The sequence below is a fragment of the Rhinoderma darwinii genome, chromosome 3 (genome assembly GCF_050947455.1).
Source record: "Rhinoderma darwinii isolate aRhiDar2 chromosome 3, aRhiDar2.hap1, whole genome shotgun sequence".
In the NCBI taxonomy this organism is placed as follows: domain Eukaryota; kingdom Metazoa; phylum Chordata; class Amphibia; order Anura; family Rhinodermatidae; genus Rhinoderma; species Rhinoderma darwinii.
In genome coordinates, this window is record NC_134689.1 from 298,107,667 (window position 1) to 298,246,204 (window position 138,538).

Below are 138,538 nucleotides of genomic sequence, written 5' to 3' on the forward strand. Positions count from 1 at the left end.
TGGTCGGCAATTATCAAGCTAGTCGGCTCCAGTATCTGGGTCTGTACTTGCTCTGTGAGCGGGTCTGTAGGCAGGTCTCCCCCCGGGGCTTCCGACGGGCACCATGAAGCCTGTGATGCTGTGTCCGAGAAGGGTGCCAGTAATGGCGGCTGCTCTGTCTGCGCGTCCGCACGGAGGAATGCCTCCAGGGTTCCAGGAGTTGGCGCTCCGGAGGGTGCCAGCTTATTCTCCGGTTTCTTAGGACCGCGTTTCACCATCTTGCGGGTTTATCGGGAGGCTAAATCCAAAATTAACCGCTGCTAAAAGGGTGGTTAGTGGAGGAGCTCCAGGTCGTGCGTCCTACTCCATCTGCATCCGGTCACGCCCCCGAAAACATATTTTTTTAATAGTGTACAGCACCTATAGCTATTGTGGTCATGTGTATGTTGAGATCCAATCGTTTCTGTCTGTAGGGGCATCCTAGTCCTTGCTGTATATCAATTTATTTAAGGAATTTTCAAGGGAGACACAATTTTTGTGGCGGGCAGGGAACGAGCACTGGGGAATAGTATGAAAGTGAAGTAAATGGTGTCGGCATTGAAGCATAAGCAGAGAATGAACGGCGCGGGCACTGAGGAGGCTGTGGACCAATAGGATGCCTCAAACCCGGGTATACGTCAGAAGTCCCGGGTTTAAGGCATCCTATTGGTCCACTGCCTCATCAATGCCTGCGCCGTTTATGCTCTGCTTATGCTTCAATGACATACCTGTATCGATACTCAGTGATGTATCGACACAGGTCTGTCTACATAATAACGTTTGTGCACGAGCGTGTGTCAAAGCAAAAAAACACTAGAATAAAAAGCAGAACTTTCGGCCAGCCAGAGGTAGGGGGGATAGGAACAAATACATTTCTGACACAATGCATATTATGACGTTTTTTTTTTTACAGCCGATACCTCACTGCAACAGGCGGAATCAAAGTTCACTTTGATTCTGCCCATTTAACACCTTAAATGCCGTGGGCAATTTCCCCCTCAAACACGATATTGCGTCCACCCCGAGGTGCGATCAGCCGTTTACAGTGGTCGTTATGGCAGCCTGCCATCTTTGTACTCCTTTGAAGCCGTAGACTGTCAGAATCACAATATACTGCAATACATTAGTATTGCAGTATATCATGCAAGAGATGCAACGATCACTGCTTCAAGTCCCCTAGGGGGACTAATAAAAAAAAGTAAAAAAAAACAGTTAAATAAAGATTTTTATAATGTTGGAAAAAAAATATATATACACTACCGTTCAAAAGTTTGGGGTCACCCAGACAATTTTGTGTTTTCCATGAAAACTCACACTTATATTTATCAAATGAGTTGCAAAATGACTAGAAAATATAGTCAAGACATTTACAAGGTTAGAAATAATGAATTTTATTTGAAATAATAATTTTCTCCTTCAAACTTTGCTTTCGTCAATGAATGCTCCATTTGCAGCAATTACAGCATTGCAGACCTTTGGCATTCTAGCTGTCAATTTGCTGAGGTAATCGGGAGAAATTTCACCCCATGTTTCCAAAAGCCCCTCCCACAAGTTAGATTGGCTTGATGGGCACTTCTTGCGTACCATACAGTCAAGCTGCTCCCACAACAGCTCTATGGGGTTGAGATCTGGTGACTGCGCTGGCCACTCCATTACAGATAGAATACCAGCTGTCTGCTTCTTCACTAAATAGTTCTTGCATAATTTGGAGGCATGCTTTGGGTCATTGTCCTGTTGTAGGATGAAATTGGCTCCAATCAAGCGCAGTCCACAGGGTATGGCATGGCATTGCAAAATGGAGTGATAGCCTTCCTTATTCAAAATCCCTTTTACCTTGTACAAATCTCCCACTTTACCAGCACCAAAGCAACCCCAGACCATCACATTACCTCCACCATGCTTGACAGATGGTGTCAGGCACTCTTCCAGCATCTTTTCAGTTGTTCTGTGTCTCACAAATGTTCTTCTGTGTGATCCAAACACCTCAAACTTCGATTTGTCTGTCCATAACACTTTTTTCCAATCTTCCTCTGTCCAATGTCTGTGTGCTTTTGCCCATATTAATCTTTTCCTTTTATTAGCCAGTCTCAGATATGGCTTTTTCTTTGCCACTCTGCCCTGAAGACCAGCATCCCGGAGTCGCCTCTTCACTGTAGACGTTGACACTGGCGTTTTGCGGGTACTATTTAATAGAGCTGCCAGTTGTGGACCTGTGAGGCGTCTATTTCTCAAACTAGAGACTCTAATGTAATTGTCTTGTTGCTCAGTTGTGCAGCGGGGCCTCCCACTTCTCTTTCTACTCTGGTTAGAGCCTGTTTGTGCTGTCCTCTGAAGGGAGTAGTACACACCGTTGTAGGAAATCTTCAGTTTCTTGGCAATTGGAATAGCCTTCCTTTCTAAGGACAAGAATAGACTGTCGAGTTTCACATGAAAGCTCTCTTTTTCAAGCAATTTTGAGAGTTTAATTGAACCCACAAATGTAATGCTCCAGATTCTCAACTAGCTCAAAGGAAGGTCAGTTTTATAGCTTCTCTAAACAGCAAAAGTGTTTACAGCGGTGCTAACATAATTGCACAAGGGTTTTCAAGTGTTTTCTCATCATCCATTAGCCTTCTAACACAGTTAGCAAACACAATGTACCATTAGAACACTGGAGTGATGGTTGCTGGAAATGGGCCTCTATACACCTATGTAGATATTGCATTAAAAACCAGACGTTTGCAGCTAGAATAGTCATTTAGCACATTAACAATGTATAGAGTGTATTTCTGATAAATTTAATGTTATCTTCATTGAAAAAAACTGTGCTTTTCTTGCAAAAATAAGGAAATTTCTAAGTGACCCTAAACTTTTGAACGGTAGTGTATATTAAAAGTAAAAAAAAACAAAAATGGTATCGCCGCATCCGTAAAAGTCTAAACTATCACAATATAGCGTTATTTAACCCGCTCGGTGAACGCCGTAAAAAAATAATAAAAAATAAATAAATAAATAAATATATATATATATATATATATATATATAAAACCTGCAAATTGCTGTTTTTTTTGGTCACCTTAGCTCTTCTAAAAAAAGGAATAAAAAGTGATCAAAAAGTCTCATGTACCACAAGAGCTGTGCTCGCTTCATCTTTAGCGGGTGTCGGTTGTAATATACAGCTGTCATCCCGCTGCAATGACAGTGATCGCAGTTACCACCGATCGTCGCCGTTTAACCCCTTCAATGCGGCAGTCAATAGCGACTGCGCATTTAAGTGGTATCTATAGACAAGGAGAAAAAAACAAAAAACACCCGGCGCACATTGTGCATCATCTCTTGTTTAAAGTGACAAAGGGTCGGGGTAGGCGGTTGTGCTTATCTTGTGGTGTTGTGCTAGGAGCACAACACCCAAAAGTGCCTGTATGGTCTCAATGGACTGAAGCTGGTAAATCCGTGCAGGGGCTGTCAGGGCTCCCTCAGATAAATGGAGAAAAAAGTGGATAAAATTCTCTAGCGCTGTCCAAATGTTGTGGAATTGAAGGATTCAATCCAAGGCAAGAAGTTTAAATAAGATATATTCCATAAGTCTCTCCCCCATAAAGTCCTGCAGGTTAAAATGGACCCGGATGCACGTTTCCTCTTTGTTACATGTGAGTTTGGAGCAAATATATATACACGATTGTGAAGATATATGCCCCAAACATAAACCAGGTTTCTTTTTTAATTAAGACTCTAGACGAACTGCAAGCGTTTAAGAGAGGGGGTTTAATTTTGTGTGGTGATTTTAACATTCCTATCAACTCCGCCTTTGATACTTCCACTGGGCGATCTAGCAGGACCTAATAGGCTTAAATGTCAGATGAAGAACGACAGTTACAGTACACTGCACTACATAAATAGTGCAGTGTATTGTACTGGGGATCAGAAGGTCAGATCTTCAAGTCCCCAAGTAAGGCTGTGTTCACAGCAGCGTTGCCCTTCTGTTGAGGGGTTCCATCGGAGATTTCCGTTGGGTTAACCCCTCAACGGAAAGGCAAACTAAAACCTTAGCTTCCGTTTCCCTCACCATTTATCTCAATGGTGACGGAAATGTTTCTAAAGGTTTCCGTTCGTCACCATTGTGACAGCGTTCCGTTGTTTTGACGGAATCAATAGCGCAGTCGACTAGAGCTCTTCAAACGCATCTCTTAACACTTCACTGCAATGTTCCCTAGCAGAGTACATTGAGCACTTTCTTAACCCCTTGTTCTGTTCTCTTCCCACAGTCTCACATTCCCTCCCTCAATGCACTCTGCCCAGCTTACATATACCCTCATGTACTCTGCCCAGCTTACATATACCCTGATGTACTCTGCCCAGCTTACATATACTGTAATGATAGGGGTAGGGAAGCGGACAAGTGAGCCCTAATCTACCCGCCACCCTGTCCCTGCCTACTTGCAACGACCCACCCTAGGCGACGGGGTACAACTGGGCGGCGGTCCCTACGCTAAAGTAAGTGCACGAGACAAACAGACAAGGGTACACAAAGCTAAGGGAAATGGGGCAGTTGCCCACGGCACACCGTGAGCAACAAGAGAGGTGAACGAGCCGAGTCAAACCAGGAGTGTACGAGGTACCAAACGCAGAGCAGGAGAGTAGTCAGTAAGCCAGGGTCAGTATGGAGCAGGATCAAATAGTCAGAAGCTGTAGCTGGGCCAGGAAACCACACGAGAAGAATCACAAGCAAAGGAGGAACAGGAAAGGCAGGTATAAATAGACCGAGGGCGGGAGCTAGCTGAGTCTGGCCAGGCTGCGATAGGCTCTCCCACTCCTAAGCCTGCCAGCCTGAGTGGTGGAAGCTGGAGTCAGTCTCAGAGACATAGACTCAGGTGCCGACTGATTACCTATGGGCGTTAACCCCGAAGCTGTGCCTGGCAGATCCTTTACATATACCCTGATGTACTCTGCCCAGCTTACATATACCCTGATGTACTCTGCCCAGCTTACATATACCCTGATGTACTCCGCCCAGCTTACATATACCCTGATGTACTCCGCACAGCTTACATATACCCTGATGTACTCCACCCAGCTTACATATACCCTGATGTACTCCACACAGCTTACATATACCCTGATGTACTCCGCACAGCTCACATATGCCCCCACATTATAAGCTGAAGTACTAGTATAACCCCAAACAAAACTAATACCGAGCAAAATCTGTGCTCCAAAAGCAAAATGACGGTCGTTCTTTCGCCTAGCAATGTGCCCAAACAGCAGTTTATGACCACAAATGGGGTATTACTTTAATCTGGAGAACCCGCTTAACAATTTATGTGGTGTGTCTCTCCAGTGGTACAAGCTGGGCACAACACATTGGGCACTGAAATGGCATATCTGTGGAAAAATTTTGATTTTCAATCTGCAACATGTATTGTGTACTAACTTTTGCAAAACACTTGTGGGGTCATAATGCTCACTACACTTCTAGATGAATTCCTTGAAAAATGTTTCCAAAATGGGGTAATTTTTCAGGGGTTTCCACTGTACTGGTACCATAGCTCAGTGCAACATGGTGTCAGAAAACTAATCTTGTAAAATCTCCACTCCAAAAAACAAATTGAGCGTCTTCCCTTAACAGCCTTGCTGTGTGTCCAAATAGCAGTTTATGACCACATATGGGGTATTGCCTCACTCTCGAGAAATTGGTGTGTCTTTTCTCCTGCATTCCTTGAAGAAGTTGCTTTACAGATGTTGTGGTGCTGTTTCTCCTTCATTTGTTGAGAAAATGAAAAATGTTGAACTACACTACGTCTTATTGGAAAAAAAAATATTTTTCATTTTCACTGCTCATTTCTAATAAAATCTTTGAGAAACCTGTGGGGTCAAAATGATCACTACACCCCTAGATTAATTCCTTAATGGGTGTAGTTTGCCAAATGGAGTCACTTTTGGGGAATTTCCACTGTATTGGTACCTTAGGGGCTTTGCAAAAGCGACATGGTGCCAAGAAACCAATCCAGCAAAATCTGTGCTCCAAAAGCCAAGTGGCACACCTTCATTTCTGAGCCCTGCCATGTGCCCAAAAAGCAGTTTATGACCACATATGGGGTATTTCCCTACTCTAGAGAAGTTGCTTTATGAAAGTTGGGCTGCTTTTTCTCCTTTATTTGATCAGAAAATGTTTTTTTTTTATTTTCACTGCCCAATTCTAATAAAATCTATGTAACATCTGTGTGGTCAAATTGCTCAGTACACCCGTAGATGAATTCCTTGAGGGGTGTAGTTTCCAAAATGGGGTCTTTTTTGAGCTGTTTTCTTTGTTTTGGCACCAGAAGACCTCTTCAAACCTGACATGGTGCCTAAAAAATAATCTAATAAAAAGAAGGCTCCAAAATCCTGTAGGTGCTCCTTTGCTTCAGAGGCCTTTGTTTAAGTCCATTAGTACACTAGGACCACATGTGGTCTATTTCTAAAAACTGGAGAATCTGGGCAATAAATATTGAGTTGCGTTTTTCTGGTAAAACCTTCTGTGTTACAGAAAAAATTGATTAAAATTGAATTTCCGCAAAAAAAGAAAATGAAATTTGTAAGTTTCACCTCCACATTGCTTCAATTCCTGTGAAATGCCTAAAGGGTTAAGAAACTTTCTAAATGCTGTTTTGAGTACTTTGAGGGGTACAGATTTTAAAATGGGGGGATTTATGGGGGTTTTCCATAATATAGGCCCCTCAAAGCTACTTTAGAACTGAACTGGACCCTATAAAAATAGGCTTTTGAAATTTTCTTGGAAATGTGAGAAATTGCTGCTAAAGTTCTAAGCCTTGCAACATCGTGGAAAAATAAAAGCATGTTCAAAAAATGATGCAAACATAAAATAGTTATATGGGGAATGTTAACTAGCAACTATTTTATGTGGTATTACTATCTGTCTTACAAGCAGATACATTCAAATTTAGAAAAATGCAAATTTTTCCACAAATAAATATTGAATTTATCGATCACAATTTTTCACTAATATAAAGTACAATATGTCACGAGAAAACAATCTCAGAATCACTTGGATAGGCAGAAGCATTTCAAAGTTATTACCACATAAAGTGACATGTCCGATTTGAATAAATCGGCTTAGTCTTTAAAGCCAAAATAGGCTCCGTTCTGAAAGGGTTAATTTAATACATTTTTAATTGCAATTCATCTGGATCTACGCTTTAGGGGAGAGCCAAGAGAGCACAATGTCTGAGATTATCTAGTTCATCTTTGATCAGAATCCGCAGCCTCATTGACGTTTGCAGATAGTCCATATAAAACAATTTAGGAAGGGTTACATCCAGTATAATAATTAAACCAAGTCCACAGCTGATCTTGGGGTAAATAGAGAAACAGTCAGTGAGAATGGCAAACACCACCTTTATTGAATGGACTACTTCCTTATAAGTTGTGCAATAACTTGTAAAGCTGCCCCCTGCATAGGCATTCCATCACTCATATCCAGGTATAATTGGATGCATACCTTGCCAAAATCTATATCGTGTTGGTAAAATCTTTGCAAAATTACCATCTTAACAGCTACTACAACCCACATCATACAGATCATATATATTTTAGTTTTGAAAGCAGTAAATTGTCAAGCCCTGTCGGACAACATGCACTATTTAGTTTGACAGTTTTGAGGTGGCTGACCTAGTGATCAATACCCATTTTGAGTATATACCAGATTAGTGCCATACATGCAGTGTCTCTTAAACAGAGGCCACCACAGCACCCCTTACACCAGTGCCAGCCTCTGTGCCTTTCTAACAGTGACAATCGCAGTCCCCTTGTAGCAGTGCAAACCACAGTTCTCCTGTAGAGGTATGTTCACACGCCTTATTTCCAGCCAATTTTCGGGCCGTAAACGCTCTGAAAAATGGCTGAAAATACGGAGGATGAACGGCCCCAAACATCTGGCCATTGATTTCAATGGGGAAAACTGTGTTTCGTTTCGATGGGGCATTTTTTTACGCAGCTGCTTGAAAAAACAGCATGTAAAAAAACGGCTAGTGCATGTCACTTCTTGAGCCGTTTTTGGAGCCGTTTTTCATTGGGTCAATAGAAAAACAGCTTCAAAAACGGCTGAAAAAACGCCTGTGGTTTAAAAAACAGCTGAAAATCATGGGCTGTTTTCCCTTGAAAATAGCTCCGTATTTTACAGCCATTTTTTGTTAAGCGTGTGAACATAGCCTAACAGTGTTGGTGCTCCCGCAAGATCTAGCTACAATGTTTTTATAATATAACAAACTTCCTCCACGGTCACATGCTGCCCCTAAATTTTCCTACACAGAGAGTGATGTGCTACCATTAGCCAGCGCTGTTCTTCCCCCTGCTGGCTCTACGCCTCTATTTCTACGGAAACTACCAGTTATGTCTCGAATGAGCTATTACATATCCTAATGACTTTGTGTCCACCACTATCCTGTCCTATTATGGGGTTCATAAAGAGAACACTACATATCACTGGTGTCCAAAACTGGAAAAAAAATGCCTTGAATATTGTCTTAGGTGGGTTACAGGGGCATACAATATATAGCATTGCCGTTCATTAACAAGCCCTTTTACACGGGCCGATGCTATACTGTATGGAGATGAATGCTCGTTAATACAATTGTTCGGTCCCCATCAGTTGGCATCATTGTCGGCAACACATCATCTGTTTACAAGGGTAGATGTGCTGCCGACAACGATAATTTTATAGCCTGCATAAACTATGTGATCCGCCGACAAACAAGCATTTGCTCGTTCATCGGCTGATCACTGCCCTGTATACACGGGCCAATAATCTTCTGGAGAGGCTTTTGGTGCTTATTTCAACTAGCTTCAGAGTTAGTTTTGTGTTCCCAGTCAGTGGGGAAAATCTACTAGAATTTTTGGGTGCTTAGACGTATTTTTAGTAGAAAAAGGGAGGTCCTAATTCCACTATATAGAGGTTTAGTCAGAACCCATTTGGAATATTGAGTTGAATACTTGAGACCACACCAAAAATGTAATTGAAGTTTAATTCTTGTGGAAAGATAGGACAATCCACTCATGCACCTGAATCTCACTCTCTCAATATGATCTCATATCCCTTGTATACTTTTCCAGTTTATGACATCATTAGTGGGGGTATTGAGCAGTTTTGTGAACTGTCCAGTCAACTATAGAAATTAATTCTCCCTCAGAAGGAGTATCTCTTTATACAGTTCACTGGGTGGTGTCATGAGTAGCTAGAAGTAGGCAGAGAGAAACCCAAACATAATCACTGTTGTTCGACTTGCCCAAACATTCACTTTAAAAAATATTACACAAAATTTCTTACATAGCAGAAATATAACATAACACAATGTAATGCTATTGTAACTATGGCCACGGCTCGTCATTCTGACCTTCCCATCGACGGCCGTGGCCACGGACCTGTGTGTTCTCTGCTGAGTTGTCCCCCAGTGAGGCGCCGGCAGTCACTTCCTGGTATCGAGACTGTCTCCAGGAGGGCGCGCTTGCCTGTGCGTGCATGGTCTTAAAGGGCCAGTGTGCGCATAATTGCAGGAAGTCTGCAATCAAGCCCAGAATGCTACTGGACTATAAAAGGGGCTCTGCCCTCTTGTTCTTTGCCTGAGCGTTGTTCGTTACCCAAAGTTTGTCTTGCTAATGGTCTCCTAGTGTCTTCCAGTTTCCAAGGGTTCCCTGTCCGTGTATCCTGTTTCCCGTGCTATCTGATCTAGTACCGTGCTGAGCTGTTGTCGTGTTGTGCTGCATTCCACACCTGTTCTGAATTCCACGCCTGATGTCTACCTGCCGCCTGGTCCCAGCCAAGCCAGCCTTGCTACTGTCCGAGTTGCCACAGGTACTCTTTCTGGACTATAGACAATGTACTGTACCTGTTTGGTCAGCTGTCATCCCGCTACGTGGTACGGTCCAGTGGGTCCACACCCCGCACCGTGACAGCTGTTAACTGAATCACCATTAGCGGGGAAATAGAAAAATACAGCAGGGCTGCCTTGGGAGATTCCATGAAAATTCCCTGCAGTTGCCTTGAGCATTTATTAGCAGAATGCATACTGCTTTTTGTAGCAAATGGTTTGCAGACCATAGACTGTCAAAACAGATATACTAGTATTAGATACCCAGTAATAGAGGAAAACAAATAGTTATGGCAGTATTATTTAGTGGTTGCTCAGTATTGTAGTTGTGTGCCGGTATTGGTTACCTGGTGATATGTCTGTAGAAGTGTCATTAATAGTGAAGCCTATTAGAAGAATTCTAGTTACCTGCATAGGTGCTGACCTTTACCACACAGGATATATTCACAAATATGGGTCTTTATCTTGTATTATCTGTAACCCTGCCCACATGTTACATAGTTGATATGGTTGAAAAAAAGACACAGGTCCATCAAGTCCAACCTATAATCCTACCATGTTGATCCAGAGGAAGGCAAAAAACGCTTATGAGGTGGATGCCAATTGCCTCATTGGGGTTAAAATATCCTCCCGACTCCAAATATGCCAATCAGAATAAATCCCTGGATCAACCTCCCATCTCAAGAATCTAGTACTCATAACTTGTAATATTATATTTTTCAAGAAAGGCATCAAGGCCCTTCTTTATTTATTCAAAGAATCAACCATCACAACATCCTGTGGCAGAGAGTTCCATAGTCTCTCTGCTCTCACAGTAAAGAATCCCCTTTATTCCTCTAGACTAGAGGATGCCCCCCTGTCCTTGTTACAGAGCTAGGTGTAAAAATATCATTAGAAAGATCTCTGTACTGTCCAATTATATACAATGCATTCAAAAAGCAGAGGCGTAGCTAGGTTCTCCTGCACCCAGGGGAAAAATTCAGATTGGCACCCCCCCAACTTATTTCCCGACATCTCCTTCCCTCTCGCCATGTTTGCTTTCTCTACCAATCAATGAGGTGTCATTTTTTTTTTCACAATTTTTTTTAATGTAACTCGAGCATAAAAGCATTTCTACATTTTACAAGCGATATAGTTATATAAGGGAGTTAAAGAGGCTCTGTCACCAGATTTTGCAACCCCTATCTGCTATTGCAGCAGATAGGCGCTGCAATGTAGATTACAGCAACGTTTTTATTTTTAAAAAACGAGCATTTTTGGCCAAGTTATGACCATTTTTGTATTTATGCAAATGAGGCTTGCAAAAGTAGAACTGGGCGTGTATACAGTAAAAGTACAACTGGGCGTGTATTATGTGTGTACACTGTACTCAGGTACACAGGAATCAGCATCATCCACTTCTCTTCAGAACACCCAGCTTCTGGCAGTGCAGACACACAGCGTGTTCTCGAGAGATCACGCTGTGACGTCACTCACTTCCTGCCCCAGGTCCTGCATCGTGTCGGCCACATCGGCACCAGAGGCTACAGTTGATTCTGCAGCAGCATCAGCATTTGCAGGTAAGTAGCTACATCGACTTACCTGCAAACGCCGATGCTGCTGCAGAATCAACTGTAGCCTCTGGTGCCGATGTGTCCTCGCTCGTCCGACACGATGCAGGACCTGAGGCAGGAAGTGAGTGACTACACAGCGTGATCTCTCGAGAACACGCTGTGTCTGCACTGCCAGAAGCTGGGCGTTCTGAAGAGAAGTGGATGATACTTCTCGTCAGAACGCCCAGCTAGTAAAAGAAGTAAACACGCCCAGATGTAACACACATAATACACGCCCAGTTGGACTTTTACTTTAAACACGCCCAGTTGGACTTTAGCAAGCCTCATTTGCATAAATACAAAAATGGTCATAACTTAAAAATAAAAACGTTACTCTTATCTACATTGCAGCGCCGATCTGCTGCAATAGCAGATAGGGGTTGCAAAATCTGGTGACAGAGCCTCTTTAACATAAAAATCTGTTTTTTTTAAATAAAATACTTTTTATTGCACATTTTCAAGGGTATATAGGAGGAAGCAGGGTATATAGGAGGCAGCACAGATATCTGCATTTTATCTGTTCTACTTTAATATTGAACACACACTTTTACAAAGAGACAAACACATGCAGAGACATATACACACGCACACACACACACACACACACACACACACACACTGTAACAAATACACGTACAAACACAGAGACACACTGTATGCACACAGACACACATACTGTATACACACACAGAGACACACACTGTATACACACAGACACGCACACATATACACACAGACACTCACCATGTATCCTTGCTGACAGAATCACAGGTTTCTTGCAGGACGGGCTGTGGACGGGGCTTCCTCCTCTGCTTCTCGGCTGTTATTTACTCCGTGTGTGTAACAGCAGAGCACAGAGTAGAGGCAGAGCCCAGTGGCGCCCCCTACATGCTGGGAGGGGGCAGCATGGGAGTGGACCAGTTCAGTCACCTGACCTGAGTCATCTGACCTCATGTCATTGGCGTGAGGTCAGGTGACAGGTCATGTGACTGGACTGGTCCACTCCCTGGCCGTCACAGACTCCAGTCAGAACGCCGCTGCGTGATCTCCTGGCTCTTCCTAAAGCTGATCGCTGCTGCAGGTGTCCGACATACAGGGTGCCTATCAGCAGCGATCAGCTGCTCTGCGGCGCTCCCCCTTCCCTACCACCTAGTTGCGCCCGGGGCACATGCCCCGCCTGCTCCCCTAGCTACGCCCCTGCAGAAAGTCTTTAGACCCTTTACATTTTTTCACATTTTGTTATGTTGAAGCCTTGTGGCCCCCATCATTCTGCACTCAATACCCCATAATGACCAAGTGAAAACTGATTATTAGTAATCTTTGCTAATTTATTGAAAATGAAAAAAGTAAGTATTGCTGTGACATAAGCATTCAGATCCTTTACTCTGTACTTAGTTGAAGCACCTTTGGCAGTGATAACAGCCTCCAATCTTCTTGGGTATGATGCCACAATATTTGCTCACCTAGATTTGGGGATTTTCTTCCAGTCTTCTCAAGCTGTCAGGTTGGATCGGGACTGTTGGTGGACAGCCATTTTCAACTCTCCAGAGATGTTCGATTGGGTTCAAGTCAGTGCTCTGGCTGGGACACTCAAGGACATTCACAGAGTTGTCCCTAAGCCACTCCTGTGTTGTCTTGGCTGTGTGCTATTTGTACATTCTAATTAGATCGCCCTATAGCCGTCTCTTTTTCTAAACTGAATAGCCCCAAGTTTGATAACCTTTCTTGGTACTGTAATCCACTCATTCCCTTTTTTACAAATTTTTTTGGAGAATACACAGAGAACCACTCATTAACAATTTTATAACTGCATCACCAGTAGAATTTTATTTAAAAATCCATGTGGGACGTATAAGCAATGTTTTACAAAAACATTTCCTAAAGCGCCAACCAACTAGGCTGGGATACTGGAGCTCAGTGTAGCAATAAAAGCAGCACCATGATGTAAAGAACAGGATGCCAGGCAGCAAGTGACCTCACATTGTTCTCTCCTGTAAACAGAGAAAGCATAAGAGAACAGATGTAATTTCTAGGAATGCACAATATAAAGCGCTTGCATTTATTTCAACCAAAAAATAAATGGTTAAACACTACTTCTCACTTTAAGTAACTGAATTGGCCGCTTAAGGGTATGTTCACACAGAGTCTCATGCAGGCAGAAAATTAGCTCAGCTCAGTTTTTTTTAAGCGGTTTTGCACTACACACGTTTTTTGACGTGTTTTTAAAGGCGGTTGTCTTTACCTATTTCTTTAACAGACAAAGGGATATACCACAAGCGTTTTTGTGCTGGAAAAACGCTTAAAAAATGGGTAAAAATGGTGGCAAGAAAACGCGGCAAAAAACACGTGTATTTCCGTCTCCCATTGATTTCAATGGGGTTTTGAGGCGGAAATCGCCTCAAGATAAGTCATGTCGCTTCTTTTTCCCGCTAGTTTGTTTTTTTGAACTCGGGGCAAAAGAAGCGACATGCCCTAACTTTGCTTGCGGGAAAAAAACGCCCCCACCTCCCATTGAAATCAATGGGAGTCAATTTCATTAATTTTTTTGCCGCAAAAAAAACTCTGTCTGAACAGGGCCTAACAGTTTTCTTTAAAGGCAACATATTTATTTTTCTCTTCTCCTGATCTCCTAACTGCTGAAACTATATATATATATATATATATATATATATATATATATATATATATATATATATATGTATATATATATTATATATATATATATGTACATATATATTATATATATATATATATATAATACAGACTAATGCTGCCCATTTTAGAGTGTCATTAGGAATATATAGGCAGTCATTTATCTACTATTTGAAATATACAGTTTGGAATGTATGGGCCCCATACAGTCAAGTGGTCAGGGCCCCTTGAGCCTTGGGATAATATGGTCTTTATATATTATATATTTAGTGAGGCCCTAATAAACATAGCAGTGAACAGTTCGTGATAGGTGAAAGTTAACAGGAGGGTGTTAGACCATTTTTAAACTCATTTTCCAGGGCCCTTAATAGCAGTACCACCTTCAACACCCTGATGGCAACACTGCTGTTCATACACATTATATACAATGTAATATCTATAGTCTCCTGACTGCCCCTAGATCAAAGATGTGGGGCGAGCGTGAATGTTGTATTGTAACACGCCTGATCATTTTGTCCTGTCAGTAAATAAGAATTCCTTCCTCTCTCCATTCAAATAAACAGGTTGCCATAATATAGACTGCTAATCCTGACATTGCATGACATTGCCCCTGTAGAGTTAAATATTCTGCTTTACACCAGTTTGATATAAACTTGCCATGCCCACTATGCATTAACAAGTACTGTACCTCGGGTATCCTGGTGAATGTCCCCATCATACTGAGCACTAGAGATGGCCTGCCGCTGTTGATAGTTGAGATGCTCAAACTGTTCAGGAGTAACTGCTATGGCCTGGTCACTGGTGAAGCAGGAGAGCTGAGCTGGACTGAACACAACCTGGCATGAACAACATCCAGTCACTATGAATGTATTGCCATTGCTTATAGAGAAGAACATTAGCATGCACAGTTGTATGTGTGGGAAGGATCTGTTTTTTGTTTTTTTTTAAATCAGATATTTTTTATTGAGAAACAAAATTTGTAATTTTTATATACATACAACAGAAACAGTATATAACAACATATACAAAAAAAGAGTATCAAACCCACCCGTACCCCCCAACCCCATCCCTAGGTCTCTGTGAAATAATACATAAGGAAGAAAAATAAGATTATTACAGCCTCATTATCCAAAATAACTTAATCATTAATGATCGGTACCAGAATTTATACAGTTATGTCAAAGAGTTATCGGTTCCACAGTCCTGTAATCCCTATATCCTCCACACCATGGCTTAACCTGTCAGAGCTGAGGAGAGACTGTTTCTGAGCAATGCCTGCAACTCCATTCCTTGCATTGCAATCCACTGTCCCCATTGTTGTTCAAACTTATGTAGTGTGTCACTTTTCAAATATACACCCCTCTCTACCAAAATAACAGAATTCATTACTCCTAAAAATTCTTCTATTGTGGGAAGCGCATCACCCAACCAATGCCTGGCAATAGTTTTCCTGGCTTGGTATAAAATTTTTGCCACTGCTAGTTTTGGCATCTCAGGTAATGGCAATTCTTCTACATATCCCAAAAGTCCCGTCAAAGGTGTTTTAGAAATCTGTTGAAATCTGTTGACCAAACCTTGTGAAGATTTGCATAGATACCATCCCAATATGAAGACAATAAAGGGCATGTCCACAGCATATGTGACAAGTCCGCATTAGGGGTCAGGGCATCTGGAACATCTAGCATCAGGTCTAACGCCCATTTTGCACAGCAGATATGGTGTACGGTAAACTCTATGAATAAGGTATCATTTAGATCTTCTGTGAGCAACACTCAGGCCTCATTTACACGAGCGTATTATACGCGCGTGCGACGCGCGTGCTTTTCACGCGTGTCGTACGCACCTATAATAGTCTATGGGGCTGTTTAGACGATGCGTGAATTTTGCGCAGTGCGCGTGCGTTGCGTAAAACTCACGACATGTTCTAAAATCGTGCGTTTTTCGCGCATCACGCACCCATTGAAGTCAATGGGTGCGTGAAAACAACGCATGCCACACGGACGCTCCTGCGTTGCATGCGCGAAAATCACGCATCACTTGTTATGTCCATGAAAAACAGTCTATAAAGCTGGACAAAGCAAACCAAAACCAGGAAGTGCTTGAGTTTCCACTGCGAGTGGGCAGGGCTTGTGACTGGAGACTGTGCAGGTATCTTCCACTGTCAACATCTGCTGCCATGCCGCGTGGGATGGACGTGGAGCGCCTCCTCGTCCTGGTCCAGGGACACCCCGAAATTTGGGACACTCGCTCGGAGGCGTACCACAACCGGACGGCCAAGGAGGACGCCTGGGAGGAGGTGGCAAAGGAGCTGTTTGGCCAGGAGTGGGAGAGTGGCCGAACCCGTGACCGCAGTCGGTTGGGTGAGTACCAGGCATTTTCTGCCAAAGCATGACATCCCTTTTGAAGAACTGGGGCCCTGTATGTGTCTTCTGCGCATTTTCACGAGAAACTTTTGTGGAGCAGGCGCATCACCGTGTACCACGTAATTGGCAGTGCAGGGCCCTTAATTTAAAGTGAGAGGTCATAGGTCTGATGGCATGATATCTGTTTTTTAACTCCAACAGTCCAAGAGATCAAAACACGGTGGCGGAGCTGCCGTGACCAATTCCGGCGTGAAATGGGTGAAAGGGGACGCAGCGGGGATGGCGCATCTCGCAAGCGACCGTATATGTATACCCAACAGCTGATGTTCTTGAAGGACATCATGGAGATGCGCACGTAAGAGTTTCTGCCATTGCATGTGTCTAATGTGTGTTCGCCCATGTCCTGTTTGCCATCGTGTTGTTGTAGGCATTGTTAGATATTCTGTTCTAACGTAATTTCCTCTTTCTAGAACCACAGACAATTTGGAGGATACCGCAGAAGAGACAGACGTGGGCGAGTCTCGGCCGGAACCTCCTGCTGCCCCTGTCCTGCCCCCTAGCCCAGAGCCGACACCCCTGGAGCCCGCCCCTGGCCAGTCCGCACGGGCCGTCGCCTCTCCGGCAGAGGAGCGCCCCGTGCGTGCCCGCACTCGCCGGGCCCGTGCTCAACAGGCCTCCGCAGCGGGGCAAGTAGATGCCCGTGTCCTGGACTATCTACGGCGAGCCGCTGAAGAGGACGGGAACGACGCCTTTGGCCGAAGCATCGTTCCCCTCCTCCGGCTGGTCCCCATGGACCGTATGGGCCGTCTGCAAGCGTCGATCGTGACGTTGATCGACGCTTCCAGACCGCCCCACAATCCGCATGTGTGCTTCACGGCCATTGAACAGTGGCGCAGTACAGCCATGCCGGCCACCACGCCCCAGGTGCCGGGCCCATTCCACCCAGGCCCCCAGATGCACCGCCCGCATCCGTATATGCGCCCTATGGCTCCCCACTTCCCTGGGCCAACATACCCCGGACAACATCAGCACCACTATGCTGCCGAGGAACAACCTACACAGCTCCAGGTCCAGCATAGTGGTGCTGAAATGCAGGCCTATTCGTCCCCGGGCCACCAGTACCAACACCTTTAAGTGTGTTGGAGGCCGGAATTTGGGACGCCACACTATTTGTGGGTGCAGGGATGCCAACTCGCCGTCCTGTTTTTGTGTTGGATCGATATTATACACCATGTTGGTGTTTTTTGTTTGAGGAAACATTTTTGGGCTTTTGCAAAACCCTGTATTAAAAACTTTAATGTTGAATGGTTATATTTCGTGTGGTTTTTCATTGATAGCCCTCCACACAATGTTTGGCCCACATTTCCTTGGCCTATACCCTCGCACACCTCTGGGATTTGGGTCCAATTAATACACACGTCATATGAGGTTTTAGGTAATCACTCGGGGTTTGATATGGTTTGCAAGAGGTGCGGACGTTTAGGTGCTGTCATGGGCCCCGAGGCAAACTATGTACACTAGCAATTGGCCTTTCCAAACTTTCGCCCACACAACATTCTATCTCCAGAAAGAAGGTTGCCAACTTTAGAAAGTCCTGCTCAAACCCAGACAGATGTACACACATCGACGAGCTCGGCAGAGGCGGAGATTAAGGTGCTAAACCTGCTTCTCCCAGCAAGCAGGGGTTGGGCCAGCTGGCCTATTTGTAGGCTGGCCTGGCATGAATCTCCTCTGCGTTTTTGACGCGCGTTGCAAACGCTAGTCATGCGCGCGTTTAAAACGCAACAACGCTGCGTATACGCAGGCAAAACGCAATGCCAACGCGCGCAAAACGCAGCGTTTTTTGCGCGCGCAAAACGCACACGCTCGTGTAAACGAGGCCTCAGAGACAGCTTAGGTGCCATTTCTAATACTTCATTCCAAGCCTCATTTGACATGGGGCCTACATCAGCCTCCCATCGCTCCATTAGTCCCAATATTGGGTCACCCAAGACTCTCAGCAGCAGCCACTTATACACAGAAGAGATTACAGCATGCTACGTTTCCATTTTTACAATGTGATACAACATTTCTGTCTTGCACATCTCTATACTGACATTGAGCTGCATGTCTCAGCTGTAAATATCAATAGAAGACTGTATGAGGTAGAGAATAGTCTTCTTGTAATTGCTGAAATGATTTGAACCCATCATCATCATACAATTGATACACGTATTTAACACCTCGCTGAATCCAGCCATCAAAACCTTCCAAAATATTTAATTTCCCGAGAGTAGGATTATCCCATATGGGTGTTTATCGAGTATATCCTGAAATATATAGGAGTGATTTCCACCTCTCCCAGACTCTATGTAACAAAGTAAGAGTTGGCATAGTAGGGTATACTAATCTCATCCTATGTGCTTCCAGTGACCCCAGTACAGAACATGTTTGAGGATTTTATAACTAGAACTTTCTCCCTGTTCCAAATCCCAGCCCTGCATATGCTAAAGTTGTGATGCCATACACTGTAGTAGACCTAAGCATGCGAAATAGCCACAGGATCAAAGTCATCTTCACCAAGTTTGCTCTTCCCATCACAGATGGTGGCAGTTTCACCCAAGCATCTACTATATGCCACATTAAGGGGTACATATTCTGCAGGGTCTCTAGAGACCCAAATGCCCATATATTTAAATGTATCAATTTGTGGTATGATCAGTCCATTGAGCTGAGGTATAATTGCATTGGGTTCCATTGGTAATAGGGCGGACTTGGTCCAATTGATGGTAAGTCCTGAATATATACCAAATTGGTCTATGATGGACATATTACTCCCCAAAGAACTGTGCATATCTTCCACAAATAGGTCATAGGCCTAGAGCGCCACCCGCTCCTCCCAATCTCCATACTTGAAGCCCATAATATCTCCTGTCATTCTCAATTTAGCTGCCAAGCTCTCAATGTCTACTGCAAATCAAAGTGGTGAGAGAGGGCACTCCTGACGGGTAACTTTCTCTAGAGTAAAGACATCTGAGTATGCATTGTTGGACCTACTTCTGGCTCTGGGCGCCACATATGACATTAACCCATCTTTTCTAATACAGTCCATAGATAACCCCACTCAACGCTATTGAAAGATCTTTAATGTGCAGAAATGTGTCCTGAGTAGAAAGTTTTCCTCGAAATAAATATTTTTTGGATAAAAAGTAGAATTGAGGCCCTGTTCATGTCTGGATTGCGGTCTCCACTTACTACAGAAGCTACAATGCAGTGCAGGATCCATCGCACAACAGACACCAGCAGTGCCCAATGAACTACATTGACTTACAATGGGGTGGGTCGGGTTCCACAGAGGTATCTGTCATTTTTACAAAAAAATAGTGCTAAAAGCAGTGCTATTTTTCCCAACAAATTTGACAGGTTTTGTGATGGATGAAGCCTCTGACGCATATGTGAAAATAGCCTAACAAGTAATCTTTATACATTATTCAGATGTAAACCAAAGCATGTGTGCTCTATAGTAACATAGCTATACTACACATATACTTACAGCAAACTTATGAGCTGAAATAAGAGATATTGCATTAGGTGTTAATCCTTGAATTTGATCTCTTATTAAAGATGACAGGACGATGTCCGGGAGGCCAGCTAATACGTTTCCACATGAAAGAGATAAAATGTATGAGTCAGTGGCGTATATAGACATGAAGGGGGCCCCATAGCTGAAATCAAAATGGGCCCACGTTTATAGTGCCAGGTTTCGCCACACAGCCCTGGTGTTTGTTTCCCCCTCTGTGCTCTTTCCATGTCCCTTGGGCCAATCCCCCACTCATTTGCTTGCCAACATTGCAGTTCTTCTGGGGAGCGAAGTCCTGCACAGGTTCTCGCCACCCATTATCAAAGACCATAGGGCTAACCATACTGTGACCCCTCTCTCCAATGACCACTTAGCAGCTTCCTCGTCTGCCTCTATGGTATGTACAAACATAATTATACAATATTAGTGCCATGCTACAAAATGTAGTTTAAGCAGATAGCAGCGTAATACTGAAAAATAACTGCCTGAAGTTATTACTAAAGTTTAGCTTAAAATAAGACTGGGCCTACATTAGTGACATTAAAATGCCAAAATTATATATTTTGATGGGAAGGAGCAACAACACCACCCTTTGACACCAAAGAACATTACTGTCATCAGTATTTTCTGCATTTTACAGATCCTGATGAGAGTCATTAAAGGGCTACCTAAAAAAAAGGTGGGTAGTCGTATAGCTCCAACAGCATCTTAAGTGCTCCTGGCCATTCTGCTGTATTAGAAGGCACCAATATACTTTAATTTGTATTATTATAAATTAAAAAATATATATAACCATATTATTTCTACTTGGAGATTCATATAGATTCACTACTAAATAGAAAGACCATTCTTCAACTCACCTGCAAGAGTTCCAATCTCAGTGAAGATCTCAGGACCCCATCTACTAACTAAACCAAATGCTGAATTGTATGTTAAGAGCCTGGCCAAAGTCTCCATCTGAGCCTCGGTGCATTTCAATTTTAAGGTGCCCACAAAAACAGCTGCCTGGCTGCAAAAGACATAAGTAAAATGTTGCTTTGACAGGCCGTACGTAAAGTTTTACTTAGTCTACCTATCCATGTTGAAATCAAGTTCTTCCAAAGCAGTTACCTACTAGACTGAAATGTTAGGCAATGAAGTATTTTTGAAACTCATATTTTTTACTTTTGGAATTAAATTTAAATATAGTGCCAGGGAGCCCCAACAAGTCATGCAAGCAATGAAGCAATCAATAAATACCAATATTTCCTACTTGGATCCAATATAAACATCAGATGCAAAATGTTGAATGCTATAAGCCTATAAAAAAATACATAATGCAGCCCATGTAAAGGTTCATATCAGTAAATCTTTCAGAAAGAACATGGATTTAGTGATTATTAGCAGTAACTGACCCATAGTGTTTGGTATGTCAACTTTCTCTCTAAAGGATAATTGATTGCATAGGTTATAAAATTGGCAATACACATTTTACAGATGTCCGAAACGGCTGATTTCATCAGGGTCAGCAGACAATATAATGTGACTAGGGGCAGCCCAAATGTCCCCCAAAATCTTCCATTATATTTGAACTTTCCGATCCTTTGTTCCCCCAGTTGATAAGCGCTACTAGAGGAGTGTTCCTATTCGAGTATGCCTATTTTTTAGGACATCAGGAAATATAGTTGGCATTTGGCTGTCTGCTATCTCATGTGCATGGCCATCTTTAATGTTTCTAGAATGAGTCTTTGTTTTGTTGTGAGTCATACGTTTACTTTTATCCAAACTCAGTCCATTTTTATTATATTACCCAAGCATGAGAATGACGACTTCCCCAAATAAAGGAAGCAGTATCCCAGTCTCATTTTTATGTTCCAACAAACTTCCAGTCTAATTGTACATCAATCGCTATGGTACATCCATAAGTTGTCGCAAAACCTTTTCTACAAACGAACCTGAACTCTTGAGAATTAATTTTCTTTAACTCTTCAACTCCAAGACCACAGATTAGGTATCCAAGAGCCGTCAGCTCCATAAGATCCAGGTCTGATGATCCTTTCGTGTTCTGACGCAGAACATTGAATATTAATGTCTTCATCTACAGAAAAAAAGAAGAAAATAAGAAAATGTACACCAAGAATAATTTACGATTGCTTATAGAGCGCCAACATTTTGTGTAGTATACACAGATCATTTGACTTAAGGCCTATATGTATACTTTTTTTTATAAAAGCACACTTAATGGTAAGTGTTGTAAAAGAGGAGAACCGGTAACCCATATAATGTGATGACCAGTGGCATAGCTATAGGGGTCGCAGTGGTCGCAGTTGCCACCGGGCCCCTAAGCCTGGGGGGCCCACGGCCCCCATTGCCAAACAGCAGGTGTAAAGGATCTGCCAGACACAGCTTCTGTGTCGACGCCCGTGGTTAATCAGTCTGCACCTGCTCCTAGGTCTGATAGAGTGACTCGATCTGCTACCACTCAGGCTGGTAGGCTCAGGAGTGGGAGAACCTATCACAGCCTGGCCAGACGGTTCTAGCTCCCGCCCTCGGCCTATTTATACCTTAATTTCCTGCTTGTCTTTGCCTGTGATTCTTTCCTGTTTCCTGGCTCTGCTGCTCCTGCTATTATTATTGACCTTGCTTCATTTTGACCCTGGCTTTACTGACTACGCTCCTGCTCTGCGTTTGGTACCTCGTACACTCCTGGTTTGACTCGGCTCGTTCACTACTCCTGTTGCTTACGGTGTTGCCGTGGGCAACTGCCCCATTTCCCTTAGCTTCTGTGTACCCTTGTCTGTTTGTCTGTTGTACACATATTGAGCGTAGGGACCGTCGCCCAGTTGTACGCCGTCGCCTAGGACGGGCCGTGCAAGTAGGCAGGGACTGAGTGGCGGGTAGATGAGGTCCTTAACCCTGTCTCCTTCTGGCTGGAGTTACACCCGTCTTTTCAAATACACAACGTGTTACATGCCTCCCTCCTGAAACGCTGCTCCCCGTCCTTGGCTACCTCGAGGAAACCTCCGGTTCCTGTTCTCACCCCTGAAGGGGTAGAATTCGAGGTGGCCAAGATTGTGGACAGCAGGATGGTCCAAGGCTCACTCCAGTACCTGGTCCATTGGAGAGGATACGGGCCTGAGGAGAGGACTTGGGTACCCGCCCGGGATGTTCACGCTGGGGTATTGCTCAGAAGGTTCCATCTTCGGTTCCCCAATAAGCCAGGTCCACCTAGAAAGGGTCCAGTGGCCCCTCATAAAAGGGGGGGTACTGTAAAGGATCTGCCAGACACAGCTTCAGTGTCGACGCCCGTGGTTAATCAGTCTGCACCTGCTCCTAGGTCTGATAGAGTGACTCAATCTGCTACCACTCAGGCTGGTAGGCTCAGGAGTGGGAGAACCTATCACAGCCTGGCCAGACGGTTCTAGCTCCCGCCCTCGGCCTATTTATACCTTAATTTCCTGCTTGTCTTTGCCTGTGATTCTTTCCTGTTTCCTGGCTCTGCTGCTCCTGCTATTATTATTGACCTTGCTTCATTTTGACCCTGGCTTTACTGACTACGCTCCTGCTCTGTGTTTGGTACCTCGTACACTCCTGGTTTGACTCGGCTCGTTCACTACTCCTGTTGCTCACGGTGTTGCCGTGGGCAACTGCCCCATTTCCCTTAGCTTCTGTGTACCCTTGTCTGTTTGTCTGTCGTACACATATTGAGCGTAGAGACCGTCGCCCAGTTGTACGCCGTCGCCTAGGACGGGCCGTGCAGGTAGGAGGGACTGAGTGGCGGGTAGATTAGGGCTCACCTGTCTGTCTTCCTACCCAGTCATTACAGCAGGCTTGTTCAATTAATTTTCTGTGCCGTGAAGCCGGCACTTCCTGGTTACGGTCACATGGTACACTTAGTGTACCATGTGACCGTGTTGTCACGTGACACGTCTTCCAGCGGAACAGCCGGTGCCGAGGACTCCAGATGAGCTGTACTATATTGTAATGTGTTGTATTGTAATGTAATGTATTGTGTTATATTGTATTGTGTTTTCTTGTAATGTAATGTGTTGTATTGTATTGTGGTTTCTTATAATGTATTGTGTTGTATTGTGCTGTTTGCGGTGGAGGGGGGCGTTAAATTACAGTCCCCCCTCTTCTCTCCACCGCAAACTGCACAATACAACACAACACATTACACACTGTGACTCGCGTCCCCCGGAGGGTCGCGAGTCACTCACCGAGGTCCCGGTTCCATTCAATGCTGGAGTGAGGACCTGACGTCTCCTTGATCCAGCATTCCTTGTGCCCTGAGCGGCTCGACGCAGGCTGGCGGGATGTAGCGACAACATCGTGCCTGTCTGCGCCGAGTCACTCATAGCACACACCGGAGGAGGCGAAGGATTCTCCACCCGGCGTGGGAATGGGGATAGGTAAGTAGTTATGCTATTTTTTTGTTATACACATATGGGGCATTATACTGTATGGGGGGTTCATATTGAGGGGGGAGCATTATACTGCATGGGGGCTGATATGGCATGGGGGGCTGATAAGATGGGGGGGATTATAATGCATGGGGGCTGATATGGGGGAATTATACTGTATGGGGGGCATTATACTGCATGGGGGCTGATATGGGGGCATTATACTGTATGGGGGGCATTATACTGCATGGGGGCTGATATGGCATGGGGGGCTGATATGGGGGGGCATTATACTGCATGGGGCTTATATGGGGGAATTATACTGTATGGAGGGGCATTATACTGCATGGGGGCTGATATGGGGGAATTATACTTTATGGGGGGCATTATACTGTATGGGGGCTGGTATGGGGGGGCATTATACTGTATGGGTGCTGATATGGGGGGCATTATACTGTATGCGGAGCGGATATGGGAGGCATTATACTGTATGGGGAGCTGATATGGAGGGGCATTATACTGTATGGGGAGCTCATATGGGGGACATTATACTGTATGGGGAGCTCATATGGGGGACATTATACTGTATGGGAAGCTCATATGGGGGGCATTGTACTGTATGGGGAGCTGATATGGGGGGCATTATACTGTATGGGGAGCTGATATGGGGGGCATTATACTGTATGGGGAGCTGATATGGGGGGCATTATACTGTATGGGGAGCTGATATGGGGGGCATTATACTGTATGGGGGCTATATGGGGGCACTATACTTGTATGGGAGAAGCTATGTGGGGCATTATACTGTGGGGGCTGATATGGGAAACATTATACGGTATGGGGCTGTTATGGGGGGCATTATACGTTATGGGGCATTATTCTGTGTGGGGGTAGCTATGGGAGCATTATACTGTGTGGGGGCTTTATACTATGGGGGCTGTTTGGCAAGGCGTCTGGGCATAGGCGCGCGCAGGGGTCTGATGATGGTGGTGTTGGGGAGGGGTAGGGGGGCACAAGCTAAATTCTTGCACCCGGGCCCATGAGCCTTTAGCTACGCCCCTGGTGATGACAATAAAACTGGAAAACGAAACAATACTTAAAACTATCATTATCAATCTCTTATCAACCAGCTTTAGTTGTCAGACCTGTTTCCATGTCCAGTTTTCCATCCTGCCCAGAAAAGAGACAACTCCCCAGTCTGTTATGTTGATCTCATTCAGGTCTTTCTCAGTCATGTAAGTGACAAGGTGACCGAGCTGAAGAATTTGTGCCGAATTCAAAGTTTTAACTGGACCAAACACCTATGACACAAACAGCAATGAGTGGCATGAAAACTGAACACAGAAGTTTTCGGATGCCTAGCTAGCACAAATAACTTGCTAGTTACTAATGAAGTAATGGATTGTGTCTGTGCAAGGGTCAGCCCTATGAGAGCTCTTTATGGGCAACATCACTAGTTTTGATTAATATTCCCATTTGTATCTTAGAGGTGTCAGACACCTAGCAAAATTGGTAAATAAGTAGTTGAAAAGACCTTACCCTTGCTTCATAGGAAAGTTTTGATGACATCAGGCAAAGATTTTACAATACGTTTCAAAATGACATGTGCAATAATGAGCATAGCCAACTGTCAGATTGGATTAATTGAGTAGTAAAGCAATTATTGGCCTGTGTATTGCGAGACTAAAGCTTGAAAAAGACTAAACCACTGAAACGGGTCAAAATGTTGCTTCTATTTTTTGTACGATGATGATGGGCGCAATAAAAAAAATTCATTGAGAATGGATCCTGTTTCCTAAACTACAACTATGGACATTTTTGGTGAAGTAGAGACCATCTCATGTGAGTATGTGCACCCTAACAACATATCAAGTCTGTTGCTGTCTCAATTGGATATTTATTTGCTAAAGTTGGTTATTGACATGAGATTTTGGTTGGTAGATTCGCCAACAATCTTATGTCTGTGGTGACTGCTTAGATCATCCCCCAACACCTGCCATGGGGGGGGGGAATCAATTAGAACCCATCTAATTGTATTGTTCCCCTAAGATACGCAGCACCAGCTATATCTGGTAGCTGCTTATCTCGCTCTCATTACAGAAATAACATGACATGAACGGGCATGTTTATGGTGGACATAGCTGTCAGTTTGTCTCAGTTACTTCATGTCTATGATAAAATGTTAACATACCGTATGTCATATTCAATTACGGTTATTGCCACTTATAGAGGCTTTCCATGTATATTTCCTAAGCCTCCCTTCTTATTATATTATACAACATTATCAAGGTCCTTCCCTTATACCTCATAGACAGCAAATGATTATAGTCACCTGGCATGCTCAGATTACATTAAATTACTATGTTATAAAAAACACCAACGTTATAACATGTTTTCTGAGTACAGGAACCAAAATGTAGTAGAACCCTACCCAGCAAATACTTCCAAACAAGCTTGTACAGTTGCACACGGAGTCCCTGCTATTCAATGTTATGGACCTGTAGACATGGTGGCTCCATACTGCAGTGTATGTTCCTCTAGAAGCAATGAAACTAGGGGAAAATACCTCTGTAATGTAACATGTTATGGAATATGCCTAATTTTTCTTCTTACGGATTCTATATTCTGTGATAAAAAGCCTCAGTATACCTCATTATGAAATCTTCGGCACACAGTGATACAGAACAGTCAATAGATTTCTAAGGGAGCCGAATTACAGTACTGTTAATGTTTTACATCCACTTATATACAATACAGCAATGTGACATCCATTATAATACAGCACATACCCAAGCAACAATGCGGTCCAGAGTCAATGTAAGTTTCGCAGGGCGACTTACACCAAAAAATCCTGCCCACGCATATCGCCAAGACCCCCTTGTACCCCTGAGGACGCAAGGTCTTTCCTGGCGTTATGTTTCGGGCCTGGGTTTTTTGGTGTTATCCCCCTGCCAAACTTACATCCACTCTGGAACGCATTATTGGTTGGGTATGTGCACATTGATATATTGTATATTGGTATTGCTGTAAAATATCTGCAGCTTGTATAGGTCCAGCAGGTCATATTATGTTTGGAGACTAATATACACCTTACGGTGGATCTTATCATGGATTGCGGTTTGTACATGTGTATGAATAAAATTGTGATATTTTGTCTGTTGGCTGGATGTGCGGTAGTTTATTTTGTCCTGCTTTCTTGTTCATTTAAGCTAATTTGATTTATTAGACCAACACCACTGCTGGCCACACTTGACATTTCAGCACACAGATTTGGCTTAGAATCATCGGTAATTCTGGTAAGGCCGGGTAGACAGTCTGAGATTATAGCTTATTACAATTCAGGTAAAACTGAAGACCTGATCTTAGACGTGAGGTTCATAAAATGAGCATTTTACCTGCTTTGCCTTTGCTAGAGCAGCTTTTGCCTGATCAACTGAAAAACTCAAATCTTGAGTGATAATCCCCAAACAGCCTTCAAACTCTGACAAAGCCATGCCACTTATCTGAGAGGGGACCCATGCTGAGGGGAACGTTACCCTCATGTCCTCACAACTGGGAATAGGCTCTATGGAGATAGGAACAGTAATGTTACATCCTACTACAGCAATACAAATATGAATACACATAAATATGACATTTACCCTTCTGCCCCTCATTAAAATCAAACTCAAAATAATATTCTTATTGATCAATTTCCTTTTTTTTTTGTATTCTGATAATAAGAACATTATAATTGCTACATTAAGGCCCTGATCATTTAATCAGTACACTGGTATCTATGTTTTAATTTCCTACTATAGACGATAAAGGCAGCTATCCCAAAGTATCTTACCTCGGATGCCTCTAAAACCACTTTTTGTCATAGAGGAGGCCAAGAATATCTTGTTCCTCCTTGTCCGGTCGTGAATAAGAGGGCTTTGACTGGTGCAGATCTTCCCAATCTCACTGTCTTCCCAATCTCTCTGACTCTCCAGCAGCCATTCCAGAGTATCCCTTCCCAACACATCCTATTACATCAACGAAAGTGGTTTTAATAAAAACAATGTTTTTGCATTCACCCAATTTCTAAGTAGTTGTGTCTAGATGTGTAAGGGTATGTTCACACGATGAGAGGCATTTACGTGTGAAAAGACAGACTGCCTCGTTTCACACGTAAATGCTCCTCCTCACATTTTGCGAGCCGTCTGAGACGCTCGTAAATCTTGAGCTGTGCTTCATTGAGTTCAATGAAGAACAGCTCAAATTACGTGGCAAAGAAGTGTCCTGCACTTCTTTGCCGAGGCAGTCCATTTACGCGTCGTCGTTTGACAGCTGTCAAACGACGACGCGTAAATTACAGGTCGTCTGCACAATACGTCGGCAAACCCATTCAAATGAATGGGCAGATGTTTGCCGACGTATTGTAGCCCTATTTTCAGGCGTAAAACGAGGCATAATACGCCTCGTTTACGCCTGAAAATAGGTCGTGTGAACCCAGCCTAAGGGTAAGAATGTTAGGAAACTAATACAATATTCATAGCCTGGCCACACAATGAACCATTGAGGCTTTTCGTTTAATGCATATTAACCCTTTAAAGACCCAGCCATTTTTCGTTTTGACGTTTTAGTTTTTTACTTCCTGCCTTCCAAGAGCCATAACTTTATTTTTTCGTCAATAGAGTGGTGTGAGGGCTTATTTTTTGCGGGAGGAGTTGTAGTTTCTAATGGCACCATTTAAAGTGCCATATAATGTACTGGGAAACGGAAAAAAAAAATCTTTGTGGGGTGCAATTGGAATAAAATTAAATTCCTCCATTGTTTTTTGGTTTTAGTTTTTACAGCTTTCACCGTGTGGTGAAAACGACAACTTAACGGCTCAATATGAATATGGTAATACCAAATTTATATAGGTTTTTTATATTTGACTAATTTTACAAAGAAAAAACTATTTGTTTAAAAAAAAATTGTTCTGTTTCAACACATTCTGGGAGCCATAACTTTTTTACTTTTTGGTCGATTGAGCGGCGTGAGGGATTACTTTTTTGCGGGACGAGCTGTAGTTTTTATTGGTACCATTTTTTGGTACATACGATTCTTTTATCACTTTTTATAAAAAAATATGAGTGCTAATGTGACCAAAAAACAAAGATTCTGGTGTTTTAAAATTGTAATTTTTTTTATGCTGTTCACCGTGCGAGTTAAATAATGGTATATTGTAAAAGCTCTGACTTGTACGGACGTGGTGATACCAATTTTGTTTCTTTTTTACATTGTGCTTGGGGAAAAATGTGAAAAGTTTTTTTTTAACCTGATAGCAACACTGCAGAAGAAATGCTAGCACAGGCTTCCAGTATCCGTAGTTTCAGTTGCTGCACATCTTGTATCTTCACAGCATAGACAATTGCCTTCAGATGACCCCAAAGATAAAAGTCTAAGGGGGTCAGATCGGGAGGCATTTTTTCTGCGGTGTTGCTATCAGTGTGTGAAGAGTGGGAGAAGAGGGTTGCATTGACAATCCAACACAATGGGCAGCACTTTGAACACATTTTATAAGTGGTCAGAAACTTGTAAATAACTCATGAAAGAATAAAGTAACGTTAAAACCAAGCACACCATTGTTTTTCTTGTGAAATTCTCGATAAGTTTGATGTCACATGACCCTCTTCCCATTGAAAAAACTAAAGTTGGATACAAAATGGCCGACTTCAAAATGGCCGCCATGGTCAACACCCAGCTTGAAAAGTTCCCCCCCTCCCATATACTAATGTGCCACAAACTGGAAGTTAATATCACCAACCATTCCCATTTTATTTAGGTGTATCCATATAAATGGCCCACCCTGTATATTGTTATTGGTGGCAGTACCAGAAACACAAAGACATCATCATACAACAACTTTAGGCTATTACCTTGGATACAAAAGGAATGTTTTCTGGTGATAAATAGAAGATCAATCTTCCCAGTTGTTGCATATGTGTATGTGTCCAATGAGTGGGATGCCTGAAGGACAGTAATAGGTACAATATTAAATGGTCCATGTATATATCCTTATCACCCATAACAAATTATGAGAAAGGCGCACAGCACTGAGAAACATAGGCAATAGTGTAATGAAAAATGAATATTGAAAGAAAAGCAGTAATTCTGAATTGGTTGATTACAGTTAGCCTGTAAATGGTGATCAGAACAGAATAGAAAATCTCATTATACAATTTTCCATTATGGTTGCTTCTATCCTAGCAGAATATATCGGCGGGCAGATGTCCGGCTCAGACAATCATATGATTGTTAGGCTGCATGTCTGGTTTATTACCAAAATGTTCATGTGTACGTAAGTCTTGCCTTAGGACCACCATATTTGAAGTGTCAGCTCTCCTGGGTAAATATGGCCACAAGATAGTACAATTAAGACATATCTAATGGATATTGATGCATTCTGCAATGTTTTCATTAAGGAACAAAGGAAAGTTGTACAGTAAATACCCCAACATATCATCTTCAATTAATATCTGTCCAAGATGTCCACTGAATTCCACAGACAGACAGTATGACTTCAGCTCTTCCAAGTGGAATAGTAAATGTTTCCTATTGATGCGGGAAATGTCTTCTTCTCCAATAAATCCAACTAAAGGTCCCAAGAGGTCTAGGTCTTGTGTAGTTATTTCTCCATATATTGGGATATGCTAGAAACAAGGCAATTTTCATTAATTTCCACCAAAATTCACAGTTCTTCCATTATTTTTTTTATTCTGGCCTTAGCTAACCTATGAAGCTGCTCTATAGTATCATCAGACATCTATGAGATCCATACACCATATATTACATTAAAAGGTTTCAAAATGAGCCAAAAAATTGTCTTAGATGGAAATACCTTACATTTATGTTTCTTCAAAAAAACCTTAACATATAGTGTATATTCAGACTACAGCTTTTGTACATTAGTATGTATATATAACTATATATATATATATATATATATATATATATATATATATATATATATATATATATATAATTATTATTATTTTATATATATGTATGTATATATATATATATATATATATATATATATATATATTCTATATTATATATCTAAATAATATTTGTATCTGTATGCAAAGCTATCTCTGGCAAACTTTTTTTATTTACTTAGTTTTAAAGTCGTTATTGAAACATAAAATCATTTAAATATTCCCATTTCTGTACACATATACACCAAAAAGACCTGTTATGATCACTTACCAAGATATGAAGAGCTCTCTGAGCTAGTATAGATTTCTTATGAGAGGGTAGTTCCATGAAACTTTTCGGGTACTTATGAGCATGCTCCAAGAATAACTTTATTGATTCATTAGAAAGTCTATCAATCAGTTTCACTCTGAAAAAATAATAGAATAATGGTCTCATAGGGTTGGTCTTGCAGATATAAACTATTTTAGGTTTGCAATACCCTAAATTCCAAAAACCGTACAAACGTACTTCTTATCATTGACTCAAGTATTAGAGAATTAAATTAACAAGTTATATTCCCTCGCAGGGAGGAGAACGGGTCCTGGCCACCCGCCCTATGACACTCTTTCAAAAATGACCACACTAACAATATAACAAAAATTCAAGCCTAATATATACCACCAGCCATTCACTACCAGAACAAATCATACACCCGAGATCCGCTGACAAACTATAGTGTACGGGGGCCTTTTGACTGTTCCTCAATGCCAGATGTCAGGGAAAACAAGGCTCAAACGTTGTAAATTGTACATATACAGTGAAGGAAATAAGTATTTGATCCCTTGCTGATTTTGTAAGTTTGCCCACTGTCAAAGTCATGAACAGTCTAGAATTTTTAGGCTAGGTTAATTTTACCAGTGAGAGATAGATTATATAAAAAAAAATAAAAAAAATCACATAGTCAAAATTATATATATTTATTTGCATTGTGCACAGAGAAATAAGTATTTGATCCCCTACCAACCATTAAGAGTTCAGCCTCCTCCAGACCAGTTACACGCTCCAAATCAACTTGGTGCCTGCATTAAAGACAGCTGTCTTAAATGGTCACCTGTATAAAAGACTCCTGTCCACAGACTCAATTAATCAGTCTGACTCTAACCTCTACATCATGGGCAAGACCAAAGAGCTTTCTAAGGATGTCAGGGACAAGATCATAGACCTGCACAAGGCTGGAATGGGCTACAAAACCATAAGTAAGACGCTGGGTGAGAAGGAGACAACTGTTGGTGCAATAGTAAGAAAATGGAAGACATACAAAATGACTGTCAATCGACATCGATCTCGGGCTCCATGCAAAATCTCACCTCGTGGGGTATCCTTGATCCGAGGAAGGTGAGAGCTCAGCCGAAAACTACACGGGGGGAACTTGTTAATGATCTCAAGGCAGCTGGGACCACAGTCACCAAGAAAACCATTGGTAACACATTACGCCATAATGGATTAAAATCCTGCAGTGCCCGCAAGGTCCCCCTGCTCAAGAAGGCACATGTACAGGCCCGTCTGAAGTTTGCAAATGAACATCTGGATGATTCTGAGAGTGATTGGGAGGAGGTGCTGTGGTCAGATGAGACTAAAATTGAGCTCTTTAGCATTAACTCAACTCGCTGTGTTTGGAGGAAGAGAAATGCTGCCTATGACCCAAAGAACACCGTCCCCACTGTCAAGCATGGAGGTGGAAACATTATGTTTTGGGGGTGTTTCTCTGCTAAGGACACAGGACTACTTCACCGCATCAATGGGAGAATGGATGGAGCCATGTACCGTCAAATCCTGAGTGACAACCTCCTTCCCTCCACCAGGACATTAAAAATGGCTCGTGGCTGGGTCTTCCAGCACGACAATGACCCGAAACATACAGCCAAGACAACAAAGGAGTGGCTTAAAAAGAAGCACATTAAGGTCATGGAGTGGCCTAGCCAGTCTCCAGACCTTAATCCCATCGAAAACTTATGGAGGGAGCTGAAGATCCGATTTGTCAAGCGACAGCCTCGAAATCTTAATGATTTACAGATGATCTGCAAAGAGGAGTGGGCCAAAATTCCATCTAACATGTGTGCAAACCTCATCATCAACTACAAAAACCGTCTGACTGCTGTGCTTGCCAACAAGGGTTTTGCCACCAAGTATTAAGTCTTGTTTGCCAAAGGGATCAAATACTTATTTCTCTGTGCACAATGCAAATAAATATATATAATTTTGACAATGTGATTTTCTGTTTTTTTTTTAATATAATCTATCTGTCACTGGTAAAATTAACCTAGCCTAAAAATTCTAGACTGTTCATGTCTTTGAGAGTGGGCAAACTTACAAAATCAGCAAGGGATCAAATACTTATTTCCTTCACTGTATATACACTGCATTGAGAAGTGTAAGGCTGGGTTCACACGACCTATTTTCAGACGTAAACGAGGCGTATTATGCCTCGTTTTACGTCTGAAAATAGGGCTCCAATACGTCGGCAAACATCTGCCCATTCATTTGAATGGGTTTGCCGACGTATTGTGCAGACGACCTGTAATTCATGTGCAGCTGTCAAACGACGACGCGTAAATGGACTGCCTCGGCAAAGAAATGCAGGGCACTTCTTTGCCACGTAATTTGAGCTGTTCTTCATTGAACTCAATGAAGCACAGCTCAAGATTTACGAGCGTCTCAGGCGGCTCGCAAAATGCGAGGAGGAGCATTTACGTGTGAAACGAGGCAGCAGTTTTCTCTTGAAAACAGTCTGTCTTTTCACACGTAAATGACAGCTAGCGTGTGCACATACCCTAAGAGATGAGATCTCGAGGACCTATTATAAACGCAAAGTATATTACAAACACAGGAGCACTATATGTACTTCTCCAGTTACATAGGTTGAGCAAAATATATATTCTTGTTATAGACACTGTTTATCTATATTCAAAGTCTCACTATTTAACTATCAATGTTTCTCTAAATCTATCCCTGTCTGACAACCGATTGATCACAAAAGTGTTATTGCATCTTTTGGTTTATAGTAGATAACATTTTACAAAAAAGAAATAACATGTCGGAAGTTTTGATTTGTAGGAACCAGGAACTGATAACCCCACCAAATGTTATAATGAAGGTTTACAAGCATTCTACTGAGCACTGTGCGCCTTCGGCTCCCGTCTGCATTGGTTGTCTCTGCTCGGAGAACTGTGAACAGGTTTTCGATTTCCTTCCTACAGTCCATACAGGACTCTCCTCAGATACCTGACAAATGCCTATGGGAGCCTAAAGGGCACAGTGCTAAACAGTGCTCTTGTACCCCTTCATTTTAGCAATTAATGGGGGTGTCAGAACCTGGACCCTCACGTCTCTATGACATGTTAGAAGTTTTATGAAATGTAATGTATCTGTTAAAGTGGTGGTCTGACTAAAACTGTGATCTTAAGATGGAGGTGCTGTGTTTATTTACACATTAAAGCAATCTCTAAGAATCTATTTTAATACATTTTTCAACAGAAGTTTGTTAGGCCCAGTTCACAAAGAGTTTTTCCATGCTGATTTTGTGCGGTCAAAAAAAGTCCCATGCTCTTTCTTTCCGCGGTTCCGCCTCTGACGTCCCATTGAAATCAATAAGAAGCCGAGAGAGCATTTTTCGCTGCATTTTTTGCCCACAGCTCTCAATGACCGTGCCCGAAAAACAAAGCTGCCTGCAAAAAAACTTTGTGTGAACAGGTCCTTACAGTGGCTGAAGATCTCGACCTGATATCTAAATGCCTTAGTATTGGTGTTATGCACTTACGGGAGATCAGTAATAAATTCAGGTCCCATCCAGCCGGTGTCTTCCCAGGAAAGCTCAGGACGCTTTTGAATTTCCTCCAATATGCACTTCCTCTATGAAATATAAATGAATAAAATCTTAATGAAAGAAAACTGAAAATTAAGTTGTATTTTTTTTAAATCAAACTCCATTTCTTACAAGACTTTTTCGCAGACCACTTGGGATCCCTTGGAGATACTTAACCACATCTCTGATTTCCGATAGGGTGTTTAGTTGCTGCAGATTGTCACATTCAATTCCATTAGCCAGGGTTCCAAGACTGCTATTAATAGGGAAAGGATATTACTTTTTTTTTTATAGCAACCCTAGGCCTACAGATAAGATGTAAATTACACAACAGCTCATCGTCAACGTAACATTTAGTGCTCCTCCTGGAGGGCATCTTATCACATTACACATACACTTACAGGATTGTATTCTTGGTCAGATTTGCACCAGCCTGAATCTTCCGCCAAAGAAATTGAGTCTGTTACAAAAGATAACAGCACAGCGATACATTACGATCTTCAATAAAAATAAAACTTCAATCAATATATTTACGAACATTTTTTTTTTCTTTTTTACTATTCATTGAGGTTAGTAACAGAGCTTACCATCTCTAATCTGAGCCACCAACAGAATCCCGAACAAATGCATTTTATTATGTCAATACATTCCAACTCATATTGATGCCCTTTATAGGATGATGTTATTTGGATTAGAAATATTGAGGTGCCACTTTCAACAATAATCCACATTGCACCAGTACAATATCCCCCCCCCCCCCCCAACCTGAGATTTCACTTTAAGTCATCTGGACTTTGACAAATACAACTAACTATGATCTATGTTCAGTAGAGCTGGGTTGGGGGTGGGGGTGTTGGTAACGGCCATCAATTCAACACTTAACATTTGCCAGTTTCACATGCTATTTTTTCTGCAGCTATAACTGGGAAAGGAACCAAAAAGGATAAAAAGTGTAAAGCTTTAAATTTACTTCTTCTTCCATTGAGCTTGACTGATGTTTTTGGCTTAAAATTAAAATGCACAAAATAACATCAATACTACAAAGTGTGAACTGTGTCTTAACCAGGCAGTTGTTTGCTGTGTCACAAAGAGGTGGTCACTAAACAGGTATAACAATTTGATGGTGCTCATGCAAAAAGCAGTGAATAGGAAGATCAAGTGTGGCAAACCTCATGATATTGTGTGAGATATTATCTAGCACTGTGACCCAATGAATTCTCTTATCAATAAATGTAAATTAGTTATGGTCCTTCTGACAGGTCCTGTTTAACACTTTGCAATTTTAAAGCCACTTAATAAAATATATTACACTTATTAAAACAAATTACGGAACGTATATCTTTGTTTGGACAGTAGATCCTACGCATGGAGAAATTGCATGTTGAAAAACCCCAAAACATATCTAATAAGAGGGGAGGGTTGACTGTGTGTCTATGCGTGCTCCAAAAGGCGCTTACATTTGTTTTATTCACAGGGGTGGGTCACCCCTAATTTCCCTGTCTAGGTACCATGTTGTGTGGCGGAGGGTATCTTTTATTTTGTAGTGAATACGAGCAAGTAGGGTGGAGATGAAGCTTTCCAATATCGCAAATAATTTTGTCTCCTAGGGGATGGATAATTCTTACTATCTTCATTTTTGATATTTACAACACAAAAGTATTGAGTAATAGGAGAATCTGTTTTTACTAGGTGCATTATAGCTCCCGTGGTCAGTTGGTACCTGCTGTGGCATCCAGGCAACTTCTCCATACAGGCTCATGTTCCGCAGTAGTATTTGTGTGTCTAAATGCAACAGTTTCAATGGCGCAAAGGGAAGAAGACAGGAGAACTGTTCAGGCCAGAGTTCAACATCTTGGATATGTCGCTACATGAAAAAAAACAAAAACATTTACATAATAGAAATAAGCCTTAATGACATTTTAACCATATTCAGTAACTGACAGAAAAATATTCAGTTATGATTATTTTATAAAAGTAGTAAAAATAGAATGTAAAGAGTAAAGATTAAATGCTAATTTTTCCTGACCTGACAAACTATTAATGGGTGGCACTATTTTATGGGTGCACTATGAATATATAGTGGCACTGTGACTGGTACTGTGATAGGGACACTTTGATGGCAAAGTTATGGGCCACTGTACGGATGGCATTGCTATGGGAGCACCTTTACTACTCCACTTTTGCTGGCTAGCACTATAATAAGGCGCTGTGTCTGGCACTGTTATGGAGAATTGTGGATGGTTGCCACATTTATAGCTGGTACTGTAATGTTATATAGTGCTGTGGGTGGCACTTGAAGGGTAGAACTGTGGAAGTCACTGTTATGGGGGGTTTGACTGGCAATGTGATGGGGTCACAGTGGCTGCCACTATTATTTGGGGGCTTTGACTTCATAACAATACTATAGGACCATGTTATGGAAAGTATTTTTAAAAGGGGTATCTGATAAATACGATACAATGCCTACAGCTCACATACGATAGCTTTTCCTCTTTCTCGCTAAGAGTTGTAAAGTGAACATAGATTTTAAGGATAGAGCATTTATTATGCCCATCATAAGCATCATGCAACATGGCCTTTTCATGCTTAGAATTAGCAATACATGGATTGTGAAACACGAGAATTGTGGCCTGACTAACATTTACCCCTAATGCCCATATGTATCAGAGACGTGTCCTTCGTAGAGTACATGAACCTTGTTGCAAATATCACACAGAAGAAATAAAAAACTTGCGTGCCTGATCTCTATAAGCATTCATGATATGTGGTAAACATCATACCCGTAATGACTGCATTAAAGCCGCCTTCTGAGCAGCCGTCAATAGAGGCAGAGAAGGACGTAGACACTGGCATGCTTTGGCCAATAGAGAGGTGGATAGAGAGCGCAAGTGCGCTGGGCTCAGAACCGGAAGCAGGGAGTGCAGTTCACAAATCACCTGCTCTGCAACCTACAACACGAATATAGATGAATTATTTCTTCACTATCACAGAACATGTTCTATTTTCTTTCTTTCATTTATAGTTTTTAGTAATATACAAATACACAGAAAATAAAAATATGGTAAGCACATAAGGCACATTTACTAACAGATACTTATTTTATCAATTCATCATGTAATAGCATTTATTAATGTATTAATAATTGATTCCATGGGGTTAATAATGCAGTAGAGCGTATAAAACAAAAAAATGCTCCTCTTTGCCAGAGCGCTGCTATAAAGTCGTAGGAATGGACTTCCATCAACTATTTCCAATATAAGGAAGTTTAACTGTACGCCTGGAGCTGATGCGTCTTCTCTCTTCCGACGCCAAGGTTGAAGGACCTGTGGGTGACGTCACTCTGTGTCTGCAGTGAAAGAAGCTGGCTGGGAATGATGATGTCACCCACAGGTCCTTCAACCTTGGTGTCGGAAGAGAGAAGACTTATCAGCTCCAGGCGTACAGTTGAATTTGCAGCAGCATCACCGTGTCAGGTAAGCATAGTAAACTCCCTAGAGATGAGCATATTAACCTTTTGGACGCCTGGAGCCGATGTATCTTCTTTGTCCGACGACAAGCTTGAAGGACATGTGGGTGACGTCACGCTGTGTGTCTTTAGTGAAAGAAGCTGGGTGGGAACGATGAGAAGTGTATGATGCTGATTTGTCAGCGTCATACACTTCTAGTCACAACGCCCAGTTGGTAAAAACACAATACACGCCCAGTTGGTAAAAACACAATACACGCCCAGTTGGTAATACGAGAAAACACGCCCAGTTGTCCATTGAAAAGCTAATTTGCATAAATATAAAATTGCTCATAACTTGGGCAAAAATGATCGTTTTAAAAAAAAACTAAAAACTTTGCTGTTATCTACATAGCAGCGCCCATCACATTCAATAGGAGATAGGGATTTGATAATCTGGTGACAGAGCCTCTTTAAATATTTCTGGTGTGAATCAGAATTTTTTTTAACAAAAAAGAACAGGCAAGAGTTGTGTAAATAAGAATATAAATAATACATTAATAAATAAATAAATAAATAAATAATTAATAAGGCCCTGTTCACAGTTTGTGTAGGCAAAAAAAAGTCTGCATCGACTTCTGAGGCAATTTTGGACTGCCAGCATTAATTTAACGCTTTTTTTCTGCATTATTTGCTGCGTTTTTTGCCTGCGGCCATTGAATCTAAGTACGGACCGCACACAAAAAACACAGCTAAAAACGTACAGAAACGAGCGCTGCAGGTTTTTTCTGCTTTCCATTTCAAAGGGAGGTCAGAAGCGGAAACCGCAGGAAAAGCGCCCCTTAAAAAAAAACGCCTATACCTTTCCCTTGAAATCAATGGGGAGCAATTTCGGCCGTTTTTTTGGCACTGATTCAGACGCGGTTTCTGTGTAAAAATCAGCGCCAAAAGACTATGTGTGAACTGATGATAGTTAAAAAGGCTCTGTCACCAGATTTTGCAACCCCTATCTGCTATTGCAGCAGATAGGCGCTGCAATGTAGATTACAGTAACGTTTTTATTTTTAAAAAACGAGCATTTTTGGCCAAGTTATGACCATTTTTGTATTTATGCAAATGAGGCTTGCAAAAGTACAACTGGGCGTGTTGAAAAGTAAAAGTACAACTGGGCGTGTATTATGTGCGTACATCGGGGCGTTTTTACTACTTTTACTAGCTGGGCGTTCTGATGAGAAGTATCATCCACTTCTCTTCAGAACGCCCAGCTTCTGGCAGTGCAGACACAGCCATGTTCTCGAGAGATCACGCTGTGACGTCACTTCCCCAGGTCCTGCATCGTGTCAGACGAGCGAGGACACATCGGCACCAGAGGCTACAGATGATTCTGCAGCAGCATCGGCGTTTGCAGGTAAATCGATGTAGCTACTTACCTGCAAACGCTGATGCTGCTGCAGAATCAACTGTAGCCTCTGGTGCCGATGTGGCCTACACGATGCAGGACCTGTGAGTGACGTCACAGATCTGCACTGCCAGAAGCTGGGCGTTCTGAAGAGAAGTGGATGATACTTCTCATCAGAACGCCCAGCTAGTAAAAGTAGTAAACACGCCCCGATGTACGCACATAATACACGCCCAGTTGTACTTTTACTTTTCAACACGCCCAGTTGTACTTTTGCAAGCCTCATTTGCATAAATACAAAAATGGCCATAACTTGGCCAAAAATGCTCGTTTTTTAAAAATAAAAACATTACTGTAATCTACATTGCAGCGCCGATCTGCTGCAATAGCAGATAGGGGTTGCAAAATCTGGTGACAGAGCCTCTTTAAAATAATTATTTATTATTTATATTCTTATTTGAACTACTCTTGATTGGTTTTTTAAATAAATGCCAGCCTCCCTCGTGTATCATTATGATACACCACCAACTGTACTGCAGACATTTAAGTGACTGCGTTGGTCTCCACAGGAGCAGGGAGATCCAGCATAGCCATTCACTGACTGAATTGCCTGTAGAAAGACGATGTCCTTTACTTCATTGGGCACTCCCTGGACTTAATCAAATAAAGTATTTGTTAGGGAGTCTGGACTAATTAATGAACAATTATAATTGAAACCTCTGGTATTACTAGTGTTTTCCTTTAAATCTACAAGAATTACACACAAAAAAAAACCATTAAATTGAACAGTTGGAGATCAAAATGTGCACACATAAGTTGGTCAAAGAAGGTTACAGATGGGTGAAGGAAATAGAAATCATTAACGGTGGCAATATATTTACATACAAAGCTGCTATATACTTGAATTAAATACTTACATTCAATTTTGAGGTAATGTTAGTGAGTATTGATAATGCCTGGAAGGAATGATAAGGACAAGAGTTATTCCAACTAGGTGGGAAAGTTTAAAAAACACTTTAAAGTGCTTTTTTAATTTTTTTTATTTAGTTAACAAATATCAATGTTATTAAAGGGGTTGTCCATGACCGGAGAACTGATGACCTATCCACAGGATAGGTCATCAGTATATGATCGGTGGGGGTCCGATACCCGGACCACATACCGATCAGCTGCTCTGGTGTCCTCCGAGCACCAGACGTACATGCCGGAAGCAGTTGGCTCCAGTCACAGAATAGCGGCCGAGTTGCAGTACTGCAGCACGGCCGCTATGCATTATCTAACATCTATGGTAACAGCAGCAGTCCAAAAAAATGAATATCTGAGAGACTTTGACACTACATGTAATTAATATTTATTGTTAAAGGGTCCAATCAAGTAAACTCAACCTATCATGTAAATCACACTTATAATTGGGGGTATCAGTTATTATATAATAACATTTGTTGTCCTTGAATTGAAGAAATAAAAAATAATGTTTTTTCCAACCTAAAATGTCATTTTTATTTAAGAATGTAATTTACTGTAAATATAATGAGGGGAATTTAAGAAAGGCTTTACGCCAATAGTACAGCAAAAAAGTTGCAAATTATGGAGCATTAGCCGCATCTTAATCATGCGGGCTTTAGGCCTCATTTACACGAGCGTGTACGTTTTGCGCGCGAATAAAACGCTGCGTATTGCGCGCGTTGGCATTGCGTTTGCACTGCGTATACGCAGCGTTGTTGCGTTTTAAACGCGCGCACGACTAGCGTTTGCAACGCGCGTAAAAAATGCAGAGGGGATTAATGCGAGGCCAGCCTAAAAATAGGCCAGCTGGCCCAACCCCTGCTTGCTGGGAGAAGCAGGTTTTGCACCTTAATTTCCGCCTCTGCTGAAACCCCAGTGTGTGTTTCTCCATTGAAGTTGTAATTCTCTTTGCACGGCACACTTATGCCTTCTCAGTCGCTGGCACGTGTGCTTCTTGCCTGGATGATCTCACGTCGTTTTGGGGAGCGTCGACCCATGCTGCAGCACCAGACGCCTGTAAGATGTCGCATTTGGGTTCATCCACTTATGGCCCAACGTACGACGAAAGGCCATTTCCATAGCCTGTATGAAGACTTACGACGGCATCCTGAAAAATTTAGAGCCTTCTGCCGCATGTCTGTGGGCACATTTGACCTTCTGCTTGAGCAGATTCGCTCTGGTCTCACCTACAAGAATACCAACATGAGACTCTGCATTTCTGCCGAGGAACGTCTGCTTGTGACCTTGAGGTATGTGTGCAGTTGCTATTACTTAGTCAATGACGCTGTCTGTTTTACCAGCCCCCCCTAACATGTGTTGTGGCTTTCTTTTTCTTTCTCTTTGATTTCTAGATTTCTGGCCACAGGCAATAGTTATCATTCGTTACATTTTGAATTTCTTTTGGGAGTGACCACCATTTCGTTCATTGTCACATCCACCTGTGTCGTGTTGTGGCAGAGGTTAAAGACCACGGTCATGCCTCAGCCCACGACAGAACAGTGGCTAAGAATTTCAGAGGGATTTCTTAGAGCAAGTGAATTTCCAAATTGCATTGGTGCCCTAGACGGCAAACACATTCGTGTGAGAAAGCCCCCACGCAATGGCTCGCAATACTATAACTACAAGCAGTATTTTTCCATGGTATTGTTGGCCTTGGCGGACACGAATTATTGTTTCACTATTGTTGACATCGGCTCGTATGGAAGCTCGGCAGATGCCGGCATATTCCGTTCATCAAGAATGGAGAAGTGACTCGTGAATAATCGACTGGCGGTGCCGGAACCTTCCATCCTCCCTGGCTCCAGCGGACCCCCAATCCCGTATGTCATCGTGGTGGATGAGGGGTTTGTCCTGACAAGGCAAGTCATGCGTCCTTTTGCGAGAAGGGGCTTGGATGACCGTCGGCGCATTTTCAATCTCCGCCTAGGCCGAGCTCGTCGATGTGTGGAATGTGCCTTTGGCATTATGTCGAACAGGTGGCGTGTCTCTCTGACGACAATGCAATTGTCCATGCAGAATGTGACACGTGTTATACAAGCGTGTGTCGTTCTGCATAACTTCTGCTGCATTCATGATGCTACCTTTGATGCAGAATATATCCTAACACATGCAGGCAGCAGCCACACTGTCCCGGTTATTCCTCTCGGCCAATCTCTCTCATCCGGCCTTCGAGTGCGGGATACTTTGGCGGCATATTTCGAGTGCCCATCAGGAGCCGTACCGTGGGGGCGTGATGACCTTTGAAGGGTTGTCTGTTGTTTGGAGGCTTCACTACACACGTCACATGTGGCCAGGGTTTATTGAAGTTTTTGGGGTTCGTGTTGGGTTAGGGACTCGCAAAACATGAGGACCCTTGACGCGGTTTGCGAGCTTACATCTGTCGGGGTTTGAGCAGGACTTTTGACATTTGGCAACATGCTTTCTGGAGATAGAATGATGGGCGGCCAAAAGTTAGGCAAGTCCAATTGCAAGTGTACTTAGTGTGCTTCGGGGCCCATGACTGCACCCAAACGTTCTCACCTCTTGCAAACAATGTCAAACCCCGAGAGATGAACTAAAACCTCATAACACGTGTGCATGCATTGGGGCCAAAGGCCAGAAGTGTGTGAGGGTATAGACAAAAGAAATGTGGGGCAAAGATTGTGTTGAGGGGTGTGAAATAAAAACAACACGCAATCGAAACAATGAACATCCATGTTTTTTATGTGTTCGTATTTCACACTACGGAAACATGGTGTGGCCAGTAAAATAAACAAACACATTGTAGCAACAAAAGAACACCAACATGGTGTAACCAACATTACAGGACGAGTTGCCATCCCTTAATAAAACAAATTGGCCGCCCAACTATCACGACACCAACACACTCACAGGTGTTGGTAGTGGTGGCCCGGGGAGGAATACGCGGGCATTTCAGCACCACTATGCTGGACCTGGAGCTGCGGAGGTTGTTCCTCGCCAGCATAGTGGTGCTGATGTTGTCCGTGGTACGTTGGGGCAGGGAAGTGGGGAGCCATAGGGCGCATATAGGGGTGCGGCCGTGCCATCTGGGTGGCTGGATGGTATGTTGCCGGCAATTGGGGCATGGTGGCCGGCATGGCAAATCCGCGCCACTGCTCTTTGGCCGTGAAGCAGTGGTTTGGATTGTGGGGGGGGTGTGGAGGCGTCGATCAAGGTTATAATCGACGCTTGAAGCCGGGCCATGCGATCCATGGGGACCAGGCGGAGTAGGGGAACTATGCTGCGCCCAAAGAAGTCGTTGCCGTCCTCATCCGCGGCTCGGCGTAGAAATTCCAGTACCCGGCTATCAACTTGGCCACCGGCAGAGGGCTGTGGAGCACGGCGCCGGCGAGTTGGAGCACGCACGGGGCGCTCCTCAGCCGGAGAGGCGACGGCCCGTGCAGACTGGACAGGGGCGGGGTCTAGGGGTGCCGGCTCCGGGCTAAGGGGCAGGACATGGGCAGCAGGAGGTTGTGGCAGAGACTCTCCGATGTCCGTGTCCTCAGCTGTGTCCTCCAAATTGTCGGTGGTTCTATAATGGGAAAACTGCGTAAGAACAGAATATAGAACAATGCCCACAACAACACGATGGCAAACAGGACATGGGCGAACACACATTAGACACATGCAAAAGCAGAATCTCTTACGTGCGCATCTCCATTATGTCCTTCAGGAACATCAAATGTTTTGTATACATGTAGGGGCGCTTACACGAGCCCCCATCTCCGCTGCGTCCCTTTTCCCCCATTTCTCTCCTGAATTGGTCACGGCAGCTCCGCCACCGTGTTTTTATATCTTGGACTGTTGGAGGAAATACAAATATAATGCCATAAGAACTCTGCCCTCTCACTAAAATGAGGGGCCCTACCCTGCCAATGACATGGTACACGGTGATGCGCCTGCTCCACAAAAGGTCATTGGGCAATTGCGCGGAAGACACATACAGGGCCGCAATTCTTCAATAGGGATGACATTGAATTGCAGGAAAAAACATAGTACTCACCCAACCGACTGCTGTCCCGGGTTCGGCCACTCTCCCATTCCTCTCCAAAAAGCTCCTTCGCTACCTCCTCCCAGGCGTCCTCCTTGACCGTGCGGTCGTGGTACGCCTCCGCGCGAGTGTCCCAAATAGCCCCATGGCCCTGGACCAGGGTGATGAGGCGCTCTACGTCAATCCCACGCGGCATGTCAGCAGATCTCAGTGGAGTGAAATGTGTCTGTCAACAGGCTTGCCCACTCGCAGTGAAAACGCAAGCACTTCCTGGTTTTTGTTTGCTTTGTCCAGCTTTATAAACTCTTTTTCATGGACATAACAAGTGATGCGTGAAATTCGCGCATGCAACGCAGGAGCTTCCGTGTGTCATGCGTGTTTTTCACGCACCCATTGACTTCAATGGGTGCGTGATGCGCGAAAAACGCACGATTATAGAACATGTCGTGAGTTTTACGCAACGCACTCGCGCTGCGCAAAATTCACGCATTGTCTGCACTGCCCCATAGAGTAATATAGGTGCGTACGACACGCGTGAAAAGCACGCGCGTCGCACGCGCGTATATTACGCTCGTGTAAATGAGGCCTTAGACTAAGAGTGGCACATAAAATGTCAGTCTTAGTAAATCTGCCCCATTGTTTTAGGAGAACAGTAATCAACGTTGTAATACAGAGGAATATAAACATACGTCTTCAGTTTTCTTATTTCTCCCTACATAAGACACATTTATTGATAATTCCTAACCCCAGGATTACAATCCCCCACCTTCCTTTAGTGCCATGCAGATCACTTACCTGGGCAGCTGAAAGATCAGATGCTTGTAGTTGAGGAAGTAGAGAGGTAACATAATTCCCTGGAAGTGATTGGAAGAATGTGACTCCCATTTCAGGAAGCAGACTTCTCCATCCGGTCAACTCAATAAAGTCCAGTGGCTGTACATTAGCTCTTTTCAGTAGACCCACTAAGGAGTAAGCCAGCTGAAATCAAATGTGTCAGATAATATAAAGGACTAGTATCATAAGCAACACATACAGCACAACTGTATAGCTATCTGGATCATTCACGCACTTAAGACAATTTTTTTTGTTTGAAAAATATATAAAACTTTGACTAGAGCATATCTTCACTAGAAAATAATAACACGTAATTACCCGTTTTAGACTACATTTTCAGCATTTTACATTTTATTCCACTAGCTTTCATAAATACTTGAAGGGATGATCTCCCCTTTAAATTCCTCTGCATCATGACACACCAAAAAAACACTAAGTGACATTTTGTGTCATTCACTTCTACTTTCAAATCCCTTCCCACACACAGAATTAAGGGAAACCTAGCCCTCCTCCCTTGTCAAGAAAGCCCACCCAAATTAAGAGATTTGGCCTTTTGCCAAGTAGCATTGTCCTAAATTTGGGGAACTTAAAAAGACAGTCTTAAAGAAAAATATTTATGCTAATTGCATGTATATATATATATATATATATATATATATATATATATATACAGTGAAGGAAATAAGTATTTGATCCCTTGCTGATTTAGTAAGTTTGCCCACTGTCAAAGACATGAACAGTCTAGAATTTTTAGGCTAGGTTAATTTTACCAGTGAGAGATAGATTATATAAAAAAAAAAAAAAAAAAAACGAAAATCACATTGTCAAAATTATATTTATTTATTTGCATTGTGCACAGAGAAATAAGTATTTGATCCCTTTGGCAAACGAGACTTAATACTTGGTGGCAAAACCCTTGTTGGCAAGCACAGCAGTCAGACGTTTTTTGTAGTTGATGATGAGGTTTGCACACATGTTAGATGGAATTTTGGCCCACTCCTGTTTGCAGATCATCTGTAAATCATTAAGATTTCGAGGCTGTCTCTTGGCAACTCGGATCTTCAGCTCCCTCCATAAGTTTTCGATGGGATTAAGGTCTGGAGACTGGCTAGGCCACTCCATGACCTTAATGTGCTTCTTTTTGAGCCACTCCTTTGTTGCCTTGGCTGTATGTTTCGGGTCATTGTCATGCTGGAAGACCCAGCCACGAGCCATTTTTAATGTCCTGGTGGAGGGAAGGAGGTTGTCACTCAGGATTTGACGGTACATGGCTCCATCCATTCTCCCATTAATGCGGTGAAGTAGTCCTGTGCCCTTAGCAGAGAAACACCCCCAAAACATAATGTTTCCACCTCCATGCTTGACAGTGGGGACGGTGTTCTTTGGGTCATAGGCAGCATTTCTCTTCCTCCAAACATGGCGAGTTGAGTTAATGCAAAAGAGCTCATTTTTAGTCTCATCTGACCACAGCACTTTCTCGCAATCACTCTCAGAATCATCCAGATGTTCATTTGCAAACTTCAGACGGGCCTGTACATGTGCCTTCTTGAGCAGGGGGACCTTGCGGGCACTGCAGGATTTTAATCCATTACGGCATAATGTGTTACCAATGGTTTTCTTGGTGACTGTGGTCCCAGCTGCCTTGAGATCATTAACAAGTTCCCCCCATGTAGTTTTCGGCTGAGCTCTCACCTTCCTCAGGATCAAGGATACCCGACGAGGTGAGATTTTGCATGGAGCCCCAGATCGATGTTGATTGACAGTCATTTTGTATGTCTTCCATTTTCTTACTATTGCACCAACAGTTGTCTCCCTCTCACCCAGCGTCTTACTTATGGTTTTGTAGCCCATTCCAGCCTTGTGCAGGTCTATGATCTTGTCCCTGACATCCTTAGAAAGATGTTTGATCTTGCCCATGTTGTAGAGGTTAGAGTCAGACTGATTAATTGAGTCTGTGGACAGGAGTCTTTTATACAGGTGACCATTTAAGACAGCTGTCTTTAATGCAGGCACCAAGTTGATTTGGAGCGTATAACTGGTCTGGAGGAGGCTGAACTCTTAATGGATGGTAGGTGATCAAATACTTATTTCTCTGTGCACAATGCAAATAAATATGTATAATTTTGACTATGTGATTTTCTGTTTTTTTTTTAAATATAATCTATCTCTCACTGGTAAAATTAACCTAGCCTAAAAATTCTAAACTGTTCATGTCTTTGACAGTGGGCAAACTTACAAAATCAGCAAGGGATCAAATACTTATTTCCTTCACTGTATATTTCCTTGGCAGCACAACACATATGGGTTTTAGTCCCCTAGGTATAATCAAGCAGAGACAGGTTAATTAGCAATAAGCATTTAAGCAATTAAACAATTAAGGACTTTCCCTATCAGTATGTACCGGAAACTGGGCCCCAGCGTACTTTTTCTTTCTCTCTTAGGTCAGTACAGAGGCAGTACCCTATCCTTCTAACAGAGGAAAAGATTATTCCGGGCTGTCCCTCAGCCGCGAATGTGTACCAAGATCGCGGTCAACGGCTTGGTACACGGCGACGGGGCACCTTACCTGATCCTGGTAATAGTAGCAGGGGAGGAGGACCCCCTGTTGGAGCCTTCCCCGTTCGTCTAGGTCCGAAGTGGATTCCGGATCGACTGCCCGCGCTCTCCCGGTCAACCGGAAGTGCTGCTCGGCGTTACAGAGGCATGTATGGGGCGGAAGTGATGTCATCGTTGGCCCTGCCCCCGGGTTGGCCCCACCCCCGGGTTGGCCCCACCCCAAGATGTGACTCGCGGACGCAGCAGGCTCATAATGCTGGCGTCCTGTTTGAAACCTGGCGCGCTCTGCCTCTTGACAGCCCTCTGCTTGCTAAGGTTAGTAAGGCTGTTTACATTGATGGGTCCTGATGTGTCTTGCTGCTGATGGCTATGCACATTTTCCTACCATGTGTTTCTTTCTGCCTTTTCTCTAGATATCTGCCAGAAGAGAAGGTAGGAAAAGGACCCACAAATCCAGGCACAGGCTTTGTAGGGAATGCCTCCAGCCTCTGCCTTATGACATTGTGTCAGATCTGTGTATCTCATGCTCCACCCCAGTTGCCTCCCCTCCATGCAATGATTTAAACAACAGCTGTCTGTAGTTTTTGAGGATGTAAAATCATCACACCATGCTAAGAGGGCCAGGCGCTCTCCCTCTCCACCTCCTCAATACCAGGAGGATTCCGTCACTGCAGGAGGTTCAGATTCAGATGTGGTCTCTGACTCCCCAGACTCTGACGATGCCGAGGAATGTTACATCCTGAGTAAGGATAAGCTCCATAATCTCCTCAGAGCGGTGAAGGATACATTGGAGACGGGGAAGGAGGTTAAGTATAAGCCTAAAAAGGACAGACTGTTTTATTTTCCCATTACCAAGGGGAAAAAATTTCCCAGCCATCCTGTCCTAACGGAATGGATGAAACGGGATTGGATAAGCCTGAGAGTAAATCAGAACTGGGCTCTCGGTTCAAAAACCTCTACAGATTGGATAAAACTGGCTCCAAAGATTGGGAGAATATTCCAAAACTCGACTTGCCAGTGGTTAAATTGGCAAAGTAAGCAGTTTTTTCACCCGATGAATCAGCCCTGCTGAAAGACCCCATGGATCGCAAGGCGGATTCTCTTCTGAAGAAGGTGTATACTTCAGCAGTGGGCTCGTGCAAAGCCTCCTTGTCATCAGTACCGGTGGCTAGAGCACTCCGGGTCTGGCTAAGCCACCTGTCAAGGGATCTAGAAGATGGAGTCCCAAGGGCAGAAATTCTGTAGTCCCTCCCAGTAATGAAGTCAGCTTAGGAGTTCCTCTGTGACTCCCAGCTGGATTATATCAAGTATGCATCCAGGGCCTTGTCCTTATCGAATGCGGACAGAAGGGCTCATTGGCTTAAGTTATGGTCTGGGGATAATCTCTCCAAAAATAATTTTTGTAGCCTCCATTTTCAGCCAGAATCTCTGTTTGGTCCCCAATTAACGGATATTTTGATTTCCATAGGGAAGGCAAAGGGGCTAGGTTTCCTGAACCTAAAAGAAAGGATACCAGGCGTTACCTTCGGGATCATAGAAGAAAATCCCCGAAGTTCAAAAGAAGGTTTCCAGACCGTCAGCGCACGTTTAAAACGAAGCGGGAAAACCCTTCCTCATTTCACGAGAAAAACCCCGCTCAAAATCCAAGCAGTTTATGACGACCAGCCAATCCTACAAGTAGCAGCAAGGCTTCATAGATTCTCCTCTCAGTAGTCGTGACATCATCCGACGATTGGGTGATGGCAACCATCAGGAGAGGATACTCTTTGGAGTTCAGAACTCTCCCCCCAGACCACTTTTTCCTCAACAGGTATCACAACCCGATAGTCCATCAGCTTCTGCAGGTCTTTCTCCAGAAAGCAGCCTTGGAAGATGTCCCAGTCTCAGAAAAAGGGCAAGGAGTTTACTCCAGAGTGTTCCCTGTGCCCAAATCAGATGGCAGTTGGAGGCTGGTAATAGACCTGACTTTCCTCAATCAGTATCTGGTGAGGAAAACCTTCAAGATGGAGACTATCCTGTCAGTGATGAACCTCATGGAAAGGAACGATGTGCTGGCAACAATCGACCTCACGAACGCATACTTGCATGTCCAGATTCTGGACGCGCACAAAAGGTTCCTCCGATTGGCGGTCCAGACGCAAGGCGGAGTACAGCACTTCCAATTTACCTGCCTACCCTTCGGGACTTCGTCGGTGTTCACGAAAATCGTGGTGGTCCTAACAGCAGCACTGAGGCTGAAAGGGATATGTGTGGTCTCTTACTTGGACGACTGGCTAATAAAAGCATCATCAGAGTCCCTTCTACAACAACGTCTCCAAACCACATTGGAGTTTCTTCACTTTCACGGGTTCCTGGTGAACTTCAGAAAGTCACAGCTCTCACCATCACAGAATCTGAAATTTTTAGGATTCATGGTGAATTCCCAGTCGATGACAGTCAAATTGTCTCCAGGGAGGATTGCTGCAATCCGGGGTTCAATAGAACGCCTTATTTGCCATCCGCATATATTGGTTCGAGGTGCTATGAAAATCCTAGGTCTAATGACCTCATCCATAGATGCGGTCCCCTGGGCCAAAGCCAACATGAGATCATTACAGCTCAACATCCTCAGAGCCTGGGACAAAAATGTCAGAAATCTGGACGCCCTCTTCAAAGTCTCCAACTTGACCCTTCAAGACCTCAGCTGGTGGTTAATCCCGGACACTCTCCGGTCCGACAAGTCTCTGGTTCCCCCACCACAGAAAGTCCTCACAACGGATGCCTCCTCCTGTGGCTGGGGTGCCCATGTAGATCACCTATGGGTTCAGAACAGATGGAGTCAGAGGGAAGTGCCACTATCCTCCAACATGAAGGAACTCAGAGCAGTGAAATTGTCGCTAATGTCCTTTCAATCCCATCTGAGAAATACCCAAATCCTGATCCAGTCAGACAACCTCGCAACTGTGTTCTATGTAAACACACAGGGAGGAACGAGGTGTGCCTCAATGTCAAAGGGCAGGTTCCTGAAACTACCAGTATCACCGGACCTCCTGTTCCAGAAAGGGGTGTATCACCCGATCCCTCGCAGTCTACATCTCACAGCCTGGAGACTGACCGGGAGAACCTGACAGAAATGGGACTTTCATCAGAAGTTATTAATACATTGCAGTCAGCTAGACGATCTTCAACGGTCAAAGTATACCACAGAGTTTTGACCCTATTTACCTCCTGGTGCTCTAAAAATTCGGCAAACCTAGTCTCTCTGAATACTATCCTACAATTTCTTCAGGAGGGCTTCAATAAAGGTTTGAAGCTAAATACCCTTAAGGTGCAGTTCACGGCAATTAATGCCCAATTGCAAAATCGTTTCTCCAACCAGAGGTGAAGACCTTCTTCAAGGCTTTAAGAAACCTTAGTCCAGTCTCTCAGGTACCCTCTCCTTCCTGGGACCTTTCAATAGTGGTGTCGCTCTAACAAAGCCACCGTTTGAACCCATGCAAGAGTCATCCATCAGATTTCTCTCCTTCAAGGCCTTCTTCTTGGTGGCAATCACGTCGGCCAGGCGCATAAGCGAGCTGCAGGCCCTTTCCTTCCAAGAACCATATTTGAGGGACCTGGGAGATTTCCTTCTACTATGTGCCATGCCTGGGTTCTTGCCTAAAGTTCCTTCCTTTAGGAATATAAATCAAGAGATATTATTGCCAGTTCTCTTCCCTCATCCCCAAGGTGAAGATCAGGAAAATTGGCATACACTGGATGTGAGAAGAGCAGTTCTCACCTATATTCAAAGGACAAAGGCTTTTAGGAAATCAGAAAATCTGTTCCTTCAACATGCCGGTCCTAATAAGGGACAAAAAGCAAGTAAAGCCACCCTAGCAAGGTGGATTAGATCAACTATTGAAAAATGCTATAATCTCAGTGACCTTCAATCTCCTCTACAGATCAGGGCACATTCCACATGCTCTACAGCTACCTCATGAGCAGAAGTCGGGCATATCCCCCTGGATCAACTCTGCAGAGCGGCTACGTGGGCATCCGCATCAACCTTTGTCAAGCACTACAGGCTTGACTCACTGGCATCAGGGGGTTCTCTATTTGGCAAAAGAGTGCTTGAAATGGCGTCTGCTATCCTGCCCATATAGCTATTGCTTGGCAAGTCCAATATGTTTTGTGCTGCCAAGGACGATCAGGAAAACGAAAATTTACTCACCGAAATTTTTCTTTCCTGGAGTCTGTAGGCAGCACAAGCTTCCCCCCTGGCAGGACTTATGACTATTGCCCGGTTTCCGGTACATACTTATAGGGGAAGTCCTTAATTGTTTAATTGCTTAAATGCTTATTGATAATTAACCTGTCTCTGCTTGATTGTACCTAGGGGACTGAAACCCATGTGTGCTCTGCTGCCTATGGACTCCAGGAAATAAGAATTTTGGTGAGTAAATTTTCGTTATATATGTATATATACACACATATATATATATATATATATATATATATATATATATATATATATATATATATATATATATATATATGTATATATACACACATACAAACAAACACACACACACACACACACACACAATGCATAAAAGACAACAAAATGTGATCAGCACATTCTAACAAAATGAAACAAAACGTGTACACAGGTGCAAGGAAGCCTAACACTGCAAAACAATACAATATCCAAACATGGCGACAGCACTCTGTGAACACTAATGCCACCTAAACACTATAAATAAATAAATATGCATTGCTGCTGAATCTACTTACAATCGGGAAGTTCCTAGCGCACATTTTGATAAAATTGGGTGAGAAATCTTCCACGACAAGGCGAATGTTTAGTTGCATTAGTGTTCGCAGAGTGCTGTCGCCATGTTTGGATATTATATATATATATATATATATATATATATATATATATATATATATATATATATATATATATTTATTTATTTATTTTTTTCAAAAAACAGGCAGCACTCAAAAAGTTGTAGCAAAATTAGAAAAGGTGCTTTATTCCATCAGTCCAATACAGCAACGTTTCAGCTCTTCAATAGAGCCTTTTTCAAGCTGTAGTGTACAGACAATTTTGTGTTTTCCATGAAAACTCACACTTATATTTATCAAATGAGTTGCAAAATGACTAGAAAATATAGTCAAGCCATTGACAAGGTTAGAAATAATCATTTTTATTTGAAATAATAATTTTCTCCTTCAAACTTTTCTTTCGTCAAAGAATGCTCCATTTGCAGCAATTACAGCATTGCAGATCTTTGGCATTCTAGCTGTTAATTTGCTGAGGTAATCGGGAGAAATTTCATCCCATGCTTCTAGAAGCCCCTCCCCACAAGTTGGATTGGCTTGATGGGCACTTCTTGCGTACCATACAGTCAAGCTGCTCCCACAACCGCTCTATGGGGTTGAGATCTGGTGACTGCGCTGGCCACTCCATTACAGATAGAATACCAGCTGCCTTCTTCTTCCCTAAATAGTTCTTGCATAATTTGGAGGTGTGATTTGGGTCATTGTCCTGTTGTAGGATGAAATTGGCTCCAATCAAGTGCTGTCCACAGGGTATGGCATGGCGTTGCAAAATGGAGTGATAGCCTTTCTTATTCAAAATCCCTTTTTCCTTGTACAAATCTCCCACTTTACCAGCACCAAAGCAACCCCAGACCATCACATTACCTCCACCATGCTTGACAGATGGCGTCAGGCACTCTTCCAGCATCTTTTCAGTTGTTCTGCATCTCACAAATGTTCTTCTGTGTGATCCAAACACCTCAAACTTCGATTCGTCTGTCCATAACACTTTTTTCCAATCTTCCTCTGTCCAATGTCTGTGTGCTTTTGCCCATATTAATCTTTTCCTTTTATTAGCCAGTCTCAGATATGGCTTTTTCTTTGCCACTCTGCCCTGAAGGCCAGCATCCCGGAGTCGCCTCTTCACTGTAGACGTTGACACTTGCGTTTTGCGGGTACTATTTAGCGAAGCTGCCAGTTGAGGACCTGTGAGGCGTCTATTTCTCAAACTAGAGACTCTAATGTACTTGTCTTGTTGCTCAGTTGTGCAGCGGGGCCTCCCACTTCTCTTTCTACTCTGGTTAGAGCCTGTTTGCGCTGTCCTCCGAAGGGAATAGTACACACCGTTCTAGGAAATCTTCAGTTTCTTGGCAATTTCTCGCATGGAATAGCCTTCATTTCTAAGAACAAGAATAGACTGTCGAGTTTCACATGAAAGCTCTCTTTTTCTAGCCATTTGGAGAGTTTAATCGAACCCACAAATGTAATGCTCCAGATTCTCAACTAGCTCAAAGGAAGGTCAGTTTTATAGCTCCTCTAAACAGCAAAACTGTTTACAGCGGTGGTAACATAATTGCACAAGGGTTTTCAAGTGTTTTCTAATCATCCATTAGCCTTCTAACACAGTTAGCAAACACAATGTACCATTAGAACACTGGAGTGATGGTTGCTGGAAATGGGCCTCTATACACCTATGTAGATATTGCATTAAAAACCAGACGTTTGCAGCTAGAATAGTCATTTACCACATTAGCAATGTATAGAGTGTATTTCTGATTAATTTAATGTTATCTTCCTTAAAAAAAACTGTGCTTTTCTTTCAAAAATAAGGAAATTTCTAAGTGACCCGACTTTTGATCGGTAGTATATATATATATATATATATATATATATATATATATATAAAAAAAAAGAAAAAGCAGCACCGTTCCTCCTGTGTAGGGTGCAAAAAATTCCCATTCGGACACTCGACCGGTGTCCCAAACAACCAATACGCTCCAAAATACGAGACAGCACTCCAGAAATTGTGAAAAAATAGGATCACTTTAATGCGACTTTTCAGCCCTACTCCACGGGGCCTTTCTCAAGCAGTACATTTCAGTGAACAGTGCACGTTTAAATACATAGTTTGTCAAGGTACATAATTAAGCAATAAAAAATACAATAAACACAGTATTGTATAATTCTCTGATTCCAGCACAAATTTACAATAAAATATCTCCAGTACATTTCCATGTGATTTTAGCAATCGTTGTGTATAATAGTTATTATGAGGGCATATCACCCATAATGTGTAAAAAGATCTAAGTATGATCTTCATTTACCACATTAGCAATGTATAGAGTGTATTTCTGATTAATTTAATGTTATCTTCATAAAAAAAAAACTGTGCTTTTCTTTCAAAAATAAGGAAATTTCTAAGTGACCCTAAACTTTTGATCGGTAGTGTATATATATATATATATATATATATATATATATATATATATAAATTAAATGCAAAATTCATAAAAATATAATGTCAGAATAACAACTCACACGTCCACGGTGGGATAAAGTCCTCTGTGAAACACATTCCAGCAGATTCTTCTCCAATGTTCCTAGTGGGTAGTGAAAGGGCTGAAATCGTTGCAGGTCTTCATATGTCAAGTAACAAATAAGATGACCTAGCCTACAACAGTGAAACATGTATTATTATAAAGGACATAAAATCACCACATTATGTGCATGGCGTGTGGAAAATTATCAGACGTTGCAACTATTGTATTAATGCAGGCAGTAGAACAACTGTAAAAGCACGAGAGCATCTATGACCTCTACTCTAAAGAAATTACAAGCAAAGGCGATTTCTGCACAAAACAGTAGTCTTACAGTTTTTACTTTTTGACCAAATCATAAAACATACTACAATGAAAATACAAAAGCTCCACATTTCACACTCCCCTACCTTCCCTCTTGGATCCAAGGACTATCTAAAATTTATGTAAGCTTCATGATAATTCCTACTTAAAATCCCCTCAACATCTTCAACATCCTTTTATGAAGTAAACAGTCCTATCTCTTACAAAATCATTTCTGTGGCTTATCTCGATTTCCATTACAACAAGCCGATTCCACAATCAATAGGTATTTTTGTATATTTTTTTACGTAACGTGGTGCATGAGATGAAATCTAGTCATTTGACGCAACCTATTTTGCTGCCAGGAGCACTAAATGTATTATCTCCCATTGTCCGCTAGCAGTCTTCTTTCCTCTATCATCATAATGTAATGAAAATAACTATGGATCCTTATTAACTATCGCCTGTTGTGCTATCAAACATACAAACAGAAGCCCTTTTAAAGAGGGACAATTCCATATGGCATGTGTGAACCCTGCATTTTTAAACCAACATTTAGGCCATTTCTTTTAATTCCCTTCAATGTATTTTCCATAGGTAAATTTAAAGTCTAATAGCCAAATGCATGAGCTTCCATTGAATCCCACAATAGTTCTGAGTGAATCACTGATCTAACCAGAAACCTCCGATTAGTAATTGTGTTATTAACTTAAAGGAATTTCCAGCATATATTGGAACTCTCTATTTTATTTAATTAATTAGGCCTGATCCAAAAAATAGTCACCCAGTTCAAGAAGTAGCTCTTGTGTTAATTTAGTTCCATTTACAAATTCTCGCCACAATTTTTCATCTGGATCTCTTGTAGAGGGAATTTGAGCAGTTCCAACACGTTGGAAAATCCTTTCACATATACACTATATAGACAAAAGCATTGGGACACACCTCTTAGGAACCATGAACACGACCGTAAAAAATCTCCGTAATTGGGGACTGTAATATGGTCCGAATTACGGACCCATTTGGTTCTGTTGGGCACGGACACCTTTCCGTATCGCTACGGATAGGTGTCTGTGAAGTAGAACCGTGGCGGGAGTTATGGAGATGGCCTACTTTCCCCCCCCCCCCCCCCCCCGTGCGCATGGGGCCTAAATCATTCAATTCGTTCGTTTCATTCAGTCCTATTGCCACAGGTATATAGAATCCAGCATCTAGCCATGCAGTCTGCCTTTACAAACATTTGTGAAAGAATGGGTAGTTCTAAAGAGCTCAATGAATTTGAGTGTGGTAATGTTATACGATGCCACCATTGCAACAAGTCAGTTTGTGGAATTTCTTCCCTCCTAGATATCTCATGATCAACTGTGAGTGGTATTACTTTCAAAGTGGAAACGTTTAGGAACCACAATGCCTCAGCCACAAAGTGGCACACCAAGTAAAGTTACAGGGCAGGGTCACCGAGTGCCGAGGCTCATAGTGCATAAAAGTCACCAACGTTCTGCTGACTCAATAAATGCAGATTTCAAAACCTCCTCTGGCATTAACAACAGCACAAAAACGGTGCACCGGGAGCTTCATGGCATGGGTTTCCATGGCCAAGCAGCTGCATAAAAGCCTTACATCACCAAGCTCAATGCCAAACGTTGGATGGAATGATGTAAAGCAGGGGTCTCAAGCACGTGGCCCGCATGCGGCCCCTGGGGCTGTCATCTGCGGCCCGCGGGACACAGAGCCGCTAGTATCGGCTCTGCTCCGAGACTCTGGAATTCCCTGACATCGCTGTCCACATATGAACAGCGATGTCTGGGGCTTCCCCAGAGCCGGAGTCCCGAGCAGAGCGCTGGTGTCGGCTCTGCTCCGGGACTCTGTGGAATTCCCTGACATCGCTGTCCACATATGAACAGCGATGTCTGGGGCTTCCCCAGAGCCGGAGTCCCGAGCAGAGCGCTGGTGTCAGCTCTTCTCTGGGACTCTGTGGAATTCCCTGACTTCGCTGCCCATATATGGACAGTGTGTCAGGGTCTTGCCCAGAGCGGAGCAGAGCGCTGGTGTCGGCTCTGCTCCTGGACTCTGTGGAATTCCCTGACATCGCTGTCCACATATGAACAGCGATGTCTGGGGCTTCCCCAGAGCCGGAGTCCCGATCAGAGCGCTGGTGTCGGCTCTGCTCCGGGACTCTGTGGAATTCCCTGACATCGCTGTCCATATATGGACAGTGTGTCAGGGTCTTGCCCAGAGCCGAGCAGAGCGCTGGTGTCGGCTCTGCTCCTGGACTCTGTGGAATTCCCTGACATCGCTGTCCACGTATGAACAGCGATGTCTGGGGCTTCCCCAGAGCCGAAGTCCCGAGCAGAGCGCTGGTGTCGGCTCTGCTCCGGGACTCTGTGGAATTCCCTGACATCGATGCCCATATATGGACAGTGTGTCAGGGTCTTCCCCAGAGCGGAGTCCCGGGCAGAGCGCTATTATCGGCTCTGCTCCGGGACTCTGGGGAAGCCTCTGACATCGCTGTTCATACATCGACAATGATGTCAGGGGCTTCCCCAGAGCAGGAGTCCCAGTGATGTCAGGAGCACAGCTGGAGTCCCAGGAAGAGCCTACTAGCGCTCTGCCTGGGACTCCAGCTCTTGGCAAGCCCCTGACATCACTGGGGCAGCCTCTACAGAGGGCACTGGGGCAGCCTCTACAGAGGGCACTGGGGCAGCCTCTACAGAGGGCACTGGGGCAGCCTTTACAGAGGGCACTGGGGCAGCCTCTACAGAGGGTACTTTGGCAGCCTCTACAGAGGGCACTTTGGCAGCCTCTACAGAGGGCACTGGGGCAGCCTCTACAGAGGGCACTGGTGCAGCCTCTACAGAGGGCACTGGGGCAGCCTCTACAGAGGGCACTGGGGCAGCCTTTACAGAGGGCACTGGGGCAGCCTCTACAGAGGGTACTTTGGCAGCCTCTACAGAGGGCACTTTGGCAGCCTCTACAGAGGGCACTGTGGCAGCCTCTACAGAGGGCACTGTGGCAGCCTCTACAGAGGGCACTGTGGCAGCCTCTACAGAGGGCACTGTGGCAGCCTCTACAGAGGGCACTGTGGTGTTATCTACAAGTGGGTGTGTGACAGTATCTGAAGAGCACAGAGGGCACTGTGGCCTTATTTAGGGGTGTGTTGCATTATCCACAGAGGGCACTGCGGCAGCATCCACAGAGGGCACTGCGGCAGCATCCACAGAGGGCACTGCGGCAGCATCCACAGAGGGCACTGCGGCACTATCTAAAAAGGGGCTGCCCAATCTTGACATGTGTGCTAACTGAGCCGCCGGACTGTATTTAGCGACACTTAAACTGGAAAGCTGGATTGTTGAAATAAGCACGTGGAGAAATATCTCAAATTTTAAACCTAGCGGTATTATTCTAGTAATGTAGTGTTATTATTCTAGTAATGTAGTGTTATAGTAGTTCAAATAACTAATTGATTAACAATAATTTTGTATTGTATCAAATTTGAAAGTAATGCGGCCCGTCAACTTCCCATTTTTTCTATATGCGGCCCACTTACCCGGCCGAGTTTGAGACCCCTGATGTAAAGCATGCCGCCACTGGAGCAGTGGAAACAAGTTCTGTGGAGTAACGAATCACCCTTCACTATCTGGCAGTCTGATGGACAAGTCTGGGTTTGGTGAATGCCAGGAGAACGTTACCTGCCTGACTGCATTGTGCCAACTGAAAAGTTTAGTGGAGGAGGGATGTGGGGTTGTTTTTCAGGGGTCGGCATTGATCCCTTATTTCCAGTGAAGGGAAATCTTCTTGCTTCAGCATAACAAGACATTTTGGACAATTGTATGTTTCCAACTTTGTGGGAACAGTCTGGGGAAGACCCTTTTCTGTTCCAGCATGACTGCCCCAGTGCACAAAGCAAGGTCAACAAAGGTATGGCTGGGTGAGTTTGGTGTGGAAGAACTTTACTGTCCCGCATAGAGCCCTGACCCTTAACCCCATCGAACACCTTTATGTTGAAAGAGCAGAGATTTCGAGCCAGGCCTTCTCGTCCAACTTCAGTTTCTGACCTCACAAATGCTCTTTGGGATAAATAGGCGGAAGTTCCCATGGACACACTCCAAAGTCTTGTAGAAAGCCTTCCAAGAAGAGTGGGGTCTGTTTTAGCAGCAAAGGAGGCACCAACTCCATATTAATGCCTATGACAATGGGTTGTCGTGAAAACTCTTGTTGGTGTAGTGTGTAGGTATCCCAATAGTTTGGTCCATATAGTGTATATGTGCTGCTTTTGCCAATTGTACAATTTGCAAGTACATAAAGAAAGCAAGTATAAAAATGACTGGCCATCATAATGGAATAGTGATCAGTCCCATTCTACATTCATTTTCAACTGAATTCACACACAATAGAGTTCATACTGTAAGGACACAATTCTCCAGATAAAGACAGTATACCTCTGTACTTTGTCTATATCATGGCTTGTGTTCATAAGGCTTTGTGCCACATGACGGCCTTGTATCATCCCCAGATTCACATCTTTCCAGCCATCTGCCAGCAATTTAATCTGAGAGGCACAAAAGAAATGATTAGTATAACTGTCAGTACCTAGCTAGCGTCCCTTTTATTCTACATTTGTACACTTCCCGAATACAATAATCCTATGTATAATACATTGGAAAAATGTGCTGTCATGACTTCTATCACATTATAATCACGGTCAGATTAACTTGAGGGTGGCAATTAATAGGGCATCTTGCCCATTCCTATAATTATTAGATCGTTTGTGCGTATTTATACTGTGCTTCATTCAGAGCCTATTATTACTTGTAAAAAATGACTGAATTCAGTTTAGGACATATATGCAAATGAGTAAACTAAGGAGCATCATTAGTATGTGACTTCCCCAACTATGGGGAAATATGGAATAGACGGACAGTATACTGTAATATTTGCATTTGTCTATTATAAATAAAGAAACACTAACCTGATCAGAGCTGAGCTGTACAAAGTGGCAAAATGGCAGGTATGGGAGTAGTGGTTGAATAGATCTCAGGAAGTGTGGTGGCCATGATGGGACATCTCCAAACATGTCCGAGTGCAGGAAATGTTTAGCAAAAGCACGCTTCTGAGCGATCTTCATTTCTTGACTGTGGACTTTAATTGCATCTAATCTAGAACAAATGATAACTTTTCAGCATAGCATCCCTCTAAAAGTTGCTATTTTATTGGGTTATGATATATTATTATGATTAAAGGGTGGGAATTTGATGACAGCTCTATTGTACTAGAGGCCTAGATAAGGCAGGACAGTTAAGGTCCTATTACACCGGCCGATTTTGGCCGGTGAAGTGAGCGCGATCAACGAGACAGCTCGTTGATCGGCGCTCGTCTGCTCCTGTCACACGGAGCTATGTATGGGGACGAGCGGTCGTTACTCCGATCGCTCATCCCCATGCATTTGTATCATGTTGGCAGCGCGTCTCCCTGTTTACACAGGGAGATGTGCTGCCGACACGATAATGTTTTACTTTTTTAGAACGATACGATCAGCAGATGAATGAGCGTTTGCTCGTTCATCTGCTGATCGCTGCCTTGGGGCAATTATCGACATCGAGCGTCCTATGAACGATCGTTTGCCCGATAATTGCCCAGTATAAAACCCCCTTTATACTATAAACACAGATATGGTTCGCTATGCATCTCCCCTGTCAATCCCTGGTCTCTAGGGAGGGGGCTATACTCTAATGATCTATGACATTTATCTGTCAATTGACTTCCTTTTATTTCAGCACACACATTCTGGTGCAGTCTATACAGACAATATAGGGAGGAAGTGTGTGTCTCTCCCCCGCATCCAGGGAAGATAAAATAAAAAATGAATTGCTACAACATTTAAAAAGAGAACAAACACATTATTTCTCTTCTACAGACTTACATCTAATCAATGAAACGAAACTTAAAGAGGCTCTGTCACCAGATTTTGCAACCCCTATCTGCTATTGCAGCAGATAGGCGCTGCAATGTAGATTACAGTAACGTTTTTATTTTTTAAAAACGAGCATTTTTGGCCAAGTTATGACCATATTTGTAGTTATGCAAATGAGGCTTGCAAAAGTCCAAGTGGGTGTGTTTAAAAGTAAAAGTCCAAGTGGGTGTGTATTATGTGCGTACATCGGGGCGTTTTTACTACTTTTACTAGCTGAGCGTTCTGACGAGAAGTATCATCCACTTCTCTTCAGAACGCCCAGCTTCTGCCAGATCACGCTGTGACGTCACTCACAGGTCCTGCATCGTGTCAGACGAGCGAGGACACATCGGCACCAGAGGCTACAGTTGATTCTGCAGCAGCATCAGCGTTTGCAGGTAAGTAGCTACATCGACTTACCTGCTAACGCCGATGCTGCTGCAGAATCAACTGAAGCCTCTGGTGCCGATGTGTCCTCGCTCGTCTGACACGATGCAGGACCTGTGAGTGACGTCACAGCGTGATCTGGCAGAAGCTGGGCGTTCTGAAGAGAAGTGGATGATACTTCTCATCAGAACGCCCAGCTAGTAAAAGTAGTAAAAACGCCCCGATGTACGCACATAATACACACCCACTTGGACTTTTACTTTTAAACACACCCACTTGGACTTTTGCAAGCCTCATTTGCATAACTACAAAAATGGTCATAACTTGGCCAAAAATGCTCGTTTTTTAAAAATAAAAACGTTACTGTAATCTACATTGCAGCGCCTATCTGCTGCAATAGCAGATAGGGGTTGCAAAATCTGGTGACAGAGCCTCTTTAAGGCCTTGTTCACACAGTGCAGATTTGATGCAGATTTTGCAGGTATTGTTTTAAGTGAAAAACAGAATTGGATCCAGGAGAGCAGACCTATAAGGCCTTCGTGTATGTTTTTCTTCTGTTTAGGTTTCGTTCCTGTTTTTGGTTTAAAAAATACGTGCAAAATCTGCAACGAATCTGAAATGTGTAAAAATGTCTCAGGGAAAGTTCACACACGGCAGATATGTTGCAGAAATTTCTGCGACTGAAAATCAGTTCCATTCATCTGGATGGATTTGTTTCTGTAGCAGATCCATGGATTTCTGCAAGCCCATTCAGATAAATTGAGATGATTTTCAGTCAAGGAGTCAGAAATTTTTGCAACAAATCTGCCACATGTGAACTTACACTAAATATACAACACTAAAAAATAAAATAAAGACCTTGTTAATATAAAGCAATGAAAAATTGTCTCACTTACACACTCTGGTTAACCAAAAGAGATATTGGGAAGCTCACAATGTCAGATATGGACATAAAGGGTATGAACTGGGAAAGGTCCACGAATATCTGAGGTGTTAAGAGTGGAAACTTTTGAATGACCATTGAAGTTAAGGTCTCCAATCCCCTTTCATCAGCATGAGTCATCTAGAGAGACGGAATAAGATATTTTTAGGTGTTATTACCATAAGCGATGATGATATTTTATTTAAAGTTGAAGCATTTTGCCATAATATTTCCAGACCACTACTTACATGCTGTAGACTTCAGGTACTGACTATCATCATAAGAAATGTGTGAAGGAAAATTTATAGTTACCTCTACAACTGCAGTTTTTGATGCAAGATCTTCCAAAAGTGCAGCACACTTATGACCCACTAGGGGTCAGACCAGCATTTTCTGTACTTTTGAGAGATTTTATACAAAAATAAAACTACTGAAGTTATAACTGATTCATGAGCTCCTCAGAAGTCACAAACAGGACATCCCTGGCCCGCTCCAACCCTTTTAGGGTAGTTTTAAAATGACTTCTGCTGCTCATCTGATACCTCTGTTTTCTCCTTCTGTATTGGGTGTCTGAAAATGTTGGACAATAGATTCGGATAATACGCCCCTTGAACTCTGAGTGCCAGATTATTTTACTTATGTTATTACAATGTAAGATTAAACATCAATTATTTAAAGTCATGCAAAATGGAACTCAACATACACCTATAAGATAACTAAGTAACTGTAAGTGGATAAGATTATATCACACTAAACTATTTTGCTATGTTTATGTGGAAATCAATTTCCAAAATCCTTTACTTTGCCAACCACAATTTTGGTATATTTCTCCTACATAATAATAAATACAACATGTGTTTACTCGCCTGAAATCTTGGCCATGATCGATGCATCAATGAGATGAAACGTTCGACTGCATCATTCTCTGCTGACAACAGAACCTTCTGGAAACCTTCTCTAGGCATATGCAGATATTCCTGCCATGAAAATGTGCCATGCATTAATATCTATATAGTGAAACCAGAAGCAGCATGCTTGAAGAAACATGAGCCAGGCACACAAATGGTACAGGATATTGTTTCATTTAACCATTGTTTTTGGAACTATCTATTTTTTAAAGGGAACCTGTCACCAGCATTTCAAATATTAAACCAGCAATACCTGGTGGTAGGGGGTGAAAATTCACTTCTATATAACCTATAATTGTCTTCTTAGTCGGCTCTGTAGCTTTAGTATTCCGTTTTTTAGTGTTCCCACACCGTATGCTAATGAGCATAAAAGTCATATCTTCATTTGAAAAGAGTCAGATCTTTGTTTGAAAAGAGTCATATCTTCATTCCTCAAGTCTTTCCGAGTTTACCCCGCCTCCTTACTTTTGATTGACACCTCCTCGCCTTCCCCCAGCACACAAAATCCCGCACTTGTGCATTGATGTCCTTTTCTGGGTTGTGCGCACAAAGGGACACCGGATTATTATGATAAAAAGCGCTAAATGTTTGCAGACCGTTATTTACATTCGGAGGAGGAGTTTAGGCGAGGAGATAACGGCAATGAACTTTTGATAGCAGCGGCCAGTGAGGGATAAGTAAAGTTCAATAGGTGAAATGCTGGTGACAGGTTCCCTTTAAATGGGTTCACTTTAGCACTCTAAACTGCATTGCATTTAACCCCTTCCCACTGCTGCCACTTTTGACCTTCCTGACAGAGCCTTATTTTTCAAATCTAACATGTGTCATTTTATGTGGTAATAACTTTGGAATGTTTTTACCTACCCGAGCATTTCTGAGAGTGTTTTCACGTGACATATTGTACTTCATGTCAGAGGTAACATTTGGTCGATGCATTCAGCGTTTATTTGTGAAAAACACCAAAATTTCGAGAAAATTAGAAAAAATAGGCATTTTTCTAAACTTAAATGTATCTGCTTGTAAGACAGGCAGTAATACCACACCAAATAGTTACCAATTAACATTTCCCATATCTCTACTTAATGTTGGCACTGTTTTTTGAACATCCTTTTATTTTTATAGAACTCAACAAGGCTTATAAGTTTAGAAGAAATTGCTCACATTTTCAAGAAAATTTCAAAAGCCTATTTTTTTTTTAGGTTCTAGTTCAGTTCTGAAGTGGCTTTGAGGGGCTTATATATTAGAAACCCCCATAAATCACCACATTTTAAAAACTGCACCCCTCAAAGTATTCAAAACCGCATTTAGAAAATGTCTTAACCCTTTAGGCGTTTCACAGGAATTAAAGCAAATTGGAGGTGAAATTTACAAATTAAATTTTTTTTGCAGAAATTCCATATTAATCATTTTTTTTCTGTAACATAGGTTTTACCAGATAAACAATCAATGTTTATTGCCCAGATTTTGCAGTTTTTATAAATATCCCACACGTGGCCCTAGTGTGCTTATGTAATGAAACACAGGCCTCAGAAGCAAAGGAGCACCTAGTGGATTTTGGGGCCTTCTTTTTAATCAATTATATTGTAGGCACCATAAAAAAGTTTGAGGAGGTCTTGTAGTGACAAAACAAAGGAAACACCCCAAAAAATATGCCATTCTAGAAACTACACCCCACAAGGAATTAATCTAGGGTTGTAGTGAGCATTTTGAACCCACCTGTGTTTCATAGATATTATTTGAATTTGGATGTGAAAATGAAAGATTTTCCTATTAACCCCTTCAGGACCCAGCCTGTTTTGGCCTTCAGGACCCAGCCGATTTTTTCAAATCTGACATGTGTTACTTTATGTCGTAATAACGTTGGAATGCTTTTACCAATCCAAGCGATTCTGAGATTGTTTTCTCGTGACATGTTGTACTTTATGTTAGTGAAAAAATGTTGTCGATAATTTTGGTATTTATTTCTGAAAAACACCACAATTTAGAAAAAATTTGCAAAAATTAGCATTTTTCTAAATTTAAACGTATCTGCTTGTAAAACAGATAGTAATACCACCCAAAATAGTAACTAGTTAACATTTCCCATATGTCTACTTTATGTTTGCATTGTTTTTTGAACGTCCTTTTATTTTTCTAGGACGTTACAAGTCTTAGAACTTTAGCAGCAATTTCTCTTATTTTAAAGAAAATTTCAAAAGGCTATTTTTTCAGGGACCAGTTCAGTCTGAGGTGGCTTTAAGGGCCTTATATATTAGAAAATCCCCAGAAGTCGCCCCATTTTGAAAACTGCACCCTTCAAGGTATTCGAATCAGTATTCACAAAGTGTTTTAACCCTTTAGGCGTTTCACAGGAATTAAAGCAAAGTAGAGGTGAAATTTACAAATGTAATTTTTTTTGCAGAAATGAATTTCTAATAAAAAATGTTTGTAACACAGAAGGTTTTAACAGAGAAATGCAACTCAATATGTATTGCCAAGATTCTGCAGTTTTTAGAAATATTCGACATGTGGCCCTAGTGCGGTAATGGACTGAAGAACCGACCTCAGAAGCAAACGAGCACCTAGTGGATTTTGGGCCTCCTTTTTTAAAAAATATATTTTAGGCACCTTGTCAGGTTTGAAGAGGTCTTGTGGTGCCAAAACAGTGGAAACACCCCAAAAATTACCCCATTTTGGAAACTACACCCCTCAAAGAATTTATCTAGGTATATAGTTAGAATTTTGACCGCACAGGTTTTTCCCTAAATTTATTAGAATTAGTCTGTAGAAATTTTTAATATTTACAAGAAATAATAAAGAAAATGCACCCCAACATATGTAAAGCAATATCTCCCGATTACGGTAATATCCCATATGTGGTAATAAACTACTGATTGGACCCACAGCAAGGCACAGAAGGGAAGGAGCGCCATTTGGATTTTGGAGCATGGATTTTGCTGGATTGGTTTTCGGTCCCATGTCGCGTTTGCAACCCCCTGGAGGGACCAAAACAGGGGAAACCCTCCAAAAGTGACCTCATTTTGGAAACTACACCTATCAAGGAATTTTTCTAGGGGTATAGTTAGCATTTTGACCACACAGGTTTTTCGCAAAATATATTGGAATTAGTCTGTAAAAATTAAAATCTACTTTTTTTCTGAAAAAACATAGAAATTTTTAATATTTACGAGGAATAATGAAGAAAATCACCCAAACATTTGTAAAGCAATGTCTCCTGATTACAGCAATATCCCATATGTGGTAATAAACTGCTGATTGGACCCACAGCAGGGCTCAGAAGGGAAGGAGTGCCATCTGGATTTTGGAGCACGGATTTTGCTGGATTGGTTTTCGGTGCCATGTCGCGTTTGCAACGCCATTGAGAGACCAAAACAGGGGAAACCCCCCAAAAGTGACCCCATTTTGGAAACGACACCTCTCAAGGAATTTATCTAGGGGTATAGATAGCATTTTGACCACACAGGTTTTTTGCAGAATTTAGTGGAATTAGGCAGTGAAAATGAAAATCAACTTTTTTTCTGAAAAAGCATAGAAATGTTAAATTTTTACAAGGAATAAAGGAAAAAAAGAACCACAACATTTGTAAAGCATTTTCTCCTGATTACGGCACTACCCCATATGTGGTAATAAACTGCTGATTGGACCCATGGCACCGCTCAGAAGGGAAGTAGCGCCATTTGGATTTTGGAGCACGGATTTTGATGGATTGTTTTTCGGTGCCATGCCGCCTTTGCAACGCCCTGGAGAGACCAAAACAGTGGAAGCCCTCCAAGTTACCCCATTTTGGAAACCCCCGTCAAGGAATTTTTCTAGGGGTATAGTGAGCATTTAGACTCCACGGGTCTTTTGCAGAATTTATTAGAATTAGGCGGAGAAAATTAATATCACTATTTTTTTCCACTAAAATGTTGAATTTTCTCATTTTCACAAGGGATAAAGAAGAAATAAACAACCAATTTTTATAAAGCAATTTCTCCCGGGTACGGAAATACCCCACATGGGGTCATACATTTTTTTAATTAGAAATGAATTAACCCTTTCAGGACTGATCCATTTTTTGCTTTCTTATTTTCGTTTTTCACTACCCGCCTTCCAAGAGCCATAACTTTTTTCTTTTTCCGTCAGTAGAGTGATGTGACAGCTTATTTCTTGCGGGAGGAATTGTAGTTTCTATTGATACCATTTAAAGTGCCATAAAAAGTACTGGGAAACTGAAAAAAAATAGGAAAATATAGTAATATAGGAAAAAAATCTGATTCCATTTTTTGGGGTTTTAGTTTTTACAGCTTTCGCCGTGTGGTAAAAACGAAAACTACAGCGATTTTGGCGGTTTAAATTATTTAAGTTTTTTACGGTGTTCAAAGTGCGAGTTAAATAATGGTATATTGTAATAGTTCGGACTTTTACGGACGTAGCGATATCAATTCTGTTTATTTTTTACATTACTTTTGAAGAAAAATGGGAAAAGGTTTTTTTTTAAACTTTTTTTTTCTTTCTCACTACTAATAAGTTTAATTCTTCTACACATTTTATTAGTCCCCTTAGGGGACTTGTACCAGCGATCATTGGATACTAATGTATTGCAGTATATTGTTATTCTTACAGGCTTCTGTAACCGTACGATCGCTGTTCCTGTCCGTTAGTCCCGGGTGTCAGCTGTAATACACAGCTGACACCCGCAGCATATGGAGCGGGCTCAGCACGTGAGCCCGCTCCATACATCACCCCCGCACCATGACGTGCTATTAAGTCATAGTGCTCAAAGGGGTTAATGCACAGCGGATGGTGTGAATATTGCAATTTTGCACTGATGTGTCATTTTAGTGCATAATATGTTGTGCCCAGTTTGTGCCACTGAAGACAAATACCTCATAAAACGTTAAGCGGGTTCTCCCGGGTATGGCGATGCCATATATGTGGGCGCAAACTGCTGTTTGGGGACGCTGCAAGGCTCAGAAGGGAGGGAGCGCCATTTTGCTTTTGGAGCGCAGATTTTGCTTGGTAGTTTTTCTGTTTTGGGTTTCGCTGGAATTTCAGTTTATACTGTGGGGGCATGTGTAATCTGTGCGGAGAACATCAGGGCATAATAAGAGGGTATAATAATGCGGTAAATAAATAATAATTCATAGATGTGTGGCTGGTGTCGCACTGATAAATGGTGTCGGATGTTATCTGCTTTTAGAAAACACTGCACATTTTGCATCGCCATATTCCTGGGAGCCAGAACATCTTTATTTTTTCACCACCGGAGCTGCGTGAGGGCTTATTTGTTGCGGGACAATCTGTACTTTTCATTGGTACCATTTTGGGATACATGCGATTTTTTTTGATCACTTTTTATTAAAGTTTTTTGCAAGCCGGGTGACCAAAAACAAGCAATTCTGACAATGTTTTTTAGTTTATTTTTTTGCGGCGTTCACCATGCACTATAAATGACCATTATATTTTATTCTGCAGGTCGGTACGATTACGGCGATACCATATGTACATAGGTTTTTTTATGTTTTGCAGCGTTTGCGCAATAAAATCAATTTTTTATAAAATAATTTATTTTCTGTGTCACCATATTCTGAGAGCCGTAACTTTTTTATTTTTCAGTTAAAAAAGCGGTGTAAGGGCTTGTTTTTTGCGGGATGGGTTGTAGTTTTTATCGGTATTATTTTCGGGTACATGCGACTTTTTGATCACTTTTAATTCTCTATTTTGCGAGGGGTGGTGACCAAAAAATAGCGATTCTGGTGTCGTTTTTTATTGATTTTTTTTGGGGTGTTCATCGTGCGGGAAAAATAACATTATAGTTTTATAGTTGGGGTCGTTACGAACGCGGTGATACCAGATATGTGTACTTTTTTTAACGTGTTCATTTTTTTCCTATAATGAAAGGCTTATTATAGGAAAAAAATTAAGTGTTTGTTTATATAACTTGAAATGTTAAATACTTTTGTGTCAAAAAAGACAAAAGTATAGTAGGTATGATACCTTTATTGGCTAACCATAACAGTTCTATATGCGGCTTTCAGAGCACACAGGCTCCTTCTTCAGGCAGTTTACAAATGAATGACTTAGAAAAAAGCACAACATTTAGATGTTACACAAAGACAATTAGTGCATGAGGTGATACATCATTAAGATAAGCCGGGGCAATAAAACTGAGGTTATAGGGGTGATGACTTAGGAGTTAAGGCATCTGGAGTCAGTCTGATGGGGGACGTGACGTGTGTCCATGTAGTGGCTCATAAATCCAGGTGTTAGATTGAGGCCTTGTGTCAATGACTGGAATTTTATCATCATCTTGAATTCCCAAATTTTTCTTTCTCTGTTGTTTTTAAAATGACCCTTCAGAATGAGTACCGTTAAATCTGCCAAACTGTGATCAGGTCCAGAGAAATGTTTTCCCACGGGTGTATCCACCTCCTGTTTTATTGTATGTCTGTGAAGATTCATCCTGGTTTGTAGTTTTTGTATTGTTTTTCCAATGTAGATTCCTTTATTGATGCACCTTGTACACAGGATCATGTAAACAACATTGGAGGATGTACAGGAGAACGTGCCAGTGATTTTATAGTCCTGCTGCGTGTTTGGTATCTGGATGGTGTTTGATGACCAGATGTTGGTACAGGTCTTGATTTTCTACTGTTGCAAGGAAAAGTGCCAGTCTCTGATGGTGGTGAGAGGGCACTTCTGACCAGGAGATTCCTTAGGTTTGGTGGCTGTTTGTAGGCAAGGAGTGGTAAATCTGGGAATATTTCCTTCAGTTTATTGTCTTTGTTAAATATAGGTTGGAGATCAGCAGCAATTTTCCTCAAGATGTTCATTTGGGGATTGTATATGACCACTAGGGGAACCCTGCTGTTGTCTTCCTTCTTTTTGTACTCCAGAAGATTGCTCCTTGGAATTCCTGTTGCTCTGTAGATCTGATCATCTATAATCCTTGGATGGTATCCCTGTTGTAAGAATGTATTCCTCAGTGATAGCAGGTGTTGTTTATATAACTTATAACTTTTATTTTTACACTTTTTTAAAACATTTTTATTATCTTTTTTTTACTTTTTTCACTTGTCCCACTAGGGGACACTTAGACTTGCAGCTTTGATCGCTGCTAGAGTACATTACACTACACACGTAGTGTAATGCACTCCAACTGTCATTGTGACGTGACAGTCACACTGACAGGAAGCCCCGGAGGAGCGGCAGGAGGCTGCTCCTCCGAGGCCTCCGTACATGGCAACCCGGAGGTCATTGTCTGACCTCCGATTGCCACGACAAGCATCGGTAGCCCGCACGATCACTTCGTGGGGGCTGCCGATGTGCTTCAAACCACTTAAATGCGGCGACGGCAATCCGTCGCCGCATTTATGGGGTTAATTGCCGAAATCAGCGGCGATGGTCCGCTGACCGGCAAGGCTGGAGTGTCAGCTGTCAGGGAAAGCTGACCTCCCGGTTCTCGGACACTGTCCGTTAGGACAGTGTGCGCCAGGAACTACTCCGCAATAGTACGTCTGGATGCGGGAACTAACCCCTCTGCAGGACGTACTATTGCGGAGCAGCGCGGGAAGAGGTTAAAAAAAAACAAAATCAATTTTCACAAGGAATAAAGGAGAAAAAGCCCCCCAACATTTGTAAAGCAACTTCTCCAGAGTACAGAAATATCCCATATGTGGTCATAAACAGCTGTTTGGGTACATGGAAGGGTTCAGAAAGGATGGAGCGCCATTTGGCTTTTGGAGCGCAGATTATGTTGGATTGGTTTCTCAGCACAATGCTGCTTTTGCAAAGCCCATGAGGTACCAGTACAGTGGAAACTCCCCAAAAGTGACACCATTTGGGAAACTACACCCCTTTTCCATAAATGATTGCGCTTCGGATGGTGCAAAGTAAAAATTGCAATTTTTCTCTAGATATGCCATTTCAGTGGGAAACATATTGTGCGCAGTTTGTGCCACTGTTTCAGAAACACAACCCAAAAATTGTTAAAAGGGTTCTTCCAAGTATGGCGATGTCATATATTTGGAAGTCGACTGCTGTTTGGGCACAGTGTATGGCTCAGAAGGGAGGGAGCCCCATTTGGCTTTTGAAGCGTGGATTTTGCTTGGTAGTAGTTCAGTTTGACTATCACTGGTGCTTCAATTTATAATGTGGGGGCATATGTAACTGTGCGGACTATATTAGGGCATAATAAGGTGGTATAATAATGGGGTAAAAAAAACAATCAAATAATCCATAGATGTGTAGCAAATGTATTTTTTCTTTCGCAATGTTGTGAGAAATATAACGTTTTAATTTTTTTGTCGATGGAGCTGTATTATGGCTTTTTTACGAGATGAGGTAGTTTTTATGGGTACCATTTTTGGATACATGCAACTTTTTGATCAGTTTTTATTGCAATTTTTGGAAGGCAAGTTGACCAAAAAACAGCAATACTGGCATTGCTTTTCAGGTTTTGATTTTTACAGTGTTCACCGCGTGGGATAAATAACATAATATTTTTATAGTTCAGGCCGTTACGGACAAGGCGATACCAAATATGTATGCTTTATTTATTCTTTCAATAACAAAGGACTTGATAAGAGAAGAAGGGCGATTGTTTTATTTTATTACTTGAAACTTTAATTTTTTTATTTTTTAGAACTTTTTTTTGCATCCCACTAGGGGACTTGAAGGTACAACTGTCTGATTTCCAACAGTCGTTCACTGAGAGTAAGCCGATTAGGCTCCACCTCTGGGCTGGGCCTAGCAGTTGTTAGACCAGGATGCCATTGTTAGGCCTCCTGTTGCCATAGCAGCAGTCAGCACCCCTGCGATCGCATCGCAGAGGTGTCGATTTGCTACCAACTACTAAGATGCAGCGATCGCTTTTGGTCGCTGCATCTATGGGGTTAATGGCAGGGATCGGAGCTAGCTCCAGTCCCTGCCATTACAGGAGGGTGTCTACTGTAATATACAGCTGACACCCATTGCTGATGACACGGGCTCAGCTTCTGAGCCCACGCCATCTTCCCATCTCTACCGGAAGCCTTTTAGGCCCCGCCTCCAGACCTAGGAGGCTTCTATAGTCAGCAGACTGGGTGGCCAGCATTAGGCCTCTGGTTGCCATTGTAGCCATCGGCACACTGGTGAACTCGTTACTTGGGAGTCAATTGGCTACAAACTCCTTAAATGCAGTGGTCGCTTTTGACCACTGCATTAAACGGGTTAATGGCGGGGATCAGAGCTAACTTCGGTCCCCGCCATTACAGCAGGGTGTCAGCTGTAACATACACCGTGTTCCAAATTATTATGCACATTGGATTTAAGTTTCATAAACATTTCATTATTAGTTTTTCAATTAAACTCATGGATGGTATTGTGTCTTAGGGCTCTTTGGATCATTGTAATCAATCTCAGACACCTGTGATAATTAGTTTGCCAGGGGTGCCCAATCAAAGGAAAACTACTTAAGAAGGATGTTCCACATTATTAAGCAGGCCACAGGTTTCAAGCAATATGGGAAAGAAAAAGGATCTCTCTGCTGCCGAAAAGCGTGAAATAGTGCAATACCTTGGACAAGGTATGAAAACATTGGATATTTCAAGAAAACTTAGGCGTGATCATCGTACTGTGAAAAGATTTGTGGCTGATTCAGAGCACAGACGGGTTCGTTCAGATAAAGGAATAATGAGGAAGGTTTCTGCCAGACAAATTAATAGGATTAAGAGAGCAGCTGCTAAAATGCCATTGCAAAGCAGCAAACAGGTATTTGAAGCCGCTGGTGCCTCTGGAGTCCCACAAACCTCAAGGTGTAGGATCCTCCAAAGGTTTGCAAGTGTGCATAAAGCTATTATTCGGCCACCCCTAAACAATGCTCACAAGCAGAAACGGTTGCAGTGGGCTCAGAAATACATGAAGACTAATTTTCAAACCGTGTTGTTTACTGATGAGTGCCGTGCAACCCTGGATGGTCCAGATGGATGGAGTAGTGGATGGTTGGTGAATGGCCACCATGTCCCAACAAGGCTGCGAAGTCAGCAAGGAGGTGGCGGAGTCATGTTTTGGGAATCATGGGGAGAGAGCTGGTAGGCCCCTTTAGGGTCCCTGACAGTGTGAAAATTACCTCTGCAAAGTACGTAGAGTTTATGACTGACCACTTTCCTCCATGGTACAAAAAAAAGAACTGTGCCTTCCGTAGCAAAATTATCTTCATGCATGACAATGCACCATCTCATGCTGCAAAGAATACCTCTGTGTCATTGGCTGCTATGGGCATAAAAGGAGAGAAACTCATGGTGTGGCCCCCATGTTCCCCTGACCTCAACCCTATTGAGAACCTTTGGAGCATCCTCAAGCAAAATATCTATGAGGGTGGGAGGCAGTTCACATCAAAACAGAAGCTCTGGGAGGCTATTCTGACATCCTGCAAAGATATTCAAGCAGAAACTGTCCAAATACTCACAAATTCAATGGATGCAAGAATTGTGAAGGTGATATCAAAGAAGGGGTCCTATGTTAACATGTAACTTGGCCTGTTAAGTTTTTTTTTATTGAAAGAGCTTTTGATTTCTGTAAATATGACCTCCTGATGCTGCAAATTCAACAAATTACCATTTTAGTTCTCTTTACAACCTTTAAAATGTTTTGATCTCTGTTGAGCATAATAATGTGAAACAGTGCATTTTGAGTTTTTTACTTCTAAAAAAAAATCTGTTATCATTAGGAGATTTGTTCAATAAAATTTGCATTATACTCCAACGGTTGATGGCTTGAAGATTATACTGACTGTCATTTGCATCGACTATTTAGGAAAATCAGCGAAAAATAACATTTGCATAATAATTTGGAACGTGGTGTACAACTGACACCCCCGTGGCTGAGGGCACAGACTCAGTTTCTGAGCCCGTGCCATCCATTTGTTGTAAGTATACGACAAATTTCAGGAAGCACTAGCTTTCCCTGATGTATACTCAGGGGCGTAGCAAGGAAGGGGCAGGTAGGGCATGTGCCCCGGTTGCAACTAAGAGGGAAGGTGGGGTGGGCGCCAGGGCCACACCGTCCATGATGGCAGCCTGCTGCCTCTGAAGGGGGCGGCGGCACCACTGAAACCAGCCGCCGCCATCCCCTCCTGCAGTAGAGGCAATAAATGGCCGGGTACATTCCGTGCCCGGCCATTCCGCGCCTTTCACATACTCAAGCGGAGCGATTACTTCTTTGCGCCACTGCACCATTGAAAGGCATGATTGACATAGAAAGTCATAGTGTCCTGCCAATCAGCGCCTTTCATAGACGCAAGTGGCGTGATGACATCATCACACCACTTGCGTCTATGAAAGGCACTGATTGGCAGGCAGAATGACTTGCCCTGTCAATCAGCGACTTTCAACTACATTGCTCCCCTTGCATCTATGAAAGGAGCTGATTGATAGCAGACCACCTCAGGAGAGAGCAGGTCTGCTGTACCACCGGACGGTGCGCGAACGGGATTAAGGTGAGTATGTAACGTTTTTGTTTTTTTATCCTAATAAAAATGTGAGTGACCTTATCTATAGGGGGCTCTATCTACAGGGGTTGGCTCTATCTACAGGGGGGCTATATACAGGGGTGGGCTATATGTGGAGAACTACAGGGGGAGCTATATGTGAGGCACTATATACATGGGGTTGGCTATATGTGTAGCACTATTTATAGGGGGAGATATATGCAGGGCACTATCTACAGGGGTGGGCTATATGTTGGACACTATATACAGGGGTGGGCTATATCTACAGGGGGCTATATACAGGAGTGGGCTATATATGGAAAAATATAGGGGGAGCTATATTGTTCCATTCAGGGGTGGGCAATATGTGGAGCACTATTTATAGGGGGCTATATGTGGGGCACTATGTACACTGGGGGCTACATATGGGGCACTATTTTCAGAGGGGGCTATATGTAGGGCACTATATACAGGGGAGTGCTATATGTAGGGCACTATCTACAGGGGTCTCTATGTTGGGCACTATCTATAGGGTGCATGGTGTGTGTGTGTGGGACCCAGTGTATGGTGCTATTATAATTAGAGGTGCAGTGTATGGCGCTATTATATTTAGGGGCATAGTGTCTGGCACCATAAGAACTTTATCTTTGTTTATAGGTACAGAAATGTTTGAAAAGTTTGAAGCTGAAGACATCTGAGTTGTAAACTGCAGAAATGTGCTGTGGCCGGGAGAAGTCGTCATAGAAGTCTGGACCGGATGGAGAAGAAAAGAGAAAAAGAAGAACTAGAATCTGACGTCACCTGTGAGTCACTGAATGTAAATGTTTATTCTGCCTATAATCAGTACAGTATTCACTGTATGATCTGCAGCGAGATGATGGGTGGTATGATTTTTTTTGTGAAACAGCATCTCCCAGCATATCCTTACCATTGTTTGGGCCATGCTGGGAGCTGTATACAATTTAGTGCAAACCTATGCAACAGGGGTTGCACTAAATTGAGCTGTATTTGTGCTTGAGCTGTATTTGTGCTGGTGCTGTATATATGTGCTAAGCTTGGTTCTGGTGCTGTAAATATGTACTGAGCTTGATTCTGGTGCTGTATATATGTACTAAACTTGGTTCTGGCACTGTATATATGTACTGAGCTTAATTCTGGTACTGTATATATGTACTGAACTTGGTTCTGGCACTGTATATATGTACTAAGCTTGGTTCTGGCACTGTATATATGTACTGAGCTTGGTTCTGATGCTGAAATATATGCACTGAGATTTGTTCTGGTGTTGTATATATATACTGAGCTTTGTTCTGGTGCTGTATATATGTAATGAGCTTTGTTCTGGTGCTGTATATATGTATTGAGCTTGGTTCTGGTGTTGTATATATGTAGTGAGCTTGGTTCTGGTGTTGTATGTAGAACTATATTGCTTGTAAAATGTACAAATGGCTTTAGGATTGTACGATACGGGGTTTGAACCTACTGGACCATACCGTGTCGCGGGAAGACAGCTGGCCAACCAGGTACAATACAATGTCTATAGTCCAGAAAGGGTACCTGTGGCAATGTAGACAGTAGCGGTGATTCAGGCTTAAGATGAGGCTCCGGGAGCAGACAGACACCCGGCGGGTCTGACACAGTAGATGCAGCGGAAAACACAACACGACTTCAACTCTAGACGGCACAGAGGCAAGGTAGCACAGGATACAGGGTACAGGCAGCAGGAACGGGTAACACTGGGAACTGGAAAATACTAGGAGACCATTTGCAAGACAAACTTTAGGTAACACAACAACGCTCAGGAAATGATCAAGAGGGCAGGGCCCTTTTTATAGTCCAGCAGCATACTGGGCTAATTACAAATTCACTGCAACTGGACGCGTATTGGCCCTTTAAGGCCGTGCGCGCGCCCTGCCGGAGACAGTCTCTGAACCAGGAAGTGAGTGCCGGCGTCTCTCAGGAGGGAGATGCCGCCGAGAACTCACATGTCCATGGTCTGCGGCCATAGAGGTTACAATGCTCAAGTTATATAAAAACTATTTGGAAAAAAAATGACACCTCATTCATTGGTACAGAAAACAAATATGGCGATGGGAAGGAGATGTTGGGAAACAGGTTCGGGGGGGGGGGGGTGCCAAACTGAATCTTTGCCCCGGGTGCTGGAGAACCTACGGTAGCTACTGCTCTGTGTATACTTACAACAAATGTCGGGAAGGAGTGAAGGGTTCCACAAATAAGTCTATAGTCCAATGCAGGGGTGGACATAGTCAGTTGAGGGTCCTCGAACAAGAACAGTTTGCATGCAGCTTGCTCATCATCGATCGAGTACCTCTGTAATGGCTTGCTAGCAAATCCCTCATCGATGTGCCGATTTCTCTAGTAGATTACAAACATCTATCCTTATGAAAGAAAAGTGCATTGGACACACAATAAAGAGAAATAAGTGTTGAGGTTGTTGCAGAGACTCCTTTAGTCACTGAAACTCAGGAAGATAACAAAAGTGATAAAAGTCTTCTTTAACCCATTCCCGACATTTGTCGTAAGTATACGTCATGGAAAGCTAGTGCTTTCCACAATTTGTCGTGTATTTACGACAAGTGGATGACACGGGCTCAGAAGCTGAGTCCGTGCCATAATCACCCCTGGGTGTCAGCTGTATATTACAAGTGACACCCTGCTGTAATGGCGGGGAGCGAAGTTAGCTTCGATCCCCGCCATTAACCCCTTAAATGCAGCGGTCAAATAACTAAATCGCTGGGGTGCCGGTGGCTGCAATGGCAACCGGAGGCCTAATACTGGCCTCCCGTTCTGTCTAGTACAGAAGCCTTCCATGCCCTGCCCAGAGGTAGGGCCTAAAAGGCTTTCGTAGTCGATGGCAAAATGGCGCAGGCCCAGAAGCTGAGCCCATGTCATCAGCGGCGGGTGCCAGCTGCATGGTACAGCTGACACCCTCCTGTAACGACAGGGACAGGAGCTAGCTCCGATTCCTGCCATTAACCCCTTAGATGCAGCAATCAGAAGCGATCGCTGCATCTTAGTGGTTTGTAGCATATCGGCAGCCCTGCCTGCTATAGCAACAGGAGGCCTAACAATGACCTCCTGGTCTGCCATTACGGAAGCCAATTAGGCGCCTCGCGGAGGCAGAGCCTAATCGGCTTGCTGTTAGTGAACTACTGAAAGATCTTATACATTGCACTACATAGGTAGTGCAATGTATTATAAAATAAATCACAGTACGACCTTCAAGTCCCCTAGTGGGACTAAAATAAAGTGTAATAAAAAAAGTGTAAAAAATAAATCGCCCTTTTTCCCTTATCAAGTCCTTTATTATTGAAAAAAAAAATAAACCATACATATTTGGTATCGCCGCGACCATAACGGTCTGAACTATAAAAATATTATGCCATTGTTCCCGCGTGGTAAACGCCTTTAAAAAACCCTAAAAAACAATGCCAGCATTTCTGTTTTTTGTCACTTTGCCTTCCAAAAATTGGAATAAAAAGTGATCAAAAAGCCGCATGTATCCAACAATGAAACCAATAAAAACTATAACCCATCTCGCAAAAAACAAGCCCTCATATAGCTCCGTCGACAAAAAAATTAAAAAGTTATGGTTCTCACAACATGGCGACAGAAAAAATATATTCTATAATATATTAATAAATTCTTAATATAATTTTATTGTGCAAAAAATTTTAAAACATAAAGCATACCCAGGACTCTACTTGTGTAACCTGTTTACGATTTTTGCTCTCATGTCTGTATAAGCACTTTATAGTTGCCTGTTTCTTTTCTTTCACAGACAACCGTACATGACTGTTCCCTATGGCAACAGTCTCTTATATATGAATTTTTGTGTAACTTGTTTACGATTTCGCTCTGATGTTTGTATAAGCACTTTATAATTGCCTGTTTTTTTCACAGACAACCTTACGTAACTGTTCCTCACGGCAACAGTCTCTTATATATGAATTTTTGTGCACTTTTTTATTATGTTTTGTATTTGGTATACGTTTTCTGGAGATCCGTGTATCTCCGATGTCGAGGGTTTTATACCATTAAGTGTGAGGCATAGGTATGTCTATAAATGATATATCATAGTAACACACCAATTTTTACATATATATTTTTCATATCACCTTTGTATTTTAATATATATAACTGATCATTTATTTAATCTATTTAGGTTATTTGTTGGCATCACTATTCCAAGTATCAAATGTTTCTTTTTGTCTTTGTCAAATATTATGTCATGTGAGCAACGTTTTTCCTGAGTTCGGCTCTTATTCAGGCACAAAAATAACTGCCTTTTAAAAATGAATCAGATGCAATCACTTGGACTCCTTGGTTAGTATAACCACACTAAATTGTGAAAATTAGAGATTATGAAACACTAAACAGGTTATTAGATGCCCTAACTTACTTATCTATTTACATTATCCTGTTCTGTCCAATCGGGTGCGCGCTCCTGACGTGCGCGGCCGGGACTGGGTCAGGCCACGCCCGTATCTCCGATAGTGCAGTGCGCATGTCCGGATCTTCTGGTACGCGTCCATAGACAGGATGTGCGCCGCAGCACTGGAGGACGGAAGTGGGGCCTGCCACACTTCCGGTTTCGCCGTCGGATGCGCGCCAAGTGCGCTTGGACAGAGCAGAACATAGATAGACTACACCTGGGCCCCATTATAGACAGGGTATATAGGGTGCCCCCTGGTTAGACACACTACACTACCTTGAGGAAGTGGACATTCGCGAAACGCGCGTCGAGGCGCACACAGTGACCATCGGGACCCAGCCAAGGACTCTTTATGGGTAAGATTATCCTAGTTATCCTCATATTTAGGGTCTGGTTTAGACCCACTACTCCCATCATCTGATGCATGTTTTCCGGACCATTTATGCTCCCCAACAGTATCTAAGTATGTAATAAGATCTAACTATTATATGCTACACTAGTGATAGTTTTACTGTAAACCCATACTGAAAGGGTTCACTATACTTACCCTGGCTCTCCTGTTGTGTCTCTATGTCATTTTTTATTGAGTTTCTCCTATTTACATACCTTTTTAAATGTTTGTTATTGTGCATATTTAAATAACGTTTTGTATTGACACTTTTCGATAATATATTGGCTACAGACTCTGTTCTTTCCTTGTCTATATATGTACTATAGAGTTGCCTCATTAATATATGTGGGAGGATGTTCCTTGGAACAATACCTAGCCCAACAATTCTGTTTGCTTTTGGAGACTATTAGTTATAATTCTATCTTTCTATGTCCTATCCAAGGCCGTTAACCCCATGCTGCTGGGCCTGCCTTGGCTCCGACTGCATGCCCCAGTCTTGGACTGGAACTCTGGAGAGGTTCTCCAATGGGGCCCGAGTGTCACAGCCAATGCCTGGTGCAGATTTATTCGGTCCAGCCTCCTCTGCCTTGGTCATTGGCGGGATTGCCTGGTCATTATGCTGCATTCAGCAAAAGGGAGGCGGAGACACTGCCCCCACAACGGGCGTATGACTGTCCTATCGAGCTGATCCCTGGTGCATCACTTTCCCGTGGTAGGATATATCCTCTCTCCTTGCCAGAGACTCTGTCCATGTCCACCTATGTTAAAGAGAACTTGTTGAGGGGATTCATACGGAAGTCTTCCTCCCCGGCTGGAGCCGGGTTCTTCTTCATCAAAAAAAAAAGGATGGCTCCCTCCTTCACTGTATTGACTACCGGGGTCTCAACCAAATCATGGTGAAAAATAAGTATCCGTTGCCACTGATCTCTGAATTGTTTGATCGTACACGTGGTGCCAAGATTTTTTCCAAACTAGACTTCTTGTGTGGGGCTTACAACCTAATCAGGATTCGCCGGGGTGACGAATGGAAGACTAGACTGCATTTAACACCCGAGATGAACACTATGAGTACCTAGTCAGGGCCGGCCTAGGGGTGTGCGAACTGTGCGAGCGCACAGGGCGCTGCCCCCTTCAAGCATGTAGGGGGCGCCACTGGGCTCTGCCTCTACTCTGTGCTCTGTTCTTACACGGAGTAAATAACAGCCGAGGAGCAGAGGAGGAAGCTCCGCCCACAGCCCGTCCTGCACGAAGCCTGTCAGCATGGAGAGATGGTGAGTGTCTCTGTGTATCTGTGTGTGTGTGTGTGTGTGTGTGTGCGTGTGTGTGTGTTTGTATATATACAGTATGTCTCTGTGTTTGTATGTGTATATGTTACAGTGTGTGTCTCTGTGTATACAGTATGTGTCTCTGTGTTTATATGTGTATATGTTACAGTGTGTGTGTCTGTGTATACAGTATGTGTCTCTGTTTGCATGTGTAGATGTTACAGTGTGTGTCTCCCTGTGTATACAGTATGTGTCTCTATGTTTGTATGTGTATATGTTACAGTGTATGTGTGTAGTGGGTATATAGTATGTGTCTCTGTGTTTGTATGTGTATATGTTACAGAGTGTGAGTGTGTGTGTGTGTGTGTGTGTGTGTGTGTGTGCCTGCATGTATTTATGTCTCTTTGTAAAAGTGTGTTCAATATTAAAGTAGAACAGATAAAACAAAGATATCCGTGCTGCTTCCTATATACCCTGCTTCCCCTATATATCCTGCTGCCACCTATATATTCTGCTGCCCCCTATACATCCTGCTGTCCCTTATACAATCTGTTGCCTCCTATATAACCTGCGGCCTCCTATATACACTTCCGTCCATTATATACCCTGCTGCCCCTATATACTCTGCTGCCTCCTATATACTCTGCTGCCACCTATATACACTGCTGCCCCTATATACTCTGCTGCCTCCTATATACCCTGCCGCCTCCTATATACCCTGCTACCCCCTATATATCCTGCTCCCCCCTATATATCCTGCTCCCCGTTATATAACCTGCTGCCTCCTATATACCCTGCTGCCCTTATATATATGCCTCTGTGTGTGTGTTTATATGTGTCTGTGGGTATAGTTATCATCTACGAGATTATCTGTACTCAGAGAGTTATCACTGTGTGTTATCAGCGGTGTTACATAGGACTGCAGATAACATTCACTACATTATCTGTACTCAGAAAGTTATCACTGTCTTATCTGTGGTGTTACATAGGACTGCAGGTAACGTCTACTACATTATCTGTTCTCAGAGAGTTATCACTCTGCTATCTGTGGTGTTACATAGGACTGCAGGGAACATCTACTACATTATCTGTACTTCGAGAGTTATCACTGAGTTATCATTGTGTTATCTGTGGTGTTACATAGGGCTGCATTATCTACTACATTATCTGTACTGAGTTATTACTGTGTGTTATCTGTAGTGTTACATAGGGCTGCAGATGAAATCGACAACATTATCTGTACTGGGTATACATGGGTCTGTTTGTGAATGTGTCTTTGTGCTTGTATATATGTGCCTTTTATGTATTTGTATATGTCCCTGTCTGTGCATTTATCTGCCGGTGTGTGTGTGTTTATGTGTCTGTACGTCTATATATTTAGCTGTATGTATATATTCCAGATGAGTGTGTGTATATTTTCCTGTATGTCTAAATATCTGTCTTTATGTATGTATGGTATATATGTTTCAGCGTGTCTATATATGTGGTTAATTTTTCGTTTGTGTAGGGGGCGGGAATAGAGAGTCCCGCACAGGGCGCCATTCAACCTAAGGCCGGCCCTGTACCTAGTAATGCCCTTCGGCCTGTGTAATGCTCCTGCGGTCTTCCAGGAGTTTGTTAATTACATTTTTCGTGACCTCCTCTATGTTTGTGTTGTGGTCTATCTTGATGACATCTTGATTTTTTCTCCAGATCCTATGACTCATCAGAGACATGTCTGTCAAGTTTTGCTGCGGTTAAGGGAGAATCGTCTGTACCCCAAGTTGGAGAAGTGCGTGTTTGAGAAAGATACTCTACCCTTCCTGGGCTACATCGTCTCAAATCAAGGACTCAAGATGGATCCTGAAAAGGTCAAGTCCGTCCTCGAATGGCCACGCCCTCAAGACTTGAGGGCCATACAGCGCTTTCTGGGATTTGCTAATTTTTACAGACAGTTTATTCCAAACTTCTCCTCACTGACATCTCCTATCTCTGACCTCACTAAGAAGAGTATGAACGCCAAGGTGTGGACTCATGAGGCAGTGTCCGCATTCAATAACCTGAAGAGTGCCTTCACGTCAGCCTCTATCCTCCATCATCCAGACGTTTCTCTACAGTTCTCGTTGGAGGTGGACGCATCCTCTGTCGGTGCTGGAGCACTCCTGTTCCAGAGAGGTTCCAAGGGCAAGTCTATAGTTTGTGGATATTTCTCTAAGCTTTTCTCTTCCACAGAACGCAACTACTCGATTGGGGATCAGGAGTTCCTGGCCATCAAATTGGCCCTGGAGGAGTGGAGACATCTACTAGAGGGCGCAGCTAATCCCATCCTGATTTTTACGGACCACAAGAAACTCACCTGTCTCCAGGTGGCCCAACGGCTGAATCCTCGTCAGGCCAGGTGGTCGCTGTTCTTTACCAGGTTCCCGTTTGAGCTCCATTATCGCCTTGCTGACAAGAATGTGAGGGCCGATGCCTTATCCAGGACTTTCGAGACAGAAGACACCATGGAAATTCCACAGAACATTATTGATACGTTTTGCATTGTCTCTGTCTATCCCCTGCAAGTTGGGGACATTCCCCCAGGGAGGACTTTTGTGCGCCTGGCTGACCGAGGGAGAATCCTCCGTGGGGACACTCCTCTAGACTGGCAGGTCATGCGTGGACCCGTAAGAACCAAGATCTGATTGCCTATCATTTCTGGTGGCCCACGCTTCCCAAGGACATTTTGGACTTTGTTGCTTCCTGCTCAGTGTGTGCATCTAACAAGGTCGCCCACTCCAGACCTACTGGCCTGCTCGAGCCATTGCCTGTGCCCGATGCTCCCTGGCAGCATATAGCTATGAACTTTATCACTGACCTGCCTCTCTCTGCTGGATGCAGTACTGTCTGGGTGGTGGTGGATCGATTTTCGAAGATGGCCCACTTCGTTCAAACTGGCCAAACTGTTTATCCAACACATGTTCCGCCTGCACGACTTGCTGCAGCATATTGGAGGACTCCTAGGTGTAAAGTTGGACTTTTTCTCAAAACCTACCATCCTCAGTCCAATGGTCAGGTCGAGGTCGAGAGGATCAATCAGATCTTGGAGAACTACTTACGCCACTTCATCTCCAAGCAGCATGATGACAGGGTGCAGTTGCTCCCATGGGCTGAGTTCTCTTACAATAATCACACTAGCGAGTCCACACAGAAGACACCGTTCTTCATTGTCTACGGCCAACACCCACGAATTTGTCTCCCGATGCCTGATACATCCGAGGTACCAGCTGCTGACACTGCTTTTAGGGACTTTCTGCAGATCTGGCAGCAGACTCGATCCTCCATCCTGCTGGCGGTCGACCGCATGAAACGGAGGGCGAACAGAAGAAGAGAACCTCAATGCTCCTACCCTCCTGAAGAAGTTTCTCTCTCGCACTGGCCCCAAGAAGAGGGGGCGTAAGGGGGGGGATACTGTCATGTCCGTGGCTGCGGGCCGTCAGGTTCACTCTAGGCCGTACAGCAGATGGCCAACAGGGCGCATGAAACATTCTATAGTTCGTATAGGGTACTTGTGGCAGCTCGGACAGTAGCAAGGCAGGCTTGGCTGGGAATAATGGGTCCATGAACCCTACGAGAGAACACCATTTATCAGTGCGACACTGGCCTGTGCATAAAGGAATGCTTCACAGCGCAACACATCTATTTATTATTATTTTGTTTTTTTACCCCATTATTATACCCTCTTATTATGCCCTGATGTAATCCGCACAGCTTACATCTGCCCCCACATTATAAACACCAGAAATACTCAAACAAAACTATTACCAAGCAAAATCCGCGCTGCAAAAGCCAAATGGCGCTCCCTCCGTTCTGAGCCCTACAGTGTGTCCAAACAGCTGTTTACTTTCAGATATATGGCATCGCCATACCCGGGAGAAACCTTTTAACAATTTTTGGGGGGTGTGTCTCCAGTGGCACAAGCTGGGCATGACATATTTGTCACTGAAATGGCATATCTGGGGAAAAATGTAAATATTTACTTTGCACCATCCGCAGTGCAATCACTTATGGAAAAGACCTGTGGGGTGACAATGCTCACTACACCCCTTAATAAATGCCTTGAGGGTTGAGTTTCCAAACTTGGGTAACTTCTCAGGGGTTACATCAGAGCCTTTGCAACTGTGAACCAATACTTTGTAAGTCGCCAAATTAGGCCTCAATTTCGCATGGTACTCTTTCACTCTTGAGCCCTGTCGAATGTCCAGGAAAAAGATTAGGGCCACATGTAGGGTGTTTCTAAACCAGGAGACACAGCATAATAATTAGAGAGCTGTCTTTTCAAGGTGGCACCAGCTGGGCACCACATGTTGGCAAATCTATGGAAAAATTGCCATTTTCATTCTGCAATATTGAGTGCACACTAATTTCTAGAAAACACCTGCGGGGTTAACATGCTCACTACACCCCTAGGTGAATATCTTGAGGAGTGTAGTTTCCAAAATGGGGTCACTTCTGGGGGATTTCCACTGTTTTGGTCCCACAGGGGCTTTGCAAATGCGACATAGAGCCCAGAAATCAATCTAGCAAAATGTGCACTCTAAAAGCCAAATGGCGCTCCTTCCCTTCTGAGCCCTACTGTGTGCCCAAACAGCAGTTTTTGACCATATATGGGGTATTGCCGTACTTGGGAGAAATTGCTTTACAAATGTTGGGGTGCTTTTCCTCCTTTTATATCAACATACGTCTCACAGGTCAAGTGACTGGTTAGGTGTAGCCAAGAAAGTGTTGATGCACCTCCAAAATATAAACAGAGAATAGCAAACTCCAATATATCATGAAAAGAAATGAGAACAGGGAGTCACAACGCCACAAGTAATAGAAAAGGGTATAAATTTTATTTATTACGATATCATAAAAAAGAGAAATATAAAAACAAAGCCAGGATGTAAAACTGAGTCTATATGTGGACCACTCAAATAGATAGTAATATGACCAAGAGTATGATGTTAATATCACACACTAACAAAATGTGTGCACCAGGCAGCAAACAAATCCATTAATCAATTGTGTACAGTTATAGTATCTCATATCTAAAACATAAGGTGAGGTTAACAACAAGTAACACTTGGGTGTCAGAAAATTTAAGACATGAAAGACATTAGAAAAAACAGTCTGCCAAAAGTGCCGGACACAGGTCAAGGAGAATTGCCCTGGGATGACCGGAGATGTAAGTCTATGCCAACCTGGTATATCCAGGGGGGCCAGTGTAACGAATCTTACCCAGGAGTGGAAATAGTAAGGTGGTCCACAAAGTGAGAGAACGCCCCCACGCGCGTTTCGCTAGTACAGATACTTCAGGGGGTATTAAACAATGTGTATCATGTCCTGTTTATATCTAGTGAAGAAAGGAAGGAAAAAAATGGATCATCTGGAGGCGCTGCTGCGTGGTAAAATCACGGAATGACAAGGTGGTAGAGTCCAGATATGATAATATCTTTTATTTAGAACAAGACGTGGCTACGCGTTTCGACGCTGAACAAGCGTCTTCCTCAGGCCGTGTACACATTGCACTTCTGACACTTATATACCAGAGTGAGTTCAAATTAACAGGAAAGAAAAAAAAAATTAGACACAGATATAGAGGTCGGAGAGGAGGTAAAAAACGCAACAAATCACTGCCCAACACTGAACACAAAGAGAAATCGGATCAAACAGTAAAACTTTTCAATCTTTCATCATACACTTGAAATATCTATGAATCAAACTTACTCAATAAAGGTTTATCTTTTTGCCCCACAGCCTCACCAGACAACTTTGAACTATTTATGGATCTTAATAGGTTCATAAGGAAGCTCACTCTAATTAGACATTTTGCCATAGAGAAACCTATCATACCACCTACAATAATAATGGATCAATATACAATTAACCCCATTCTAACTGCTATCCCAGTGGACGTTCACTCTAAGTCTTATTTTTATCCAGCCCATCACCAAGGCTCCCTTGTAGAAACCTTCTCAACATTAGTCAGCAATGAGTTTAGGTCATTAGAGAATCCACACAATCACCCAGATAATCTCACTATACATGAAAGAAGGGCCATTAAATCCCTTCAAAAAAATGGGGAAATTGTCATCCGCCCCGCAGACAAAGGGGGTGGCATTGTAATTCAAGACAAAAACAAATACTTAGAAGAAACAATGAGAATCTTAAGTGACAATACCTTTTATTGTAAATTGGCTACGAACCCACTCCCCACCTATATATATGAATACAAAACTCTGATAGAGGCAGTTGCCCAGGATGGATTACTTACGAAAAAAGAAAAGCGTTTTTTGCAGGTTCCCTTTCCCAATATGCCCTTCATCTATCACCTCCCCAAAATCCACAAGACACTTACAGATCCCCCTGGACGTCCCATTATTTCGGGAATAGGTTCACTCACAAGCAACCTTTCCCACTTTGTGGACCTGCACCTCCAACCCTTCGTACTCACTTTGCCATCATATTTAAAAGATTCTACCCAACTAATTAAAGATTTATTTGATTTAAAAGTTGCGCGTAATTGTATCTGAGGCCGCGAAACCTCCGTCGCCTGCCGTCACACGCAGGCGCAGAGCCTGTGTATTGATGAGAGGGGAACGGGGCAGTCACTCGATATCACCGCAGCATGTGCGACCCCAGAGAACAAGATAATGCCGTTTGTATATATGCATCAATTCAAATAAAGAGTTGAGTCTAGTAATTTATGTATTATAAATTGGGTGCATCCCAGAAAAAGTACCTCTGTTGTGTAGGAATACAAATTGAGGCATGTGCAAAGGCAAAACCAGAGTGAAAAAAATGTACTTAAAAAATAACAATTAAATACAAATAGCCATAGATAGATCGCGAATTTGTGAATAATGCAATAAGAAAAATAAAAGTAAATATAGAATAAAAACAAAAATTCCAGTGAATTAAGTACATGGATACCATGTAGGGAGGACGCGAGCTATAATGGAAGAACAAAAGTGTCGGGAATCGGGGGTCTATGTGATCCTGTATGTAGGTTCATTGACTTCTATTTGAAGCCACTGGTCGAATGTTTATCCTCGTATGTGAAAGATACCACCAACGTACTTGACAAGAATTGATGGGATATCTCTAGAGCCATATATGCTCCTAGTAATGGCCGATGTGGAGTCATTATATACAAGCATTCGACACCATGATGGTGTCAATGCGGTCCGCTTCTTCATGAGAATGAGCAACTGGGACAGCCAAGTTTGTGATTTGGTTGTTGAACTGTTGGAAGACGTCCTTACCCACAACCTGTTTGTCTTCAAGGATGTTTTTTATGTACAAAAGCAAGGCACTGCCATGGGCGCGGCATGCGCGATGTCATATGCTAAGCTGTTCCTCGGATTTTGGGAGAGACAGATTTTGCATTGTGACGGCGCCCGCACCGCTGACCATGTGCAGTGCTGGCTACGCTATATTGATGACGTGTTCATCATCTGGCAATGCACAGAAATACAACTGATTAGGTTCATGCAAGAACTAAATGTTAACACTCTGAACATAAAACTCACTTACATCCTTGATAGACACAGGGTAGATTTTTTAGATGTGTCCATTGAGGCCAATGAGGAGGGAGCATTACAGACGGACGTCTTTAGGAAGGAGACGTCAGTCAACTCCCTCCTGCATGCCACCTCGGCACATGTACACTCTACTGTCGGGGCTGTCCCAGTTGGTCAATTCCTTAGGATGAAGCGGATCTGCTCTTCTGAGACAAAATTTGAGAACCAGTCACAGGACCTAAAAGATAGATTTCGAGAAAGGGGCTATAGTCAGAGATGCATTAAGCAGGGGTACAGTCGGGCTAAAAAAACTGAACGTAAACAAATGTTACACCCGACCGTAACAAAAAAGAAAGATGTGGCCAATAATAAAATTAGAATTAATTTCAACTTATAATAACCAGTGGCAAACAATGAGATCTATATTACAAAAACATTGGCCCATTTTGCAGATGGAACCCAGTTTGATGACAGCCTTAACGGTAAATCCTCAGATGACGGCCAGAAGGAGCAAAAATCTTAAAAATATGCTGGTTAAAAGCCATTACATAGAAACACAGCCGAACCTCTTCTCTACAAGGGATCCGGCTCAAGGTTGCTACCCATGCAGTGATTGTGTGGCATGTGATGTGCCAACATACCACGGACAACCTTTTTTGACTCCATTAAAAATGGATGTCGCTTTAAAATTCTGCACTGCATCTCTTGTAGCACGACTCATGTCATTTACTACGCGACATGTGGGTGTCCAAAGGTTTATGTAGGCTTAACATCTAGACAACTCAGAATCCGCATTCGTGAGTATGTACGAGACATAATTGCCGCAAAGGAGAGCAATGATCTAACACTATTGAAGACTATCCATAAACACTTTAAATTACACCATGGATGTGACCCCAAAACTTTTTTGGCATGGGGTATAGACATGGTACATTGTGGTGTCAGAGGTGGAGATGCGAAGATGATACTCGCACAGAAGGAATGCAGGTGGATCGTTACTTTGGGAACTATGACTCCATTCGGCCTCAATGAGAAATTTAGTTTTTCTGCCTTTCTATAAGGCCATATCTGTCCTTTGTTTAAATTTAAATGGTTTTAATTCCTTCCATCTGTCCTATTTTAATATGTGTTATTAATTGTCTGTTTTGTGTTCAAGTTCAGATTTCGTTAGAGGATCCTCATAGTGTCTGACTTTTGGGTGTCCGTGACGATGCATAAATTATGAGGGACCAGCAGATATCTATTCGATCATCTATCAACATGTTTATGAGAAGAGACCCCTTCCTCGCTGATATTAATCATGCTTTTCGATAGAAATTAATAATGTTGGTCTATTTGACTATATAGACAGCTCCCTCCCCCCGTCCTCTATTTCTTACACTATTTTTGTGCAGGCTCTGTGCCTGTGCTGTCTCCTTAGAGACGCGGCCTCGGAGATGCGCACACGCAGTAGCGGTGTGACAACAGGCGACAGAGTTCCCGCAGCCTCAGATACAATCACGCACATTCGCCGTAGACCAGTTGGTCCGATACGCCGGAATACACCCGCTGACTAACTTGGACACTAGATATAAACAGGACATGATACACATTGTTTAATACAACCTGAGGAAGCTGTACTAGCGAAACGCTCATCGGGGAATTGTCTCACTTTGTGGACCACCTTACTATTTCCACTCCTATGGGTAAGATTCGTTACACTGGCCCCCCCTGGATATACCTTAGACTTACATCTCAGGTCATCCCAGGGCATTTCTCCTTGACCTGTGTCCGGCACTTTTGGCAGACTGTTTTTTCTAATGTCTTTCATGTCTGAAATTTTCCGACACCCAAGTGTTACTTGTTGTTAACCTCCGCTTATGTTTTAGATATGAGATACTATAACTGTACACAATTGATTAATGGATTTTTTTGCTGCCTGGTGCACACACTTTGTTAGTGTGTGATATTAACATCATACCCTTGGTGATATTACTATCTTTTTGAGTGGTCCACATATAGACTCTGTTTTAGATCCTGGCTTTGTTTTTGTATTTCTTTATGATATCGTAATAAATAAAATGTATACCCTTTTCTATTACTTGTGGCATTGTGACTCCCTGTTCTAATTTCTTTTCATTCTCCTTTTATATGTTGAGAAAATTAAAAATTTAGAGCTAAATCTACATCTTATTGGAAAAAATATATATTATTTTCACTGCCCAATTCTAATAAAATCTATGAAGCACATGTGGGGTCAAAATGCTCACGGGGTGTAGTATCCCAAATGGAGTCACTTTTGGGTAGTTACCACTGTTTTGGTCCCGCAGGGGCTTTGCAAAAGCGACATGCTGCCAAGAAACCAATCCAGCAAAATCTGTACTCCAAAAGCCAAATGGTGCACCTTCTGTTCTGAGCCCTGCCGTGTGCCCAAACAGCAGTTTTTGACTATATATGGGGTATTTCTGTACTCCAGAGAAGTTGCTTTTAAAAATGTTGGGGTTCTTTTTTTCCTTTATTTGTTGAGAAAATGAAAAAATGTGAGCTAAAACTATGTCTTATTGAAGAAAAGTAATTTTTTTTATTTTCACTGCCCAATTCTATTAAAATCTATGAAACACTTGTGGGGTCAAAATGCTCACTACACCCTAGATAAATTCCTCAAGGGGTGTAGTTTCCTAAATGGAGTCACTTTGGGTAGTCTCCACCGTACTTGTACCTTAGGGGCTTTGCAAAAGCTACATGGTGCCGAGAAACCAATCCAGCAAAATCTGTACTACAAAAGCCAAATGGCGCTCCTTCTCTTCTGAGCCCTACTGTGTGCCCAAACAGCAGTTTATGACCACATATGAGATATTTCCGTACTCTGGAGAAGTTGCTTTACAAATGTTGGGGGTATTTTTATTCTTTATTCCTTGTGGACATTGTTGTTTTTTTAGCTAAAACTAGAATTTATTGGAAAAAATAAAAATGTTCATTTTCACGTCCAAATTCTAATAAAATCTATGAAACACCTGTCTGGTCAAAATGCTCACTAAATTAATTCCTTGTGGGTGTAGTTTCCAAAATGGGGTCTTTTGGGGGTGTTTCCTTTGTTTTGGCATCACAAGACCTCTTCAAACCTGACATGGTGCCTAAAATATAATCTAATATAATCTATAATCTAATAAAAAGAAGGCCCCAAAATAGGCCCCAGTAGGTGCTTCTTTGCTTCCGTGGTCTGTGCTTCAGTACATTAGCATACTAGGGCTACATGTAGGATATTTCTAAAAACAATAGGGGCAATCAATATTGAGTTGCTTTCTCTGGTATAACCTTCTGTGTTACAGAAAAAATAAATGAAATATGAATTTCTGCAAAAAAAAATTAATTTGTAAATTTCACCTCTACTTTGCTTTAATTCTTGTGAAATGCCTAAAGGCTTAAGAAACTTTATAAATGCTGTTTTGAATACTTTGAGGGGGTGCAGTTTTTAAAATGGGGTGATTTATAGGGGTTGTATTGTATGGAAACCATAGGTTTCTGTTTGCACCACCATTGATTTCAGTGGTAAAGGATCTGGAGCAAATGGTTTCCGTTTGTTACCGTTGTTTAAGGGTTCCGTCGTTTTGAATGAATCAATACCGTAGTCAACTGCGCTATTCATTCCGTCAAAATGACCATTTGCACGAGATCCGTCACCATTGAAATTAATGATGATGCAAACGGAAACCCATGGTTTTCGTTTGTTTCAGTTTGGATTCCGTTCATAAGTTCCCCTGACAGAAAGCTCAGACGGAACCCATGAACGGAGTCCCGACGCAGATGTGAACGAATCATAAGTGATGAAAAGCTTGTGGTCTCCTATTTGTATCTAAGACAGAAGTTATATAAAATATGTATTTATACCGCATTAGTAAAGGATAAATATGTACATAACCAAAATGGTTTCTTAAATCGAAATACACATATAGGCACAATACCTGGAGGATAATTTCGAACGCAGTGGCATTTTCCTCCTTTTGGATCAGGTCCCATAGTACAGGCTATCAAACAAAAATATATACATGAACATGTTGTACTTTACACATTACCTTTTAAAGGGTCTTTAAGATGCAGCCTTTCTTCTTTAGTCATTTCTGGCTATAAAATGGTGAGTGGGCATTGTAGGCATAGTAAGGTTTTGTAAAAACCTAATCATTTTATAAAGTTTTAAAGTCTAATTATAATAAAAAACAAAATATTTTTATTGTCAGTTGAGGCGTTTCTAATAGACAATAGACTCCCTATCTATCCCATTGTAATCGCACTGATCAACACTATTGTCAGATATAAAATGTAAATACAGTGGGGCTTACTTACTAAAATTGGAACACATAATTGGCGAAAGCAATAATTCATATTTCAGCAGAGGTCTTCATACATATGTTCCTCTGAGCAAACGCTAAGCTCACATGACAATAAGCGATGGGGCTGGGCACAGTAAACACCAATATTTAATTGTCCCCCACTTATACCACGGCAGAAACTCCACAGAATAATCGATCACAAAAAAAGAAAGGAGGACTAAACTACCAGAATATGAATAAAAAAATCACAAAAAAGTTTATTAACCCCGTAACACACCATGACGTAACTGCATGTCATGGTGCGGGAGTGAAGTATGGAGCGCTCCATACGCTGCAGGTGTCAGCTGTGTATTACAGTTGACACCTCATTCCAACGGTCAGGTATATAGATTGCGCTGTTCCTGGCCGTTTAACCACTTAGATGCCACGGTCGCTACAAAGATGGGGCGCCCCCCTCTGACATCCCATCACCCCCCACTGCGATGCAATTGCGGGGTGCCAATACATGTCATGGCAGCCTGGGGGCCTAATGAAGGCCCCCAGCTTTGCCTTCTTCCTCCCTCATTTAAGCCTGTAAAAATTACAGGAGCCTGTAAAAATTACAATACACTGAAATACATATATATTGCAGTGTATCTAAAAAGTGTAAAAAAAATGAATTAAGTTTTCAGTAGTGAAAAAAAAATAAAAATGAAAGTACAAAAAAAAAACCTTTTCCCATTTTTCCAATAATGTAAAGTAAAAAATTAAAAAATAAACAAAATTGGTATCACCGCGTCTGTAAAAGTCCGATCTATTATAATATAACATTATTTATGCCGCACGGTGAACGCTGTTTAAAAACAATTGCTGTTTTTGGTCACCATAGCGCAATTTTTAAAGAAAATGCCAAATATGTCATAAATATCGATCAAAAAATCGTATGTACCAAACAATGGTACCAATAAAAACTACAGCTCATCCCGCACAAAATAAGACCTTACACTGCTCAATCGACTACAAAATAAAAAAGTGAACAATTTTTTTTTTTTAACAAATTCTTTTTACTTTGTAAAAGTAGTAAAAAATAAAAAAAAATTGTAAATTTGTTACCACTGTATTGACCAGCAGAATAAATTTAAGTGGACGTTTTTACCGCACAGTGAAAGCCGTAAAAACGTAACCCAAAAAACCATGGAGAAATCTCAGTTTTTGCCAATTCCACCCCAAAAAATATTTTTTTTTTCAGTTTCCGAGTACATTATATGGTACTTTAAATGGTGCCAATAAAAAAATATTAATTCCTTCTGCAAAACATAAGCCTTCACACTGTTCAATTGGCGTAAAAATAAAAGTTATGGCTTTTGGAAATCGGGGAGTGAAAAATGAAAACGGAAAAACAAAAAAATGGCTTGGACTTTAACCCCTTAACGACATGTCACGTATTGACCGACAACCCCATTCAGGCAAAATCACGTCACTGTACGTGATGAGGGTTAAGGGGAACTATGGAGTGAGCTCACGGGCTCAGCTCTCTCCATACACAGCGGGTGACGGCTGTTACACGCAGCCGACACCTCCCTGCAATGAGCAGAATCAAAGTTCACTTTGATTCCGCCCTTTTAACACCTTAAATGCTGCGATCAATAACAACCGCGGCATTTAAAGTGTTAGAATCAGGGGGGAGCCCCCTCAAACACGCAAACAATAGCCCCCAGGTCCGCCATCTTTGTACTCCTTTGAAGCTCTGCCTCCGGCAGGGCTTCAAAAGCAGACTGTCAGAATCACGATATACTGCAATACATTAGTATTGCAGGTTATCATGCAAGCGATCCAATGATCGCTGCTTCAAGTCTCCTAGGGGGACTAATAAAAAACAGTTAAATAAAGATTTTTGTTATGTTCCAAAAACAATAAAGTATTAAAAGTTAAAAAAAAAAAACATTTCACATTTTTCCCCTAAATCAATGTTAAAAAAAATAAAAGTTAACAAAACTGGTATCGCCGCGTCCTTAAAAGTCCGAACTATCACATGGTGAATGCTGTAAAAAATATATATATAAAACACGCAAATTGCATTTTTTTGGTCACCTTAGTGCTCCAAAAAAATGAAATAGAAAATGATCAATAAGTCGCATATAACCCAAAATGGTATCAGTGAAAACTACAGCTCGCCCTGCAAAACTTAAGCAATCACATCGCTAAATTGATGGAAAAATAGTTATGGCTCTCAGAAGATGGTGACACAAAAGTTTTTTTTCAATTTAGCAAATGGTTTTATTTTTTTAAAAGTGGTAAAACATAAAACAAAACATATAAATTTGGTATGGCCGTAATCATATCAACCTGTAGAATAAGGTGAATATGTAGTTTTTACCGCCTGATGGATGGCGTAAAAACAAAACCACCCAAAATATGACATAATCGCTGTTTTTTGCCCATTTCACCCCACAAATATTTTTTTTTCAGCTTCCCAGTACATTATGCAGTACAATAAATGGTGCCATGAAAAACTACAACTTGTCCTGGAAAAAACAAACCCTCATATGGCGATATAGACGGAAAAATAAAAAAATTATAGCTTTTGAAAGGTGGGGAGAAAAAAACAAAAGTGAAAATTTGAAAAAGGGCTGCATCCTGAAAGGGTTAAGGGGGAAGTATGGAGCGGGCTCACGGGCTCAGCGCGCTCCCCACTCAGCGGGTGACGGCTGTGTTACACAGCTGACATCTCACTGCAATGGGCGGATTCAAAGTTGGAAAGCTGGGAGCGAAAAATTTAAACGAAAAAAAATAAAAATGGCTTTGACTTTAACCCCTTAACGACATGTCACGTACTGGCCATCAACCCCTACACGCAAAAATACCGTAACTGTACGTGATGAGGGTTAAGGGGAACTATGGAGCGAGCTCACGGGCTGAGCTCGCTCCATACACAGCGGGTGACGGCTGTTACATGCAGCCGACACCTCCCTGCAGTGAGCGGAATCAATAAAACACCATAAATGCCGCGGTCAATCGCGACCGCAGCATTTAATTTGTTAGAATCAGGGGGGCGCCCCCTCAAACATGCCATTGCGCCCCCCCCCCAAGGCGCGATTGGCCGTTTACGCTGCTTCAATTCCCCTAGGGGACTAATAAAAAAAACAAAAAACACTTAAATAAATTTTTTTTCCCCTAAAGCAATGTTAAAAAAAAGAAAAGTTAACATAACTGGTATCGCCACGTCTGTAAAGGTCCGAACTATCACAATATAGTGTTATTTAACACGCTCCATCAATGACGTAAAATATATATATATATATATATATATATATATATATATATATAAAACATGCAAATTGCTGTTTTTTAGTCACCTTAGCGCTACAAAAAAAAAGAAATAAAAAGTGCTCAAAACGTCACATGTACCCCAAAATGGTATCGGTGAAAACTACAGCTCCCCCCGCAAAACTTAAGCCGTCACACCTCTAAATTGATGGAAAAGTAGTAATGGCTCTCAGAATATGGCGACACAAAACATTTTTTTTTTTTTTAGCAAATAGTTTTATTTTTTTAAAAGTGGTAAAACATAAAACAAAACGTATAAATTTGGTATCGCCGTAATTTACCGCCTGATGGATGCCGTAAAAATAAAACCCCCTAAAAAATGGTGTAATCGTTGTTTTTTGCCCATTTCACCCCACAAATATTTTTTTTGCAGATTTCCAGTACATTATGCGGTACAATAAATGGTGCCATGAAAGACTACAACTTGTCCCGCAAAAAATAAAGACCTCATACGACTATGTCGACAAAGAAATAGAAAAGTTATGGCTTTTGGAAGGCGGGGAGGAAAAAACGAAAATGAAAACCTCAAATTGGCCTGGTCTTTAAGGTGTTAAAGTCCTATTAAAATTAGTTGCCAAACAATATAGATAGACAATATAGATAGACAAAGTATAATTCCAAACAGAACGGCAGGTGCATATGGAAGAGTATGAGTAGGAATCATAAAAACCATTGGCTGAAGTTCTATAATACATTGTGGTAATGGAGGCCAAGATCCCTTCTCAGATAGTCTATCTACCTTCCACTAAACTCTGGCATTTTACCATTAAACATGAATGATGGCATAGGAAATTCAGAAGGGTACATTACCCATGATCCTGGAACTTTTCGCCATGCCGTGCCCCTGGTATTCTGCTGGTTTGGTGCTCCTTTATCTTTTTGTGATCGATATGTTCCTCTAAGTAACTCAAGTACTCAGCAGTTATGGAAATATTTTTATAAATAAGCAAATATATAAAATATGTATCAACTGTCTGAGAAATTACCCTAAAAAAGTACTCACTTTTAGATATGAAAGCAACATTTAAATAAAATCATCTGAATGGAAAAATATAACTCACACTAAAGCAGCTAAGGAGATCCTCCTTGTCAGATTCACTGCTCTCTTTTTCTAGATATAGTTCGACAGTCTGCAGGATGCTCATTGAGGAGTTCATCTTGAAAGAAGTCCAGAAAGAGGTATTATCCAGGAGGCTAGAGAGGAGAATGGCCTCTCCAAGTCTATCCCTTGTTTCCTTACCTATCTGATCCGAGTCTGAGAGAGAGAAGAGAAAATCCAACACCTTAAGGAGATACTGTACATTTGAAGCCCAGCCATAGGATTCACTGTCACACTGGGAAAGCTGAGAAACCAGGCCCATGATGTAGGAGATAGGATTTCTGCATAGTTGTGAGGAATCAAAGCTTGAGGACAGTGGTAAAACATCTGCGAGTCTCTGAAGGAAACATTTGCCATCTAGTGAAATGTTTTTCCAACACTGATCCACAATCCAGGGATGAATTAATTTCAGGGCAAAATACAAAGAGGCGTTTTTGCACACAAGATCCGTAAAATCTTGAATGTTTATCCCCTTACATTCTTCCACCAAGGTAACATTGCTGAAAGTGTTGATGTCCCATGTCTTGTAATTGCAGGAAAAGCTGGTTATATTTACCATATGTGTTTTTACCATCTGTCTATTACAAAGTCTGGACACCCACGCTCTACTGTCTTCCGACATGCCAGATAATGAGTCGATACTGCACAATTTCTCCATCATGATTGTTTTATTTTCAAATAGACATGTTTTTAAAGCCTTGGGGTTCATGGATACACCTTGCCACATATCGGAACATCGAATGTTGTTCCTTAGTTCCCTGATCGCCTCAGAGCCATTGTAAACATTAGTGCATAGGTCAGATATTAATGTAGATTCTTGGTTGTGTTTGGGAAATGATGTGTTTTTGCAAACAGTGATATTAAATTCAAGTGGGAAGTATTCCCTGCACACCCATACCCAAAAAGAGTCTTCTTCCATGGATGTTAGGTACCAAGCTGCATCAGAGCAAGCAGCCCGTAAATCATAAGACGAGTCTACAGAGTATCCTGTAGCATTATAAACAGTACAATAAAGAAACACTGTGAAGTTGGATACACCTGGTAGCCCCGGGATTGTGTCATTACATACAGCCTCTAAAACTTCAGTATAAGGTTGTGGCTCTTCCCAAAAATCCATCTGTGACCTCTTTGTTATATGATGTGCTGTGTCCAAAATTTTCCCAGCAGGCTTACTGCATTTCAGGATCGGGGGAGCGGATGGGAAACTTGTTGATGCAAATCCAAGAGACTGGGTATTCCAAGTAATATTGTGTTGTATGCCCCTGTATAACAAAAAACTGCAATTTATTTATCTACTTAAACACATATCTATCATAAGTTGTCACAGATTAACTTTGATATGTTCTTAAGGAGAATGTGTCGCTAGAAATTTGTACAAATTTTTTTTCAGTTAAACAATTAGTATATATGTGATTACACATTGTTTTAATTTGTTTAATTTTTTCACAAGCCAGGAAATATTATAAATTAGATTCTAATTTATAACATTTCCATGTGCAGGCCACTAGAGGGAGCAGTTCCCAAAATTGCAGCATGGTCACTGTGGTAAAGCAGCCTCATTGATTTATGCTGCAAATTTGGGGTACACACACTCTCCTCTAGTGTCCTCATACAATTCCCCCTCCCTTCTTCTGGCTAGTGCCAGGAGAGGGAGGGGTTTGAATGTCTTCAAACCTCCTACACTGTGTGCCGTCATTTTCTGAGTGACTGCACATGATGGGATTAGATACAGGGCTCAGCAGACAGTATCACACAGTCGCACATCATACACGAACATAAATTACCTACTCCTGCTCCTGCCACCGCTGGTCTACCAAAGTTCTTGCCGCCTACGCTACTCGTCCTTGCGCCTTCGTTGAACATATGGCCGGAAGCAGCGGCCGGATGTCGTCATCTTACTGTCCGGCAGCGGCTTCCGTTCCACATGAAAATGGCACTGGATTTCGCTTTACGAACGAGCTCCGTTCTGGTCTGTGTGGGAACTGCGCATGCGCAGTTCACACACAGACGGCGCACGCTTCTGAGAATGGAACGGCTCCCGTTCGCATTCTCTATGGGGTTGTATGTCACGTATAGCAGCTCTGTATGTGTCGTTAATCGACACATACAGAGATGGGAAAAAAATGGCAGCCCCATAGAGAAGTAAAAGTATTAATACATTAAAAAGTAGAAAGTGACAACACAAGTAAATAAAATTTTTGTTTACATTATATTAAAAGCAATATAATAATTAAAAAATCATGACACCTTCCCTTTGACTGATTTCAATGATTTCTACTTCTTGAACATTCTTTTTTTTTATGTTCATATTTTCCACATTTTAGTTTATTATAATTTTTATGGACTTTTATTGGTGTAGAGCTGCTAACTTATCAAGGATGAAGACAGTTATTTAGAACATTAGGGCATGAGAGTCATCTAGTGAATATGGACTTCTCTTTGCTTCTCATAGTACAAAAAATTAACTTAATGCTAGTTTTAGAAGATAGAACTATTGATTGGAATATACCTTTAATTTCATATGAATATAAGATATTCCAGTAAGTTACTTCAAGTCAAAAGACGAAACTTAAAAAGTTTTTCCAGTATTTTACATTGATGGCCTATCCTTAGAATAGGACATTACCGTATGATGGGCAGACATCCCACCTCTTGTCTCCACGGAGTAGTTTTTTATGGCGTTTTTGGAGTGTATTGTAAACTCAACAAAAAAGTGTGTGTGAACATGGCCTAAAAACAAATCAGTGCTGGATGCTATTTTTTTATTTTTATTTCTAGAGCTCCTGGTGAGACAAGGACAACAATATGTGCTGAAACGCGAGCGCAGTTTGAACACAGAATAGAAGAGATAATGATTCTGTGTATGTTACAATCTAGTCAGAATATTTGAAAATTAACAATTGTGTAGGAGGAATGAGGTGGAGATTTTAGGCTTAAAAGAGTCAGAATTTGAGAGGGTAGAAAATGATGGGGAGAACTTTTGTAATGTCAGGATAGGGAGACAGACAGGTGAGCCCTAATCTACCCGCCACTCAGTCCCTGCCTACTTGCACAGCCCATCCTAGGCGAAGGCGTACAACTGGGCGACGGTCCCTACGCTCAATATGTGCACGACAGACAAACAAGACAAGGGAACACAAAAGCAAAGGAATGTGGGGCAGTTGCCCACGGCAACACCGTGAGCAACAGAGTAGTGGACGAGCCGAGTCAAACCAGGAGTGTACGTGGTAACAAATGCAGAGCAGGAGAATAGTCAGTCAAGCCAGGGTCAATATGAAGCAGAGGTCAATGGTAACAGCAGAGCCAGGAAACAAGAGAATCACAGGCAAAGGACAAGCAGCAAATGAAGGTATAAGTAGACCAAGGGTGGGAGATAGAACCGTCTGGCCAGGCTGCGATAGGCTCTCCCACTCCTCAGCCTACCAGCCTGAGTGGTAGCAGATCGAGTATCTCTAGCAGACCTAGGAACAGATGTAGGCTGATTAACCACAGGCGTCAACACAGAAGCTGTGTCAGGCAAATCCTTCACAACTTTTTCCCTGCTTTTGATAGCCCCATTGTGTCAATTTCTCACACCCCTCTTCCTTTCAATTGACAGGACTAGGTAGAATTGAATTGAATTAAAATTATTTTCATTTATTAGGAGCCATATTTGTCTTGAGGAACACACTGAAGTATATTGCCAAAGATCCCTTATGCATTGCTGAAATGTTGTCTTTTAAACTTACCACAAGAGTAATTGTTGTAGGTTACCTGTTAAATGAAAAAAAAAAAAATGGTACTGTAAGCATCTGAACTTGTCAAACGGCAAAACTGGTCATTATGGTGCTCAGATTCATGACTCACCTACCAAGCATCTTCCATTCTGATCAGCATGGGGTATCCCAATTACTGAAGACACCCTATGCATCAATGTCCCAGCCATGCGGGAAACTTTGCTATTCAAGTTATCATATACAGACCTCTCCATCTTTTTCATAAGAGTGTATCGTAAGTCTTCTAATACTTCCCAAACAACATCCTCTGGAGCCCTATCTGAGTCAACAACTTTGGTTCCTTTTTCCTTCTCCCTGGAACGATATAATATTTCTAAGACATTTTGTACTTCCTCTTGCGCTGACCCAGAACTCGGTCTACTAGAGTTGGAGTTTTTTTCTTTTAAGGATTGAGTAAGCATGCTAAAAGGCCTATAATTCCCATGTGACGCAACAGAAGATCCAGACTGTACATTCACTACTGGTTTCCAACTATTGGTCTCTAATGGTAGCAGAAGTCTTACAAACTGGTCAAGGAGAAAACTACAGTTACGATGACCCATAAGGGAACATAAAACTCCTTGAAGTGTTGTACTGGTCTGAGTTATGGTACCGCTTAGGAAAACTTGAAACAGTGTATCCAGAAGCCCGCTGAGCATTTCCCAGTTCTGTCCTAAGAGCTGAACAGCATTCTGGCTGCTGCTAATGGATTGAAAAATGCTCTGGATGAAGCTTAGGACAGCACTCCAATTCTGACTTCCTCTCAGAGAGACAAGAAAGTCTTGAAGCTTAATAAGTGGTAACGCTGAAGACCTTTCTGCTGGAACCTGGAGAAACTGATTTACTAGCTTGTCCCATCTTTCTGCCTCTTGCTCATGAGGTTCTTGATTCTGCAAATATGATGAAATGTTGTGTAGGAATTCAGACAGACGATTTTGCTTTACTTTGTTCTTTGGAGAATTGAAGAATGATGGAGCACGATCTGGTGTAGTCCACAGTGACTCAAACTTCAGTGCCATTGTATCCAGTAAAGTTTGTATATCCACAGCATTTAGTTTTGTCTTCAAATGAGACACAATGGAAGGAGGATGCCTAAATTTCAACTTCCAGATAGAAAGGATCTTTTCAAAACTGCTTTGCTCTAATACTTGGTTCCCTGTATTAGGCAAGAAGACAAATATATTCAACACCATACACATTATGAATATTATATATCAATAAAAGTAAGTAATCCCACAGACTTTAGATTATTGACACTTTACATGTATTAATTTTTTTTATACAAAATAAAACATTATTTCATGGGTAAACAGAGAAATATATTACGTATATATATATATATATATATATATATATATATATATATATATATATATCATTCACCGCGCAAACTCAATGTGCAGTACATGTTGCTCGTAGCCCTTTTAGTCTAAGTGAGCATGTTTGGCAATTAAATGTCACTGTCACTTTCACATATGCCCCAGACGTACTGTATGCAACATTGTGCTTGTATGCGTTGTGAGATTTTCCTGCTGTATATGCTGAACACACTGCAGTCATGGTGTGAATTTAGCCTTACACACATATCGCTGAACCTTTTCCCATATCAGTGACCTCTAAGGCAAGTTGATTCAAAGTGTGAAAAGAGCAGCCCATATTGTATAAACCCCAAATAAATGAATTCCGCTTGTGCTCCTCTTCTTCTCTATAATCCAATATTCATATTGAAAATTATTTATAATTAAGTTTAAAAAAAACTAAAAAATATGACTTGCTACCGTCAGGGTAACTTATTATGCTCGGAGAAGCACAATATAACTGGGTTTACTTAATTATGTTAATTTTTAAAATTAAAACTTACTATCCAAAATGCTTACTCTACTTCTTTTTTTAATTTGTTTTTTTGCAGATAATGTCTCCATGAGATCCACTATTAATGGTGACCACCACTCTACTTCAAGAATGAGATGTTAGAACTGCCCCTCGACAGCCAATAGCAACAACTAATAGTAAGATACTTTTCTTTTTTTATCATGACATAAAAGAGTGCATGTATGTATAAACATATATAAAGAGTAACTACTCCTAAATGTTTCTTTGTTTTCATGCTCCTTCAAAACAGATATCAGGAGAATAGAGGTGGTTAATATTTGCTAAGTTTATTTGTTTAAATTGAATTTTTAGTTTTTGTGTGAAGAAAACCTCTATTTTTTAAAATGTCATTTGATCAATAATACAAGACTAAAACAGGACTAAACCCAACAACTTTCCAAGTTACTAAAATGGTTTAGTAACATAGAACTAAAAAGCACCGTTACAATTCACTGCTATATTACCTTTCCATTCATCTCTTTCTGTCAGTGGATATCAGTATTACAATCCATAACATAGTAAAGCTAAGATACATTTCACTATGACATGCACGTATCTATAGTGAATTCATGCAACGAGAAACATTTCATTGGTCAATATTGTTTTTTGAAAACCTCAATTCTAACAAAAGATATTAATTGGTCTAAGAATTATATATTTATCTTTACCTTGGGTTTTAAGTGGCAACAACATCAGCACGAGCCACAGAAGGAGTAGTTGTTTAGCCATATCTTGTATTCACTACAGGGGTCCAATGAAGGAGGAAACAAAAGGATTTCTATGCAACATAGAGGTTCATATCTCTGAGCTTTGTCTTACTACAAACCAATGGGCATCTTCAGTGTAATACGCACTTTTGGAAACAAGATCTGTAACATGACATGAAGGATCTGTCACCTGAGCATCAAAGACAAGTAGCTTTCCTAACCTACGCAGTTTCTGGAGTTACAACCATTATTTACACTCAGTCCTAGGGTTACACTTTCCACTAACTAGGCATGTGAAACAGAAGACAGGGAAAGTGTGCGCTTCTTACAATAAATATTGAAAAAGTAAAACATACCAATAATTATTACATATTTTTGTTAGTAACAAGCGACAAAAACATTGTATAAAAGGTTCTACAAAAATAAAACTGAACTAAGCAAGCACTGGAAGAGCTCTAACCCCCAACTGTACCTGGTGTTTTAACATGGACACAAAACATAGATCTCAGCGACTGCGGTTGCATGTTACGGGGGGAGAAGTGTTTGTGTCATCCATGGAAGAGAATATGAGATCTTAAAGATGTCGTATAACATTAGAAAAAAAAGTTGTTTTTTTGTGGTTTTTTTTCCAGAAACAGCGCTACACTTGTCTATAGACTATGTCTGGTATTGCAGTCCACTATTTCAAGAAGAAAAGCAGTACATTTTCTAATCTTATACAACCACTTTAAGTAGGTATAGAAATGTAGATTACAAAGAGTACATTAGAAAATGATAGCGCCACTAGTGCCTGGTCAGTACAATTTTATTTATATTGTACTAGAGAATTTTGGAAATGATCTCTTTACCAATGCTACTTGGATTATCGATGACATATTAATTTCTTTATAAAGTACAATAAAGTTTGACCATGTTAAAATGACATATCATAACAATATTCATTCTTCACGGCTGATGACATTACATATTTGATTCTAACATTTGCATAATGTAATTCAGGTACAGGTGTGTAATCCTATATAAAGGTCAACTATATTATTCATGAGCTAGATAGAAAGATATGAAACAGATAGATAGATAGATAGATAGATAGATAGATAGATAGATAGATAGATAGATAGATAGATAGATAGATAGATAGATAGATAGATAGATAGATAGATTAACAGGTAGACGGACAGATTAGACATGTTATATTATCCTTTTTGTTGTATTAGCTCATAATCTATAACTAATTATATTGCACAATTCTACAGGTTACAAATTGCAATTGATATTGTTTCTTTTTATAAGGATGTTTACAAACAGCAGATATATTGCAATCAGTTATCGATAATTTTAGAAATATAAGAAAATTATATAGAAAGGAACAGTATTATTTTGAATGGCAAGATGATCTACTCACCTCCTTAGTAATTCACCTTTCATAGACCTTTTCTTTTACAGACCAAGTTGAGTTCCCTAGTTCTACTTTTAACAGCTTAAACAAAATCTGAATATTTTCTCATAGTAGAAACTCAATGTAGAATTTACTTTTTTCTCGGTCTCTCACTCAGCTCCTCCTGATCAGGTTACCTATGTTCAGTACCACTTGATAGTATAAGCTCCAGCCAAAACTGACCATGTCATAGAGAGCGGTCCAGGAATATGTCAGGGCAGGGAGGGGCAGGCTTTAGACCTTGTCACTCATACACTCGCCTGCCCTGAGAGTCATATGTCTTCTCTTGTCCCCTCACTGTTTCTTTACTGCATTAAGAAACAATGAATAAGACATTAATTGCACATTTTTTCCCCAATTACTGTAGTAAAAATTCATCATATTTGTTTCAATATATTAACGGAAAGGAACACTGTGGACCGTGAAACCCCAATGTTTTATGCTCCTCTTCATTTGGAGGAGCATTGTGGACCAGACATTAATCATACTAATATCATAAACAGTTAATAAAATGTACCCCCATACTATAGTTTTGCATGGGGATGATCATATCAAGCAACTACATTGTGAAGGGACTTTATATTTCTGATAAATTGAGGTTTCTCTGGATAGAAAAAAAAGGCTTTATGGTAAGGACAGAAATTATATTTTGACCTGTATAATGTCATTCCCTTAGTGTCCTGATAGGCTGTATCCTGATTGGTATTGTTTCAGTTTCTAATATGATATATAAGCAATGGCATAGTTATTAAGGTAAAGGTAGGTTTGTATTGTCTGTGCTATTGAGCCGGAGAGGTGACGAGCAATAGATGGAGCAGAAATGCGCCTCTCCCAAACACAAATTCCATATTCTTAAAGGTAATGTGTCGCTTTTTTTTTTTTTTTGTAGTTAAACAGTTAGTGTATAAGTGATTAAACATTGTTCTAATTTTTTTAATTTTTTCACGAGTCAGGAAATATTATAAATTAGATTCAAATTTATAACATTTCCCAGTGCTGGTCACTAGATGGAGCAATTCCCAAAATTGCAGCATTGGCATGTGGTAAAGCAACCACATTGCTTTATGCTGCAAAATTTGAGAAAACACACTCGCTCTAGTGAGCTAACAGAATCCCCCCTCCTTTATCCTGGCTAGTGCCAGGAGAAAGGAGGGGATTGAACGGTCAAACCTCCTACACTGTGTGTCGCCATTTTTTGAGCTAACACACAGTGTAGTAGGTTTACATACAGTAGTAAACACACAGTAAAACACGTACATACACGGACCTAACTTACCTGCTCCTGCCGCCGCTGCTCCCTCCGGGCCGTCCGCTCGGTCTGCTCCCTCCGCTCCAAGTGCACAAGTCCGGAAGCCGCGACCGGAAGTAGTAATCTTACTGTCCGGCCGCGGCTTCCGGTCCACAAGACCTTCAATTTGGACTGTGTGGGAGCGGCGCATGCGCCGTTCCCACACAGACGGCGTACAGCATAGTGGATGGAACGGGCCCCGTTCGCATTCACTATGGGACTGTATGTGCCGTATTCCATGTCTGTATGTGTCGTTAATCGACACATACAGAGATGGAAAAAAAAAATGGCAGCCCCCATAGACAAGAAAAAGTGAAAAAATAAAAAAAAGTAAAACACAAACACACAAATAAATAACAATTTTTTTTAATAAAACACTAAAAGCAAATTGATATAAAAAAATGTTTTTCGCGACACTCGTCCTTTAAATCAACACTTGAGGTAAGAGTACGTTAAGGGCCCTTGCCTCTGCTTAAAGGCAATGTGTTGCCAGAAAAACATGTTTTTTTTTTTAAATTAAACATTTAGTGTGTGGGTGATTAAACATTGTTCAAATTTTTTTTATTTTTTTCACAAGTCAGGAAATATTATAAATTGGATTCAATTGGATTCAAATTTATAGTATTTACCATTTCTGGTCACTAGATGGAGCCATTCCCAAAAATATGTGGTAAAGCAACCACATAGCTTTTCTGCTGCAAAATTGGGTAAAAAGCCCTCGCTCTAGTGAGCTCTCAGCATCCCCCCCTCCTTTATCCTGGCTAGTGCCGGGATAAACGAGGGGTTTGAACGGTGTAACCTCCTACACTGTGTGTCGCCATTTTTTGAGCTAACACACAGTGTAGTAGGTTTACATACAGTAGTAAACACACACAAACACGAACATACATTGAAATCTCTTACCTGCTCCTGCCGCCGCGGCTCCCTCCGGCCCGTCCGCTCCGTTTGCTGCCGCTGGTCCAAGTGCACAAATCCGGAAGCCGCGACCGGAAGTAGTAATATTACTGTCCGGCCGCGACTTCCGGTCCACAGGAAAATGGCGCCGGACGGCGCCAATTTCGAATTGGACTGTGTGGGAGCGGCGCATGCGCAGTTCCCACACAGACGCCGTACACTGAAGTCAATGGGACGGGAGCCGTTCGCAGTCCCTATGGGACTGTGGCTGCCGTATTCCATGTCTGTATGTGTCGTTAATCGACACAGACAGAAATGGAACAAAAAATGGCAGCCCCCATAGGGAAGAAAAAGTGTAAAAATAAGAAAAAGTAAAACACAAACACACAAATGAATATAAACGTTTTTAATAAAGCACTAACATCTTTAACATATAAAAAAATAATTTGTGATGACACTGTTCCTTTAAAGCACACCTAACTTTTCAGAATAAGCTGTAATATGTGTGTACATGAGGAATAACAGTATTTCTGGACATTATATGACTTATATCCTGCATATCTTAGCAGTTCTCCCCTCTGCAGGCTCTATCACTATTTCTCAGTTTTCTCTGAGTTAATGGGCGGAGTCTAATTGCTATCATGTTTCCTGTAAACTGCATATAGAGCAAATGAGAATCTGCTCTCCTATCTCTATCACACACACACACACACACACACACACACACATATATATATATATATATATATATATATATATATATATATATATATATATATATATATATATATGGAGAGAGAGAGAAAGAGAGAGAGAGAGAGAAAGAGAGAGAGAGAGAGAAGCTTCAGCGGCATGTTGGAAATTATACAGCAGTAATGAGCAGTGTAGCTGAGAATCTAGCACTGGGGTGACATAGAAATCTTACCAGCAGTCTGTGTCTTTCTCACTCGGCTCCTGCTCCCCTCACCCTCATCATGGACTTGTATGCAGCATGCCTGTGTCTCTTTTTCTCTCTGATCCATCCTCTTGTTCCCCCCCACCCCTCTCAATAGACTTTTATAGGCAGGCAGTGAAGTGGCACCGCCCGCTCACCTTCTGCAACCCAACAATTCTGCTCTGTAACTAGGGACATACTTTGCTTGACAACAGGGGATGGATAGCAAATTACAGGAAGGGAGACACCTAGGGGCTGTAACTTCACACAGAATTTGCATGGATAAAACAACTAAATTTTAACAGTAATTAAATTATAAAGTTGATATATATCAGGTATACTATTAGATTAGTACAAGTTGCTTGAAAAGTAAGTGTCCATTTGACTGTCACAACATCATTATTAACACTACACAGTGTCTGCAGGGTAGATTATTTTTGGGGGTTAAAAGGAATGCGAGTGTTAGAGGTGGTCTGTGAAAGTCATACAAAAAAGTGGGACATAGGAGATAATATTGTACTTGTTGTTTTTATTGTCTTATGTTATGTATTTAAACTTCAGTGTACTTTTTACATACAGCGTCGTGGGAATTAATGCTGCTTTAAAATCTTATATATATTTTCGAAAGTTTGTTTGAAGCCCGATTTTTCATTGGTTTAAAATCAGGGAATAGCTATTTTTGATTGGACATTGAACAAAGTTTGCCTCCTTTTGCGATTTTTTACTAAGTGACAGGAATACACCTTCAAAGTCCCTCTTTTTCCCATGGGCAACTACCGTGTTTCCCCGAAAGTAAGACAGTGTCTTACTTTCTTTTTATCCCCAAAAGCCCCACTATGTCTTACTTTCGGGGTATGTCTTATATTGAAAAAAAATTGTCGAATTATTATTTTTATTTTTTTCACAAACTTTATTTAACTGTTTTACATTTTTTTTTTTAGTCCCACCAGGGGACTTCACTATGCGATGTGCCGATCGCATATATAATGCTTTGGTATACTTAGTATACCGAAGCATTATTGCCTGTCAGTGTAAAACTGACAGGCAACCTATTAGGTCATGCCTCCGGCATCGCCTAACAGGCAGATGCTGAAGGCAGACCTGGGGGTCTTTGTTAGACCCCCGGCTGTCATGGAAACCCGACGGCGACCCGCGATTTGTTTGCGGGGGTGCCAATCGGGTGACAGAGGGAGCTCCCCCCTCTGTCAAACACATTAAATGCCGCTGTCACTATTGACAGCGGCATTTAATGGGTTAAACTGCCGGAATCGGCGCGCGCTTCGATTCCGGCAGTTGCAGCAGGAGCCAGGCTGTGTATAACAGCCGTGCTCCTGCCGCTGATCGCGTGGGTACAGTCTCAGTACCCGCGCCATCACAGGACGGATATATCCGTCCTCCTGCGCGAACTAGCAGCTGCTGAGGATGGATATATCCGTCCTTCGGCGTTAAGTGGGCGTGGAAGTGGGCAGGAGGCGGCAATACCCCCGTGTTTCCCCGAAAGTAAGACATATGTCTTACTTTCGGGGTACGGCTTATATTAGCCGACCCCCCTGAAACCCCCGATACGTCTTACAATCGGGGGTGTCTTACTATCGGGGAAACACGGTATATGTTGCTTGCTCCAGAGTCGGCACTGGAAAGAATCTCTACATCTTGGCACCGGATCAAAAGACAAAAAACATTGTTTACAAGAAAGCATTGGAATAGAAACATGCAGTCCTAAATCAACACTATATAAATCTGTAATGAATATATTGCTTCATTTCATTTGTTTTATGCTTCCAATAACATTATTTACACTCTCTAGCAATTTAATTCATATCGAGAGGTAGCAATTAAATTCATACTGAGAGGTATTTAAATAGTGAGCTTTTACTCTATCTATACCGTAAGTCAACCTCCCGAGCAACGCCGGGTATAACAGCTAGTAGATAATAATATGATGAGGCCGATAGACAGTATAAATGGCCCCTTCATTGAACCGATCGGCGGGGCTCCCAGGGGTCTGACACCACCATTTAAATATTGGCTTACCTAAGGAATACACTAAAAACACTTTCAGCAAGAATGTCAATATTTTAAATAGATGCTGGGCATTTGATATGTTTTAAATAATCTTCTGCTAGGCAATAATATTATACTCTTGGACCGAATTTAGTAATATTCTTATATATATAATCAAACAGATAATATAAAGTTTTCCCATCGGATACAAAACAGCAGAATTACACAACCGCTTTGTGCAGAAATTTGTGACTGTCTCCCAAGTCCTGTTACCTTTCATTTTTACAGTGTCTATCTGTAACTAGCGATCTGTGTTCAGTGTCATTCTTCATGTGTGGAAGAAACTGAAACCTATGAAATCTCTTATCTTGGGAACTCTCAATGCTTGGAAAGGCTGTAGCCAACATTCATATTACACGCTTGATAGAGACGGTTCTGATGAGTGGCTGATGGATGGCTTTGTGCTCTAGATAGTAATTGGCCTCCCAGTTCTGATATCACTGAGTATAAGCAGACAGATTGGTGTTGATAAAACTAGGCAATTGTCTGTTCTAATTGGCAGAAATTCAAGGCTATTAAATACCCTCTGTAATTATATGAGGCCATAGATAATGCTTGAACGCTTTGTATTCTTTATCTGTAACAAGGAACACTATTGTACATGTAATACACTCGTTCTACAGTGGCGCTGGGCCACAATATAGAGTGGTCAGCCAACAATATCTAATAATTCATAGTTACATAGTTGATAAGGTTGAAAAAAGACACAAGTGAATCAAGTCCAACCTACAATCCAGAGGAAGGCCAAAACCCCTGTGAGGTGGATGCCAATTGCCATGTTAGGGGAAAATTCCTCCCTGACTCTAAATATGGAAATCACAATAAATCCCTGGATCAATGTCCCATCTCCAGTAGTCTTATATTTTTCAAGAAAGGCATCAAAGCCCTTCTTGAACTTGTTCAAAGAACCAACCATCACAACATCCTGTGGCAGAGAGTTCCATAATCTCTCTGCTCTCACAGTAAGGAATCCCCGTCTGTGATGATGGTGAAACCCTTTGTCCTCTAGACCTAGATGATGCCCCCTTGTCCTTGTTACAGGCCTTGGTGTAAAGAGATCATTAGAAAGACCAATTATATATTTGTACATTGTAATTAGAATGCCCCTAAGCCGTCTTTTTTCTAAACTGAATACCTCCAAGTTTGATAACCTTTCTTGGTACTGCAATCCTTCCATTCAGTAAATTACCTTGGATGCCCTTCTTTGCACCCGTTCTAGATCAGCTATGTAATTCTTATACACAGGTGCCCAAAATTGTACACAATATTCCATGTGTGATATGACTAGTGATTTGTATAGAGGCAAAACGATGTTCTTGTCATAAGCATCTATGCCTCTTTTAATGCATGCCATGATTTTATTTGACTTGGCAGCAGCTGCCTAGCATTGCTTAAGCCCTTCAGGACTGAGCCTGTTTTGGCCTTGTGGATGCAGCCGATTTTTTCAAATCTGACATGTCACTTTACGTGGTAATAACTTGGGAATATTTTTACCTATCCAAGCGATTCTGAGACTGTTTTCTCGTGACATATTGTTCTTTATGTTAGTGGAAAAATTTGATCAATAAATTCAGTATTTGTTTGTAAAAAAACACCAAACTTTAGAGAAAATGTAAATGTATCTGCTTATAAAACAGATAGCAATAACACACAAAATAGTTACTAATTAACATTTCCCATATGTCTACTTTATGTTGGCATTATTTTTTGAACATCCTTTTTTTTTCTAGGACTTTACAAGGCTTAGAACTTTAGCGGCAATTTCTCAACTTTTCAAGAAAATTTACAAAACCTATTTTTATAGGTACCAGTTCAGTTGTGAAGTGGCTCAAAGTTTTCAAAGTGGCAATTAGAAAGCAAAGTAGAGGGGAAATTGGCGAAAAAACATTTTGGGAAGAAAATCCATTTTTTTCTGTAACACAAAAGGTTTTATCGGAGAAACGCAACTCAATATTTATTGCCCAGATACTGCAGTTTTTTTAGAAACATACCACATGTGGCCCTAGTGTGGTAATGGACTGAAGCACTGGCCTCAGAAGCAATGGAGCACCTAGAGGATGTCACGATAGCGTCTCTGGCTTCAGTACGGATGGGGGTTGGTTCAGCAGATAGCGCCACACGTGGCGGGCAGTATCCGATGTGGCAGAAGACACTGGACATGGCAGAAGACACTGGAGGTGGCAGAAGACAATGGACGTGGCAGAAGACATTGGACGTGGCAGAAGACACGGGACGTGGCAAACGACAGAAGGTGCAGAAGACACGACTCCGTCACTAGTAGGCACAGGAACAAGAACAGCACAGGAACAGGTAACAGGGCACGGGTAACAATTGGAGCAGGAAACACTAAGGGACCATTTGCAAGACAGACTAGAGATGACTAACAACACTCAGGCAAGGATCAGAAGGGCTGGGGCCTTCTTATAGACCAGGAAATCATGGGCAGTTGATGATGATGATTTCCTCTTTGAGGCCAGGCACGAGCGTGCGCGTGCACCCTACGGGATACAGCAGACCGGAGCGGAAGTGAGCGATGGCGTCTCCTAGGAAAGAGATGGGGACCAGCGCTCTTGTATGAAGGCACCCTCAAACGAATGTTCCGAGAGGACAGCCAGACTTTGGCACCCGGAAGATACTGAGGCGGCTCTCTTCTCCTAGTATCTGCTTTTCGCTTCATGCGATCGACTGCCAGCAAAATAGAGGAACGAGTCTGTTGCCAGATTTGCAGAAAGTCCCCATATGTAGAGTCAGCAGCGGGTACCGGAGATGTAGTCGACAATGGAAGAGGGACTCTAGGATGTTGACTGTACACAATGTGAAATGGAGTGGAAGTGGTGGACTCACTTGTGTGGTTGTACGAGAACTCGGCCCATGGAAGAAGCTGTACCCAGTTATCGTGCTGTGAAGAGATGAAGTGGCGGAGATAATTCTCCATGATCTGGTTGATCCTCTCAACTTGCCCATTGGACTGGGGGTGATAGGCTGAGGAAAAGCCCAATCTCACATCCAGGAGTTTACACAGGGCTCTCCAGAACTTTGAAGTAAACTGAACCCCCCGGTCGGACACAATGTGAAGAGGCAAGCCATGCAAGCGAAAGATGTGTTGAATGAAGAGACTCGCCAGTCGAGGAGCAGAAGGTAGGCCGGTCAGCGGGATAAAATGTGCCATCTTAGAGAACTGGTCCTCCACCACCCAGACGGTGTTGCATCCTGCTGAGGGGGGAAGGTTTGTGACAAAGTCCATCGCAATGTGCTGCCAGGGGGCATTGGGTACAGGCAGAGGTTGAAGCAGGCCGGCCGGCTTGGAGTGAGTAACTTTGTTAGAAGCACACACCGTGCAAGCAGATACAAAGTCCAGAACATCTTTAGGTAGCGTGAGCCACCAGAAGTGACGAACAATCAGGTCTCGGGTTTTGCGGACACCAGGGTGCCCAGCTAGTTTAGAACTGTGTCCACAGTGGAGAATTCTTCTCCTGTCTGCCAACCGAACAAAAGTCCTCCCCGGAGGGATGTCTCTAACCTGCAGAGGATTAGCAGTGACAATGCAGGACGGGTCTATGATAGTCTGAAGGGACACCACCGTGTCTTCCGTCTCAAACAATCTGGACAGGGCATCGGCCCTCACATTCTTGTCAGTGGGACGGTAGTGGAGCACAAACTGGAAACGGGTGAAGAACAGCGACCACCTGGCTTGACGGGGATTCAGTCATTGAGTAGACTGAAGGTAGGTAAGGTTCTTGTGGTCGGTGAAGATCAGGATGTGGTGAGCTGCACCCTCTAGAAGATGACTCCACTCCTCCAGAGGCAATTTGATGGCTAGTAGCTTCCGATCTCCAATAGAGTAATTGCAGTCAGCAGAAGAAAAAAGTCTAGAATAGTAGCCACATACTGCTGCCTTTCCTTTGGAGCTCCTCTGGAACAGAAGTGCACCAGCACCAACAGAGGAAGCGTCCACTTCCAGTGAGAACTGCCGAGATACGTCAGGATGATGGAGGATCGAAGCTGAAGTGAAGGCTTTCTTGAGGCTAATAAATGCGGACTCTGCCTCTGGAGTCCACACCTTGGCGTTCACACCCTTCTTGGTAAGGGTAGAGATGGGATCCGTCAGAGATAAGAAGTTTGGAATAAACTGCCGATAGAAATTGGCGAATCCCAGGAACCGCTGTATGGCCCTTAGGCCTTGAGGACGTGGCCACTCCAGGACAGCTCTCACTTTCTCAGGATCCATCTTGAGACCTTGATCCGAGATGATGTAGCCCAGGAAGGGCAGAGAACTCCTCTCAAAGGCATATAAACGATTCTCCCTTAATCATAGTAGAACTTGACGGAAATGCCTCCGATGAGTCATCAGATCTGGGGAGAAAATCAAAATATCATCGAGATAAACAACAACACAGACATAGAGGAGATCTCGGAAGATATTATTAACGAACTCCTGAAACACTGCGGGCGCGTTACACAGTCCGAAGGGCATCACTAGGTATTCGTAGTGCCCGTCCCGGGTGTTAAATGCCGTCTTCCATTCGTCACTTCGGCGAATCCGGACTAGGTTATAAGCCCCCCGCAGGTCTAGCTTAGAAAATGTTTTGGCTCCACGTATGCGATCAAACAGCTCAGATATAAGTAGCAACGGGTACCTGTTCTTGACCGTGATCTGGTTGAGACCACGGTAGTCAATGCAGAGTCGAAGAGATCCATCCCTCTTTTCAACGAAGAATAATCCAGCCCCGGCCGGGGAGGAAGATTTTCGTATAAAACGCCTCTCCAAATTCTCCTTGATATAGGCTGACATAGATAAAGTCTCTGGCAAGGAGAGAGGATTTACCCGTCCACGGGGAAGAGAAGCATTTGGAACCAGTTCAATGGAACAGTCATAATTCTGATGTGGAGGCAACGTCTCAGCCTCTCGTTAGCAGAAGACATCCGCAAAACTGGCATACTGAGATGGTAGGCTGGAATGTGACTGAGGCAGAGGGGGCATAACAGGACAAGCTTGTGACAGGCAATTGCTATGGCATCTGGAACCCCATTGAAGAACCTCTCCGGAACTCCAGTTAAGAACCGGGGCGTGCAGGCGAAGTAATGGCAGACCCAGGAGGATAGGATATATAGCCTTAGGTAGTACAAGGAAGGCGATCTTCTCCGAGTGAAAAGCTCTGACCCGTGGTGTCAACGGCTCCGTGATGAGCATAATCGGATCGGGCAATGGTAGACCATGCACAGAGGCAACAGCCAGGGGTCTCTCCAGAAGAACTGTAGGTAGATGCAAACGATCCAATAGATCCTACTGGATGAAATTAGCAGCCACTCCGGAGTCAAAATAGGCGGAGAAGGGATGTGACGTCTCTCCGGAGACGATGGCCACAGGAATCGACAATTTGGGAGAGGTTTTAACGTTTGGAGATGTTCCACCTAGAGTTGCCTCTCCAACCAACCCTAGGTACTGGAGTTTCCCGGTTTCTGTGGGCATTGGCGCACAAAATGACCCTTAAGGCCACAATACATACATAGTCCAGAGGAGCATCTGCGCTGCTTCTCCTGTTCAGATAAACGGACTCTACCTGCATGAGTTCTTCAGGTAGCATACTAGGGGAAGGCAATAGTGGTTTCTGGACCAAAGGCGCTGGTCTGTGGATCCGGCTCTAATGACGAACCTCTTGAGTGCGCTCCCGGATTCTCATATCAACCCGGGTGGCTAACAGGATGAGGGCTTCCAAGGTAGAAGGAAGGTCGCTGGCTGCCAATTCGTCCTTGAAGTGAGACGAAAGTCCCTGCCAGAAGGTCGCCACCAGTGCCTCATTGTTCCATGCCAGCTCGGCTGCCAGAGCCAGCATACTCCCCTACTGTGGAACCCTCTTGCTTGAGGGTCAACAGAGTAGCTGCGGCAGAGGATGTTCGACCCGGCTCCTCGAACACGGCATGAAAGGACTGCAGGAACAAGGCTAGGTCCGAGGATACAGGTCCTTGTTGCTCCAAGATTGGATTCGCCAATGCAAGGGCCTTGCCAGCAAGAAAGGAGATGATAGATGCTACCTTGGCCTCCTCGGAGGGGAAGAGATGAGTCCGTAGCCTAAAATGAACCGTGCATTGATTAATAAATCCTCTACATGCTCTGGGATCACCATCGTAGCGAGGAGGAAGAGGCAGAGGAACTGTGGATCCGGAACAAACAGGAGGAGCAACGGGCGGTGGCACAGTAACAGCCTCAGGAGGAAGAACCAGAGGTGGAACAGTGAGTAGATCCAGGCGGACCATGATAGTATTTACCACCTCAAGGAGTTGATTCTGACATGTACGCAGGTCATGCGTCTCTGTTTGCAGGAGTACGGAGAAAAAGACGGATATCTCTTTGGTGCAGCCGGTTTGTGGATCATCCACGGTTAGAATGGTTCATTCGTCCCAGTCATGAGGACAAGGTAGGTAAAAAAAGGGGTTTTATTAAAGAGGCTCTGTCACCAGATTCTCAAATCCCTATCTCCTATTGCATGTGATCGGCGCTGCAATGTAGATAACAGTAACGTTTTTTGTTTACGGAGGTAAACGAGATTTCGTTTCACTTGCTGGAAATCTCACAGGAAAGATTCAGAAATGTCAGGATTCTGAATACACATGACGTCCAGGCTGGATTTCATGTGTATTCATTATCAGGACACTTGATTAACGTTAATCTCTGTTTATGTGGCTGCACATCGCTGCTGTGTAAATAAATGTAGAGGAGTGTATGATGCTGACTGGTCACTGATTGGTCAGCGTCATACACGTAAACACGCCCAGTTAAAAACACAATACACGCCCAGTTGGACATAACGAAAAAAAAACGCCCAGTTGTCCATTTCAAACCTCATTTGCATATATATAAAATAGCTCATAACTTGGCCAAAAATGAAAGTTTTTAAAAAACACAAAACGTTACTGTTATCTACATTGCAGCGCCGATCACATGCAATTCGAGATAGGGAGTTGAGAATCTGGTGACAGAGCCTCTTTAAGTACAAGAACAGCAAAGTGTTTAGAAACCGAACTGGTTCTTCCTCAGGTAGGCTGGGTTCACACGACCTATTTTCAGACGTAAACGAGGCTGCCTCATTTTACGTCTGAAAATACGGCTACAATACGTCGGCAAACATCTTCCCATTCATTTGAATGGGTTTGCCGACGTACTGTGCCGACAACCTGTCATTTACGCGTCGTCGTTTGACAGCTGTCAAACGACGACACCACTGGCGTAGCTATAGGGGTCGCAGTGGTCGCAATTGCAAACCGGGCTCCGAAGCCAGGGGGCCCACAGCCCCCCGCACCACATCAATAAAAAGTTACTATAGTAACTCGGGCCGCAGGCCCCTGTTACTATAGTAACAGACTGTACTTACCTTCCTGGTTCCGGATCGCAGCGGAGGTCCTGACGTCAAGCGCTGTGCAAAGCACATGACGTCACAGCACTATGCGCCGCGCACAACATCGAGAGGACAGGACCTCCGCTGCGGCTGAAGAGGAAGGTAAGATTAGTAGCCCTGACTGGCGGGGTCCGGCTCCCGAGACCCGCCAATCAGCTGTTTTGAAGGGGCCGCAGCACTCGTACGAGAGCTGCTTCCACTTCATTCCGGTCACACTGTGAATCGGTGTCGGTGATTCAGTGTGAGCAAGTAGTGAAATGAAGGGGGAAGCAGCTCTCGTACGAGTGCTGCGGCACCTTCAAAACAGCTGATTGGCGGGTCCCGGGAGACGGACCCCGACACATCAGCTATTGATGGCCTATCCTGAGGATAGGCCATCAATGTTTAGGGACTGGACAGCCCCTTTAAGCCTACGATGTAGCAGACTTAGAGGGCCCATGAGACAGGATCACAGATTGTGTGATCCTGTCTGCTGGGCCCTGTATCTAAGCCAATCACATGGTAGGCTTAGATACATGGCCCATGTGTGATCCTGTCTGATGGGCCCTGTATATAAGCCTACCACACTGTAGGCTTATATAAAGGGCTCCAGTAGACAGTAATCTTATACTGTATAAGATTACTGTCTGCTGGACCCTGTATCTAAGCCTACCTTGTGGTAGGCTTAGATACAGGGTCCCACAGACAGTATCACACATGGGCCCTGTATCTAAGCCTAACACATGTGTTACTAATTGTTTTTTTGGTGTTTTCTTACAGGTTCGGTCGTTGGACTACGTCGGATTCCAGGACTACTTCGATGATGGCTTTTTTTTTATTATCAATAAAATGGTTAATGAGGGTTGTGTGTGTTTTTGTTTATTTCAATAAAATATTTTTTCTATGTCTTTGTGTTTTTTTTTTAAACTATATTACTACCGCCTTAGTAATGGCCGCCGGCTGATTGACAGCATCCATTGCAGAGGCTAACACTAACCACCATTATTACCCCGGTACCCACTGCCACCAGGGGTTCTGGGAAGAGCCGGGTACCATCCAGTACCTGACCATCTGTAGTGATGGTCGGCCACTGGGGTGGCCGTAGGCTGGTATTATCAGGAGGGGAAAGGCCAAAAACAGTGGCCCTTCCCACCCTGGTAATGCTAGGCTGCTGCTGCTTTATTGTATCTGGCTGGTTATGAAAAATGGGGGGGACCCCACGTCATTTAAAAAAAAAAAAAATAATTGGAAAAAACGATGTCGGGTCCCCCCCCCAATTTTCATAACCAGCCAGATACAACACAGCAGCAGCAGGCAGCATTACCAGGGTGGTAGGTGCCACTGTTTTTGGCCTTCCCCAGCCTAATACTACCAGCCTGTGCCCACCCCGGTGCCTGGCCGTTACTACAGATGGTCGGGTACTGGTTCGTATCCGGCTCTCCCCAGTACCCCTGGTGGCGGTGGGTACCGGGGTAATAATGGGGGTTAGTGTTGGCCTTTGCACCGGCTAACATTAAGCCCCGCCTTAGTAATGGAGGTTGTCAATCAGCCAGCGGCCATTACTAAGGCGGTGATAATAAAGTTTAAAAAGATACAAGCACATAGAAAAAATATTTTATTGAAATAAAAAAACACGACCCTCATTAACCATTTTATTGAGAATAAAAAAACGCCGTCATTGAAGTCGTCCTCGTATCCGAAGTCCAACAACCGAACCTGTAAAAAAACACAAACATAATCAGTAACACATAAAGAAGCAAAATTATTATTCTTACCATTCCTGGGTCCAGGGCTGGAGCCGCAATGTCAGCGAGCTGAGTAATGTATCTAATCCGATCATGTGTGATACTGTCTGCTGGGCCCTATATCTAATCCAATCATGTGTGATACTGTCTGCTGAGCCACTGTATCTAATCCTATCATGTGTGATACTGTCTGCTGAGCCACTGTATCTAATCCTATCATGTGTAATACTGTCTGCTGGGCCCTATCTCTAATCCTATCATGTGTGATACTGTCTGCTGAGTCATTGTATCTAATCCTATCATGTGTGATCCTGTCTGTTGAGTCACTGTATCTAATCCTATCATGTGTGATACTGTCTGCTGAGCCACTGTATCTAATCCTATCATGTGTGATACTGTCTGCTGAGCCACTGTATCTAATCCTATCATGTGTGATACTGTCTGCTGAGCCACTGTATCTAATCCTATCATGTGTGATACTGTCTGCTGAGTCATTGTATCTAATCCTATCATGTGAGATACTGTCTGCTGGGCCACTGCATCTAATCCTATCATGTGTGATACTGTCTGCTGAGCCAATGTATCTAATCCTATCCATAGTTTATAGGGTCGAAGTGCTATAGATATGCTATGCTGTCTCCTATACACACATTTTTTTTTTTGGGCGGACACATATGTATTAGGGCTATTTCCCCAGATATTTTAAGCCCTGAGGGTATGTTCACAAGGCAGCGTCCGTTACGGCATAAATTACGGTGCTGTTTTCAGGAGAAAACAGCACCGTAATTTCAGCCGTAAAGCATGTGCAGGCATCTTTCGCTGCGTCCATTACGGACGTAATTGGAGCTGTTTTTCTATGGAGTCAATGGAAAACGGCTCCATTTACGTCTGAAGAAGTAACAGGCACTTCTTTGAAGCGGGCGTCTATTTTCCGCGCCGCCTTTTGACAGCGGCGCGTAAAAAAAATGACCGTCGGCACAGAACATCGTAAGACCCATTCTAATGAATGGGCAGATGTTTGCCGACGCTTTTGAGCCGCATCTTCGGACGTAATTCGGGGCTAAAATACCCGAATTACGTCCGTAAATAGGGTGTGTGAACCCAGCCTTAGTGACGCCCCTGGCTGCTAGTGCTGCCTTTTTGGGTCACTTAGGAGACCCAGCGATGCAGCTGAAAGCTGCGGACCGTCGGCCATGAGAAGTTTGCTGGGGGGGGGGCCCGATAAGAGCTTTTGCATCGGGGCTCATGAGCCTTTAGCTACGCCCCTGGACGACGCGTAAATTGACTGCCTCGGCAAAGAAGTGCAGGACACTTCTTTGCAACGTAATTTGAGCCGTTCTTCATTGAAGTCAATGGAGAGCAGCTCAAGATTACGGGCGTCAAAGACGCCTCGCATAATGCGAGGAGCTTTTACGTCTGAAACGACGGTGTGTCTTTTCAGACGTAAAAGCCAGTTCTCGTGTGCACATACCCGTAGCGTACAAATGACAAAGGTAGGTGGGGTGCAGGTTAAATAACCGAACATAAGGTCGGTTAGATTAAGAGCTACCGGGTCAGGCTTGCAGGTCAAGTTTACATTGGTATACATAGATACAGGATAGCTGAACAATATATAGTACAATAAATGAATAATCAATTTATAGTATTCCCATTAGCAATAATGGAATAACTCTTTAATAAAATAACTCCTTAATAAAAGTTTGTTTACGATAGAGATGTGTGTAATAAAAGCGTAATAAAATCTCCGTCTGTATCTTCTGGACTGCGGTCTTGGGCTGGCCAGCGGGTTCCATGGCGTGAGCATACTGTCACGGTCCCAGGGTATGTGAACCCACTAGGCCGCTTCGCCGTAGCGGAGAGGCAGCTGACCAGGTCAAAGTCTATACGAAAGTCTATAGTAGTAGTAACACTTGGCTACCTGAACTAGTCCAGACAGCGGCTGTGGCTTCAGTATGGATGGGGGTTAGTTCAGCAGGTAGCGCCAGACGTGGCGGGCAGCATCCGATGTGGCAGAAGACACTGGACGTGGCAGAAAACACTGGACATGGCAGAAGACACTGGATGTGGCAGAAGACACGGGACGTGGCAAATGACCGCAGGTGCAGAAGACACGACTCCGTCACTAGTAGGCACAGGAACAAGAAAAGCACTGGATACAGGAACAGGTAAAAGGGCACGGGTAACAACTGGAGCGGGAAACACTAAGGGACCATTTGCAAGTCAGACTAGGGAAGACTAACAACTCTCAGGCAAGAATAAGAAGGGCCTGGGCCTTCCTATAGACCAGGAAATCATGGGCATTTGATAATGATGATTTCCTCTTGTGCACGCTGGCCATTTAAGGCCGGGCACGAGCGTGTGCGCGCACCCTACGGGATACAGCGGCCCGGGGCGGAAGTGAGCACTGGCGTCTCCTTGGAAGGAGATGGGGACCAGTTCTCACGGATCCATGACTGCGGGCATCGGGAGGTGAGTAAACCCGACAGCCCGTGGCCATGGACACTACAGAGGATTTTGGGGTCTCCTTTTTATTAGAATATATTTTAGGCACCATGTCAGGTTTGAAGATGTTTTGGAGCCAAAACAGTGGAAACACCCCCTAAAAGACACCATTTGGCAAACTACAGCCCTCAAGGAATTTATCAAGGGGTATAGTAAGCATTTTAACCCCACAGGTTTTTGCTGAATTTAGTGGAATTAGTCCGTAAAAATGAAAATCTAAATTTTTTCCAATAAAATTTAGAAATTATACATTTTTACAAGGAATAAAGAAGAAAAAGCACCCCAAATTTGTAAAGCAATTTCTCCTGATTACGGCAATACCCCATATGTGGTAAGAAACGGCTGTTTGGACACACGGCAGGGCTCAGAAGCGAAGGAGCGCTATTTGGCTTTTGGAGCTCAAGTTTGCTGGATTGGTTTTTGGGTGTCATGTTGCATTTTCAAAGCCCCTGCGGGACCAAATCAGTGGACATCCCCCAGAAGTGACCCCATTTGGGAAACTCCAGCACTAAAAATAATTTATCTAGGGGTTGTCACGAAGCGGGTTAGTGGACCCACTAGGCCGTACCGCCGTAGTGGGGAGGCAGCTGGCCAAACAACAGGACACCCCAGAAATACAATGTCCCGCACAAGAGTACCTGTATAGTCCAGACAGTGGCCGCAGCTCTGGCACAGATGGAGATGGTTGCAGCAGATAGCGCCAAACGTGGCTGATGACACAGGAGCCGCAAGTTGCGCCAGATGTGGCGGATTCCTCCAGACGTGGCAGATGACACAGGACGTGGCGGAGTCCTCTGGACGTGGCAGATGACACGGGACGTGGCGGATTCCTCAGGACATGGCAGAAGACACCAGACGTGGCGGATTCCTCCGGATGTGGCAGATGACACAGGGCGTGGCGGATTGCTCTGGACGTGGCAGATGACACAGGACGTGGCGGATTCCTCCGGACGTGGCAGATGACACAGGACGTGGCACGACTTGATACTAAGGCACAGCATAGGAAACAGGAACGGGGAACAAGGCACGTGTAACAACATGAACGGGAAACACTAAGGGACCATTTGCAAGACAGACTCGGAAAACTAACAACGCTCAGGCAAGGATTAGAAGGCCAGGGGCCTTCTTATAGACCAGGAAATCGTGGCAGTTGATGATGATGAGGCTGTGGCTTCAGTATGGATGGGGGTTAGTTCAGCAGGTAGCGCCAGAAGTGGCGGGCAGCATCCGATGTGGCAGAAGACACTGGACGTGGCAGAAAACACTGGACATGGCAGAAGACACGGGACGTGGCAAATGACCGCAGGTGCAGAAGACACGACTCCATCACTAGTAGGCACAGGAACAAGAAAAGCACGGGATACAGGAACAGGTAAAAGGGCACGGGTAACAACTGGAGCGGGAAACACTAAGGGACCATTTGCAAGACAGACTGGGAAAACTAACAACGCTCAGGCAAGGATTAGAAGGCCAGGGGCCTTCTTATAGACCAGGAAATTGTGGCAGTTGATGATGATGACTTCCTCGTATTTTCGCGCGCTGGCCCTTTAAGGCCGGGCACGAGCGCACGCGCGCACCCTACGGGACACAGCCGAACGGAGCGGAAGTGAGCGCTGGTGTCTCCTAGGAAGGAGATGGGGACCAGCGCTCACAGATCCATGGCTGCGGGCGTCGGGAGGTGAGTAAACCCGACGGCCCGCGGCCATGGACGCTACAGTATCCCCCCTCTTACACCCCCTCCTCTTGGGGCCAGAGCGAGAGAGGAACTTTTTAATAAGAGCAGGAGCGCTGAGGTTCTCTTCTGGCTCCCAGGACCTCTCCTCAGGACCAAACCCTCTCCAGTCTACCAAATAGAAAGTCCTTCCTCCAACCCTTTTGCAGTTCAGGATCTCCTTTACCTCGAATACATCAGAAGGACCGCTGGGAGCAACTGTGGAACTAGAAGTCTTGCTGTAGCGGTTCAGGACCACTGGTTTCAGGAGGGACACATGGAAGGAGTTAGGGATTCTGAGGGTAGGAGGCAGCCGCAGCTTATAGGAGGCAGGGTTGATTTGTTGCAGGATTTCGAAAGGACCAAGGAACCTGGGAGCAAACTTGTATGAAGGCACCCTCAAGCGAATGTTTCGAGAGGATAGTCAGACTTTAGTCCCCGGAAGATACTGAGGCGGCTCTCTTCTCCTACTATCTGCCTTTCGCTTCATGCGATCTACCGCCAGCAAAATAGAGGACCGGGTCTGTTGCCAGATATGCAGGAAGTCCCCATATGCAGAGTCAGCAGCGGGTACCTGAGATGAAGTCGACACAGGAAGAGGGACTCTGGGATGTTGACTGTACACGATGTGAAACGGAGTGGAAGTGGTGGACTCACTTGTGTGGTTGTTGTATGAAAACTCGGCCCATGGAAGAAGCTGTACCCAGTTATCGTGCTGTGAGGAGATGAAGTGGCGGAGATAATTTTCCATGATCTGGTTGATCCTCTCAACTTGCCCATTGGACTGGGGGTGATAGGCTGAGGAAAAGTCCAAACTCACATCCAGGAGTTTACAGAGGGCTCTCCAGAACTTAGAGGTAAACTGAACACCCCGATCTGACACGATGTGTAGAGGCAAGCCATGCAAGCGAAAGATGTGTAGAATGAAGAGACTCGCCAGACAAAAAGCAGAAGGTAGGCCGGTCAGCGGGATAAAATGAGCCATTTTAGAGAACCGGTCCACCACCCAGACAGTGTTACATCCTGCTGAGGGGGGAAGGTCTGTGACGAAGTCCATCGCAATGTGCTGCCAGGGGGCATTGGGTACAGGCAGAGGTTGAAGCAGGCCGGCAGGCTTGGAGTGAGTCACTTTGTTAAAGGCACACACCGTGCAAGAAGAGACAAAGTCCAGAACATCTTTAGGTAGCGTGGGCCACCAAAAGTGACGAGCAATCAGGTCTCGGGTTTTACGGACACCAGCGTGTCCAGCAAGTTTAGAACTATGTCCCCAGTGGAGAATTCGTCTCCTGTCTGCCAACCGAACAAAAGTCCTCCCAGGAGGGATGTCTCTAACCTGCAGAGGATTAGCAGTTACAATGCAGGACGGGTCTACGATGGTCTGAAGGGACTCCACCGTGTCTTCCGTCTCAAACGATCTGGACAGGTCATCGGCCCTCACATTCTTGTCCGCGGGACGGTAGTGGAGCACAAACTGAAAACGGGTGAAGAACAGCGACCACCTGGCTTGACGGGGATTCAGTCGTTGTGCAGACTGAAGGTAAGTAAGGTTCTTGTGGTCGGTGAAGATCAGGATGGGGTGAGCAGCGCCCTCCAGAAGATGTCTCCACTCCTCCAGAGCCAATTTGATGGCCAGCAGCTCCCGATCTCCAATGGAGTAATTGCGCTCAGCAGAAGAAAACAGTCTTGAGTAGTAGCCACATACTACTGCCTTTCCTTTGGAGCTCCTATGGAACAGAAGTGCACCTGCACCAACAGAGGAAGCGTCCACTTCCAGTGAGAACTGCCGAGATACGTCAGGATGATGGAGGATCGAGGCTGAAATGAAGGCTTTCTTGAGGCTAATAAATGCGGACTCTGCCTCTGGAGTCCATACTTTGGCGTTCACACCCTTCTTGGTAAGGGTCGAGATAGGAGCCGTCAGAGAAGAAAAGTTAGGAATAAACTGCCGGTAGAAATTGGCGAATTCCAGGAACCGCTGTATGGCCCTTAAAGAGGCTCTGTCACCAGATTTTGCAACCACTATCTGCTATTGCAGCAGATAGGCGCTGCAATGTAGATTACAGTAACGTTTTTATTTTTAAAAAACGAGCATTTTTGGCCAAGTTATGACCATTTTTATATTTATGCAAATGAGGCTTGCAAAAGTCCAAGTGGGCGTGTTTAAAGTAAAAGTCCAACTGGGCGTGTATTATGTGCGTACATAGGGGCGTTTTTACTACTTTCACTAGCTGGGCGTTCTGACGAGAAGTATCATCCACTTCTCTTCAGAACGCCCAGCTTCTGGCAGTGCAGACACACAGCGTGTTCTCGAGAGATCACGCTGTGACATCACTCACTTCCTGCCCCAGGTCCTGCATCGTGTCGGCCACATCGGCACCAGAGGCATCAGCGTTTGCAGGTAAGTAGCTACATCGACTTACCTGCAAACGCCGATGCTGCTGCAAAATCAACTGTAGCCTCTGGTTCCGATGTGTCCTCGCTCGTCCGACACGATGCAGGACCTGGGGCAGGAAGTCAGTGACGTCACAGCGTGATCTCTCGAGAACACGCTGTGTGTCTGCACTGCCAGAAGCTGGGCGTTCTGAAGAGAAGTGGATGATACTTCTCGTCAGAACGCCCAGCTAGTAAAAGTAGTAAAAACGCCCCGATGTACGCACATAATACACGCCCAGTTGGACTTTTACTTTAAACACGCCCACTTGGACTTTTGCAAGCCTCATTTGCATAAATACAAAAATGGTCATAACTTGGCCAAAAATGCTCGTTTTTAAAAAATAAAAACGTTACTGTAATCTACATTGCAGCGCCTATCTGCTGCAATAGCAGATAGGGTTTGCAAAATCTGGTGACAGAGCCTCTTTAAGCCTTGAGGACGTGGCCACTCCAGGACAGCCTTCACTTTCTCAGGATCCATCTTGACGCCCTGATCCGAGATGATGTAGCCCAGTAAGGGCAGAGAATTCCTCTCAAAGACGCACTTCTCCAACTTGGCGTATAAATGATTCTCCCTCAATCTTAGTAGAACCTGACGGACATGCCTCCGATGAGTCGTCGGATCTGGGGAGAAAATCAAAATATCATCGAGATAAACAACAACACAGACATAGAGTAGTTCCCGGAAGATATCGTTAACGAACTCCTGAAACACTGCGGGAGCGTTACACAGTCCGAGGGGCATCACTAGGTATTCGTAGTGCCCATCCCGGGTGTTAAAAGCAGTCTTCCATTCATCACCCCAGCGAATCCGGACTAGATTGTAAGCCCCCCGCAGGTCTAGCTTAGAAAATATTTTGGCTCCTCGTATGCGATCAAACAGCTCAGAAATGAGTGGCAATGGGTATTTGTTCTTGACTGTGATCAGGTTGAGACCCCGGTTGTCAAGGCAGGGACAAAGGGATCCATCCTTCTTTTTAACGAAGAAGAATCCAGCCCCGGCCGGGGAGGAAGACTTTCGTATAAAACTCCTCTCCAGATTCTCCTTGATATAGGCCGACATGGATAGAGACTCAGGCAAGGAGAGAGGATATACCCGTCCATGGGGGAGAGAGGCATTAGGAACCAGTTCAATGGGGCAGTCATAGGTCCGATGTGGAGGCAGCGTCTCAGCCTCCCTTTTGCTGAAAACATCTGCATACTGAGCAAAATGGGGAGGCAGTCCCTCCAAAGACTGAGGCAGAGGAGGCTTGACAGGATGGATCTGCAACAGACAACGACCATGGCACTTGGAGCCCCATTGGAGAACCTCTCCAGAATTCCAGTCCAGGACTGGGGCATGTAGTCGAAGCCAAAGCAGGCCCAGCAGAACAGGATTGATGGCCTTGGGCAAAACAAGGAAAGAAATTAATTCAGAATGCAGGACTCCAACCTGGAGCTTCAACGGCTTGGTTTTAGAAATTATGGGATCAGGCAGAGACAGTCCATTAACTGAGGCAACAGCCAAAGACGTCTCTAGGGGAACTTTGGGCAACTGAAGATGATCCACGAGCTCTTTCTGGATGAAGTTAGCAGAAGAGCCAGAGTCAAGATAGGCAGAAACTTGATGCGTCCTCTCGCCGGATACCAGGGTCACAGGAATAGTCAATTTGGAACCGAATGCTCTGTTAGATTCCGTTCCACCTAGGGTTGTCTCTCCAACCAATCCTAGGCAATAGGGTCTCTCCGGCCTCTGGGGACACAGACGCACAACATGGCCTCCACGGCCGCAATACAGACAAAGTCCAGAAGTGCGTCTGCGTTGTTTCTCCTGGGTAGACAATTTGACATAACTACCCTGCATCAGATCCTCTGGTGGAACGACTGAAGGGGATTGCAGGACAGCAGAATCCAGCCTAGGAAGTTCTCTCTCCCGGAGAACCTCTTGGGAACGTTCCCGGATCCTCATGTCAACCAGGAAGGCGAGTAGGATAAGATCGTCCAGGGTAGATGGCAGATCGCGAGCAGCCAGCTCGTCCTTGATCCCTGAAGACAGTCCCTGCCAGAATGTAGCCACCAAAGTCTCGTTGTTCCAGGTCAATTCAGCAGCCAGGATACGGAACTGGATAGCATACTCGCCCGCGGAGAGGTCTCCCTGGTGTAGGGTTAGCAAGGATGCAGCAGCTGAAGAAACTCTCCCAGGTTCCTCAAAGATCGAGCGGAAGGTCTGTAAGAAGCACTGCAAGTCACGGGTCTCTGGTCCCTGATGTTCCCACAGAGGATTAGCCCATGCCAGGGCTTTGCCAGTAAGGAGAGAGATGATGAAGGCGATCCTGACGTCATCCGAACAGAAGGACCTGGCATGTAGTCTGAAATGGATCAGGCACTGATTCAAAAATCCCCTGCAGGACCTCGGATCTCCGTTATAGCGTGGAGGTAGCGGCAAGAAACACAGGGGGTTGGTACCGGTAAAGACAGGAAGTGTAGCAGGAGGAACCGCAGGAACGGGTGCGGTGATGACTGTGGTTGGAGCAAGCAACCGATGGGCTATGGCGTTCACCGACAGGAGGAGCTGGTCTTGTCGTGACTGGAGATCCTCCATCTCGGCCAGCATGGCTTGTGTCGTCAAAGTCTCAGGTTGACCAGCGGGGTCCATGGCCTGAGCGTACTGTCACGAAGCGGGTTAGTGGACCCACTAGGCCGTACCGCCGTAGCGGGGAGGCAGCTGGCCAAACAACAGGACACTCCAGAAATACAATGTCCCGCACAAGAGTACCTGTATAGTCCAGACGGTGGCCGCAGCTCTGGCACAGATGGAGATGGTTGCAGCAGATAGCGCCAAACTTGGCGGATGACACAGGAGCCGCAAGTTGCGCCAGACGTGGCGGATTCCTCCAGACATGGCAAATGACACAGGACGTGGCGGATTCCTCCGGACGTGGCAGATGACACGGGACGTGGCGGATTCCTCAGGACGTGGCAGAAGACACCAGACATGGCGGATTCCTCCGGATGTGGCAGATGACACAGGACGTGGCGGATTCCTCTGGACGTGGCAGATGACACAAGACGTGGCACGACTTGATACTAAGGCACCACAGTATGGGAAACAGGAACGGGGAACAAGGCACGGGTAACAAGAGGAACGGGAAACACTAAGGGACCATTTGCAAGACAGACTCGGAAAACTAACAACGCTCAGGCAAGGATTAGAAGGCCAGGGGCCTTCTTATAGACCAGGAAATCGTGGCAGTTGATGATGATGACTTCCTCCTATTTGCGCGCGCTGGCCCTTTAAGGCCGGGCACGAGCGTGCGCACGCACCATACGGGACACAGCCGAACGGAGCGGAAGTGAACGCTGGCGTCTCCTAGGAAGGAGATGGGGACCAGCGCTCACAGATCCATGGCTGCGGGCGTCGGGAGGTGAGTAAACCCGACGGCCTGCGGCCATGGATGCTACAGGGGTATAGTGAGCATTTTGATCCCATAGGTTTTTGCTGAATTTAGTGTAATTAGGCTGTGAAAACTTCTATTGTTTTTTATTCTTTTTTTTTACGGCGCTCACCATGCATTATAAATGACATATTTAATTTATTCTGCGGGTCTATGCGACTACGGAGATAACATATGTATATAGCTTTTTTATGTTTTACAATGTTTGCACAATAAAATCGCAGTTTTAAAAAAATTATTTTGTTTTTGTTATGGTACATTCTAAGAGCCACAACTTTTTTCGTTTTTCATCAAGAAAGCTGTATGAGGGCTTGTTTTTTGCGGAACAAACTGTCGTTTTTATTGGTACTTTCTTTGGATACATGCGACTTTTTGATCCCTATTTACTCAATTTTTTTGGAGCTGAAGTGATTAAAAATAGCGATTCTGGTATAGTTTATTATTTTTTTATGGCGGTCACCGTGCGGGATGAATTACATTATATTTTGATAGTTCAGGCCGTTACGGTCGAGGCAATACCAATTATGCATAGTTTATTTTATTTATTTATTTATGTTTTTCTAATAATAAAGCACTTTATAAGGGAAAAAGGGTGATTTTTAATTTTATTATTTTGAAATGTTAAATTTTAAATTTTGTAAATTTTTTTGTAAATTTTTTTTGCAGTCCCACTAGGGACATGAAGATCCAATTGTTGGATCGTTGTTATAATACCCTGTAATACTTATGTATTACAGGGTATTATACCTGTCAGCTTCACACTGACAGGGGGCATATTAGGTCCTGCCTCTGGCAGGACCTAATCGCCTTCCATAGATAGCCAGACCGGAGGCCTTTGTTAGGCTTCCGATTGCCATAGCAACAATCGGCCCCTGCAATCGTGCCGCATCATGCCGATGTTGTTATAACAACTTAAGTGCGGTGGTCGCTATTGACTGCCCCATTTATGGGGTTAATCTTCAGGGATTACCGCTGTTATCCGACCCAATGTTTTCCCCCAGTACTAAAGCTGCTAGTAGCAGCCTGTACTGGGAGATTCTGGGCTGCGTGAAGCGTCTGTGTGCTCTGTTAGGAGCACACGTAGATTAACGGGCTGCAGGCACAAGGACCAGTGCTGTAGCCCGTTAATCTACGTGGGGTGGTCGGGAAGGAGTTAAGGTAAATGTACTGTCCACCAATATCACTGTCTTTTTCAGTAGTAGTTTTACCCAGTGTTTTATCATTTAATGCATAATTGTATAATTTATTTCCTTGGCCCAAGTGCATACACTTAACCCCTTAAGGACGCAGCCTAGTTTTGGCCTTAAGGCTCAGAGCCCATTTTTCAAATCTGACATATTTAACTTTATGTGGTAATAACGTCGGAATGCTTAAACCTACCCAAGCGATTCTGAGATTGTTTTCTCGTGACACATTGGGCTTCATGTTCGTGGTAAAATTTGGTCGATATATTCAGTGTTTATTGGTGAAAAATTGCAAAATGTAGAGAAAATTTTGAAAAAATTGCATTTTTCAGAATTTAAATGCATCTGCTTGTAAAACAGACGGTTATACCACCCAAAATAGTTACTAGTTCACATTTCCCATATGTCTACTTTAGATTGGCATCGTTTTTTGAACATTATTTTATTTTTCTTGGACGTTACAAGGCTTAGAACATAAACCGCAATTTCTCATATTTTTAAGAAAATTTCAAAAGCCTTTTTTTTAAGGTACCTCTTGAGTTCTGAAGTGGCTTTGTGGGGCCTATGTATTAGAAACCCTGATAAAACACCCCATTTTAAAAACTAGACCCCTCAAAGTATTCAAAACAGCATTTAGAAAGTTTTTTAACCCTTCAGGCATTTCACAGGAATTAAAGCAAAGTGGAGGTGAAATTTGCAAATTTAATTTTTCTTGCTGAATTTCAATTTTATTCATTTTTTTTCTGTAACACAGAAGGTTTTACCAGAGAAACACTACTAAATATGTATTGTCCAGATTCTGCAGTTTTTAGAAATGTCCCACATGTGGCCCTACTGCGCTCGTGGACTAAAACACAAGCCCTAGAAGCAAAGAAGCACCTAGTGCATTTTGAGTCCTCTTTTTTATTAGAATATATTTTAGGCAGCATGCCAGGTTTGAAGAGGTGTTGAGGTGCCAAAACAGTAGGAATCCCCCAATAGTGACCCCATTTTGGAAACTACACCCCTCAAGGAATTCATTTATGGTTGTTGTTACCATTTTGACCGCACAGTTTTTTCACAGCACGTATTTGAATTGGGCTGTGAAATGAAAAAAAGTCATTTTTTCCAATAAAATGTCATTTGTGATCAAAATTTCTTATTTTCACAGGGAACAAAATACCCCATTTTGTTGCCCAATTTGTCCTTAGTGTGGCAATACCCCATTTGTGGTGATAAACTGCCGTTTGGGCCCATGGGAGGGCTCAGAAGGAAAGGAGCGCTATATGTTTGTTGGAGTCCAGATTTTGCTGGATTGGTTTTCGGGTGCCATGTCGCATTTGCAGAGCCTCAGAGGTATCAAAGCAATGGAAACCCACCAAAAGTTACCCCATTTTGGAAACTACACCCCTCAAGGAATTCATTTATGGTTGTTGTTAGCATTTTGACCACACAGTTTTTTCACAGCACCTATTTCAATTGGGCTGTGACATTAAAAAAATTTCATTTTTTCCAATAAGATGTAATTTTTTATCAAAATTTCTTATTTTCACAGGGAACAAAATACTCAATTTTGTTGCCCAATTTCTCCTGAGTGCAGCAATACCCCATTTGTGGCAATAAACTGCCGTTTGGGCCCATGGGAGGCCTCAGAAGGGAAGGAGCGCTGTGTGTTCTTTGGAGTACAGATTTTGCTGGTTTGGTTTTCGGGTGCCATGTCGCATTTGCAGAGCCCCAGAGGTATCAAAGCAACGGAAACCCATCAGAAGTGACCCCATTTTGGAAACTACACCCCTCAAGGAATTCATTTATGGGTAATGTGACCTTTTAGACCCCATACTTTCTTCACAGAACTTATTTGAATTGGGCTGGGAATTAAAAAAATATATATTTTTTCCTATAATATGTCATTTTAGCTCAAAAATTCTTATTTTCACAAGAAATAAAATACTCCATTTTGTTGCCCAATTTGTCCTGAGTGCGCAATACCCCATTTGTGGTGATAAACTGCCGTTTGGGCCCATGGGAGGGCTCAGAAGGAAAGGAGCGCTGTGTGTTCTTTGGAGTCCAGATTTTGCTGGATTGGTTTTCGGGTGCCATGTCGCATTTGCAGAGCCCCAGAGGTATCAAAGCAATAGAAACCAACCACAAATGACCCCATTTTGGAAACTACACCCCTCAAGGAATTCATTTATGGGTGTTTTGACCCCATAGTTTTTTCACAGAACTTATTTGAATTGGGCTGGGAATGAAAACAAAATTATTTTTTTCAAATAATATGTCGTTTTGGCTAAAAATTTCTTATTTTCACAAGAAACAAAATACCCCATTCTGTTGCGCAATTTGTTCTGAGTGCCGCAATACCCCATTTGTTGTGATAAACTGCCGTTTGGGCCCATGGGAGGGCTCAGAAGGAAAGGACCACCATTTGGCCTACTGGGGATTTTTTGGTGCGAAGTCATGTATGCAGAAGCCCCTGAGGTACCAGTACAGTTGAAACCCGCAAGAAGTGACCCCGTTTTAATAACTACACCCTTAAGGCATTCATCTAGAGGTGTAGTGAGCATTTTGACCGGAGACCTACACCCCATAAACTGTAATGTGGGTTCTCCCGGGTATGGCAATACCCTACATGTGGCTGTTATCAGCTGCCTGGACACACAGCAGGGCTCTGAGGGGAAAGACGAGGAGGGATAAGCTGTGCGGAGTGCATCAGGGTAAGTAAAATTGGGGTAAATTATAAACCAAGGGATGTATGATAAATTTGAAAACTGACTTTCATACAGAGCTCTGGTTATTCGGGACACGTGTCACATTGATATATTGTGTCATCCCTTATAGCAGACTTTGCACCTCTTTTGACTTTTTCCCTTCTTGCCATTTTGGGGAACTTCTCCTGGAAAGTGTTGTCGCCCTGGTACGATGCGTGTGGCCCCGCTTCCAGAAGTACTGGGTGCCCCCCCTTCTTGGTCCCTAAATATTAGGTTCTTGATAATCACCTCTTGAAATTCCAGGAAAGTTCCCGTCTGGCCTGCACATCGACGTAGCACGTACGCATTGTACAATGCCATCTGTATGATATGCCCGGCCAGCTTCTTATACCACACCGCATGGCGCTGTAGGGCTTCAGGATTTGATCTGACAAGTCCACACCTCCCATGTACCTATTGTAGTCCAGGATGCAGTCTGGTTTGGGGGTGGCCTTTCCTTCATATAGCCTAAACCTGTAGGTATACCCGGATGCACTCTCGCACAGCTTATACATCTTCACGCCATACCTTGCCTTCTTACCCGGCAGGTACTCGCGGAATTGAACCCTCCCTTTAAAATGTACCAGGGACTCATCAATAGAAATACACTTCTCGGGGGTGTATGCTTGGGAAAACCGGGCACTGGAACGGTCTAATAGGGGTCTCCGTTTATACAAACTGTCAAAACTGGGGTCATCTCAGGGTGGGCACGGCTCATTTTCAGTATAATGTAAGAAGCGAAGTATTGCCTCATTTATTTATTTTTTTAGGTGACAGTTCAGTTCTGAAGTTGCTTTGAGGGGCCCATATATTAGAAACGCCTATCAAATACCCCATTTTAGAAACTAGACCCCTCAAAGTATTCACAACAGCATTTAGAAAGTTTATGAACCCTTTAGGTGTTTCACAGAAATTTAGAGCAAAGTAGAGGTGAAATTTACATTTTTTTTTTGTTAGAAAATCCTCTTTATACCATTTTTTTTATAACACAAAAGGATTTATCACAGAAACACAACTTAATACGTATTGCCCAGATTCTGCAGTTTTGAGAAATATCCCACATGTGGCCCTAGTGCGGTAATGGACTGAAAGAGCGGCCTCCGAAGCAAAGGAGCACCTAGTGGATTTTGAGGCCTCTTTTTTATTAGGCACCATGTCCGGTTTGAAGAGGTCTTGTGGTGCCAAAACATTGGGAACCCCCCAAAAGTGACCCCAATTTGGAAACTAGACCCCTTGAGGAATGCATTGTAGTTTTCTTGGGGTGCATGCGGCTTTTTGATCAGTTTTTATTCTATTTTTAGGTGGCGTGGTGACTAATAAACAGCAATTCTACTATTGTTTTTTTAATCTTTTTTTTTTACTGCGTGCACCGTGCGCTATAAATGACATATTCACTTTATTTTGCGGGGCGATACGATTACGGCGATACCAGATGTTTAGATTTTTTTTTTATGTCTTATGGCGTTTGCACAATAAAATACGTTTTGTAAACAATCAGTTACCTTATTCTAAGAGCCATAACGTTTTTATTTTTCAATCAATAAAGCCGTGCGAGGACTTATTTTTTGCGTAACGAACTGTAGTTTCGATCAGTACCATTTTTCGGTACATGCGACTTTTTGATCTCTTTTTATTCCATTTTTTGGGAGGTGAAGTGACCAAACAATTGTGATTGTGGTTCGGTTTATTATTATTTTCTTTTACGGCGTTCACCGTGTGGGATAAATAACGAAATAATTTTGTAGTTCAGGCCGTTACGGACGCGGCGATACCAATTATGTATAGTTTATTTGTTTGTTTATATATTTTTATTAATAATAAATGACTGATAAGGGAAAAAGGGGGATTTTTACTTTTAAAACTTTTATTTTCTTATTTTGACACAACTTCTTTTAACTTTTTTTTTACTGTATTACTTTGTCCCACTAGGGGACATGAGGGCAGGAGGCCCTGATCGCTATTCTAATACACTGCACTACATGCGTAGTGCAGTGTATTAGAACTGTTAGCTACTCACTGACAGCAAGCATAGTGGGTCCTGACGTTGTCAGGACCCACTAGGCTTCCGTCTATGGCATAGCCGGACGCCATTGTTTGGTGTCCGGTTGCCATAGTCACCATCGCCGGCCGCTATCGCGTTGCAGGCCGGCGATGGCAGCTTAACCCCTAAAAAGCCGCGATCTCTATAGAACGCGGCTTTTAAGGGGTTAATCAGCGGGGACACAGCGATCGGTCCCCGCTGTAGGAGCTGTCACAGCTGCTGAACAAGACAGCAGCTGTCACAGCTCCTGTATGTGTCGGGAGGACGGCCGAAACGGCCGTTACTCCCGAGACATACTATTAGGTCATGGAGCGCGAACGATACAGCTGCCATGACGTAATAGTACGTCCAGGAGCGGGAAGGGGTTAAAGGACAGGTGTCGCGAAAAAAAAAAAAATTTATATAAATTTGCTTTTAGTGTGTTATTAAAATAAATTTTATTTATTTGTGTGTTTGTGTTTTACTTTTATCTGTTTTCTAACTTTTACCTCACTATGGGTGCTGCCATTTTTTTTTTCACCTCTGTATGTGTCGATTAACGACACATACAGAGATGGAATACGGCACATACATCCCCATAGAGAATGTGAACGCTCCCACACAGTCCAAAAGGAGGGTTTTCAGCCGAGCGACATCCGGCGCTGTTTTCATGTGGACCGGAAGCCGCGGCCGGACAGTAAGATGACTACTTCCGGTCGCGGCTTCCGGACATGTGTTCAGAAGCAAGGACTAGGAGCGGAGGGAGCGGACGCAGCGGAGGGAGCGGCGGCAGGAGCGGCGGCGGCAGGAGCAGGTAAGTTATGTTTGTGTTTGTTCGTGTTTTACTGTGTGATTACACTGCATCTAAGCCTACTACACTGTGCATTCGCGCACAAAATGGCAGCACACAGTGTAGGAGGTTTGAACATTCAACCCCCTCCTTTCTCCTGGCACTAGCCAGGATAAAGGAGGGGGATTAATTGAGCACACTAGAGCAAGTGTGTCTTCTCCAATTTTGCAGCATAAAGCAATGTGGTTGCTTTACCACGTTGCAATGCTGCAATTTTGGGAATTGCTTTCTCTAGTGACTTGCACATGGAAATGTTATAAATTAGAATCTAATTTATAATATTTCCTGACTTGTGAAAAAATTAAAAAAATTAGAACAATGTCTAATCATTTATATACTAAATGTTTAACTAAAAAAAAAAACAAAAAAAAAAACATTTCTAGCGACACATTCCCTTTAAATTTATCCACATTATTTGTCATTTCTCTGGCCAAACCTCCAGCTTCCCCGTATCCCTTTGTAGTTTTACATTATCCTCCTCTGTGTTGATTACTTTACAGAGCTTAGTATCATCTGCAAATACTGAAATTATACTCTGCAAACGCTCTACAAGGTCATTAACCCTTTCATGACCCCTTTCATTTATACCCCTTGTGTCCAGGTCAAATTTAAAATTTCTGATATGCACTTCTTTAAACGATAATATCTTTGCAACCACTTTGAATATCACAACTATTTTTACTTATTTTTTTTTACAAGATCTATGAGGCTATCATTTTCTAGATTAGTTTAATTAATTCCATGTTTTTAATTTTTATTATGAGCAGACAAATGACAAAAAATTTGAAAAAAACACTTTTTTTGCAAATTTTTATATATATATTCCTATATATTATATATATATATATATATATATATATATATATATATATATATATATATATACTGTCACCCTGGATCGCTGTGAGCTGATTAGAGGGCTATAAGGCTATATTCACACGACGTGAAAAAAAGGGCAGTTAACAACGGAACAACTGCCAGTTTTTCAGGGCTGTTTGTCATGTAAATAGTAACACACCCACTGTATATAGCACCCCCTGTAGACAGCACCACACCCCCAGTAGATAGCGCCACCCCCTGCAGATAGCACCACCCCCTGTAGATAGCACCATCCTCCCTGCAGATAGTGCCACCCCCCTGCAGATAACACCTCCCCCTGCAGATTGCACCATCCACCCTGAAGAAAGTGCCACCCCCTGTAGATAACGCCACCCCCTGTAGATAGCAACATTCCCTCTGTAGATAGCGCCACCCCCAGCAGATAGCGCCACTTCCTATAGATAGTGCCACTCCCTCTGTATGTATCAGAACCCTCCCCCCCATAATTCCTGTAAATAACACCACTGTAGCTGCCTGTAGGAGCGGAATCCATCTGGCTGGGGATTCCGCTCCTAGAGGTAGCCCCTGATGTCTCTGTCCATATATGGACAGTGACATTAGGGCCTAACTCTAAAAGTGGAATCCCCTGCCTCAGCGTCGGCAGCGCTGTGGCCAGGGAGTCTGCTCCAGGAGTTGCCCCTGATGTCACTGTCCATATATAGTGACACCATGGGGCTTCTCCAATAGCGGAATCCCCGGTCTGAGTGGCGG

At 42.9% G+C, this 138,538-nt stretch overlaps 2 protein-coding genes across 2 annotated transcripts; one reads left to right on the plus strand and one right to left on the minus strand.

Moving 5' to 3' along the window:
• Positions 1-13,249: 13,249 nt before the first annotated feature.
• Positions 13,250-104,371, minus strand: STRC (stereocilin). Its single transcript, XM_075855254.1, has 28 exons — positions 104,311-104,371; positions 101,862-102,926; positions 101,744-101,768; positions 97,978-99,277; positions 93,245-93,307; positions 64,178-64,288; positions 63,286-63,452; positions 61,022-61,208; positions 60,492-60,601; positions 55,754-55,886; positions 45,836-46,018; positions 40,962-41,000; positions 37,981-38,148; positions 36,921-37,064; positions 35,602-35,660; positions 35,333-35,456; positions 35,156-35,247; positions 31,630-31,765; positions 30,871-31,070; positions 30,297-30,387; positions 28,241-28,415; positions 27,804-27,973; positions 25,554-25,709; positions 21,961-22,103; positions 20,887-21,035; positions 20,000-20,097; positions 14,793-14,940; positions 13,250-13,443 (listed from the first exon to the last, which is right to left on the minus strand). Exons 1-28 carry the CDS (start codon positions 104,369-104,371, stop codon positions 13,367-13,369), a joined length of 5,574 nt encoding a protein of 1,857 aa, XP_075711369.1. The 3' UTR covers positions 13,250-13,366.
• LOC142748514 (uncharacterized) lies at positions 16,013-19,451 on the plus strand. Its single transcript, XM_075855582.1, has 4 exons — positions 16,013-16,464; positions 16,669-16,822; positions 16,938-17,263; positions 19,396-19,451. The coding sequence occupies exons 1-4, from the start codon at positions 16,281-16,283 to the stop codon at positions 19,449-19,451; spliced, it is 720 nt and encodes a 239-aa protein (XP_075711697.1). The 5' UTR covers positions 16,013-16,280.
• Positions 104,372-138,538: the final 34,167 nt, after the last annotated feature.

Excerpts from the sequence above, each read along its gene's own strand:
- STRC (XM_075855254.1), bottom strand. The coding sequence starts at position 104,371 with ATGGCTAAACAACTACTCCTTCTGTGGCTCGTGCTGATGTTGTTGCCA. Across the intron at positions 101,769-101,861 it reads GAATGGAAGATGCTTGGTAG|GTAACCTACAACAATTACTC; the intron begins GTGAGTCATGAA and ends TTCATTTAACAG. Across the intron at positions 37,065-37,980 it reads CTTTAATGCAGTCATTACGG|CGACATATCCAAGATGTTGA; the intron begins GTATGATGTTTA and ends TTTTTCATGTAG.
- LOC142748514 (XM_075855582.1), top strand. The coding sequence starts at position 16,281 with ATGCCGCGTGGGATGGACGTGGAGCGCCTCCTCGTCCTGGTCCAGGGA. Across the intron at positions 16,465-16,668 it reads CCGTGACCGCAGTCGGTTGG|TCCAAGAGATCAAAACACGG; the intron begins GTGAGTACCAGG and ends TAACTCCAACAG. Across the intron at positions 16,823-16,937 it reads GACATCATGGAGATGCGCAC|AACCACAGACAATTTGGAGG; the intron begins GTAAGAGTTTCT and ends TCCTCTTTCTAG.